The following is a 138,620-nucleotide window of genomic DNA, read 5'->3' as shown; positions in this document are numbered from 1 at the left end:
GCAGTTGCCCAAAGATGGAGTGACTATGCCACGAGGGAGTGTTTCCCAATCACAAGACGTGACCAAGAGCCATTCATCCAGAGACCAAGTGGCCAGAGCAGTGCAATGGGGCTGGGTGGGGATTGGTCCAGGTGTCCAGTCTTTCTGGTCCCTTTTAGCCCTGAATTCCTTGATGGAGCCAATAGACAAGTCTGTGGACCAGCTGAAGGATGGCACGGGCCAAAGCACTGATGATTTGATCTGGTTATGTGATCTGAGCAGCCCGCACCAACTGAACAGGTCCTGACTCTGTTCCTTGTCAGCCGAGGAGGACTCAGAGCCGGAGTCATTTAAGTCCATTAAGCTTTAACCCTCATCTGAACCATGGGACAATGACAGTTTGCCCCAGAGGGCAGCCCTGGATTCAGTGGGAGACTGTGACAGTGTCCTAAAGCTGAGGCTCTTTAACGGGAGCCAAATGTCTGCCTGGCTGATCTATCTGAACCCCAGAGAGTACCCAGTGTCGCCTCCTCCTTCTTGGGTGTGGGGAAACTGAGGCTCAAAGAAAGGAAGAAAAGTGATTTACACTCAGTCAGATGAAATGTTCAATTTGCCCTCTCCCCAGCATAACTCTCTGAGTTATGCCTCGCGTGTGCTCTGTGTCCCTAAGCAGAACATTGGTGGCAGGAAGTGAGGGCAGGAAGGGTGGCAGTTGTGTTCATCTTCCTCTTGGATTCCCCATCAAAGCCCTACAGTCCTGTTTGGGACTGGCGGCCACAGCCTGACCTGGGCAGTTATGCGTAGTCTAGTTAGGTCTTCATTAGCCTTCTGGCTCGCCACCGCTGCTCCTTAACACAGGTGTCCAGGGCCCCAGGCCTTGCTTCTCATGGACGCACAAAGAAGCCCACAGTGCTGTCCAGGAAGCTGAGCTTGGAAGGAGAGGAACAGCTCAGCGTGCCAGACACCCCAGGGCTCTGGCCTCCCAGCTGGCACAGCAGAGCTTGTCTAGTGCCCCAACATCCCCTCTGTTTCTCCCTCCATTTTGCTGCCCGCTGGCCTCTGGGAGGCTGGAGGGGCCACCACTTCCATCCTTTTGGCATACACAGGTACTAGGCAGACAGCCACAGCACACAGGCTGCCTGGCATGCCAGCTGGGAACCCTGGCCAAGACTCCCTGCCTGGAGCCAGGCCTAGGCGTCCCCCCCCCCCCCGCCTCTTTTCTATTGCTGGTGGAAAGAAGTGGCCAGCAATAAGGTAACTCTCCATAGGAAGAGAGAACGACGAGGCTCTGGATAAGGAGTTAGAGAGGGTGTATTTGAGCAAGGAGTGCGAAGAACTCCGTCTGACCTCGTAGCAGAACTGGCCCTGGCTCCACAGTGTCGCTGACTTATTCAGCAGAGGCACAGTGACTGGGTACTGAGTGTTGGGACCCTTGAAGACTAGAGGTGACAGGCCTCTGCCTCACTCAGTCTCAAGAGAAGTTGGAAGCTGACGAGAGGAACCTGAGCTGGTGCGGTTCTGTCCTTGGGCAGGGCCGGGAAGCACCAGATGAGGAAATGGGTCTACTTAGAAGCTTCTATGGGGAAAGAAAAGCTCTTCCTCAGACAGACAGGGCCTCTGGAAGTGTGGAAGGCAGAGAAAAGGATATGAATACCAAGGCTCCCAGGCAGAAGAGCGTGGGTAAGTTTGAGATTCCTGGTGCCTGGGCTGCAGGAAGACGTAAGTAGGGAAGGACAGACAGCGTCTACTCACCTGCCAGGAAGGACAGACAGCATCTACCCACCTGTCAGGGATGATCCCCATGGGAGCAAGGGTATTGGACTGTCTCGTGAGGATCTAGGACAGGTTTGTTCTTTCTCTTTTTTTATTTTTCAATTTTTATTTTATGTATATGAGTGCTCTATCTCCATGCACACCTGCTGGGAATTGAACTCAGGACCTCTGGAAGAGCAGACAGTGCTCTTGACCGCTGAGCCATCTCTTTAGCCCACGTTTGTTCTCTTTAAGATAGGATTTTTTTTTTTTTAATCATGAATTTATGTGTGGAAATGGGCATGGGAGCTCAGGAGCTCCACAGAGCCCAGGAGAAGGCACGGAGGCCCTGGAATCGGAGTTACAACGGGTTGTGAACCACCGTCCCCCGTGGGTGCCAGGAAGTGAACTCTGGTCCCCTGTAAGAGCAGTGCACGCTCTTAACCACTGAGCCATCCAGCCACAGAAAACGTTTATTAGCAAGGTCAGGGGTCATGGCCCTGGGAGCTGGCCAGGGGTCCTGAGCTAGACTTTGAACTAAGACAAGATAATTATGGTGATAAGCTGGCTGCAGAGGAGGGACCGGAGCTATGGCTTGGGGAGAGAATCAGCCTTGAGGATGGATACAGGTGTGTCCCCTGACTGACTTCCTACCTGCCCCACCTGTCGGAGAAGACAGCAATATCTTGTCTCCAACAATAAAAGTAGGCTTTTACAGGTAGTAATAGAGCATGCCTTTAATTATAGCACTCAAGAGGCAGAGGCAAGTGGATCTCTATGGGTTCGAGGCCAGCCACGGCTACATAGTGAGAGCCTGTCTCGATACAAAACGGAAAATGATACTAGACTTCTTTCTTCTTCTTCTTCTCTTCTTCTTCTTCTTCTTCTTCTTCTTCTTCTTCTTCTTCTTCTTCTTCTTCTTCTCCTCCTCCTCTTTTTGGTTGTTGTTTTTCAGGACAGGGTTTCTCTGTATGGCCTTGGCTGTCCTGGACTTGCTTTGTAGACCAGGCTGGCCTCGAACTCACAGAGATCCTCTGCTCCGCTTGCCTCTGCTCCTGCTCTGAATGCTAGGATTAAAGGCATGGGCCACCGCCACCCAGCTTGACTTTCTTCTTCTTGAGATCAGGTCTCGTGTGTCCCAGACTGGCTTCAAGCTCTCTACGTAGCCCAGGAAGATGACCGTGAACTTCTGATCTTCCTGCCTCTGCCTTCTTAAGTGCTGGGTTCACAGTCGTGTAAAGCTACCCTTGCTGTATTCAGAGCTGGAGATCAAACTGAGGGCTGTTGTACTGGTTATTCGGTAGCTCAGTTGGTATAGTGCTCACCTGGCATGCTTGTAGCTCTGGATCTAATCCAGAGCATAAGGTAAAACTGGACCTTGTGGAACACATCTGTAATCCTAGCACTCTGTGGGAGGACCAGAAGAAGTTCAAGGTCATCTTTGATTACATAGTGAGACCCTACCTTATTTGAAGAAGAAAGAAAAAAAAGCCGGGCGTGTTGGTGCACGCCTTTAATCCCAGCACTCGGGAGGCAGAGGCAGGCGGATCACTGTGAGTTCCAGGCCAGCCTGGTCCACAATGTGAGTCCAGAACAGCCAAGGCTACACAGAGAAACTCTGTGAAGAAGAAGGAGAAGGAGAAGGAGAAGGAGAAGGAGAAGGAGAAGAAGAAGAAGAAGAAGAAGAAGAAGAAGAAGAAGAAGAAGAAGAAGAAGAAGAAGAAGAAGAAGAAGAAGAAGAAGAAGAAGAAGTCGTCAGGCTGCCCAGCACCTGGAAGGCAAAGCTAGAAAGATTACCTTGGAAGCTGGGCATGATGGCACATGCCTTTAATCCCAGCACTTGGGAGGGAGAGGCAGGCGGATTGCTGTGAGTTCGAGGCCAGCCTGGTCTACAAAGTGAGTTCAGGACAGCCAAGGCTACACAGAGAAACCCTGTCTCAAAAAACAAAAACAAAACTAAACTAAAGATTACCTTGGTACAAGGCCAGCAGGATTGCCTCCGCATCGTGAGTGCTGAGATTTAAGGCGTGCTCCATCACACCCTGCAAAACGTCCCGTTTTATTGCCTGTTTGAGACAAGATCTTGCTGTGTAGCCCATGCTGCCCTCAAACTTCTGACCCTCCTGCCTCCCTCCCCTGAGTGCTGGCATTACAGAAGTTTGCTGCCACATCCAGCCAAAAGTGTAGTGTTTTGTTTTGTTTAAAGTGCAGGGGGCAGGAGTGTGTGTGTGTGCTGGTTTCATTGGGTCAGCCTTAACTGGCTGGAGGAGACCAGCAGCTGCTCCTTGACCACATGGGTTCTGTAGTCTCCACCACTTCTAAGCATGGGCCTGACCAGCTAGAACTCCCATAAAATTCCCTGCCAGTTCCCACGGGCTCTGGGGGGCTGGATGGTCGGAGCAGGTAAGTCTCTGGTAGTTTCCTGTTGGCTACAAGCCTCAGCTCTAGTGCTGCCTCCACACAAGATACGCAGGAAGCCTTCACTGGCCAGCCCTCCAGCCTCGCACTCACAGCTTTCTCCCTCTCTTGCCAGCTCCAGCGATTTAAGCGGTCCCTCTCCCTCAAAACCATCCTTCGAAGCAAGAGTGTGGAGAACTTCTTCCTTCGCTCAGGCTCTGAGCTGAAGTGCCCAACAGAGGTGCTGCTGACGCCGCCGACCCCGCTGCCTCCTCCTTCTCCACCGCCTGCACCCACAGACAGAAGTCTACCCACCCCAACGCCTTCCCCCTGCCCGGCCCCACGCCCCTTGGCACCACTCAAACCAGTGAGGCTGCATAGCTTCCAGGAACATGTCTTCAAGAGAGCCAGCCCTTGTGAGCTGTGCCACCAGCTCATTGTAGGTAGGTGCCTGAGCCCCGTGGCAGGCATGAGGGAATAAGCCATGGAACTGCCTAACAGTGGCGGTCTGCAATGGGGGGTGGGGGAGTCCCATGACTAACTGTGCTTCTTTCCCTTGGGGAGACAGATGAGTGCTGGGTTGGGGCTGGGCTTTCGCTCACTGCCCGGAGCAGTTGCCTAGCAAGCCTTACTCTGGGAGAGAGCAATAGTGGTGGTTATACCCTTTGTTGCTCGCTTTTTTGTTGGCGTTGCTGCCGCTGACATCTTTACTGTAGGAGGGAGAGGTGCCAGGCTCTGAAGTCCAGCACAAAACTATCAAGCATCTGCATTTCCCCTGTGTTCTCACCCAGTCTTTTTGTTTTGTTTTGTTTTGTCTTGTTGTTGTTGTTGTTGTTGTTGCTTTTTTTCCCCCCTCGAGACAGGGTTTCTCTGTGTAGCCTTGGCTGTCCTGGACTCACTTTGTAGACCAGGCAGGCCTCGAACTCACAGCGATCCACCTGCCTCTGTCTCCTGAGTTCTGGGATTAAAGGTGTGCGCCAACGTGCCCAGATTTTTGTTTTGTTTTGTTTTGAGACAAGGTTTCTCTGTGTAACCCTGGCTGTCCTGGAATACACTCTGTAGACCAGGCTGGCCTCGAACTCAGAGGCAGGTAAGGGCCACCATCTGGCCCTTAGCCAGGCTTTGCTGTTCTTCTTGTTCCTTGACTGGTTCCTTGTCCTCCAGGGGACTGTCCTTTCTTGGCCATTTCCTCTTGCTGAACCCACCTCTCTCCTAGGAAACTCCAAACAGGGCTTGCGATGTAAGACATGCAAAGTCAGCGTCCACCTCTGGTGCTCCGAGGAGATCTCCCACCAGCAATGCCCGGGCAAGACAGTGAGTGTGAGCTGTCATGTGACAGGAATGAGTGAATGAACCCCTCCTGGCCAGCTCCTCCTGTGGGATGGCCCTGGGCTTGGGCGGGGCCAAGCCCTCCACAGGTCATTATGGTTCTGTGTTCTCTCTCTCTCTGCTTCCCTCTGCCTCAGTCCACCTCTTTTCGACGGAACTTCAGCTCCCCACTCCTGGTGCATGAGCCACCACCAGCCTGTGCCATGAGCAAAGAGTCCCCGCCTACAGGTACGTGCCCCGCATCCCATGGCCCGGGTTCCCAGAGGTCCTGTAAGAAATCCGCAGTTTCACGCCTGAGTCACACTGGCACTGCCTAGTCCTGGTACTCCCTACTTCCTTCCCCTGGATGCTCCTGTGCTGGATGTAGGCGCCATTTATTCGTCCTTTCATTCATTCATCTCTCACCCAGCAATTTATTGAGTACCTGCTCAGTTTGAGGCAGACAATGAGAGACAGCAGTAATGAATGTGAGGCTGAGTTGGGTCTGGTGCTCTGTGCCAGGCACCCCAGCACTCAGAAGGCCGCAGAAGGTTATAGGTGTTCAAAGCCATCATGGCTATATATAGAGTCTTGAGCTGTCTTAAAGAACAAATAATGCGGCCAGGCGGTGGTGGCGCCCACCTTTAATCTCAGCACTCGGGAGGCAGAGGCAGGTGGATCTCTGTGAGTTCGAGGCCAGCCTGGTCTATGGAGAGAGTTCCAGGACAGCCAGGGCTGCACAGAGAAATCATGTCTCAAAAAACAAACAAATAAATAGGTAACGCTGGTTAAGGTTAGGTTTAGGGTTAAGTTAGCTCAGCAGGTAAAGGCACTTAACCACCAAACCTGATGACCTGAGTTCTCTCCCTGGGACTCATATGATGGAGCTTCAGGGTTGGCAGCCAGGTACCAGGCACTGAAAGGTGGGTGCTTAGCAGGGAGCAGCAGGAAGGTGGACCCAGTTTATGAGACCCTGCGCTACGGCACCTCCCTGGCACTGATGAACCGGTCCAGCTTCAGCAGCACATCTGAATCCCCCACACGGAGCCTGGTATGTGCCCACACTGGGCACACAAGGGGAGCCCTAGCGGGAGGGTAGCTGAGCATGCTGTGGGCCGAGGGGCTGATCTTCCTCCTCTTCCACGTGTCTCCCCAGAGTGAGCGTGATGAGCTCACAGAAGATGGGGAAGGCAGCATCCGCAGCTCAGAAGAGGGGCCTGGTGACAGTGGTAAGCCAGAGTGAGAAGAGGCCCTGGGACAAGAAGAGGGTAGGGCTTGCATCCCTTGAAGCCTCACACCCTGGCCTCACCTTGCTGTTCCCAGTATTCACAGCCCCAGCTGAGAGTGAAGGATCGGGACCGGAGGAGAAGAGCCCTGGACAGCAGGTAAGCCAGGCCTTAGCTTGGAGCCCACAGGCCAGGGTAGGAAACAGTGTCACTCTTGTTACTGATCAATACATACGTAAGAGCACACTCCCTGAGGCACTCCCTGCTTCCTCCCTCATGTGTCCTCAGTCCCCAGGGGGAGGCAACAGTCAAGATAAGAGGCATGGGGGTTGGAGAGATGGCTCAGAGGTTAAGAGCACTGACTGCTCTTCGGAAGGTCCAGAGTTCAATTCCCAGCAATCACTTGGTGGCTTACAATCACCTGTAATGAGATCTGGTGCCTTCTTGCGGTGGACAGGGACACATGTGGGCAGAATACTGTATAAATGATAAATAAATCTTAAAAAAAAAAAAAAAAAAAAGATAAGAGGCATGGAGGTTTGTGTGTGTGTGTGTGGGGGGGGGGGGTTTCTCCACTGTCCATTGCTCCAAACTTGCTCTCCCAGGGGCAGGCAATTCTTGAAGGCAGCAGACAGGGGGTATCTTCTCTATCTAAAGCAGCCCAGCCCCCTCCCCCGAGGGTTAGAGAGATACACCTTAGGCCCCATTACTTACCAGCAGTTCACTCTGACCTACCTCACAGACTCCCCCACCCCCGCCACCCAGGACAGGCACACTCACAGTAAGTGGACAGTGGGCAGAGCAAGGAGGTGCTCACCATCACTGACCCGGAACTTTTCCTACAGCCCCCAAAGCTGCCCCTGCGGAAGGACGTGGGGCCCATGTACTCCTACGTGGCACTCTACAAGTTCCTGCCCCAGGAGAACAACGACCTGGCTCTGCAGTGAGTCCTTTCGGTGGCCTAGCCCCACTGGTCCTGCCTGACCCCCTACTGACCTTGGAACGTAAGGTGCCTGGGACCTTCAGGAATGTTCTTCTTGTATACTGTACCCACAGAGGGGCTGGAGTTGCCCAGAGTGATGTGGTGTAGTGTCCTGTCTCCTGGCCAGTTCTAGGTTGTTCCAGGGAGCCTGATGGACCTGTGATCTCAGTGGCCTCTAAGGGCCCTGGGAATCTTCTCTCTGCTAAGAGGGGCATGCCCCGGCTCTCTTTTTTTTCCCAGACCTGGTGATCGAATTATGCTGGTGGATGACTCTAACGAAGACTGGTGGAAGGTGAGAGGGCAGGATGGGATGGATGGGGGGTGGGGGTGGGGGAGACTCTGACCTTCCCTTCAGGGCTCAAAGACCTCCCCTTCTTCAGGAGGCTTGCCCAGGCCAAGCCCAGGGACAACCCTTGGGTCTTGCTGTCAGTTTCACCCTCTCCCACATTAGCTCCCCCCACCCCCACCCTTTCGCTGTATATGGCCTTCCAAGGCCAGAAGCCACCACCAGCTGGGGGCTGGAATAATGAGAGCCCAAGGTCTGGAGGACAGTGGTACTGGCTCTGAGTAGGAACTGAGTCTAGAGAAAGAGTGAGGTAAAGCTAGCGCTTAGGCTCATTGCCAACCTCATCCCCAGGGCAAGATTGGTGACCGGGTTGGCTTCTTCCCAGCCAATTTTGTGCAGCGGGTGAGACCAGGGGAGAACGTTTGGCGCTGCTGTCAGCCCTTCTCTGGAAACAAGGAACAGGGTTACATGAGCCTCAAGGAAAACCAGGTGGGTACCAGGGCCCTGCTGGGGTTGAGGTATGGGATACATATTCAGTGAGGGTATCAAGTGCCCTGCAGGAGGGTCTGAAGGCCTGGCACAAGTGAGGGGGTAGGTTAGACATGAAGAAGACCTTGGAGTTGGTAGAGTGCTTGCTCTGGGTCCCATCTCAGTAGTACATGAGCTGGTCCTGTTGGCACAGACCTGTAACCTAAGCTAAGGCAGGAGGATTGTCTTGGGTTTAAGACTGTGTAGCGAGGCTGGAGAGACGGCTCAGGGGTTAAGAGCACTGTCTGCTCTTCCAGAGGTCCTGAGTTCAATTCTCAGCACCCACATGGCAGTTCACAACTGTCTGTAACTCCAGTTCCAGAGGATCCAACATGCTCTCACAGACATACATGCAAACAAAACACCAATGCAAATAAAATTAAAAAAAAAAAAAAAAAAAAAAGCTGTGCAGCAGCCAAGCGGTGGTGGTGCACAGCTTTAATCCCAGCCCTCAGGAGGCAGAGGCAGGCGATCTCTGTGAGTTAGAGGCCAGCCAGGTCTATCTACCGAGTGAGTTACAAGGACAGCCAGGGCTATACGGAGAAAGCCAAGGTTACATAGTGAGACCCCCATCTCAAAAACATGAAAGCAAACCAAGGGATAGGAGGGTAAGGCTCTCCCTGGGGACTTGAACTGGTAGGCAGTTGACATCAGAGGCAGTTAGAATAAAACAAAGCACTAAATGATGAAGCCAGAGGCTCGGCTGTTTTCTGTTTGCTTTTCATTTATTTTTTATGTGCAGGGGTGCTTTGTCTGCATGTACTTCTGTGCACCGTGTACATGCCTGGTGCCTACAGAAGCAGGAAGAGCATGTTGGGTCCCCAGAAACTGGAGTCACAGATGGTTTTAGGGTGCCATGTTGATGGTTGAAATTCAAGCCAAGGCCTCTGAAAGAGTAGCGAGTGCTCTTAAGCCAGTGGCTCTCAACCTTCCTAACTCTGCAACCCTTTAGCACAGTTGCTCACGCTCTGGTGACCCCCAGCCATAAAACTATTTCATTGCTACTTCATAACTGTACTTTTGTTGCTGTTAAGAATCATAATATCTGCCGGGCATGGTGGCGCATGCCATTAATAAGCCAGCACTCCGGAGGCAGAGGCAGGTAGATCGCTGTGAGTTCAAGGCCAACCTGGTCTACAAAGCGAGTCCAGGACAGCTAAGGCTAACACGGAGAGATCTTGTCTTGAAACAAACAAACAAACAACAAAAGAATCTTACTATCCAGTCCGAGAGATGGCTCAGAGGTTAAGAGCACTGGCTGGTCTTCCAAAGGTCCTGAGTTCAATTCCCAGCAACCACATGGTGGCTCGCACATAACCATCTATAATGAGATCTGGTGCCCTCTTCTGGCCTGCAGGTGTATATGCAGGCAAAGCACTGTATACATAATAAATATATACATCTTTAAAAACAAAAGAATCATAATATCAGCTGAGTGAGGTGGCACACGCCTGTAACCCCAGCACTCAGGGAGGCAGAGGCAGGTGGGTCGCTGTGAGTTCCAGACCAGCCTGATCTACAAAGTGAGTCCAGGACAGCCAAGGTTATACAGAGAAACCCTGTCTCGAAAAATAAAAACAAAACAAAACAGAAAAAAAATCATAATGTAAATATCTTATATGCAGGATATCTAATATTCAATCCCCAAAGTGGCCTCAACCCACATGCTGAGAATTTCTGAGACTTAACCATTGAGCCATCTCTCCAGCCCCCACTTTTTGGTTGTGCTGGACTCACTTTATAGACCAGGCTGGCCTCGAACTCACAGGGATCCACCTGCCTTTTGCCTCCGGAGTACAGGGATTAAAGGTGTGCGCCACCACACCAGGCCCCACTTTTTATTTTTATTAGACAGTGTATTACTATGTTGACCTGGCTGGCCTGGAACTCAATATGTAGGCCAGGCTGGCCTTGAACTCGCAGACATCTGCCCACTTGTGCCTCCCAAGTGCTAGGACTTAGTGTGCCCCTGACTAGATTTACGCACTGACTGTGCCCTCTGGCTTGCTGGGTAACCTCCCTTTTCCTCCTGCCACCTCTTTTGTGACGTGGGATGAGGATGGGGTGCTGGCTTAACGGATCACTGGGTTCAGCCCCGACGCCGACCGACGTCCTGCTTGCTATCCCCTGGGTCCTAGTCTCGCTGCTGATCCCTCCTAGGGTCGGCTTGCCTCAGCTCTATCCATACCAGAGACACCAGCCCCATCCTCCCTTGGGGCATGCCATCAGCAACAGCCATTCCAGGCCTCACCTCTCTGTTTCCACTCAGATCTGTGTAGGCGTGGGCAGAAGCAAGGATGCTGATGGCTTCATCCGCGTCAGCAGTGGCAAGAAGCGGGGCTTGGTGCCAGCCGACTCCCTGGCAGAGATCTGACAGAAACCAAGAGAACTCAGATGCCACCCCTGCCCATGCCTGGCTCTTGCTTCTGGCCTGAGAAGGAGGCCAGCATCCTGGCCATACCCTTCCTCTCCCCGTCTCTCTCCTAAGCATCACCCACCCCCCCACTTGGGAGCCTTCTGCACTGAGGAAGGTTTTATTTCTTGGGTGGGGTATCCTGAATGGGGTGATCTTCTGGGGCTTGGGGAAGGGCGTCAGAAGTGGGAAGAAACGAGGAAGCTAACAGGTATAGGCCCACCCAGTGCCCAAGTACCACCTAGTTGGGTTGCCACAATGAGTCCCACCCTAGGGAGTCGCCTGCTGTCTCTCAGAGACGTCACCTACCCATACTGCCTTTGCATGCCTGAATCTTCTCTGCCCACGGCCTTTGCTTGGGTCTGTGTATCCACCCCTTTGCAAGTAGGGCCTTGTGAGAGGAGGGCGTTTTTGCGCTGTTCCTGGGTCCTCCTCTCTGGCTTGAGATGGGGCTGAGGACCGAGGGGGAGCCCTGAATTCATCACCTGTCATTCCTTCAATTCTCAGGAAAGTTCAGGAATCTTTCCCATTACTTGAAACCCCCCTCCCCAGGGGTCGGGGGTGGGCGAAGGAGCAAGGGCAAAGCTGAGGGCTGGAAGGGATGTGACATGTAGGAGACTGTTCCATCAAGGGCAGTTCTCACAGGGCAGCCTCGCTTCTACCTTTGTCTACTAGAAATTGGTGTCCAAGAGCAGGCTGGACAAAAACCCCACTGAGAACGAGACCCTGGCCCCTGCTTGGTCAAAACATTTCACTGTTAAGATTCTAGAATCCCTGTCACCAGAAGCAGCCAGCTAGGGGAGTCTGTGGTTGTAAGCTCTGCCCCTCAGGTGGATCAAATGACCTTCTTAGTGGGCTCTACAGAGGTCATCCCTGGGAGGAATACCTTGAGAGCTAGAGGAAGGATATGGAAAGTTCTTTTTGGCTACCACCAAGTGATGGTCTAGGAACCCCCTAGTCCTCCTGGGGCAGGACAAAGGATCTCTCTCTCTCTCTCTCTCTCTCTCTCTCTCTCTCTCTCTCTCTCTCTCTCTCTCTCTCTCTCTCTCTCTCTCTCTCTCTCTCTCTGGCTGCTTTTTTCCCCTTTGGTGCCAGCCCTCCTCCTTCCAAGCTCAGAGTCTCCTTTTTGTGCCCTGATCATGTCAGCCAACGCCACTCCCCAGTTGTGGGCACAGTCATGCCTTCCATACCGTGAGAGGACACAGATTTTCCTACCCAACACACACACCTTGCCCCACTTTTCCCCCTAAGAGGGGACTAAAGCCACACTGCCCTGTTTGCTGCCATGAGGCCCCCCCCTCAGCAAAATCCCCGGGGCGGGCCCAATGCCCACTGTACACGAGGCTGCATGACGGGTCTGTGGGGGCGTTGCTGAGCCCCCAGGCCCATAATTAAAAGATTTTTGTCTCAGCTTGTCTGCCCTGTGTATCTGATGGGACATGGAAGATGGGCAGAGAGCTGGGGCATGGGCTGAGAGCGGAAGAGGTCATTGACCTCTGAAAGGAGGGGCGTCCGATTGGGACGTGCTAGCTCGGCAACCGCGGAAAGACGTGGGGAGGACGAAAGGAAACAGAGTCAGGCAAGGGAGGTGGGGCCAAGGTCACTTCGGGGTTCTGCACACTCCTGAGTCGCGCAGGGGGCGGACCCACAGACGCAGCCCCTCCTGCTTCAGCCTCCCAGGCCGCCTTAGGGCGAGGGCTCAACCTCTCCCTGCAGCCCCCCAAGGCTGAGATTCAAACGAGGTGGAAGGGACAGTGGCTGGCGGACGCTGGGGCCTTGCGATGACTCAGCAGCGTCCGTCATCAGAAGCCTGGCACTAGCGGGTGGGGGTGGAGGGAGGAAGGAACGGTCGCGGGAGGGGTCGCGCGCGCCCCGCCGGGCCTTGCCGCCCACCTGCTCCAGCCAGCCTTCCCGCGCCTGCCTGGCCGCGTCACTCGCACGGCTCTCGTGTCCTGGGCTATTTATAGGCTCAGGGAGGAGCAGGCGAGTCGGAGGCTACTGTGGGGGTGTCAGGGCAGTGACTGTGCTGCCAGACCGCAGAAGGTGGGAATCTGTCTGGGTCCCCGGCTCCACCTTCTGAGCTAGGTAGGCTGGGTGGGGCCAGACTGGGGTTCCGCCTCCTTGAGCATCCTTTGGGCCCCTTCATCCGTGAAAGTAAACGAGGTTGAGGGTGGGTAAGATAGAAGGGCAGCCCTCTCCTAGAATCCCTTGCCCTGGAACTGGGAATTTCACCTGCTTGTCCCAGTCTGTGTGCTCTTTCTTTCTTTCTTTCTTTCTTTCTTTCTTTCTTTCTTTCTTTCTTTCTTTCTTCTCGAGATTTTTCTTTTTAATAAACAAAACCGAACCAAAACCAAAAAATTGCATCTTGCTTTGAAAACAGGGTCTTGCTTTGAACTCAGTAATCAGCCTGCTTCAGCCTCCCAAGTGCTGGGATTGCCTGTGGCAGGGGTATGCCTGGGTCAGGAGGCATAGAGAGAATTATGTAATCCAGGCAGTCCTGAATTTCTTGATGCTCTAATCTCCTCCTGAGGAGCTGAGATTACAGGTGGGCACCCTGCCTGCCTTGAAAGGAGTTCACATAATTAAACACATGGTGTATCGCATGCGGAGCATGCCAGGAACTTCATACTATTTGGTCCACTCAGTGACCAAAACCATCCATCCATGCTGAACCCTTTATCAGATGAGGACGCTGTGGTAGAGATGCCGGTTACATGGTTTACTGAAGGTCATACACTTTACCTTATACAGCACAGCCCACCCCCTTTGACACTTAGGAAACTAATGCCTAGGGAAGGCAATGACTTGTCCCGCATTATCAAGTAATCAGTGGGCCAGACATTTTATTGTCCTTCCCTGTGTCCCTCAGTACCTTCAGCCACGGTGATAGATAGCACGAGACGTTGGGTCAGGGTCTCCAGAAATGGACCCTCCCACCTCACCGCGGACAAGTGAGAATGTTGGATTCAAGCCTTATGGATATCCAGTTTCTGCCACCAGCCAGCATCTGGCCTGGACCCCCCACCCCCCCCCCACCCCCCCCCCAGTCTGTTTGCCGCACTGCTGAGCACAGCAGCTTTTACGGGTGGCTGAGCCACTGACAGCAGGCTCACAGCCTAGGGGCTGGGAACAGCTGGTGTCCCCACCATAGCCTCTGCTTTCAGCTGTGCCTGTTCCTGGGTATCTGGACCAGCAAACGACTGGCCTGGGGATGCCCAGAAATCTGCTGCTAGTACCATCTCTGACCTTACACACGCCCTTCTGCCCTCTGCCTGAGATCACCTGGTGCATCCCACCTGCACTCAGGGGAGATGCAGGAAGAAGAAAGTAGGAGCTGGAGCCAGCGAAGCCTGAAAGGACAAGTGGATAGACTCTAAAGACGGGCATCCAGCTCATCCTCTCAGGCCGTCAGCCGGCGCTCTGTGTAATCCCAGCACCCTGCTAACCCATGCCCCTCTCTTCCGCCTCCTAGGGTTTAGACCAACTAGGGGCCTGCTGAGACACTCAAGGAAGGCAGCTGGCTGTGTACTTCTATACTCAAGTCTCTTGCCAGGCGGTGGTGGCACATGGCTTTAATCCCAGCACTCAGGAGGCAGAGGCAGGCAGATCGCTGTGAGTTTGAGGCCAGCCTGGTCTACAGAGTGAGTCCGGGATAGTCAAGGCTACACAAAGAAACCCTGTCTTGGAAAAACTAAAAAGAAAACAGAATAGACTCAGTCTCTTGTGCTTTATGAGAGATGGCCTGGCTCGTCCCTGTCTCAGCTTCACTGTGCCGCCAGGGAGGAGGCCAAAGCCAGCCCCACTTTCCTAGCCCTGCTGCAGCCCTGTCTTCATTCTGTGTCCTACAGCTGGGAGCCTGGACTGGGGTGGTACTGGTAACTAGACAATGGCGAGGTTCTGGGAAGTTATGGAGGCCTTGGTTTCCTGGCCTAGAAAATGAGTTGGGTAGCCTGGTGATGGTGGCGCACGCCTTTAATCTCCGCACTTGGGAGGCAGAGGCAGATGGATCTCTGAGTTTGAGACCAGCCTAGTCTACAGGGTGAGTTCCAGGACAGCCAGGGCTATACAGAGAAACCGTTTCTTAGGTGGTGGAGGGGGCAGTGAAAGGAATGGAAGGAGGGAGGGGAGAGTGAGTTGGGTTTGTTCAGGATGTGTAGGCTCAGTTTTCTTTTTTTTTGGTTTTTCGAGACAGGGTTTCTCTATGCAGCCTTGGCTGTCCTGGACTCGCTTTGTAGACCGGGCTGGCCTTGAACTCACAGCGATCAGCCTGCCTCTGCCTCCCGAGTGCTGGGATTAAAGGCGTGTCCCACCATGCCCAGCTTAGGCTCAGTTTTCTTAACCAATATATTTTATTATGAACTTATTAATTGAGCGTACATCCCTTATAACCCAACTAACCGAAACAATAGGAAAAGAGGATTAAAGAATAACAAAACCGTAAGGATATCACTTCCAAGGAACAATTCTCCTGGCATTGCCAGCAGGATTTCTTCTGCTGGAACCTGGAGTAACCAGAACCCGGGACCTCAGCAGGAGCCCGGAGCCCTGAAGCCTTCCCTCCAGTGGTTTTCTCTAGCAGCGTCTCAAAGTGGAGCAATGAACAGCCAAAACTATCCCAAGTCTCCAAAGGCCCCGCCTCCAGTTTTGGGCTCATTTATATATCTCCTCCCAGAGTCTGTTCACAGACCTTTTCAGCTGGCAGCAATCAAGTTCCCGCATGATGTGGTTTGTCTTCTAGTGGATTAACCTCACTTGTTCTCACAAGACCATCCCACACTTGAGATCATAATAAAAACAGGTTTATCTTTCCTTCAAGGGTCTTTACCTGTTTATCTGAAGAGAGTGAGCCCCTTAGAAAGATGTATAAAGTTATGTGATGGGAACGGCTCTATACTTGTTTTTGCTTTGCTATGTAGCCTGACTTTGAGCAATCAGGCTCGTGAGTGCTGAGATTACATGTACTACCATGCCTGGCTAGTTCATATCTTTTTTTTTTTTTTTTAAGACAGGGTTTTTCTGTGTGAAGGCCTGGCCATCCTCAAACTCACAGAGATCCTCCTGCTTCTGCCTCCTGAGTGCCAGCATTAAAGGCATGCACCACCACCACCTGGTGAGTGTTCTGTTTTCATGCACACTGGAAGAGGGAATCAGGTTCCATTCAGATGGTTGTGAGCCACCATGTGGGTGCTGGGAATTGAACTTGGGACCTCTAGAAGAGCTCTTAACCACTGAGCCATCTCTCCAGCCCCCTAGTCATATACTTTTTAAAGTTTTTTTTTGTTTGGTTGGTTTTTGGTTTTTTTGTTTTTCCAGACAGGGTTTCTCTGTGTAGTCTTGGCTGTCCTGGACTCACTTTGTAGACCAGGCTGGCCTCGAACTCATTACAGGTGATTGTGAGCCACTATGTACTTGCTGGGAATTGAACTCAGGACCTTTGGAAGAACAGACAGTGCTCTTAACCTCTGAGCCATCTCTCCAGCCCTTAAAGTTTTGTTTTAATTTTTGATTGGTGTGTGTGGGTGCCCCTGAAGGACAGAACACACTAGCAGCCCTGGATCTGGAGTTCCAGGTGGCTGTGAGCTGCCTAGTGTGGGCTCCGGGAATTGAACTCAAGTCCTCAGGAACAGCAGCGAATGCTCTAAACTGCTTCCCATCTCTGCAGCACCAGGTCACACAGTCTTGAATGAAAGTGCACATCTTCAGGGGCTGGCCGTCATGCTGAGGGCACATTATGCTGTGGAGCTACAGTTCAGTGCTAAGTTTATTGGATTCCTAGGGCCTAGAGCGAATTTGATGGATATTTAGGTTTCTCTGTGCATGAGGCTCCCTGAAAATTATACCCCCATCATATATTTTGCTGTAAGTGTCAAAGCCTGCTGGGCATGGTGGTGTACATCTTTAATCCCAGTACTCTGGAGGCAGAGGCAGGCAAATCGCTGTGAGTTCAAGGCCAGCCTGGTCTACAAAGCAAGTCCAGGACAGCCAAGGCTACACAGAGACCCTGTCTTGAAAAACCAAAAAAAAAAAAAAGGGTCAGAGCCCATGGTAGGAGCGACATACCTTCCAGGCCTGCAATGAGGAAGGTCGAGGAAAAAAATGACAGTGGGATAGAGTGTAGCTCAGTGGCAGAGCATGGTCTGTCATGAGTGGACCGAGAAGTCAGTGAGTCAGTGAAACCAAGGTTTTCCTGAGGGGAGACTCCTCAGCTGGTTGATTGCTCCCTCCATCTTTGCTTAGTTTGCTCCTCTGTTGCTGTGAGAAACAGTGACCAATGACAGGGTTTACGTGGCCCATCAGCAAGGGAAGCCAGGGCAAGAACTTAGGGTAGGAACCTGGGGTTAGGAATGGAAGCAGAGACCATAGGTGAATGCTGCTCCCTGAGTGGCTCGTGACGTAAGGCTGGGTGCCTCAGCGGTTCCACTCTGACACTGAAAACCTAGCTTTGTTTTGTTTCATTTTTGTTTTTCTTTTTTCTTTTCTTATTTATTATTTATACAGTATTCTGCCCACATGTGTGCCTGCATGCAGGAAGAGGGCACCAGATCTCATTATAGATGGTTGTGAGCCACCATGTGGTTGCTGGGAATTGAACTCAGGACCTTTGGAAGAACAGACAGTGTTCTTAACCTCTGAATCATCTCTCCACGCCCACCCCCCTCTTTTAAATTCTAGACGGGGTTTCTCTGTATAGCCTTGGCTGACCTGGACTCACTTTATAGACCAGGTTGTCCTCGAACTCACAGCAACCCACCTGCATCTGCCTCCTGAGTGCTGGGATAACAGGTGTGCGCCACCACCACCCAGCTGAAAACCTAGTTCATAAAGAGCTGCTGGTTCTTAGTTGGTGATTGGTAGCCTGGTGCTGGCATCCATGAAGGCAGCAGCAGCAGCAGCAGCAGCAGCAGGGTAAATTAACTTGATGAGAAGAGGAAAGAGCAAACAGGCAGAAGAATACTTTTCCTTCTGCTGTGGCCCTTTTCTATCTGGGCAGTTTCTCAAGGGTGCCACCCACACTTGAGGGGGGCGGGTCTTTGTCACATCTATTATTAAGGCAATCAGAATTCTTCAGGTGAGGCTCCCTACTCGGTTGATTCTAACTTGTGGCAAGTTGACATTAAAACAAACCATCATAACCTTTCAAAATAACCCAATGTCAACCAAACAAAAAAACAAAAACAAAAAACCAGTGAAGCCAGAGAATACAAATACAGCAACCACCAGTGAGCAAGCAGCACCACCTGCTGGCCTGGAATGGAACCAAGGACCAGGAACACCCGTCTGCTTCGGATTGCATTCCCTTAGATGGAAGGCAGAGTGGTCCCAACGGCCAACGGGGTGGTCTCCACCACCTTTTCCCTGAGTTGGGCTGGAGATACGTCAGTACTAAGCTGAGAGCTTAGCCAAGGCCACAGTCCTCTTCCAGGTCCTGAAAAGCTTTACTATTAGCAAAGTCTTTCAGCAAGAGCCCAAGGCAGCCAATGGACAAAGGAGCCCAGAAGTCAGCATCCCTTTATGTCCGGCCTTGCACATGGCCAGATGCAGAGTTGGTCCTGTGTTTCTGTGCTTGGGCTCTATAGGTGTCTACCACCCAGTTCCTACCCTGCCCAGAACTGGATATACAGCGGGTAAAGCTGTGGTCTATTGGTCCCTGTGCCTCTGCAGACCTCCACTTGTCTCTCCCATCACTCCACATCCCCCTTAAAAGGCTCTGCTGCTGAGCAGTCACCCTAGGAGAGCAAGAGTGACAGGGGCAAAGAGGCCCCAAGTTTACCAGTCTAAGGTGGACCCAACTTGTAAAGCAGAGCTCAAAGTGGACTTGTCCGTTTTGCCACTCTCCCCTTCTGGAAGCCGTCTTAGCACCTGGGAATCAGGCTGAACTGTCTCAGCCCACACAACCCCACAACTCCAGTTCGCCTCATTGCTTTTGTCACTTCATGTGTCACCCACAAAATGGAGGTGGTTGACCCTGCTTTATCATATTGTATAGATGTAAATCAAGTAGCACTTGGCAGTTACTAATATAGATATGTGGGTAAATACCGGGACTTAAAGTGGCCTGTCCTGGTGGCACATGCCTTTAATCCTAGCACTGGGGAGGCAGAGGTAACCTGGTCTACAAAACAAGTACAGGAAGGACAGCCAAGGCCAGAGATTTTGTCTCAAAAAACCAAAGGCCCAAAGGCAGGCTTCAAGCAGTGGAATGAACAAAGGCATACCAGCATGTTGCGGACTCGGCCTTCAGGCAGGCTGCTAGATGGATGCTCTAAGCCTCAGTCTGGAGAACGGATAAATGAACTTGTGCCTATGAATTTCAGAAATAAGTAAACCCCTCAATCAGCCCTAATATCCTGACACCAGTTTCTTGCTTTGTTGTTGTTTTACATTCATGTTTGGCAGCAAGCACAACTATCCACCAAGCCATCTCCAACTTGTGCCCCCACTTCCCCAGAGGGTGTGGCAGGGTATTACCCTGTAGGCCATTAACTTTGTCCTTTTAACAGATGGGTGTGCTTGAGCCAGCTTCCACTTGGTTCTAATTAGGCAGGACTGAAGCTAGGCTGGCCTTCAGTATCTTTATATCAAGTGCTAGAATCACAGGCATTAAATTGCCACAGGCCCATAAAGGTCAGTTTTGAAATAACAGTATTTTGAAGGAGTGGGCAGAAACCACTCCTTGCATCCCTTTTTTTGAGACAGGGTCTCTGTAGCCTTGGCTACCCTAGACTCACTTTGTAGACCAGGCTGGCCTCAAACTCGAAGAGGATCTGCCTGCCTCTGCCTCCCAAGTGCTGAGATTAAAGGTGTGCACCACCATGCCCACCCTTCCTTGCACCCCTTCTAAGTTGACCCAATCCACAAAAACAAGGTTAAAAATACCCTCCTGTGAATGGTTCACAAGACCTAAGACATGGCTGACACCCAGGCTCATGTGGCCAGCTCTGGACCTCAAGTCATTAATGCAGCTCAAGAGGGCAGCAGACAAAGGCTTATTTTGTTTTATTTTAATGACTGATCCACGTGAGGCCACAGCCAGGCCACTATGTACAGACACGAGGGAAGCTTCATTTCTTAGTTTCCTCCTCCTTGGACAGGGTCTTGATGATCTCCTCCTTCTTGGCCTGGAGGCGCTCCTCCCGGCGCTTGCGTGCTTCCTTGGTCTTAGACCTGCGAGCCTCAGCCTGGTCACTAGGACAAGGAAGAGAGGACGGTCAGTTTGGGCACAAATGAACAGCTAGGGACACCCCCAGACCTCTAAACCCTCAGAGCTGCACCAGCCAGTACAGGGAAGGGGGGGGGGCACACCTGAGCCTGGACAGGCTGCTCACAAGCAGCACAGGGTAGTAGGGCTTTTAGTACAGTGAGATTGTCATGTTCTGTCCTGTCCCATCCCCGCCCAATAATGCTTGAAGAAACTTACGCCAGGAGCTTCTTGCGGGCCTTGTCCGCCTTCAGCTTGTGGATGTGCTCCATGAGGATCCGCTTGTTTTTGAACACGTTCCCCTTGACTTTCAGGTATAGGCTGTGGTACCTGTGGGGATGGGGACAGGGACATAGGCTCTGCTTAGCAACGAAGCAGAGGGCGGTTCTAGGGGGCTGTTCCTCTCCCCAAGGTCACTAAGCCCGTTCAGTGTTTCTTTCCTCTTCCATGTAACTACAGTGCCACTTTTCCCAAACCAAGGCTTTCGGGGGCAGCTCCTACACAGAACCTGCCCAGCAAATTCAAATCCTGGGCTATTCGGATGGTGCAAGGGGAGAACAAACTAAACAACCCATGAGAATTAGACCACTTCGTTGGTAAGACTCTCTACCCAGAGCCACTGAGATGGATGAAAAAAGCCATCAAAGTTGGGCATGGTGGGAGGTGCACTCCTTTAATCCAAGTTCAAGGCCAGCCTGGCCTACATAGTAAGTCCAAGAAAGCCAGGACCACAAGAGAAACCCTGTTTCAAAAAACAAAACAAAAAGCAAACAAAAACAAAGACAAAGCCACCAGAGGGTGGGCTTACATATGGCGGTCAATCTTCTTAGATTCTCGGTATCTCCTCAGGAGCCGGCGCAGGATTCTCATCCTCCTCATCCACGTCACCTTCTCGGGCATGCGGGCGTTGGCGGTACCCTTCCGCTTCCCTGGGCGGCAATTAGGAATCAGACTCTAGGCAGATAACTCTGCACAGGCCGGCCAGAGCTATACAGCAGGCTGCCCCAACAAACAATTTCTCTTCTTTTGGTGGCTAGGGGCCAGCACCAAAGCTAGTCTTGACAGTGAGATCTATCTGCTTTAGCTAAGCATGTGGTTACGATGGGATGTACTGGTGGCTTTAGAGTGTGACCCTTTTCCCTTTAATGGCCCTAAAAAGTGGTTTCCCAAACTATATGGGAACATTCTCTCATCCTCTGCATGAGAAGTGTCCCCAACCTCTAAGCCAGAAAACACCCAGTATAAACCACAGCACAGTCAGTACCAACTCATATCCTCGCCAAAGATACCACATAGTAAAATAACAGCACAAGGTCCACCAATCAGTGTTAATGTAGACTTCAACAGTCTTTGACAATGACTGAACGGAGCCCACGTTCCTAAACATGCTAGGCGAGCGAGCGCTCTACCACTGAGCTAGATCTCTGTACCCACTATTTAAGAGGCCGAGGAAAGGGAGGACCATGCTCACCTATGCCCATATGCCTGCCCTTCCGGCGAGCCAAGGTGTTTTTCCGGCACCGAGCCCGGGAATGGACTGTCACAGGTTTCCGGATGATCAGCCCATCTTTTATCAGCTTCCTGATTTGCTGACCTGGGAAAGCACAACACACCTGTTTAGTTAGCAAAGGGCCGGCCACAAACTCAGAGAGACATCACTTTTATCCTTGACCCAACACTCTCAAAAGGAGCTAAAATCCTGGAATACCTGTCGTTAAAAACAAAAAACCCCAAGATTCTGCTTATGCCCCAAGACTCATCCAACAACATTCTAGTCCTTAATCTTTCTACAACCTCCAACCAGTTATAAAATACTCACAATTTATTAATATAACACAGGATGGTCGCAGTAACTTCCATCCTCTATCCTAATACCAGTAAAAGGACCTTTTATAGTCTCCCTAGAACTCCAGTCTTCTTAGGTCCATAAAAAAACAAACAAACAAAAAACACGTTTGTGTTGTCACTCATTTGATGCAGGTAGGCGGTGAGGGCAAGGGACCATACTCACGGGAGTTGGCATTGGCGATTTCGTTGGTCTCATTGGGATCCAACCAGACCTTCTTTTTCCCGCAGCGGAGGACACTAGAGGCAAGCCTCTTCTGTAGCCTGAGCATACTAGGGTACACAAAACGCACTATTAGGCCCCAGGAGCCACTTACAGGCAACAACAAACATCCCAAACGAAAAATTTCCCCGTCTTAATGTTTTTTTAAAGGAAACGAACAAAATACACATTAATGTGTATACATCATTACTATTATAGCCAAATACACTCCCTCGCCGTAAGACTTTTGCGACCACTCCGTGTTCCCTAATAACCATTTCCAAATCAAGACGTTAAAAGCCCTAGGCAGTGAATGTAGACACGTTGGAAGAAATCGTAGGTCCAAACTACTCCTTAGCCATTTGGGATCTAAAGAGAGGAGTTAAGCCCTTCCGACTACTTGGTTGTGGGAAGGTTTTACTACTAAGGACCAGGACTGTGACATAACTTGTTTACCCAGGAAAACAGGCGCACCCCTTTGCTTTCTGGCCTCCTTTGTCACAGTATTAAACGCGTCCAGCCGTCCTTCCAGCTTGCTACACCGTCCGGGTGGAAGCCAGCCTGGCGCCTCACCTCGGCAGGAGCCCGGGCTTGCCCGAGACTTGCCCCCACGTCACATGGCCAAAGGTCCACTACGCTTCAGGCGCGCAGGGAGCCACTCACTGCCCAGTCGCCGCCGCTCTCCCCGCGTGCTCGCCCACGACGCGAGCGGGGCGGAGAGCAGAGGCCGCGGGAGGGCCTTTCCGGGCCTGGGCGTCCCGCAACCCACCCTCCCCGGGCCGTGCGTCCTCGCGTCCTCCCCGCGCTCCGGGCGCGGCCACATCACACCCGCCTCCCGCTCCTATTTGCCATCCGGGGTCGCGGCCCCGATCCCCGCCAAGCCCCGCCGGCCCTGTCGGCCGGGAACCGAGAGCCAGGAGCGCTCACCTCATGGCTGCGGACGCAGCTGCGAAAGGAAAGAGCTCGCCCGGCGCCGGCTCCTCCCATTATCTGCGAAGGGGAGAGCCCAAGCCCTACTCCAAGCTCATCTGCACTTCCGCTAGGCGCTTTCGTCTTCTTCCCCATCACATTCACTTACATCCTTTCTAAAAATTGGCTATCATGGATGTTCAAGGTCGAGGATCGGTTTTAAACTTTAAAAACACAAAAGGCATACCCCTTTCGTCGGGCAAAGTGGTTCGGTCCAACTCCTCGGCACACATGCGCAGTGAGGCTATTTGATCACGTGGGTACCGGGTGGCCGGAAGTCACGCTAAATCGCGCAGGCGGCGTGAGGAGGGCTTGGCTGGTGTGGCCTAGTCTTTGCAGAGGTGGCCTGTCGTCTGTGGAAAATTCTCATTCTCTCTGGGAGAAAATTAGCGAAAAAAGCGTTGGAGAGTAATGACAGCAGGGAGCAAGGAAACGCTGCTCTGCTTTCACTCTCATAGAGTCAGAACTGGTGTGCAAGCTAAACCACCAAGAGGTTTATCTCGTACCACTGCAAATCCCTAATCTCTCGAAGCTTCAATTTTCCTCCATTGTAGTCTGGACCTAATCCTACTATTTCTGTCATCCACTTGTGAAAATCATATGCATCTACTTTTTTTTTTTTTACAAAGAAAGGCGCCAGCACAAGCAAGCGGGACCAATCTCGTTATGGCTCAGTCTACTGTAGCAAGCCCATCACATGACAATTACATCTGCTGAGTAAATGAGTGGTTATCAGAGGAAACCAGAAAGTCCAACAGCTTTGGGAGTGAAAGTCCCAAGGAGAATGTTCTGGGGTGCAAAAGTTATTTGATTGGGAGATCTGGAGGAGAGCGGCTGGCTTCCTCCCTTGAATAAGGCCATCCTGGAGTTACAGAAGCCCTGAATTAAAAAGAAAGAAAGAACGAAAGAAAAACGTGCTGTGGGACTGGAGACATGGCGCAGGCTTGAGTACTTGCTGCTCCACCAGAGGACTGTAGTTGGGTTTCCAACACCCATATCTGGTGGTTCCCAACTGCCAGTGTCTCTAGCACATGAATAAAAATAAACCCCTCTTTAAAAAAAAAATTGTGACCGACATGGTGCTTGAGAGGCAATGGCACGTAGATCTCTGTGAGTACAAGGCCAGTCTGATCTACAAAGCGAGTCCTGGACAGCCAGCCAGGGCTTATGTTACACAGAGAAACCCAGTCTTGAAACAAAATCCAAAAAAATAACAGCAACAAAGTCCTAGGTCAGAGCTGGGCACCGTAGTGCATGCTTTTAATCCTAGCACTCAGGAGGGACAGGCAGGGCGATCTCAGTGAGTTTGAGGCCAGCTTGGTCTGCACAGAGAATTACAGAAACAGCCAGGATTACATAATAGAGAGAGAGAGACCTTGTCTCAAAAAAATCAACCAACCACCAGGCGTGGTGGCTCAAGCCTGTAATCCAAGCACTCGAGAGGCAGAGGCAGAGGCAGACAGATATCTGTGAGTTCGAGGCCAGCCTGGTCTACAAAGTGAGTCCAGGACAGCCAAGGCTACACAGAGAAACCCTGTCTTGAAAAACTAAAACAAGCCGGGCGTGGTGGCACATGCCTTTAATCCCAGCACTCGGGAGGCAGAGGCAGGCGGATCGCTGTGAGTTCGAAGCCAGCCTGGTCTACAAAGTGAGTCCAGGATGGCCAAGACTACACAGAGAAACCCTGTCTCGAAAAACCAAAAACAAAAAAAACAAAAAAAAAAAAAAAAAAAGAAAAACTAAAACAAAACAACAACAACAAGACCCAACCAAAGTGGGGGTGGGGGTGTTGGAGAGATGGCTCAGTGGTTAAGCGCACTGTCTGCTCTTCCGAAAAACCTGGGTTCAATCCCCAGCACCCACATGGCAGCTTTATCCGTCTGTAACCCAAGTTCCAAGAGATCTGACACCTACATACCAATGCACATAAAATAAAACTAAACAATGACAACAGCAAAACCAAACAACCCAACAAAAACCCACCGAAGTTCTAGATCAGGGTTCTGGCTCTCCTCCTTCCTTGCTTCAGGAGTCTGTCTTTCTCTTCTTCTCTGCTCATTCTAGAGACAAGGTCCTGCTATGGAGCTGCTACCTTCTCTCCGGTGATAGGATTGTCTATGCCTCGTGCTTGGTTTCTGTTTTCTTCCCCTGAATTTTCTAGGCATGTTAAAAGAGCTGAGAGTTCATAGGAAAGGGGGCAGGGCAAGAAACATACCCATGTACTCCCTACAAAAATATAACTTAAAAAAAAAAAAATCATCATTTTGTGGCTGGAGAGATGGTTCAGAGGTTAAGAGCACTGGCTGCTCTTCCAAAGGTCCTGAGTTCAATTCCCAGCAACTCCCAGCTTACAACCTCCTATAATGAGATCTGGTGCCCTCCTCTGGTGTGCAGGCAAAATACTGTTATGCATAATAAATACATCTTTTTTTTTTTTTAAATCAATAAATCTTTTTTTTAAAAAGTCATCATTTTGTTAGTGGTGCACACCTTCAACCTCAGTGTTCAGGAGGCAGATGAAAGGCAGATTTCTGTAAGTTCATGGCCAGCCTACTCTATGAAGTGAGTTCTAGGCCAGACAGGGCCTAGTGAAAGCCTGTCTCAAATCAATCAACCAAGTTAAATAAAACAAACAAACAACTTCATTTTCCAACTTAGCTGGTTGTGGTGGCACACACCGGTAGGATTTGCTGAAGGAGGCGGAGGCAGGAGGATCACGAGTTCAAGACCAGCCTGGACTACACATTTACCGGGTATGGTGGTGCATGCCTGTCATACCAGCACTATTGGAGGCAGAGGCAGGTGGATCTCTGTGAGTTTGAGGCCAGCCTGATCTACAAAGCGAGTCCAGGACAGTCAAGGCTACACAGAGAGCCACTGTCTGGAAAAACCAAAACCAACCAACCAACTAACCAAACTCCACAACACCAACAAAGATGGCTGGAGTTCCGGGAATGCTGCTATACGACGCAGTGTAGGGGTCATTCGTGGCAAGAGGACTATTTTCTCTTTTCTCTACTCAGTTCTCTGCTCCATAGAGAGCTGAGGAGTTGGAGCCTTGTCAAGGTCAAGTGCCCTAAAGTAAAGACAGCTTTCCCAGTGCTCTGCTTGCCTGGAGCCTGCGCTATTCAGACTCCTCCTCACCCTGGATTCTGAGAAGTGAATGGTCACTGTCTGGCCACATCATCTTGTCTCCTTCCAAGAGCTCCTACGCTGGCTGGCAGGGTTCCCACCTGCAGCCTGAGGATAGGATTACAGGCGTGAGCCCCACCATGCCCGGCTTCTTGTGAGGCGTTTTTATTTGTTCATTGATGTTTTATGACAGGACCTCTCTATGTAGCTGAGGCTATCCTCAAATTTACTATGTAGTCTAGGCTGGCCTACAGCCTCGATCACCCTGCCTCACCCCGACGAGTGCTGGAATTACTGCTGCAGGCCATCACAGACTTCTTACGGCCCTCGCCTCTTGCCAATAATTCCAATAGGCAAAGACACCATAGTATCAGCAACACGGTTTAGGGGAAAGGAAACGGAAGCACGCGGAACGACATGTTTGTTGAAGTCAGGACCTTTGTTTGTAACCCTGGCTGTTGGAAAGCTCACAGAGATCCTCCTGCTTCTGTCTGCCCAGTGCTGGGATAAAAGGCATGTGCCACCATGGCTTAGCTTGAGAAGGACCTTTTTAGGACCCTATAACCAGAAAGAGCCTGAGCCAAACTGGCACCAAGTTGTTAGGATCCTATTCCTTGTCACCGTCCTGGGACAGAAACACTCCTGGGACCCTGTTGACGTCTCTCTTTGGACATTCACCCCATCCTCAAGCCCCAGGCAGCAGCTCTAGATCCAGGTTGAAGAGGCCGCTAGTTTCATGGCGGCCTGGGCCTCCACACTGGGGAGAAAGGAGTTAAAGCGAGGTCCCGGGATTACAGGGACCGGGAAGTTCCGGTGGCCCAAGCTGGAGTTGGTCAGGGAGACCCACTGGGAGAGTAGTTTGGGACAGAAAGAGAGGCGGTACCAGTCGTGCCAACCTGTGCTTCACCCCCATCGGCGATTGGCACACACACTGGTAAACGCCCCCCACTTCCACCCAAGCCTCATGGCCGGTTTCCCCTTGTCCCCTGCAGGCCGCCCTCATCTTAAGCTAATCGAAGGACAGTGGTGGATCCTCTCCGGGTTCGGGAGGCCAGCCGGGCTCCGGTACTCAGCCATTGTCTGCGCGCAGCCCGCGGAGGGGCTCAAGGGGCGGGGCCGCGGCGCGGGGCGGGAGCGAGGGAGGGGCGGGGTGGGGGAGGAGGGAGGGATGCTGAGCCTTCAGGGGCGGAGGCGGCAGCGGCGGCGGCGGCGGCAGCAGAGAGGAGAGCGCGAGCCGGGAGGGCAGCAAGGCGGCGAGCGTGCAGCCGGAGATCGGGCTGGGCGACTGCACCCGGTGCTGGCTGCGCGACGCCGCGCTGCTCTCGGCTCGGACGGCCTCTCTCATGCGCTGAGGGCTCCCGGCTGGGCCGGGCGGGCGGCCGGACGCAAGGATCCTCTCCATGGTCCAGAAGAGCGGCATGTCCCGGGGCCCTTACCCACCTTCCCAAGAGATCCCCATGGAGGTCTTCGACCCCAGCCCACAGGTGAGGCGAGGTGCCAGGCTCCAGGGAAAGGACCGCTCCTGCGGACCTTGGGGTCTGCTCGGGGTGCCCCGGAAAGGAAAGGGTTATATGCTATACGTGGATGGGAGAGGGGTGTCTGCGCGACCACCCATTCCCAAAGGTTAATGATCGATGCACGTTTGGCCTGAGGTTGGGCTGCGGTGCTGCGGAGTGGAGAGGGGGCGGGTGGGATGCCTGTCAGCCTCGCCTCCAGGTCTCTTCCCTGTGTTCCGGTTCTTGCTGCTGGGGTACGGACTCCAGCAGGCTGACAGCGGGGATGCTGATGGCGGTGGGGGGGGGGGGGGAGGGAATCCAGGCCTTGAGAAGCGGGGTTGGAGGTAGGCTGGAGAGCTAATCAGGCGAAGGGGGCGACGCAGAGCACGTTTGGGGGCGCTAGCGGGTGTGGGTGGGGCGGGGGTAGTACTGGGAGAAGGCAGAGACGGATGGTCAGAGGGCGTTGCCAACAGGCCTTCGAAGGTTCAGACATTGGCTTTCGAAGGTGGGGAAGGGATCAGTTCTGGAAGGCCTTCCCCTAGTCACCTGGTCTTCATTCCTCTCTTGGATGTTTCCCTCCCCCCAACACCCACATTGGTTTACCCCTCCCCCTGCCCCAAGGGGTGGGAGCCGCCAAAGTTTGGAAAGTTGGGTGGGTGCCAACTCACTGTCTTGGAGCAGAGGACGATGTTTTACCTGGGGGAGGGGCTCAGTCTTCTCCCACCCTCACTTTTCCTATGTGACTGGGTTACCTCTAGGTAGGGACATTCTTGAGCAGAGAAGATCCCCATAGAATGACCAGTAGGGTATGTGGTGGCCATGCTAGGGGATTTCTCTGGGACTTGTCCTCCAAGGATAGCATTAACTCTTGCATTGCTGTGGCCAGCCTGGAGCAACTGTAAGCACCCTGATGTGGTTGATGGGTGTGTATGGGGGGGGGTCAGGTCAGACCTAAAAATACTTCTTTCCTCCACTCCGGGGGGCCCCTTGGAGCCTGGGAGGCAGCTGACTGATGCCTTCCTTTCAGCTGTCCACTGTCCCTCTGAAGGCCACTCCCTCTGCCCAGCTGGGGTGGGGTAGTGGTGTGAAAGAGTCTGAAGTTCACTGTAGGATCCTCTTAGGTTTGTAGGAAGGCCTCAAAACCAGTTTAGCTGTATGTCCAGTTTGAAAGAAGAAGAAAAGAAGATGACTGGAGTCCTATTATTCATGTATCCACCGGTGGTGTGTGTGTGTGTGTGTGTGTGTGTGTGTGTGTGTGTGTGTGTGAGAGAGAGAGAGAGAGAGAGAGAGAGAGAGAGAGAGAGAGAGAAAGGATCTTATGGTAGTCCAGGCTGGTTTTGAACTTCTGATCCTTCTGTCTCTCCCTCCACAAGAATGGGGAATTACAAGTGTGAGTCCCTATGCCTGGCCTCCTTGTTACCAGGTCTCAGGAGCAAGAGCCTGCAGTATGGTTGAATCTTTTCTAGGTCTTTGGTCAAAGAGAGTCTGGGATAAAGGCGGGGGGTGGGTGGGCAGGGGCTCTTGGGCATTCTGCCCGTTCTTTACTGGGCAAGGGCCAAGTATAGGAGTGTGTGTGTGTGTGTGTGTGTGTGTGTGTGTGTGTGAGAGAGAGAGAGAGAGAGAGAAGCAGCTCCCTTGTAGAAAGCACAGAGATGCTCAATGCCATGCCTTTGGCATCGGAGAGGTCAGGCAGGATCCCCCCACCCCAGTTAAAGTCCAGTAAGAGAGATTAGCTATCCTGGTACTGACTAAGACTATGTCCTAGTCTCAGCTTGGGGTGGGGCCAAAGAGCCTTTAGATTGATGGAGCAGGGCTAGTTGGGGATTGGACAGCAGCAACTGGTGTGGGAGTATAATGCATTATACCTTGGGGAGGGCTCGAAACACTGATTATGAGGAAGGAGGCTGAGAGAAAGTTCTGCTAGGGTGGAGGTGAGAGTGGGAAGCTGACCGTACTCCCCAGCCCACAGGTTGGATGTTTACTTCCCAGATAGTGTTGTGTACCTCCTCCCTCTTTTTCCTTCCCCTGGTCCCCAAGAGCTGCGTGTCTTTCCCTCCCTACTCTGGGAAGCAGAAAGCTCAGGGGAGAAACCAAGCCCAGCATTCTAGGTTGCTTTCCCTCCTTTCTCCGGGGGGGGGGCACAGCAACACTCTGCCCCCTCAGCTCCAGATGCAGGGGAGAGGATGTCCCCCTCTCTTCCTCCACACCCCCCCACCAAGCACTGCAGGCAACCTCTCTCTTCCCCGGAGGCTGCTGCAGCCTGCCCAGCATCTTAATTAGCTCTGCTGCCTAGTGGGCCTCACCATTCCTCAGGCTTTCTGCTTCCCAGCTTTCGGCTTGATTTGGGGATCCCAGGCTCTCATGGTGGCTGTTGTCTGGGCACTGTCAGGGGGTGGGGGTTGGAGGAGGCTCTTTCCTTTCAGGCTGGCCACCTCTAGGGGAAGCTGAGCATAGGGGTGGGGCAGAGAAGAGAGTCCACAGGCTAGGCTGTAGCACCAGTCCTGGTAGGATATGTACTGGGAAAGAGTCTTTCTGATTTCACTCTTGTTCTCCCCACCCCCACCTCTTCAGGGCAAATACAACAAGAGGAAAGGGCGGTTCAAAAGATCAGATGGGAGTACGTCCTCGGATACAACCTCCAACAGCTTTGTCCGACAGGTAACACGGAAGATGGGCTGGGAGAGGCAGCCGGTTGGGTGCAGGCTGGCTTGCCACTTTCTTCTCCAGGCACCCTTTCTCATATCATTTGTCATCTGCCTGGAAACCTCCACACGACACCCTGGCACCCCGTGACCTCTCCTGGATGTGCTGTCAGCTGCACCCACTGCCTCAGCCTCAGCCCCCACCCCCGCCAGCCCCAGCTACCAGCCCCTGCTGCCTGCCTGCGTCATCTCATTCAGGGACAGCCTGGCCTGCCTCCTCCTGGCTTGTTTCGGGCTGTCACCCACTCCCCCTGCCGGCTGTCTGCTTCCATGTCCTCCCCCAGAATCTGTGGCAGGGTGGGGCTGAGACAGGTGCTTGAAAATAAGCTGAGATACTGGGCCCTGGTTAGGTATGGGTCAGGAACACATGCTTCCCACCTCTAAACATGACTCTTCCATGTGCACAGAGAGAGCAAGATGCTGGAGAAGAGGTACTTCATTTTAGAGGGCCGTAGCCTGCATCCCTAGCCAAAGTGGGTGCTGACAGTAGCTCTCTGGGCCCCCATGCTGAGCTGGGAAAACTGCCACTTCCTCTCTTCCCTCAACCCTAGGCCATCTTAGGCTGGGGAGAGGGAGAGGCAGTGAGGAGGCATGTGGTTGCTATGACTACTGAGCATCTCAACAAAGCCTGGTACCCAAAAAAGGCAAGAGGGGCTTGGGACCAGACAAGGAAAGGAGTGTTCTAAGGAGATAATAGACAGAGCACGAGGGCAGGGGACAGTAGGTAGGAGGAGCCCCCTGGGGGTGAGCCCCCCTGGGGTTCACAAGACATGGAAGGGGCAGGCAGAGCCATCACTGACTGGAGTGAGTACTTTCTTTTTTGATTCTTCTGTCTCTAGTTTTTTTCACTGACAGGAGACCTTGATCTGAGTGTGTCTAAAATACACAAACGGACCAGAAGTCCTTTCTTTAATTATTCCTTCAGCCCTCCTGTTCCAGAACCGGGCCAGGGCCAGGTCTAGAAACAACGATGCTATGCTTCCGTTGTTACTCAAGGTGGGGACAGCCTTCAGCTTCCCCCTTGCCAGCCAAGAGGTCAGACCCCACAGTCTCTCATTCTTCCTCCTCTTATCTCCCCAAGTCCTACCCCCAGTAGGCGGCAGGAGTAGGGGGCAGACCTTGCCACATCTCTGAGCTAAATATACCCTAGCAGTTTGCACATGTAGCAACTCTGCTTGTAACTTGAGACCCTGGGGGAACGGGCTGTGTGGGCCACCCCTCGGCCGGCAGGGCCGGGCACTGAGGGCGCAGGGATGGAAGTGCCCAGCCGGACCCTGGTAGTGGTGAGCTGGGGATGGGCCAGGTGGTGGGCGGGTGGAACAGCCCCTCAAATTTCTGTGGAGGGCCTTTCTCCAGCCCATCTCCTGGCTTTCTTACTCTTTCCTGTCTCTTATCTCTCTCTCTCCCTCTCTGTGCGTGCGTGCGTGCGTGTGTGTGTGTGTGTGTGTGTGTGTGTGTGTGTGTGTGTGTGTGTATACTTGCATATGCGAGTCTCTTGGGGTTAGCGGGTGCCTCTCTGCCTGTCCACCTCTGCTTATCTTTCTGTCTATCTGGGCATCTGTATTCTTGTTTTGGGGGACTGTGTAACAGGGCAGAATGGGGGTTCTTTTGCCTCTTCCTCCCCTGGCGTGTGTCTCTTTACCAGCTTTAATTAGCGACCCAAATCCCTTGCCCATCGCTCTTCCATGGAACCCCCATTCTCTGGGATTTTTCCCTAGGAAGGGTAATGCCTGTGCTACCTGATGACCAGTGGTGCTTGGGGAAGAGGTAGGTCTTGGCATCCTCACTCCATGCCAAACCAGTGCGCATTCCTAGCCAAGCAACTCTATCCTGCCCTCAGGAGCGATCCCTGACATCCCTGAATTCCACGTCTTCTCCATATTTCCTCCCAGACTTGTCTGCCGCCACCACCACCACAGAAGTCACAACAAATCCACGAATCCTGTCCTCTGCCACCCTCAGGGGACATAGACCCCGTGGGTGGGTGGCCCTTGGCCCCTGGGTTGTTTACACCCAGCACACACTCTGGAGTACTCTCTTCTCGAGCATGCCTTTTGTCTTTCCAAATATCTGCACACATCCGCACATTCATGACCAGTGCCATGACATCCATACATCTTCCGTGGGTCTCATGCGTACATCCATGTCTCTTCCAGGGTCCTTTGCCCTCTGGGATGGTAACTCTGTGGTCCACGTTGGTTTCTTGGTACACTCAGTCTTCTCGGCTTCACTTTACCCTGGCGCTCTAGCAGCCCAGTGTCTGGGCAAAGGCCTAGTCCATGTTCTGCCCTCCACTCGCACTCCCAGGCTACACTCCTCTGAAAATCATCAGGGACCCTGGGGTTGGCTCTGAGCGGCCTCATTCAGAAGTTCCCAGACAGGGGGTAAGGGAGATGAGACCCTTACTCCCTGATCCTCCGTCACCATTTTTAGTGGCCCTGTCATTCCAACAGGCCACCCAAAGGCAACAGTGAGGATTCAGGCCTAAGAAGGAGGCTGCAGCCCGTGGAGAGGATGGCCTTGAGTTTCTCTTGTGCCTTCTTGGCCATTCAGGAGGCAGGGCAAGGAAGGAGGGGCCTGGAGCTAGCTTCATCCCCTGGCATTTCTCCCTCGGGCTGTGCCCCTATCAGGTTCCCACCCCTCCCAAGCCCCGCGCAGCTGTCATTAGACCTGCCTTAACCTCCAGCTGGCTGTTGTCACCTTTGCTAGGGTCACACTCATCCCACAGGCTTGCAAACTCTGACCCCTGGACTCATCTTTCTAATAATACCTCCTTTCTAGGCCTTGTGGTATTGTGCTGGACTGATGGGCCTTTAGATTTTTAGGCTAGGTGGCGCCTCCGTGCCATCCCAGGAGCCAGAAGAAGCTGGCTCTGAGCTGGCCCCCCTCTGCTTTCAGGGCTCAGCCGAGTCCTACACGAGTCGCCCATCAGATTCTGATGTGTCTCTGGAGGAGGACCGAGAAGCCTTAAGGAAGGAGGCAGAACGCCAGGCCTTAGCCCAGCTGGAGAAAGCCAAGGTGAGAAGATAAGGGGAGCGGGCCTGTGGACATTAGCCTAACTCCCTCCCTACCTCCATCCTGAGACAGTCTGGGCAGACTCAGTGACAAGTTTTGGACCAGTTGCTTACAGAGGTCTGCCTCCAGACCTCATGGTGTCTTTGCCCTGTGAAGAAAGTATGGGCTGTGATAGCTTCCTCCTTGTACGCGATCCGAGTGTCTGACGCTATTTCCACGCAGCTTGATACGTGATGAAATTGCTTCTTTCTGGGCTAGGAATGTAGCTCAATAGTAAAGTGCTTGCCTAACAGGTGCAAGGTCCTGGGTTCAATCCCCAGCACCACAGAGAAAACAAACCTACTTTTTAGAATCAAGTGTCCTGGGTTGGACTCCCAGGCTTGGTTGTTGTTTGTTCTAGAGCAAAGTCTCCCTTTGTGACCCATACTTGCCTTGAACTTCTGAAGTTTCTGTTTCAGTCTTCAGAATACACCCAGCTTCTAGCCCAGATCACTACACACACACAACCACAATGCATATACACACACCCCTACACACACACACACACACACACACTTACCCACACATACACATGAGCTAGACGTACACACACAGCTATAATACATACTTACACACATACACCCCCCCACACCTACAGTACACACACACAGCTACAACACATACACACTTACACACACACCCCAACACATAAATATACACACACACCTACATACACACACACAGACACACAGACACACACATGGGATTGAACCCAAGGCCTTGTTCATACCAGGCAAGTGCTTTACCACTGAATAATATTCCCAGGCCACCCTTTGGTTTTTCTTTTTTTCCTTTTCAAGACAGGGTTTCTCTGTGATAGCCTTGGCTGTCCTGGACTCACTTTGTAGACCAGGCTGGCCTTAAATTTACAGAGATCTGCCCACCTCTGCCACCCAAGTGCTGGGATTAAAGGCATGTGCCACCACTACCTAGCTTTTTTTTTTTTTTTTTTTTTTTTTCCCCCGGTTTTTCAAGACAGGGTTTCTCTGTATAATAGCCCTGGCTGTCCTGGAACTTACTCTTTAGACCAGGCTATCTCTTCCAACTCACGGAGATCTACCTGCTTCTGTTTCCTGGGTGCTGGGATTAAAAGCATGCACCATCACCACCACCTGGCTTAGATTCCATTTTTAAGAATTTAAAATTTTATCTTGGATTAGCATGTTTGTGTTACATGTCATGGCACACATATGGAAGCCAGAGAACAACTTGTGGGAGTTGGGGGGTCTGCTCTGGCCCTGAGGATCACACTTGGCGGCGGTACCTTTACCTGCTGCGCCATCTCTCCAGCCCTGAGTTCAGTTTTTGCTTCTTCTTAATTAAGTTGTGTGTGTGTGTGTGTGTGTGTGTGTGTGTGTTTGGGAATCGTGCTGTACATGGAAGGGTGTGCATGCTGCAGCACACATGTGGAGGTCAGGGGGGACACCTTTGTAAGGTCAGCTCTTTCATTGCCTCTATTTAGGGTTGCCAAGCTTGTACAGTAAATGCCATCACCTGATGAGTGTCTCCCCAGTGGCTCCACCCTCCTCCTTTTTATTGTAAAAGTTACAGAAAACCACACAGCCCATTCAGCATACATTGCAATGAATAATTTACAAAGCAAAGCAAACAACCACTCTGTCACTCTGCCAGTCAAGCAAGGTACTACTTGGCCTCAGCCCTCGCCCTTCATCCACCTCATGTGTCTCCTCTAGACCAAGCCGGTGGCTTTTGCTGTTCGGACAAATGTTGGCTACAATCCATCTCCAGGGGATGAGGTGCCCGTGCAGGGAGTGGCCATCACCTTTGAGCCCAAGGACTTCCTGCACATCAAGGAGGTACCTGGAGGAGGGTGATGGTGGGGAAATTAGGGGTGTGTAGGTTGGGGTGCTAGGACAGGGGTATCTGGAAGTCTAGTGGGAAAAAGCTGCTGGGCTGAGTCTGCTGTGCAACCTTAGGGAGATCTCTTCACATCTCTGTACTCCTGAGTTTTGTTTCTTTCTTTTTTTTTTTTTTTAAAGACTTATTTATTGTATATCAGTGCTTTATCTGCCAAAGAAGGTATCAGATCACATTATAGATGGTTGTGAGCCACCATGTGGTTGCTGGGAATTGAACTCAGGACCTCTGGAAGAGCAGGTGGTGCTCTTAACCACTGAGCCATCTCTCCAGCCCCAAGTTTTGTTTCTTTCTTTCTGTTTTTTGTTGTTGTTGTTTGTTTGTTTCTGTTTTTCAAGACAGGGTTTCTCTGTGTAGCCTTGGCTATCCTGGGCTCAATCTGCAAACCTCTGCCTCTGCCTCCCCGAGTGCTGAGTGCTGGGATTACAGGGGACAGGGGTGTGCCACCCAGCCCAGCTAAACCCCTGAGTTTTCATTGGTTAACGGGTGGTAATGCCTAGGTCACAGAGAAGTCAAGAGGGCTTGTTGTGAGTCCTGTGATAGAGTGACCGTGTGCCCAGTGCATATGGGTGTCTGTTTTCACTCCTGTTGCTGGCCCAGCAAGGTTTTCAGGGAGGTCACAGGGTTCTTACCTCCTCTCTAACTGAGGGTGGTCCATGATCAGAGAGGGCCCTGATCTTGGCATTGTTTTGGGAATTGGGATGCTCTCCTTCGAGACTGAAGCCAAGGGTGAGTGGGTGGGATCTCTGAGGGAACCATCTACTGGCAAGGCTGGCAGCCTGGAGGGTAGCAACGGCTCCCACCTTCAGCCTCCCTCCCTCCTGCTCTCTCACTCACAGAAATACAACAATGACTGGTGGATTGGGCGGCTGGTGAAGGAAGGTTGTGAGGTTGGCTTCATCCCTAGCCCAGTCAAACTGGACAGTCTTCGCCTACTACAGGAGCAGACCCTGCGCCAGAATCGGCTTAGCTCCAGGTGCCTGCCTGTGGGGTTGGACGGGTGGGGGTAGGTGGGCACCACTATCCTTGGAGAGGCCAGGAGGATGGGGGAGTCCTCAGAGCCAATCCTCCACCTCCAGGGCATATACCTGCCCGTGGCTTTTTGGGGGTGGGGTGGGGTGGAGAGCTGGAGAACTGCCAGGTGTGCACCCTGGGTCAGCCCGAAAGTCCCGGAGGCCCCCACATGCCCACCTGTGCTCACCAGTTCCTTTGCTCCCCTGCCCACACAGCAAGTCAGGTGACAACTCCAGTTCCAGTCTGGGAGACGTGGTGACTGGCACCCGCCGCCCCACACCCCCTGCCAGTGGTAAGAGCTGCCTGCAACCCAGGGGGGAGGGAGAGTTTTTCCTGGGTGGGGTGGTCCCTCCTCCTTGCCATAGGAGGTACCCCAATTCTGAGTCCCCCAAACACAGGCAGTGGTAACCCCTCCACTAAGGATAGGATATCCTCCAAGCTGAGCCTGTCCTGTCTCTCCTGCCCCCTCTCTCTGCGGTAGCTCCATCTCTCTGCCTCCGCCACCTCCACCCCCCCCCCCTCATCCCCCATCCCCCACCCCCCACCCCCCAGCCATTCTCCTAGCCTTGTCCCATTCACCTCTTCTTTCTTTTTCCCCCCCATCCCATCCTTGTGTTCTGCACTGTGTCTCCATGCTCACCTCACTCCTCTCTTTCACCTCCTTCCCGGCTGGCCTCAGGTAATGAAATGACTAACTTAGCCTTTGAGCCAGACCCCCTAGAGTTAGAGGATGAGGAGGCAGAGCTAGGGGAGCAGAGCGGCTCTGCCAAGACTAGCGTGAGCAGCGTCACCACGCCGCCACCCCATGGCAAGCGTATTCCCTTCTTTAAGAAGGTAATTCTCTCTGGCTTCCTGTGAGGGGTGTCCTGACCCAGCCCGCTCTTGGCAAAGAGAGAGGATGGAGTGGTCCAGTCCATACCTCGAGCCGCTGGGCTTTCTGCCTAGCTGGGTGTAAAGGGGTGGGGTGGGAGCATCCCTCTCTTTATAAACCCCACTCCCCAACTCCTCAGGAAGAGGAGGCTCTTGCTTTGTCTAGTAATGAACGCAACTCAGTGTTTGTCCTCATGACTAATGCATGCCCCAGTCTGGATTGTAAAGGACGGAGCGACATCCTTTGCCCATTTCTGCCTCTATGAGTGGATGTACGGAGGGGGCGGGTCCTCAGGGAAACCCTTAAAATACACAGGAGGATACACAACGGAGCAGAATGCGGGCCCTTCCAATGTCTCCAGCTCTTTCCAGAGCTGGAGGGCAGGAGGCTTGCCCCATAGTTCTCAAGTCTATTGGCCACGTCTCTGTCCTGCCTCCAGTCTCCAAGGCCACCTTTGGCTCCCCGTTGGCATGGGGTCCTATCCCTCTCTGGCTCCGGTCTGTCACTAACACGCATGCTTGTTATTTTTCCTCGTCTCCCCGCTCTCTTGCCCCTTCTCCTGTCCTGGCTCCTTCCTGGCCCCCTCTACCCCTCTGCCTGGTGCCTTCCCCTTTCTCTTCCCCTTCCTGGCAATCCCTGGACCCAGCCAAACAGAAGCAGAAGTCGGTGAGTATAACAGCTTTCTGTGTCTGCCCCACCTGGGGATGAGCTGAGGAGCACTTTCTAACACCAGATCTCATATCTTTTTCCCTTTACCCTCCCTTCCTGGTCCTGCTCGGCCACCACCCTCCACCCCATCCCCGACGCCCCACCCCCCAGCCATCAACCCCCTGACACCTACATCTGGGTTCTGGGGTCAAAGGGAGGAAAGGCTGCATGGAGGAGCCTGGAGATCTGGGGAGAGGGGCTGATGCCATCTCTACTCTGGGGTTTCCCTTCCCTGTTTCCTTCCCAGACAGAGCATGTGCCCCCCTATGACGTGGTGCCTTCCATGAGGCCCATCATCCTGGTGGGACCATCGCTCAAGGGCTATGAGGTAGGAGTCCTAAGGAGTGCTGGGCCCAGACCTCCGGAGTGTGCAGGTCTCCTCAGGGGCCCATATCCCCAAAGCCCATGTACCTTCCGGGATTCCCCACCCCACCCCCAGAGGGGCCCAGACCCATGGGAAGTCCACTCAGGAGGGTCTGATATCCCAAGGAAAAAATTTAAAAGCTCCCTTGGAGACACCACATAAAGAGACCAGTGGGAATCAGCCTGTGCTGGAGGCCCCGAGGAGCATCCACCTTTCTAGAGGCCCCTTCATCTCAAGAATTTTGAAAGAAAGCGGAAAGGGTGGGTCCAGATCCCAAGCAGGCTGACCTCCCAGCGGCTTGCAGAGCCTGACGTCTCCCTTTCCCTCCAACCCCCCCCCACCCCCCCACCCTTCCCCCTCATCCCCCCACCCCCCCACCCCGCTCGCAATGACAGGTAACAGATATGATGCAGAAAGCGCTATTTGACTTCCTGAAACATCGGTTTGATGGCAGGTAAGACGCTAAGAGCTGGCTCCCCCCACCTGACTGTGGTTTCTTCCTTTCACCTGGGCATGAGCGAGATGTCTGAAGGGACCCACTCCGGCACTCTTAGACAGGGACACGGGTGGGTGGCAGGCATTGGAGCCTGTGAGTGGACAACCCGTAGACTCCTCCTTCCCTGCCTGGTCCTTCAGGATTTCCATCACTCGGGTAACCGCCGACATTTCCCTGGCCAAGCGCTCAGTCCTCAACAACCCCAGCAAACACATCATCATCGAGCGCTCCAACACGCGCTCCAGCCTGGGTAAGCCGCCCGCCTACTCTCCCCCTTCCGGCTTGTCAGGGTGGGTGGGGTGCGAAGTGCTGGGAAGTCTCCAGAAGCTTTCCCGAGGGGGTGGGGGCGCGGCGGGGGAGGGGACGGTACCTTATGATCTCTTCCCGCTCCCATGGCCCAGCTGAGGTGCAGAGTGAGATTGAGCGGATCTTCGAGCTGGCCCGGACCTTGCAGCTGGTTGCCCTGGATGCGGACACCATCAACCACCCAGCCCAGCTCTCTAAAACTTCACTGGCTCCCATTATTGTTTACATCAAGATCACGTCGCCCAAGGTGGGTGCAAAAGACTGGCTCTAACGGTAGCCATGGTCCTGCAGGGACTCCGGCGTGGCTTCCAGCTGCCGCTTCTAATCCCATAGCCTTGGTTTCCTTCTCTGTAAGACTCTTGTGGACGTTGGGACAGCACAACCTAACATAGATGGGCAGTGCTCAAGAGAAAGCCCGCACGATGTACCTCCTGTGTAGCCAATAGCGCAAGTGTTTTTAGGGTTACACAGGTCAGTCTCCTCTCCACTCTTCTGTTTCATCACTGGATCGGAGAAATGAATGGTTCTGGTACGGTTTGGTCGCAGTGTCACCCAGCTGTGTGGTGGCTGGAAGGTTTTAAATCTTCCGTGAGGCCCTGTTTGCTGCACTGTCCTCCTGTGGACTTTGGTACAGAGGATACTGGTAGGAACTCCATAAAATTTTTTTTTTCTTTTTTCTTCCTTTTTTTTTTTTTTGTTGTTGTTGTTGTTTTGTTTTTCTAGACAGGGTTTCTCTGTGTAGCCTTGGCTGTCCTGAAGTCACTTTGTAGACTAGACTGGCATGGAATTCACATCGACCCACCTGCCTCTGTCTCCAGAGTACAGGGATGAAAGGCGTGTGCCACCACTCCCGGCTAGGTGAAGGTTTTGTTCTTAAATTTTAATCAATTTTGAGACAGGGTCCCTTGTAGCCTAGGCTGGCCTTGAACTTATGGTCCTCCTGCCGTAGCCTCTCCAGGGCTGGGCTACAGGCACAGGCCACCACAGCTGACTCTCTGAAGCTGGAGAGATTAGAGGTCAGGGGGTTAAGTGGCCTTGGCACAATCCAGTTCACGGTGGCAGCCAGCAGCAGTGACCGTCTGTCCATGGCGGTGTCCTGTGAGCTAAGAACCCTGTGCCATTTTTCCTAACCTTTCTGAGTTCTCGGTTTCTAATGATATAGCCGGCACGACAGGATTTACGTGTTTGAAGATGGAGAGGTTGCAAAGATCGAGTGACGTAATTGATGCAAAAACATTCTGTGGCCCAGAAAGAGGTTCCATGTTCGCTACTAAGGTCACGGGTGTGGGCTCAGAGCACCCGGGTTTCCCACTCAGGGCTGTCACAGTACTGTGCGCTTTCTGGCAAGTCATGTACCATCTCTGTGCCCTAGTTTTCTCATCTTCCACCTCGTCACGCTTCCAGGATTATTGTGAAAACGTACTGAACGGATTAATTATGCAAAAAGCTCCGTGCCCACGGAGGGACTACAGTCTTCCTGTTAGCTTCTTCACAGGTTTTGAGACAGGAGCTCATATAGGCCCCTCTGGCCTCAAATTCACAATGCAACTAAGGGTGGTCTTGAACTCCTGATCCTCTTGACTTTGTCTCCCAAGTGGTAGGATTTCAGGCACATGCTGGCATGTGTCACTATGCTATGTTTGTTGGTTTTCTTTTTTTTTTTTTTTTTTTTTTTTTGTTTGTTTCCCAGTTTTTTTGTTTTTTGTTCTCTTTTCCAGACAAGGTTTCTCTGTGTAGCCTTGGCTGTCCTGGACTCACTTTGTAGACCAGGCTGGCCTCGGACTCACAGAGATCCACCTGTCTCTGCCTCCCGAGTGCTGGGATTAAAGGCATGTGCCAGGTTGGCCTTAAACTTACTGTGTATCAAAGGATGACACTGAACTTCTTGGGGTGTGTAGTTATGTGAGTGTGTGTGTGTGTGTGTGTGCATGCAGCTCTGTGAGTGTGTGTGTGTGCATGCAGCTGTGCATGTGCATACAGCTGTTGTGTGTTTGCGTGCGCATGTATGTGTGTGTATAGCTCTGTGTGTGTGTGTGTGTGTGTGTGTGTGTGTGTAGGCCAGAGGAAAACTTCCATTGTCTTTCCTCAGGTGCCATCCACATTTTTTGAGACAGGATTCTCACTGGTCTGGTAGGCTGGGTTGACAGGCCCATCTGTCTCTACTTTGCTAGCACTGGAATTACAAGCAACACCACCATGCCCAACCTCTTTTTGCTTTTCCAAGACAGAGTTTCTCTGTGTAGCCCTGGCTGTCCTGGAACAAGCTCTGTAGGCCAGGTTGGCCTACTCAGATCCTCTGCCTCCTGAGTGCTGGAATTAAAGATGTATGCCAGCCGGGCGTGGTGGCGCGCACGCCTTTAATCCCAGCACTTGGGAGGCAGAGGCAGGCGGATCGCTGTGAGTTCGAGGCCAGCCTGGTCTACAAAGTGAGTCCAGGATGGCCAAGGCTACACAGAGAAACCTTGTCTCGAAAAACCAAATAAATAAATAATAATAAAGGTGTATGCCAGCCCCACCCGGTTCACCATGCCCAACTTTTTATGTTGGTTCTGGGGTTTCAACTCATGTCTTCAGGCTTGGGAGGCAAGCACTTTACCAACTGAGTTACTAGCCTGATCTTGAGTGTTTTGTCTGCCTAATTCCACTTCTTGCCATTTAATTTAATTTAATTTTTCCATTGCTAGGGCTAAAATCCAGAGTCTAGTAAGTGCCAAGCAAGTGCCATGTCACTAAGTTATACCTTCTAGTCCAATTTTATTTTATTTCAATTGATTAATCTTTGTTATTATCTTCACTACGTAGCCAAGGCTGGTCTCAATCCCCAGACCCTCCTGCTTTCGACTCCAGAGTACTGGGATGACAGGCCTGTGCAGTTCTGCCCAACTGCAATTTTATTTTACTTATATTTGTTTTGTTTGAGACAGGATTTCATACCATGCAGCCCTGGTGAGCGTGAAACTCACTAGGTAGACCAGGTTGGCTTTGAACTACAGAGATCCCTCTTTCTCTGCTTCTGCCTTCTGAGTTCAGGAACTAAAGGTGTACACTACCACCTTGGCCTTTCAATTCTTTTTTTTTTTTTTTTTTTTTTTTTTTTTTTGGTTTTTCGAGACAGGGTCTCTCTGTGTAGCCTTGGCTGTCCTGGACTCACTTTGTAGACCAGGCTGGCCTCGAACTCACAGCGATCCGCCTGCCTCTGCCTCCCGAGTGCTGGGATTAAAAGCGTGCGCCACCACGCCCGGCTTGGCCTTTCAATTCTTTTTTTGTTTGTTTGTTTGCTTGAGACAGGGTTTCTCTGTGTAGCCTTGGCTGTCCTGAACTCGCTTTGTAGTCCAGGCTGGCCTTGAACTCACAGCGATCCACCTGCCTCTGCCTCTTGAGTGCTAGGATTAAAGGCGTGCGCCACCACTACCTGGCGTTATTTTTATTTTTTAAAGATTTATTTATTTATCTTATGTATATGAGTGCTCTACCTGCATGTACACCTGCACACTAGAAGAGGGCACCAGATCCCAGTACAGATGCTTGTGAGCCACCATGTGGTTGCTGGGAATTGAACTCAGGACCTCTGGAAGAACAGGCAGTGCTCTTAACCTCTGAGCCATCTCTCTAGCTTTTAATTCTATTTTTAAATAGATTATATGTTTGGTATATATGAGCCCCTGGATTCAGTTCTCAGCACACACTTAAAAACAAATCGTGTGCCTTCATTTTATTTACTTCACATGTATTTCTTTTTTTTTTTTTTTAACTTTTAATTGGTACATACATTACACAAAGCCAAACCCCATTTTTTCTTCCAGTCATATCAAAGAGTCATAAACAAATCTTGACAACTAACTCCCACACAGGCTTTGACACTTATGTCTTTTCCTCCTCCTCCTCCTTCTTTTTAAAGATTTATTCATTATGGGGCTGGAGAGATGGCTCAGAGGTTAAAAGCACTGTCTGTTCTTCCAGAGGTCCTGAGTTCAATTCCAAGCAACATGGTGGCTACACACATCTATACTGTGATATGATGCCCTCTTCTGGCCTGCAGGTGTACATGCAAGCAGAATACTGTACACATAATAAATAAATAAGTAAATAAATAGATCTTTTGGTTTTGTTTGTTTTGTTTTTTTGACAGGGTTTCTCTGTGTAGCCTTGGCTGTCCTGGACTCGCTTTGTAGACCAGGCTGGCCTCGAACTCACGGCGATCCGCCTGCCTCTGTATTGTTTTTAAAATTACACGTAATACAAGTAGGCCCAGTTAGTGATCAATTAAAACACAGACAACTGGGCGTGGTGGCGCACGCCTTTAATCCCAGCACTCGGGAGGCAGAGGCAGGCGGATCGCTGTGAGTTCGAGGCCAGCCTGGACTACAAAGTGAGTCCAGGATGGCCAAGGCTACACAGAGAAACCCTGTCTCAAAAAACCAAAAAAATAATAATAATAAAAAATAAAACATAGACACTTGTTATATTTTAAAATAGCCTTAGTTAACCTGGGGCAGGGCAGATCTCAATCCTCTAAACTACTTTTTATATTAGCGTCTCAGGCACGGGATCCCTGTCTCAATCCCATGCCATCTGTTTTTAATAGCTTTTATCAAGCTACCCCTTATCTATCTATAAACTTGCTAATGTTTTTCATCTGGGCTGCGTTTCTCCTCCAGCTAACCCATGGTGGCCTTACTCTCTTCCATTCATGCCTCTCTCCTCTCCTGGCAGTCCTTCTTCTTCCCAGAATTCCTCTCTCTCCTAGCCCCACCTATCTCCTCTGCCCAGATCGGATGGCTTTTTATTAAGCAAAAGGTGGGTCAGAGACAGCAAGCAGTAATTAGCATCAAAATACAGCAGGCCATCCCCCAACACCTCTGCCTCCTGAGTGCTGTTAAATAAATCTAAAAAAACAGATTTGTTCATTATGATCAGATCTCATTATAGATGGTTGTGAGCCACCATGTAGTTGCTGGGAATTGAACTCAGGACCTCTGGAAGAGCAGGCAGTCAGTCTTAACCGCTGAGCCATCTCTCTCTCCCCCAGCATGTATTTCTTAAGACATGAGCTTTTAGGTGGGCGTGGTGGCTCATGCCTGTAATTCCAGTGCTCAGGGAGGCAGAACTCTGTGAGTTCGAGGCCAGCCTGGTCTACAGCCAAGGCTACACAGAGAAACCCTGTCTCAAGGAACAAAACAAATCATGGCCATATTCAGCTTTCTTCAATTGTCCCAATAATCCCCCTTATGATACCATTTTTCCATTAACCCAGGAGTTCACCCAGGGTCACACTGCATGTAGGCCTCTTAATACGGAGTGGCTTTTCAGCTTTCTTTAAATTTTTGTGACAATGGTATTTTGCAGCAGCAGCATGGGTCAGCCATGGTGTAGATCATTTCTCAATCTCCAGAATAAAACCTGTAAACAAGAACTGTGTGTGAGTGTGTGATTGTGTGTGAGTGAGTATATGTGTGTGAGTGTATATGTGTGAGTATATATGTACATGCAAATGTGTGTGTATGAAGTGTCAATGAGTGTATGTGTGTGTGCGTGTGCACACGCGCCTGTCTGTCTGTCTGTGTCGGTCTCTGTCTTGATGCTGACCTACACCTGAGCCTTGTGTAGTGGGCATAGAGCTTGTCAGTTCATTCTGGCAGTAGTGCTCCCAGCAGAGAATGATGGGACATTCCACCGCTCTGACTCTGATTCCCCCACTGGCTCCAACCAGAATCTGTCTTTTAGACTTGAGTCATTGCCTGTGTCCTTCTAGTTCCCTCTCTTCCCCTCCAAACAGGTACTGCAGAGGCTCATCAAATCCAGAGGGAAGTCTCAATCCAAACACCTCAATGTCCAAATAGCAGCCTCAGAGAAGCTGGCACAGTGTCCTCCCGTGAGTGCTCAGACCCAGGGGAGGGAAGGGAAGGAATTTGGGTTCTCCCACTTCCTTCAGCCTGCAAGGAAAACAGCACCAGGGACAGGTCTCTAGGTATAGACCTGTCCTTCAGTAAAGAGGGTTGATGGGTTAGGCAAATAGCTCAAGCACTCCTCACTACGTGCGGAGCCATGCCCTGATTCCCCTAACTCTAGAATGAGAGGGAGTTAGGCTGAGTTCTGTCCTCTCTAGGTCTGAGTGTCCTTTCCTTGCTCCACATCCAGAGGCATTTTAACCTTGTCCTTCAACCCCTTGACTCCACCCACTGCACCCAGGCCACACCTTCGACCCTTGGTCACGCCCCCCGCTCATCCCAGCCCCGCCCCTAACCCCACCTCCACAGGAAATGTTTGACATAATACTGGACGAGAACCAATTGGAAGATGCCTGCGAGCACCTGGCTGAATACTTGGAAGCCTACTGGAAGGCCACACACCCGCCCAGCAGCACGCCACCCAATCCGCTGCTGAACCGCACCATGGCTACCGCGGCTCTGGCTGCCAGCCCTGCCCCCGTCTCCAACCTCCAGGTACAGGTGCTCACCTCGCTCAGGAGAAATCTCAGCTTCTGGGGCGGGCTGGAGGCCTCACCGCGGGGAGGCGACGTGGTGGCCCAGCCGCAGGAGCACGCCATGTAGCCGGTGTCCCTCCCGGTCTTCCCTCCGACCCTGGAGCGCAGGAGACAGGGAGAAAAGAAGGGAAGAGTTTTATTTTGTAAAAAACGTGGTGAGCGGCAGCGTCTGGTGTCTGTGGTTTTTGGTGGGACTGGGGGCTGGCTGGTGCTGCCTCCCTGGGACTGGTCCCTTAGGACTCCATCTGCTGCCGGTTGGACCTGAGGCCTGATGAGGCCCCTAATAAGGCTTCCTAATAACTAGGAAGAAAATCTGAGGAAGACCAATAGGCTTGCTCTTTGGACTCTGCACGCTTTTCTTTTTGTTACTATTGTTGCCTTCTGGAAACACAGTTTCCTTCTGGCAGTAGCTGTCCTGGAATTCGTGGTGTTCCAGCGGGCCTCAAACTGGAGGCAATCCTCCTGCTTCGGCCACCCTGGATGCTGGAATTAACAAGCTAGCACTACGGCTGCCAGCTCCACACCCACTTTAGAGCTAACAGAGTGGGGGAGGGGGGGCACCATCAAACCCAGAGAACTTGTCCCTCCCAGCATCCCTCAATCCTTGAGGGACCCAAGCTGCAGCATCTATGTGCTAAGATGTGCCTTCCACCGTCTCCCAGGGATACAGAGTCCAGGAAAGGCTCTCCTCCCACGGCGCCGCAGCCGTCTCTGAGCCCACACCATTAAGTGTATATGGTCTGGCTTAGAGCCAGAACACCATGAAGTCATTCTAGACTGCTGCATCTCAAGTGTGTTTTCAGCAACGGAGCCCACTTGTTCAGTGAAGCTGAGCCATCCTGGCCTAGCCTCCCTTCCCCTGCCTCAGAGACTTTGTCCAAGCCCACTCTGCCTTAGAGCAGGAAGCAGTTTGGAAACTGGTGTGATTCCTATCACACTCTGACAAGGAAACAAGCGCCTCAGAGAGTGTATCATTTGCTCAGTTCACACAGCTTGAGACATGTCCGCTGATGGTGAAGAGGGCATTGGGCCACCTCATGGCCGCCTGGAGCTGTGGGTGCGGAGGTGGGGAGGGTGGAGCCTTCTTCAAATTGGCTGCCTTGAGTCCTTTATGGGAGGGGGGGGAGGAAAGACATCCAATCAACCTTAGAGACTCGTTTGTGTCAGGAACCGGAGAAGTGTGTGGTTCTGCAAGCCTGTGACTGAGGTCTAGTGTAGGCATTGGAAGGTGGGGTCAGCGAGCTGAAATCTCGGGTGTATTTGAAAAATTGGAGGAATTGACTAACCCAAGCAACGTGTGGCAGTACTAATGAGCTGTTAACGATGATTAACGGAGGAAAGCGCTGCTAACATGCATTGAGGGCCGCTGACTAATTATTCAGGGCTGGGGGGGGGCTGTTACCATGGTTACCAGGACAGTTGATGCTTAGATGAAGTTGGGTGTCCTCGGGCCGCTTGAGGGGCAAATGGCCTGTGGCCTGTCCTCAGGCTGAGCTCTAGAGCCAATCGCCCTGCTCCTGGGTGCCCCTCCCCTAGAGCCAGCGCCCTCCAGGAGCCAGGCTGGTGTCTTGGCACCATCACTAACCTGCCTTGCTTTGTTGTGTTTTTCTCATCCTTGCCTGATCTGCATGGTGCGTGCCGTCTGTCTGCTAACCAGGGACCCTACCTTGCTTCCGGGGACCAGCCGCTGGACCGGGCCACTGGGGAGCATGCCAGTGTGCACGAATACCCCGGGGAATTGGGCCAGCCCCCAGGCCTTTACCCCAGCAACCACCCACCTGGCCGGGCAGGCACCCTGCGGGCACTATCCCGCCAAGACACGTTTGACGCTGACACCCCCGGCAGCCGAAACTCTGCCTACACGGAGCCAGGAGACTCGTGTGTGGACATGGAGACAGATCCCTCAGAGGGCCCAGGGCCTGGAGACCCTGCAGGGGGAGGCACACCACCTGCCCGCCAGGGCTCCTGGGAAGATGAGGAAGACTATGAGGAGGAGATGACCGACAACGAGAACCGGGCCCGGAATAAGGCCCGCTACTGTGCGGAGGGTGGTGGGCCGGTTCTGGGGCGCAATAAGAATGAGCTGGAGGGCTGGGGACAAGGCGTCTACATCCGCTGAGAGGCAGGGGCAGTTTTGGAAGAGGAAAGGCTCTGAGCCCCGGGGAGGGCAGGGCAGAGGGGCGCACCACCCGAGACGTGTCTTGCCTCTAGGGGGCGCTATGCGTCTCCTTTTCAAGATGCCTTTGCTCAAAGCTTGGGGTTTCTTTGGTGGTTATCATCCCAACTCTTGGGAGGTTCTTAATCCCCAACTGTAGGTTTTTCTCTAATGCTGTGGGTGGATGGGGGGAATACCTATTTTCTGAAGTGCCCCCCTCTCCCCATCTTTGGGGGCTTTCTCCCTCCCAGAGAAAAGGTGCACTTCCTTAACTCTTTCTACTCCGGGCTGTAAGTGAAGGTCCTAATGGGGGGTGGGGGTGGGGCTTCTTTTTACCAACACAGGGGTATTTGGGAAAGGTTGGGTGCTTTTCCTGAAGAGAGCCCCCCTGAATCTTCCCCAAACATTAGACCCAGGATCCCCCACCATGTCTATCCCATAACCCTAGTTTACTAGCAGCATTCTCGGGTAGGTGAAAGCCACAGCTTGGAAACCCTGGGGAGCAGAGCTGCTGCAAGCTGTCTGGGGAGCAGAGCTGGCTGCAAGCTGTCGGGCATCAGTGCGCACTCTCTGCCCTCCGTGGTCATTGGCAAGAAACCAGGGCCTAGAACCTTAAAAGAGTGAGCAACTCAAGGTGGTGCCCCACCCCTTGCCTGCTCCAAGGAATGAGCTTCCTCTACAGCATACCCTGCCCTGCTACCATCAGAAGAGAGGGGCCCTCTGCATCTGAGCCCCACATTTCCGTGCCACCTGGGTGTGGAGACCATGAGTACTTTTTGGTCCACCTCATTCTAAACCAAAAAAACAAAAAACAAAAACAAAACACCCCTGCTCCTTCACCTGAGGCCCCAGGGGAGAGGCTCTATGGGTCGGTGCCCAAGAGGTGACCATCATCCGGGGGCTGCCTGAGGACCTTGGGTCTCCCCTAGGGGACTTGGTTGCTGCTGCTTCTCTGTATTTGCCTCTTGTGATCCTGTCCTTTCCCAGCGTCCACTTTTCCCCCAAAGAGACCTTGGTAGCCCCTGTCCCCTGGGGTTCCCTTAGCCTCAGCATCCCTATAGTCCAGCTGCTCTGCCCCCTCCCCAGCATCACAGCTGGTCCAGAGAGAGCCGATTGTGCCAACGAGGACTGGGCCCTGCCCAGCTGCCCACTTCAGGGATGGGCACCTCACGCCTGTCTCGCCACCTCCTGTGCCAATGTTGTCCCACCCCCACCTGGGGGCGGGGTGCAGCTTCCACTTACAGGTTAGAAGATACCACTGCCCAACCTTTCGCTCCCTGTCTAGTGTCCTGTGCCCATCTGTCTGTCTATTTGTCTGTACTCCTTTAGGAGAGATATTTTGCCACATATAAAACCACAGTTCTGTTCTTTGCGGCCACCTCCTGAGCCTGTTTCTTTCTTGCCACAGCACCGGTTGTCAGTCCAGCAGCCTCCCTGGCTCTCAGTAATGGGAGCTGTGAACCTGCGGGGGACATGAGGGGGAGTGCGGGAGAAAGCTGTTCCTGGGCTACTGAGACAAAGGAGAAACGGGGAGATGCTGTTTTTGCTGGTTCTGAATTGTCAGCCACAAGCTCACATCTTTCGTCCATGCAGTGGAGGTGGGGTTGCTGCTAATTGAGGTGTTGCTCACTGTGTGGGCTCCAGACCCACTGGTTGACATCTTAAAGGAACAGGATTTTTTTTTTTTTTTCTTCCTTTTCTGCTTTGACCCCTTCCTGTGCCCTAATTGCTCACCTCACCAGGAAGGGGTGTGCTTCAGCAGCTCTGGAGCTTACAGAGGTTCGCCTGCCTCTTCTTCCTGAGTGCTAGGATTACAGGCTTCTGCCCTGTGCACTCAGCAGCCAGTTTGTTGGGTTGGCTGGTTTGTTTCCCCAAGACACAGGGCCTCACACTGTAGACAAGCCTCACCTGGCGTTCGTCTTGTCTTCCCAGCTGTCCTGGGGTTACTTCAGTGTCCCCAGATCCTGGGATCACACGCAGGTGTGTGCGTGAGCCACCACGCCAGAATACTTTATTTTGGGACAGGGCTCGCAATATAAACCCCCACTGACCTGGAACTCATGTGACTGAGGTGAGACTCAAACTTATAGGAATTCTCCTGCCTCACCTTCCTGAATGCTGAGACTACAGGGTTACAGATGTGCTACCAGGTAGGTCCAGAGAACCAGCTTTGGGACTGAGGTTATCTGTGTGTGTGAAGAGGTGGAAGAGGCCAAACCCCCACCCCCACCCCCATGACATGTGAGAACACAATAAGCAGGTGGCAGGCGCCCTTCACTGTCACCAGCTGGCAGGATGTGGGCTCTGATAGCTGTTACTGCTGTCACCATATCCTGCCTCACACAGCACCTGCACGCTTCCTCGCCTTCTTGGGTCTTGTTTTTGAGGTGGTGGCTCTAGACGACCAAGTGCTTCTGCCCAATGTGTACATTTAGGTGTGTAGAGTGACAGAAGACCCCTGCTGGCCTCCAGACGAAGAGCCAGCAGATGACAGGGACGGGGAACTGGGCAGGTCAGGGCCAGAGTCCCTTGGGGAAATTGATAGAGCCCCACTCTGCCTCCCAGCCTTCCCAGTGCCTTTCCATGGGAATCAATTGTTCAGTTCTGTGTTTAGCTGTGGAGCCAGCATTTATTAAAGACCTCCTATGTGGTAGGCAAAAGTCAAACTGACAACCACAGACAGTGTTCTGAGCTTCTTGCTGTGGGTAGCATTTGGTACTGGGAGCACCGCCCCCTTAGCCCCTTAACCCGCTTCTAGAAGGAAGTGAGGCTCGCTTGGCAGCATGGGAAATCTGGGAACATGGTGAGGTTAATCTAGGCAGAGAAGTGGGAGGGAATTCCTAATACAGAAGACCTTCATGACAGGCTCTTGGCACCTGGCTAACAATGCAAGGCGACAGCTGCTGGCCAGAGAGGGGTTGGCAGGAGCAGGTCACAGTAGGGCCTTGTGTTAAGTTAAGGAGTCAGAGTTTTGTTCTGAAACGGATACACAGAAACTGAAGGATTGTAAGTGGCCATGGCAGGACAGGGGAGCAGTGTGCAGCCCTAGCCTCCCCTGCAGACAGTGCTGACAGTCCAGGCTGAGGAGGGCCGCACCCCAGGCCACAGTGGAAGGCAGGCACTGACCGCTGGAGGAACCCAGCAGGACTGAAAGCTCTCAGAGTGAGAAAATTGGGAGCCGCCTGGGGCAACTTCAGCCCCACAAATATTGTTATGTGATGCCCCTGGCCCCCAGGTTTAACCAATTCTTCTGCTTTAGGAACCAAACTCTATTTTTCAGGAAGAACAGCAAGCTACTCTTTTTGTTTGTTTGCTTGTTTTTTGCTTTTTTGTTGTTGTTTTTTTTTTTCCAAGACAGGGTTTCCGCTGTGTGGCTCTGGCTGCCCTGGACTCACTTTGTAGACCAGGCTGGCCTCGAATTCACAGAGATCCACCTGCCTCTGCCTCCCAGAGTGCTGGGATTAAAGGCGTGCGCCACCGCCCCCAAGCCACTCTTAATTTGAGCCATCTCTCCCGCTCCCCACCAAGGCAATTCTTCCTGTTTACTTAGTGTGCTCCCAGCTTTCAGAGTGTCACTTTCAATTCTGCAATTGGGTGACAAAGCAGGACGCCTTTCTCCCTAAGGAACCAGATGGCAGCAACACTTAGAACACTGGTGACTTCCCCAAATGCCCTGTCACACCTCACAGCCTAAGCCTAGTCTCCTTTCCTAGGGCTGAAACGGAATCAGCCCAGACCCCGGACTGTGGTTGTCGGATTTGTACTGTTCTAAACCATGTTCACCAAGCAGAGTAGGTTGAAGGTCTGTGTCCTTATATGTGCCTCAGTGAGCCTGTGGAGGTCAGAGGCCAACTTCCAAGGTTTGCTTCTGTTCTTCATTGCTCATCAGGAACATCCTAGTTAAAGGGTTTGAGGTGTTACCCTTCCAAGGCATTCAGGGTAGAGGAGACACTGAAACACAGGTACCTTTGAGAAGAGCTGGGAAAGATTTGGGCCTATCTGAGTGAGGACCAGTGGATGCAGATGCTGCAAAGGCTGGCAGGCAGGGGCTGTTTATAGATGCCCCTGAAGGCTGCTTTAACTCAGCGCGCAACAAAGAGCCATCAAGAATGTATGGAGTGGGGGGTCACTGGCCCTGGACTGTCCCTTAAAAAAGGTTGGAGAGCCAGATGTGGTGGTGCACACCTTTAATCCCAGCACTCTGGAGGCTGAGGCAGGCGATCTCTGTGAGTTCGAGGCCAGCCTGGTCTACAAAGAAACCCTGTCTCAAACAAAACAAGCAAAACCTAACAACAACAAACCAAAAAGGAAAGAAAGAAAGGTTGGTAGGACATGAGGAGGAGGAGGAGGAGGAGGCCCTGAGTGCAGTGGAGGCTAAGGCAGAAAGACTGAGGGGTTGCTGCCTTAGTAGAGGGCACCTGGCCATAAGAGGACTGCAGGAGGGCACTCTAGTGTGGGGATGGTACCAACTAGAGCCTCTTTCTTGGAATCTGCCTTGACTTACAGCTCAGGATATCAAAGAGCCAGAGAGAGAGGATGCAGAGTCTGGGACTCCGAGTTTCTCAGCCTGAGCTCATGCTTTGCCCTTTCTACTTCTCTTTTGGTCTTCTGTGTTTTCCCCAGGTTGTGAAATTCACAAACAACACAGTTTTTTCCCCCTCTCTCTTCCCACTGGATCTGCTGTTTTTCTTGTGACCCACATTACCCTCTGTTGGGTCTGCTTGTTGCTGGAGCCTGTGGGCCAGCCACTGAGAAGGGTTGAGGCAGGAGGATTGCTGGAATACAGGAGTTACAAGCCAGCCAGGGTGACAGATCACATATTCGTATCCTCTGAAAAACAAAACAAATAAAAAGATGGCTTCTCCCCTACTGAGACTGATTGAATGATCTGTGGTTTGGAGGCAACCTCACTCTGTAGCCCAGGCCTGGTTGGTTTTGTTATTTGTTTTGTTTTGGCTGTAGTGGGGCGGTGGGGGGTGGGGCGGGGGTGGGGTTCCAAGTCAGGGGTTTTCTGTGTAGCCCTGGCTGGCATGGAACTCACTTTGTAGACCAGGCTGACCTCAAACTCAGAGATCCACCTGCCTCAGTCTCCCAAGTGTTGGGATTAAAGGTGTGTGCCACCACACCCCGCTTCTCCCTGCCCCCACCCCCAGACAGGGTTTCTCTGTGTAGCCTTGGCTGTCCTGGACTCTCTTTGTGGATGAGGCTGGCCTCGAACTCATGGTGATTCACTTGCCTCTGCCTCCCGAGTGAGTGCTGGGATTAAAGGCTTGTAGCACCACGCCCGGCCTTAGGCTGGCTTTTAACTCAGGATCTTCCACCTCAGCCTCCCCCGTGCTGGAATAAGAGGTGTGTGCCGTAACCCCTGACTCCTCCATTTGGTCTGCATGCCTGGGGCCCCTCTGCAAGGTCACTGACTGGAGGATCTTGCTTTCAGACTTCCAACATTGGTGATCTGCCAGAGCGGCTGGTTATCAGTGGATTGCAGAAGCAACCTTGATTTTGTTTGTGTTTTGTTTTCTCAGAAGCCGACTAGGGGTACCCTCAATCAGATTGGAGACCCATGCTCTTTCCTAGCAGAGCCTATGTCCAGTGGGACCAGAAAACCCCCTACTAATGAAACAGTATATGATCTGTGAGCCTGCCTGAGGTTATTCAAGAAATTTCTCCAGACCTGGAGTTAGCGAAGAGTTGTGATCTGTCAGATGTGGGTGCTGGGAACAGAACATGGGTCCTCTGGAAGAGCAGCGAGTGCTCTTAACCACTGAACCATCTCTTCAGCCATCATTGTGATATTAGGCATATCCAACCTGTGGCCTGCAGGCCGCATGCAATTGCATGTAGCCAAGAATAGCTATCAATGCTACCTAACACAAAAATGGGGGGAAATACAATATTATATAACAAGTGGGTAGAGCAGATAAAAGCGCTTGCTGCTCTTCCAGAGGACCTGAGTTGGGTTTCCAGTATCCACGTTGGGATCTGAGGCCCTCTTCCGGCTTCCAATGGTACATATACACATGTACTCACACATGTGGCATGTGACATGCATGTGCACACGTGCATGCACGCACACACACACACCACATACCACACCACACACACACACCACACACCACACACCATACACACACCACATACCACACACACCCAAAAACAACTAGAGATGGGACCATTCTGAGGTTTTTTGTTATTGATTGTTTTGTAACTCCGTTGCAGGGCTCTCACGTGTGAACTTTGTAGATGACAACAACACTGTTTCGCAATGTCAGAATGTTGGACCGCCCTTGGAGGGTTTTTCCCCAGCAGTGGCTGTTGGGGAGGAAGAACAGCTTTCGCTTTAGACACTGCTGCTTCCTTTTGCAGCACTGGAGCGGTTAGCCCAAGCTTCAGTTTTCCCAGGGTAAAGAGGACTCTGGGGTTTTCCTTGTACTTTCAGGTTCCTGGTCTTTATAGTGATGTCACTTAGTCCCGTAGCACGGTGCCAGATGCCAGCGTCTGGAGGGATTCCCAGGTCTTGAATGTGACGCTTGAGGTTTCCCCATCAGATAGGAGCTGTGGGTCCCGCCCTCCCCCAGGCGGGGCTTTGAACACTTGGGGCTAGACTCTGGCCCCTGAGGCTGCCTAGCTCCCCAGACTCCCGGAGTACCATGGGACAGCTGATAGCCAAACTGATGCGAATCTTTGGGAGCCAGGGTAAGGGGCACACCTAATAGCCCAGTGACCTCTTTGATTCTGCAGTCTTTTGGGGCTCTTGGGATTTTGGGGTCATCCGGGGAAGAGCAACTGGGAACCTTGGGCTTCTAGAATCCATTGTGTGCACTCTGCACTCCCGTATGCTCCACCACCCCCTCTCTGCTCTTCTCACCTGTGCCTGCACTTCCATGTGCTTAGTGCACAGGTGTGGGAGAGCCCCTTGTACCCCCACCCCACCCCCAGGTGGGCTGTGAGCAACCTGGATGAGCCCCAGAGTTTCCTGCGATTGTGATTTAGAGCCCAGATTGTGATTGTCTGGACCCCTCAGACAATCACTTTCTAGAAATGTGGAGGTAAATAGTATAGGGGTCAGCTCTCTCTTCCACATTCCTGGAGATGTGTAGGGCTCCTGGCTGATGGCAAGTGAAATGGTACAGTCCCCGGCAGAGGTGCCCAGGCTGCTGGGAACCAGTTCCCTGAGCATACTAGTGATGAGAAAGGTGGACCCAGAAAACTGATACAGTGTGTCCTAACTCCTTGTGGCTGGGTCCAGAGATTGCCAGGAGATGGGTGGGACTGGAGAGAAGACATCCAGGCAGGAGCGGAAGGTGAGGAAGAAACCAGGACAAGAAGCCTACTGGGGACACCCAAGCCTGGGGTCATCGGGGTTGGCTCTGACCTTGCCCTTCCTCTGGTTGCCTCTAGAGCACAAAGTCATCATCGTGGGACTGGACAATGCAGGAAAGACCACCATTCTCTACCAATTGTAAGTAACTACTGGGTGGACAGAGAGGGCTAGGCTTCACACCAGACTAATAAGGCACTCATTTGGACCAATCACCAGAGCCCTTCCTGTGGTTCATGGGTAAGTAGACCAACAGGTGTGATGGGAGGACGCTGGTGTGACCTTCCCAGTCTGGATCTGAATCCTGCCAGCTATGGGCAACCTCAGGTCCCACCGCCTCCCGCCATCTACCCTGCCAAACAAACACATTTCAGTCCTGGTTAAGTGTTGAATGCCAGGCGGTTTCCCGCCTCAGTGCGCTTGGCTCCCCCTAGCGGTGGGGCCCTTTCTTTTCACCCTTGCACCTTACACTAAGTTGTTAACTTCCGGCTCCAACTTCAACCGCCAGCCAGGAAGAGCTGTGAGCTCCTCCAAAGCTTTGCAGCTCCAGGTCTGCAGGTCTGCGTACAAGTTGTGCAAACAGCCACCCTCGCTTTCCCAGGCTCTCCTGATTTGTAGACTCTACTGAGGGCCAGTGCTTCCCTGAGAAAGTAATATCTGTAAAGTTAATTAATTTAAATTGTATTGGAAAAGAAAGGTCTGGAGGCATTGCTCAGTGCTAGAGTGCTTGCCTAGAGCTCTTGAGACTATCTTCCTAGCATTGTTATCTTAGAAATGAAAATTCAAACAGTATGAAGACCCTCGCTTTCAGTCTGCCTCCTTATAAGTTACTGGTGAGCTTCCAGAAACATGTGTAAACGGGCAGGCACGATGTCCTTGCCTATAATCACAGCACTCTGGAGGTTAAGACAGGAGGATTCATATCAGAGGCCGTTCAGTGAAACATCTTAAAGATGTGCATGAACGCAGCAAACACACACACACACACACACACACACACACACACACACACTCGCACACACGCATGCATGCACAAACTAAACAAAAGAAAATACCCCCCCCCCTCCAAAAAACAAACAAAACAAAACCAAAGCCAAAAACCAAATCAAAGAAAAGTTTTCTTTGCTGGGTGGTAGTGGCGCATGCTTTTAATCCCAGCACTCGGAAGGCAGAGGCAGGCAGATCACTGTGAGTTCGAGGCCAGCCTGGTTTACTCCAGGACAGCCAAGGCTACACAGAGAAACCCTGTCTTAAAAAACCAAAATAAAGAAAATTAAAAATAAAAAAATAAAAAGAAATAAACGTTTTCTTTTTCTTTTTTTCTTTTTTTCTTTCTGCCTTTAAACCAGGGAAGTATCCGGTGGCCTCACTCAGATCTGTCTGGTTTGTCACAGCTCCCGCAATTCCAGTGTGGTCCACAGGGCAGAAGCTAGGCCACCATCGGTAGCTTGTTAGTACTGAGGACATGGGCCTCAGCCAGTGCTTGGTCACCCAGGACTGAGTTATTCTGAGCAGGGCATGGCTGCTTTTGGAGTATAGGAATGACAGTGTGAGCTCGGAGTGAGCTGCGCCGAGACCTTAGAGCCTTCTCTTGCCTCCCCAGCCTGACCAACGAGGTGGTTCACACGTGTTCCACCATTGGGAGCAACGTGGAAGAAATTGTTCTTCAGAAGTCCCACTTCCTCATGTGGGACCTGGGGGGCCAGGAGGCACTGCGCTCCGCCTGGGACACATACTACTCCAATGCTGAGGTGAGGAGGTCACAGAGGTGGCTGTGCATCATTAGCCTGGCAGTCACCTACCAGATACTCTCTGAGCCTAGTGTCTGCCACCTGCAACGGGATGGAATAATGGTCACTCCAGCTGTGCTGATAAGGAAATAATAAACGCCGTGCTGACTACCAGCACTGCATAGCATCTCTGAAGACTTTTGAATCCTAAAAACAAACAAAGAAAAATGTAAATACATGAATAAAAAAAAAAAAGAAAAGAAAAAGATTTTCGAGTCCTAAGGGAATGTGGCGTTTCATGGCTGTAATCTCAATATTTGGGGGCACTGAGACAGGAAGATCAAAAGTTCCAGGTCAGTCTGGGTTACATACAAAGATTTTTGTCTTCAAAGAATAAAATAGGAGCCAGGTGTGGTGGCATGTGCCTTTAACCCCCAGTGAGGCAGGTGGATCGCTGTGAGTTTGAGGCCAGCCTGGTCTACAAGGCTGGTCCAGGACAGGCAAGGCTACACAGAGAAACCCTGTCTCAAACCCGCCCCCCCAAAAAAAGTGGGCCCAGCCTGGTGAGACTGTCAGGCTACCTAGTTCCTTTCCATCTGGGCTGGCACTTGGGCAGGGCAGTGGCCAGGGGGTGGAACCTTTGGTAGGAAGCATGTTGGCTAAAGAGAACACTTGCAGATCATTATCTCAATCCCGCCTGGCAGTTTGTCATCCTTGTGATCGATAGTACAGACCGGAATAGGCTGTCGACCACCCGGGAGGAGCTGTATAAGATGCTGGCCCACGAGGTAAGTCCCCTGAACTTGGGAAAGCCATCCAGTGAGACTACCTGTGCACTGTCAGGCTGGTCACACGCCCTCTCTGATGGGGAGGCCTAGTTTAATCATAGATGAAGGGTTCAGTCAGTACCCTCAGAACAACCGAGCGCAGAAGCTACAGCTGCTGTTTCAAGGGCTGACCTCCCCTGTCACCCACTGGGAGACCCTGAGCAAGTTGCTTTATTTCTAATAAGTTGCTAATAAAGAGGCTTATTGGGAGCCGGGCGTGGTGCACACGCCTTTAATCCCAGCACTCGGGAGGCAGAGGCAGGCGGATCGCTGTGAGTTCGAGGCCAGCCTGGTCTACAGAGTGAGTCCAGGATGGCCAAGGCTACACAGAGAAACCCTGTCTTAAAAAACCAAAAAAAAAAAAAAAAAAAAAAAAAAGAAAGAAAGAAAGAGGCTTATTGGTTCCTACCTCACAACGGGAAAGGTGGCTCTTGCAAGCAATCTGAGGCAGATTTTCATGAGGTTGAGGCCAGCCTGGACTCCATATTTGAATTCCAGGCCAGTTTGGGCTGCAGAGTAAGGTTCTCCTTTGAAAAACAAACAAACAAACAAACAATATCAAAACATGTTTGAGGCAGGCGGTGCTGGTGCACGCCTTTAATCCCAGCGCTTGGGAGGCAGAGGCAGGGAGATCTCTGTGAGTTCAAGGCCAGCCTGGTTTACAGAGTGAGTTCCAGGACAGCCAGGGCTACACGGAGAAACCCTGTCTTGAAAAAAAAAAAGAAAAAAGAAAAAAGAAAAACAAAACCCCAAACCCAACAGAACAGCTGGAAGGTGTCTCAGGAGCTGTCCACCTCTTTTGCTAGAACGGTGGGGGCAGGTATCCCAGAAGTCTCTGGAGTCCTTCCGAGTGTGGGAGTGATGCTGGGCTGTGTGTCTGTCTGACCCAGGCTCGTCTGCCTGCCCACAGGCACTTCAAGATGCTTCCGTCCTCATCTTTGCCAACAAGCAGGACGTAAAAGACTCCATGACCACGGCAGAAATCTCCCAGTTCCTCACACTCAGTGCCATCAGAGATCACCCGTGGCACATCCAGGGCTGCTGCGCTCTCACCGGAGAAGGGTTAGTCCTCTACTGCTCAGGGCCCCAAGAAAGTGAGTCTCCAAGCTGCCTTTTCAGAGGAGCCTCGGTGGCTTCCAGAGGCCTCTGGCTCCCTATTGGTTGCGTTATTCGTTATTCTCCATGGCCTTTGCTAGGCTGTGAGCAGACTGCTTCTCTCCAGGCGCCCCAGCCTCCGGCACCGGCACCGTGGCTGCTGATGCACGCTGGGGCTCAACTCGGTTTCCTTCTAACTTCGAGTGATTGGATAGAACCGTGGCTACCCTCTCAGTCTGTCCGAGGCAGAGGCTTAGGGGCTTTCCAGCCAGCATCTTATGGGAAATGCTGATGTCCTTTGTGCTCTTCTGCCCTCCCTGCAGGCTGCCAGCTGGGCTGCAGTGGCTGCAATCTCAGGCCACCTCCAACTGATGTCCCAGCCTTAGGCCAACCAGAATCCACATGGTTAGCACCAGTGAGAAACCCCAGCCATTTGCTGGTGGAAACAGCGTGGCTATGGACAGAGAAGACTACCACTGTCCTCTCAACTGTCACTGAGAGCGGGGTCAAAGACTTCAAGTTGGTGCCCATGGGACCAAAGGATGAAGCTGCCTCTCTCTATCGCCGGGGATGGAGACACCGGGGGAACCTGCTGGCGTGGTGGGGCATCAGGCCTCTCCCAGCCCTCACCTTCTGTCTGCCCCTGGAAAGCAAGAGATCTTAGTCATTGTTCCGGATCTACCGGAGAAAGCAGATTCTGGTAAAGGAGACAACAGGACCCTGCCAAAAACTGCGGTTGGGGGTTGGGTGGAGAATAAAAGGACAGAACATTCCAGACAGAGGCCGTCCGTCACCCTTAGGTGCTGCCTCTGACCACAGCTTTTGGGATCTAAGTCACCACGTGGAATCTCCTTCCCTCTCCGCACCGCGCCCCCCACCCCGCCCCCCCCCGGCGCCCCCCCCCCCCCCCCGCGCCTGCCCCCCTCCCCCGTCAGCATCCTCCCGAAGTGAGCTCTATGCCTCTCAAATCAAAGATTTCTTTCTTTCTTTGTTTTTGGTTTTGTTTTTGTTTTTCGAAACACAGTCTCTTTGTGTTAGCCTTGGCTATCCTGGACTTGCTTTGTAGACCAGGCTGGCCTCGAACTCACAGAAATCCACCTGCCTCTACCTCCCCAGTGCTGGGATTAAAGGAGTACGCCACTATGCCCCGAAATCAAAGATTTCTACAGGACCTACTTATTTTGTCTTTGTGTCATGATTTTAAAAAAAAATTGCATAAAGATTTAAAGGGTAAAAGGTACATAAGTGCTCCTGAAAACAGCTCACCTCTCATTTCTGTCTGTTCCTCAAACTGGCTTTGGTTCTTTGCAGAAAGGTTTTTGGGGAAAAATCCAATGGGGTATGGGGAGCAGGGACTGCATGCACGCTCCATTTGGCTAAAGAACTTGGCTAGGATTGTCTGGGCTGAAGGACATTGGTACCAGCTAACCAGGATGGGGCCTTCTGGCTGGTGTTGATCCCCTGGGAAGGAGACCCCAGGGAGATGAGCCCTGTAGAAGCAGTGCCAGGGTGGATAAGAGGCTCGTGCTGTCCTGCACTCAGGGGCCTAGACAGTACAGCCTCCCACCTTTCCAAGCTCGCAATGTATCTCTGGGGGAAACTGGGCAGAGATACAGAGGACCGAGATCTTTAATTTTGTAGTTTCTCTGAGATGTGGTTTGAAGGAAGGGCTTGTGGATTCTTGATATTTTCATCGTACTTTGTGTTTTCATTAGGTTATCCTTGACATAACAAATAAGGAGAGAGAGGGAGAGAGAGAGAGAGAGAGAGAGAGAGAGAGAGAGAGAGAGAGAGAGAGAGAGAGAGAGAGAGAGAGAGAGAGAGTTGAATAGCAGTACAACGGAGCTAGTCCATAGAAATCTATTCCATAGAAAAGCATCCGAAGAAAGCGAGTCAGCGTGCTGGGGGTATAGCTCAGTGGTAGAGCATTTGACTGCAGATCAAGAGGTCCCCGGTTCAAATCCGGGTGCCCCCTCACGTTAGCAATCCCTCTTTTGTGATTTCTCAATGCACTCGTGAGACCTTTTAGAAGGGGTAGAGGCGCTCCCCTCCCCAAACCCACTGTGTTTTGCTGGCGTGTACTGTCCAACTGTTGCTGCGGTTAAATGTAGGCCCCTGACCGGAGTGTGTCGCGAGCCTCCGGATCGACCTTATGGTATTCCTAGGCAGCGGCTCGTGAACCACAGGACGTGAGGAGCGAATTGGACGCATTCAGGCGCGGGTGACCTCGACGGCTGTCCCTTAGGGAGAGCCGGGGTTGGAGGCTGAAGGTCGGGAGAAGTGTGAGAGTGTAGGAGGGAGAACGCGGAGGAGTCGCGGCGGGTCCCGCCCAGAGGAGCGCGGAGCAGCGCAGGATCGCTTCAGTCTTTTTGGTTACGTTTTCCTCGTACCATCCGAAGGGATCTAAAAGCGTCAGGGGAAAATTTTTGCTTTTAAGGGAGAAATGTGGCAGGTCAGTTCTTTATCCAGACCTGATTCCACGCTTACTTTTACAGATGCTTTAGTGCGCCTGCGCCAAGATAGCACTAAGTGGTTACTGGCGCTAAGACGCCGGCAGAGGGGGTATAGCTCAGTGGTAGAGCATTTGACTGCAGATCAAGAGGTCCCCGGTTCAAATCCGGGTGCCCCCTTCCTCGTTCTTTTAAACAGTTTTCTTTTTAAGTGGCTTTCTCACGTCCCACGTGTTTTTGTAGCACCCTTTCCTTCGCCAACTCCCAGACAGTCGGGAAACAATGGTGCTGTTAGGGAACCTGGAAGTTCTAACCCAGTGACTCCGAGAATGTCACCAGCATCGGCAACAGTTGGATCCGTGCTACATTTGAAGATTCCTGTTATCATTCTCTGACTCAGTGAAATAACCTGGGGTGGGGCTCGAAATTTGTTTCGGAGAAATGTTCCAGATGCACTCTCAACCTCTGGACGCTTACGTTTAGCAACTTGCACACGTCATTTCCTTCTAATATTTCCAAGATGCTGCTTTGCCTGAGCCCTTATAAAACACAACGAGGGCACCAAGACTGGCCTCGCACGAAGATACTTGGGGACACTTACAGAGGTCCTCCGCAGCGCCTGCGCGTCAAGAGAGCAGCAAAAACGCCAGTCCTGTGGCTCATCACGTGTCCACTGGGTGGCGGTAGGAGGCCACAGCTGGAAAAGACAGCTTTTCTGACACCACCGCCCCCCCCCCCGCCGCCCTCCTCCCGCACTCCCCCCTTCTCCCCCTCCCCCCCAACAGCCCGTGCTGTCAAGAAAGAATTCACGTTTCGATGGTTTGGTGGACTCAAGTTTGTAATCCCATCAAGTAAACTGAAACAGGTAGAGTGGTCGTGAGTTCGAGGTCAACCTGCTCTACAGAGTGAGTCTCTATCTGGAACAAATAACAGTAAGAACGAGCCCTTTGCGGACTTGGCTTGGCCTGTAGCATTACATCAAGGGTTGAGGTCTGGCGGAGGCCGGTTTCTAGGCTCTTGGATCGGGAGGAGAGAGAACTGGGATTCTGAGAGATGCGAATTTAGTTTTCATTTCCTTGATCTCAGTGCCAGGCCCCCCACCTACTCAAGCACACACTACTTCTACAGTCCCCACCAGCATCCTTCTCGGACGGAGTATGCCTCACCAAGCAACCTACACACCCTTCCTTTCCGCACTCTCCAGGTCCCCAGAGCGGGCGGGAGGGAGCCAGGGGCCCCTCTAACTTCTCCGCATTCTAGGCTCCAGTTCTCTGTCTTCCCACGAAGTAGGTCACAGGCACCTTCGCGCCTTGACCTGATTCCATGCCGTCTATTAAATCTCCTAAATTGCGGGTATTTTTATTCTATCCTGGAAGAAAAATATAATAAAATAAAATAAGGTGCCCTATTCCCAGAGTCTGGTAGTGACACTGGGCGCCGCTTCTGACTTTGGGAGTAGTTTTGATTGGGTCTGGCTTCTTGGGTTGGGGGCGCACGTGCTGCTTTAGAGTGGGAATTTGCCAGACTTCAGCACCTACGTGTTTGCTGGCCCTGAGGGGAGGGGAGAGGGTCGGAGGAGAGCGGGTGCTGGAGATCGGGTGTGAATCAGGAAATGCAATTCCCGTTCGCTGCTGGAGCAGAAGCTGGGGGCGGGGGGCTCGGCTGCGCGAAATTCCTGACGCGTGTCTGTCTGTGTGTGGGCTTATGTATAACACCAGGAAGCCACAGAAGTCCAAAGACCAGCTCAGAAAGTCTCATGCCCTGGAGATGGGTGGCCCAAGTAGGGGCGCTTTCTGGGCTCTACAACTTCTGCTTTTTTCCCCTGGACTTCTAGGGCAACCGGGTTCTCTCGGTGACCAGAGACGTCTCGGTGCGGTCCCAGGTCCCGCGGGGCGCGGCGCCGAGCTCCGGGAGGCGGGGACCCCGGCGTCGCGCCCCGCCCTCCGGGCCCTCCCGCCCGCGCTCCCCGGGGCCGCAACGCTGCGCTTTGCTCGCCGTGCCCGCTCCGCTCCAGCTTCCCGCTCGCCCAGCCCGAGGCCGGCGCATCGCCAGCTGCCACCGAGAGTACCCGAGGGTGTCCGCGCCCACTATGAGGCCTCAGCTCTGGCTGCTGCAGTTGCTGCTACTCCGCGGGGTCGCGCGCGGGCTCAGTCCCGCAACGCCGGCAGGTAGGACGCGCGGCCGGGGCAGGTGCAGACCCTCCAGCGGGACCCCAGGTGCTGTCCGTAGGGCGCCGGGGACAGCGGACAGGGACCCTACTTTTCTGTGGGAACAGAAGGTGTGCACCCCTGCTTCTGACGGACGGACGTGAAGGGATCCAGCCCGGGGTTCCCTGAATAGTCATAGGGACCCGCGATCGTTCCAGAGAGGCGTTAGCCTTTCCTTGCTCTTCCTGGCTGCCTTCCCTCAGCTGCTCTAGGCTGGGTCCAGGCTGGGCTTGGCGACTGCGTGGGAGCCTCCGGAGGATGGGGGACATCCTGGCACCAGCGTGGCCGTCTAATCTGCTTCCCCTACCTCTTGCATAGTGACGGAGAGGCAGGGACACCAGGAAAAAGCAGCTTGCTGCTCCCGGGCTCCTAGGGTCAAGGGTCGTGTCTCCCTCCAATTTGGTTCTGCGTGCTCTCTGTTGCTCTGGCCTTGCATGGAGAGGGTGGGGTGGGGTGGGTGGGGGAGGAGCTTCTATTCTGCATACTCCTTTCTGCTATACCAGTTTCTCAAGCCATTTCTTCCACTTGGAGATCCTTTCAGAGATGTACCTTGAATTCCTTATGTTATCAAGAAAGGCCATTTTTTTCTTCAATATATAACTTAGGTTCTGCAGCACCCATATTTTCTCTGGGGCTGGGAATGAGGGTAATTTTCAAGCTCCTTGAAAGAGAATTGAGGGCCCCTCACTTGGGTCACAGAGGGGTAGTTCTTGGTGCTGCTATTGGCTGTTGTGTCTGTCAGCATCAGGTCTGTGTTCTTGACTTTATTGGTCATAGTATGTGATTCAAATTAACTTGGCTTGGGATGAGATGGTATGGGTGGGGGATGCTGGTGGTGACAATGGGGGGCAGAGCACTTGTCTAGAGACTGGTGTGGCGGCATCAGTGTTCAGTGAGGCCCCCCACACAGGTCTCACTTGCTCCTGTGTCCCCTCTTCAGAGAGACCTACCCAGCAGGGAGGGTCTGACAGCAGCCATACTCTGCCCTCATTCACTGTGCTGTGTCTGTGGGAAGAAGTGTAGAATGTTTGGGCTCAAGATCATGCCCGCTCATCACTGAGAACTCTTCCACCCCCTCACCACGTCTTGTATGGAAACCTGCTTAATCAACGTGTGTGGGAAAGCTGGGCACAATGGGCCACACTGAGAGGAAGGCAACTTGGAGGAAGAAGGTTCAAGGTCATCCTTGGCTACATAGTGAGTTCGAGGCCAGCCTGTAACATGAGACCCAGTTTAAAGCAAAGCAAAACTTTGTTTTTAATTGAAGATTTAATTGAAGATCTTATAACATCAAAATAAAACTTTAATTCATAAATACAGTCCACGGAAAGACTGAGAATCTTACTGTCCTAATCCTTGCATAGTGTCCCATCATAGAAAATCACAGTTTATATATATATTTAAATATATATATATTTAAATATATACAATAAACTACATACAGCAAGAAGAATCAAGAAACAATAAGGAATTATATAAATGTTACATTCATAGTGAACAAAATGTTTTTAATCGGGAGGCAGAGGCAGAGGCAGTAGGATCTCTGTGAGTTCGAGGCCGGCCTGGTCTACAAAGCGAGTTCCAGGGCAGCCAGGGTTACACATCGAAGCCCTGTCTCAAAAAACCAGAACCAAAACAAAACTGTTGAACAGTGTGAGTGTGCAGGTGCTTCTGTCTGAGCCCTTTCGGAGTACCCTTTAGAAAGTAGAGGCACTGGGCGTGGTGGCACATTCCTTTAATCCCAGCGCTCGGGAAGCAGAGGCAGGTGGAAATCAGTGAGTTTAAGGCAGGCCTGGTCTACAAAATAAGTCTAGGGCAACCTTGGCTCGTACAAAGAGAAACCCTGCCTAAAAAGAAAGAAAGAAAGAAAGAAAGAAAGAAAGAAAGAAAGAAAGAAAGCAGACCTCCCCAATCTGATGCCCCTCTTCCTTTCCAAGGCAAGGGGGGGGGTCTCTGGAGGAGGGGCTTTATAAGTAGAAAGGTGAGGTTTTTTTTTTTTAAGCCTAGGAGGACCTTATGTGACCATGTGTGAAGCCAGACTTAAGACATGGTGTCATGGCTGGAGAGATGGCTCAGCAGTGAAGAGCACCGGCTCCTCTTCCCGAGGACCCGGGTTCAATTCCCAGCACCCACATGGCAGCTCCCAACTGCCTGTAACTCCTATTCCGGGGGAGCCATGGCACCAGGCATGCATGTGGTGCGCATGTCTGTGCACGAAGGAAAAACACCCATACACATAAAATAAATAAAGACATGGTGTCATGTAGCCCAGGGTGGCTTTGAACTCATTATGTAATTGAGGATGGCCTTGATTTCTGATTTTCCAGCCTCCACCCCACAGTACTGGGATTAGAGGCATAACACCATGACGTCATGTTTATGTAGCACTGGAGAATCGAACCCAGAGCTTCTGGCATGCTAGGTGAGCACTCTGTCAACTGAGCTACATCCCTAGTTCCACAGGAGATTGGTTTTGCTGGCTGCTTCATGTACATAGTTTTGTTAAAAGATTCAACCTGGTAAATGGTGGAGCTGTTCTCATTCCATCTTACCTATCAGAGTGGAGGCTTCCAGAGATGTCTGAAAACTGTGGTGTTAAGCTGGGCATGGTGGCACACACCTGGGATTCCAGCGCCCAGGGAGGCAGAGGCAGGCAGATCTCTGTGAGTTCGAGGCCAGCCTGGTCTACAAAGGGAGTCCGGGACAGCCAAGGCCACACAGAGAAACTGTGTCTTGGAAAAAAAAAAATCTTAAAAGAATGCCAAGATATGCAATATTATCACCGCTATCACGCACAGGCACACGCAAGAAAAGTAGGGGCGGGGGGAAAGATCCCTAGACTAGGAAATCAAAATTTGTATTAAAAAGAACAATCGTCGGGCTGGAGAAATGGCTCAGAGGTTAAGAGCCCTGGCTGCTGCTCTTCCAAAAGTTTTTGAGTTCAATTCCCAGCAATCACATGGTGTGGCTCACAGCCGGTTATAATGAGAGAAGATACCCTCTTCTGGCCGGCAGTCATACATGCAGGCAGAACACTGCGTACATAATAAATAAATCAATCTTTAAAAACAAATTGTGGTGCTGTAGTTCAAGGTTGGACCTTCAGCTTGGTGGCAAACCTGTGCTCCTTCACTTCTGTGACAGGGCGGGGGGGGGGGGGCAGGTCTCCAGCAGGCCTATGCCCAAGGGAGATTCTCATCTGTCCTACAGATGAGATGGGCTTTCCCCTGCCTCCCCGCCCCCTCTTTCACTCACTGGTACCTGATGAACACTCATCCTTGCAGTACCCAGAATTCTAAATGCACAGGCATCGAAGGGCATAGGGGTCCAGGAGGCCAGCTTGGGTGGTAACCCCCTGGCATCTGGGTGAGGGGGAGAGAGGCATCTGGGAGACTCAGGGACTGATGATGTCTTGTCAGACTTGAAGAATGAGTAAGAGGTCGCCGGGGAAGGCCTATTTAGGAGCAGAGTAGTCTTGTCTTAGGAAACTTTGTGACTCTTTGGTGGCTGGATAGCAGGGCTGAGTCCTAGAGGGCCTGGAGGAATGTGAGAGAAAGCGGAGAAAGCGGGGGGGGGGGGGGGGGGGGGGGGAGGCTTGGGTCAGATGGAGGGGGTGTGGTGAGAGGGGTCCATGAGGGATCAAATGGGGCTTTTAGACGGCTGGCTTTAGCCAGAGTATGTGGGTAACTGGCTCTGGAGCATACAGAGTGGAAGCTGAACCGACTACCCAGAGAGGACCTCAGTGGCCTGGACAGTATGGTGGCCGTATGGCTGGGAGGACCAGCTTGAGTGGCAGACGGAATTGAAGGCAGGTTGGGGGTCAGGCCCTGGGTGGTGTAACCTGGCTGCTCTTCAGCCCTAGCACACTGGGCCACTGCTGTGTCAGGGCAGGGCATGGGAGTATGACCTTTGTACTCTCTCACATTATACAGTCTCAGCTGACACAAAACTTGTTCTGTAGACCAGGCTGGCCTTGAACTCACAGAGATTCACCTGCCTCTGCCTCCTGAGTGCTGGGTTTAAGGGCATGCGCAACTATGCTTGGCTTCACTGTACTGTGCTGTATGGTTCTGACCAGAAAGGAGCCACGCTGCCTGAGTTCAAATCCTGCCGTGGCCTGAGTGGGTGACCTACAGGGGGAGTTGTTTAGCATCTTTGTGCCTGGTTTCCTCTATTTATGAGATGGATCTAAAGCTAATGCCTGTCTTCTGGCGTTGACTGACATGGGGATGAAAGACTAGTGACCTCTAAGAGTGGCTGGCAGTCTCTCAGAGCCACTGCTGTCATGCCATCCTATTAGATGACATGGCGCTTAGAGCTCTGAGCGATAGGGTTTGGCCCTGTTCTAGAAGCAAAGGATGGAAGAATCGGGGCCCAGGGTGTCTAGGGGTCACCTACATGAATCTGTTAGCGTATGGCTTCCATTAGACCCTCAAGGCTGTATGCCCAGGCATGTGGTCCTGCACCTGTGTGACCAGCCAGCTACACTCCTGGTATAGACCAAGAGGTGACATCCTGGTCCATCCAACTGGGCGGGGCAAGAGGCACAAACCCTGAAGCTGGAGGGGCACTTCTGGGGATCCCCAGTGCCTCGCAGTCTCCTCTGCCCTTTTCCCATCATCCTGCATAGAGGCCATGCCCCTGCTCCTGGCTGCTCAGAACCAAATGCTTTAACTCAATAGTCAAGGCAGCCTGTCACACGGAGAAACTGAAGCTTAAAAAGGAAAAGTGCCAGGTCCCAGCTTGAGGGACTGGGTGGGCTGGGACTTAAAGCTCAGGTGTTTTCCCCTACCATCCTGTGGGCCTCCTACACCCCATCTGATATCCTTCTCCATAGTCCGTCCAAGCTTGGGTCTTCCTGCCCGTCTGCACATTAGCCCCTCCATTTGGCCTGCATGTATGCCTTTCCAGTCCCAGCTTCTGCCTTCCCCTCGGGGCTATTTGCAGGAGAGAACTTGGGGAGCAGGCCACCACCCAACTCAGCACAAGCAGACCTGCCACAAACAGCGGTAGCCTTGCTGATGAGGCCCGGCAGCTTGCGTGGGACTGAGTGGTCGGCAGCTGCAGCCCACCGCTGGGCTTCTGGCCATTTGGTCGATATCTTGGGAACAGGTCCGAACTGCCCCCTCTGCCCACATTCTCCAGAAGCATCTGGTTACGATTAGGGACGGAGAAGTGAGAGGGGCCAGGCAAGAGTCCAGCAGGCACCAGCAGCCAAGAATGACTTAATTGGATAAAATGCCTAATGACAAGTCAGAACCCCACAGCAGAATTCTGGCCAGGTCCCAGGCCTGGTCCAGCCAAACCTTGTTTCAACCCCTGTCCTTGCTGCTACAAGAGAGCTATCCCCTAGTGTAGTGTCCTCAATCATGCAGTGATTGAGCACTTACTGTTTGCCTGGCACTCTGAGGAGAGTGGAGAGAGGCCTGGGGAGTGCAAGTCTCCCTGGGAGAAGGCACACAGTGAACTCGGGCGGCGGGGGGGGCGGGGGGGGTCTTGGAAATTGAGAGCCATTCAAGGAGCCTTGGTGAGCAAGGTGGTTGGAGTCAGAGGTGAAGAGGAGATCTGACCTAGGACCCAAAATTGATGAAGGCAACTGGTGGGGTGGTCTGTGTCCTTCATATATGCAGGGCAGATGTGACATTTAGACTGACAACCTAAGGGCACAGCTTTGGGAACCCAACTCTCTGAAAGGGAGGAGAATGCTTTTCAGGACCATTTAGAATCAGTTTAACAGCCCCAAGAGAGCTGAGGCTTGGAACAACTGGCTCTGTGCTGCCACTTGCCAATCCTGTGCTCATGGCAGACATTACTAATCGATCATGACAATCTCTTCTGCTAAACACAAACTAAACCTTGGGATTCCTGTCTAGAGTGTTTCTGGCTGCCACTAATTAATGGGAGATGGCATTTGAAATGAGACCGCTTTGCCATCCCAGCTGCTTTTCTGGGCCCACTGATACACAAGAAGAGTGAATTGCCTGAGGTCAGTAGGACGAGGGACCCAGGTGTGGTAGCACACACCTTTAACCCTAGCATTTTAGCCACAGATACAGGCAGATCTCTGTGATTTAAGGCCATCCCCATTTATATAGCAAGCTCCCATCAGCCAGGGCTGGGTATTGTGGTCCCATTTCAAACCAAACAAACCAAATCAAGCGGGCAAGGGAGAACGATTTGTTTCCAGGGAGGCTCTGTTAATGTCTGGAGGGATTTTTCAGCTGTCAAAGCCAGTGGGGGAGGGAGGGAGAGAGGGAGCGAGGGACAGATTGTGAGGTGCCTTCGCTATGGAAGAACCTGAGATACCCGTGAAGGGAAAGAAACTCACAGACAAGGTCAGGGGAAAACGTCTATGTCCCGGCCAATGAGCCATCAGTGGCCCTGTACGGCTACCGGAACATGTGCGCCGCTCACTGCCAGAGCTGGCCCAGGACAAGGCTGATATGCAGAGGTGGAAGGAGCACAGCCCGGGTGCCATATACACAGTGCAGTATGCCTGCCGTGTTGTGAAGGGCCCAGTGGACAGCAGTGTGTGTACTTCCACGGCGTGGAAGGCCTGTTTAAGCAGGTCATCGGTATCCGGGAATCACATGAACACCAGCGCCCAGGGCCACAGGTAGCCTCGGCCACCTGCCCTTACCAGAGCCTTTGTCACCACCCTAACCAGTGAGCGGTCCTGGGGGTGTCTGTGGCATCTGTGGCACCCATATCCTGTAACCCATCTGTTGTGAGGAATACAGTGGTGCCAGGCTCACAGGGACAGTGACTGAGAGACACAGATCAGAGGAAGTGTGGGTGACAGGGAGCAGCCTTCTGGCATCCCCAGGAATGTGACCAGAGCAAGGGCCCTGAGGCTGGCACTCTGGCCCATAGGAGGAGCAAGAGGAGTGATTTAGTTGGGTGGGGAGCTGGGCTTTCCCCCTGCACCCCTATGGTTTCTCCAGCTGAGGCCCAGGGCAGTGAAAAGCACCTGCAGTCCTCGCCGCTTTTTTTATTTGGTTGTTCGGTTTGGGGTTTTGGTTTTTCAAGACAGGGTTTTCTTGTGTAACAACCTTGGCTGTCCCGGATTTGCTTTGTAGACCAGGCTGGCCTCAAACTCACAGAGATCAGCCTGCCTCTGCCTCCCGAGTGCTGGGAGTAAAGGCGTGCACCACCACATCTGGCCCTCGCCTCTTTTGTGTTGGCTTTAACTCAATAAAGACAGCTGACTTACAAAAAAAGAAAAAGTTACTTTCACACAAATGAGGCTTAGGGTCGTGCACAGTAGCTGACCTATGAAAGCATCCCAAGTGTATGGTTAGATGTCAGATAAAGCAAAATGTGGAATACCATTCAGTCGTCAAAAAGAACATGACTGAACCTTGAAGACATTGTGCTAAGTGAAATAAGGCCAATCACAGCAAGAGATACCTGTATGATTCCATTTATATGAGACGTATGGCGTAATCAAAAGACAAAGAGACAGAAAGAAGGACATAGTTGGACATGTGGGTCAGTGGAGGAGCCTGTCACGTGTGAGGCTCTGAGTTCAATCCCCAACACCTTTAACCTCTGAGCTGGATTCTGGCCTGCCAGACACACCTTGTCCACTGTGGAGGGTTGAGGGGTTTTAGTATTCCATGTGTACATTTCTGGGCATAGTATGAGGCACATGGCTCTCAGTCTGTGTTGTGAACTTGCTGTCCTGGTCATCAAGTGTCCTCAGCATCAATGATGGTGTGGTGTTGAGGGTGATGCAGGATAGGCAGTTTGGACCCCTTCTTCCATCCTTCCTCAGGACCACCAGCACTCAGTGTTCTATCCCTCCCTCCTCCAGGTCATGATGAAAGCCAAGGCTCTGGCTGGACGGCCAAGAGGACCAGGCAAGGCTGGAGTCGGAGAACCCGAGAGAGTCCCGGGCAGGTGTTGAAGCCAGGCAAGACCCAGTTAAGCCAGGACCTGGGTGGGGACGCCCTGGCCATTGACACACTACCGGACAACAGGACCAGAGTGGTGGTGAGTGCCGAACCAACATGGAGGGAGAGTGGGGCCTGCCTCAGTGTCAGATATGGAGACTGGAATGGATAGGGATCCCAGGGACGAGGAGGCAAGCCAACTCCAGGTGGGGCATTAGGATCAAAGCATCTCAGAGCTTTTGCAGGATGCTCGCTTCCGCCAGGACCTGGAAAGATCCTGTCTGAAGTACCCTGGTCCAGGATGTGCAGCGCAGGCACCGAGCTCTGCTAGGACTTAGAGGGAGGGAGAAAAAGCTGCAGGTGGCCTAGTTACATCGCAGCTGCCAGTTTAAGCTGCCCTCTGCCACATTTCCACTTCATCTTTAGACTGCGGGCGGGCGGCGGGGAGGGGGGCGGGGAGAAGCCTAAAGGTTAAGGACAGGGCCATGGAAGAGCATTCTGAGGTGGCTGGAGCTGAGGAGGAAGTAGCCCAGGTGAGAAGTTCCTCAGTCTGGGGACAGGAAGCACTCAGCGGAAGGAGATAGCTGCAGGCTGAGAGGCCTCTGCATCCATAAGTGACTGTGTTACAGCAGCGTTTCACACCTGTGGCTGAGGAGTTTTGCATACTATGTCCATGTGCCCCATAGTTTGCAGCTTTGGGTGCCTTGTGTCTGGGATGGGTGCGAGTGGGTGTGAGTGGGTGTGAGTGTTCCCTGGGAAGGGAAGGGTCGAGGCTCAGGATGCAGGAAAGCTACAGAAGGAGAAGCAGAGACAAGGGCATGTGCTTCGCAGCCCCGATTTCTTTCTTTCCTATGTCTTGAAGAACTTCCAGAAACTTCCAAACACCAGGCAGAGCTAGAAGTAGTAGGCACACTGTGTGCGCCTGCGGTCCTAGCTGAGCATAAAGCTGAGGTGAAAGGATCATCAGAAACCTGGAGTTGAGGGCCAGCCTGGGCAGTATAGGCCAAAAGTAGTTCTAGAAGCATAGAAGAGTAAACACAGAAGTCCCAGGCAGCCTTCCCACCCCCCCCCCCAACCTTTTCCAAAACAGGATACCTCTGGCCTATTGTTTTCCCGTTAGTCTGCCTCTTTAGCTCCACTAATGAGTGAGCTTTGTTTAGTTCCTTTGGAGACAGGGTCTCACTATGTAACTTTGGCTGGCCTTGAACTCACTATGTAGAGAAGGCTGGCCTTGAACTCACTATGTAGAGAAGGCTGGCCTTGAACTCACAGAGATCCATCTGCCTCTGCCTCCTATGTGCTGGGCCTAACCATATGGGCCACCACACCCACCAATGAGTGGGTTTTGGACAGTGTCTGCTTTTTGTCTGTTGTGGTGGATGACTTAGCTCTACTTCCCAGAATGCCTCCATCTTTTCTCCTTAACTCACACGTCTTTCCTTATGGCATTATCACATGATCCAAGTGTAGTAATGTCGTGTGTCTTCATCATTTCCTCCTCCTCCTCTTCCCTTCCTCCTCCTTCTCATTATTTTTTTCCATTGGCTTGTTTATTTTTGTGTTGGAGTGGGGGGTACATGTACCATTGCAGGTGTGTGAAGGTCAGAGGACAATTTTCAGGAGTCAGTTCTCTCCTTCCACCATCTGGGTCTCGGGGATTGCCCGACTCTTTGGGAAATGCCCTTCACCATGGTCTCTCCAGCCCTGTTTCCTGTATTTCCATTTTTTTGTTTTTCAGAATTCTTTAAAACATATATTTATTCATTTTTATGTATATGAGCTCTCTACCTGCATGTACACCTGCAGGCCAGAAGAGGGCACCAGAGCCCGTTATAGACAGTTGTGAGCCACCATGTGGTTGCTGGGAATTGAACCTGGATCTTCTGGGATAGCAAGCAGCCTGTGCTCTTAGCCTCAGAGCCATCTCTCCAGCCGCTCTCCCCCCTACCATACCCCCCCCAGCCCCCGCCGCCCCATGATTCTTGCTTTCTCCCTGGCCCTGCCTGTCCAGTTTTCTGTGCTAACCCTGGTAACATATTCTTACATGCCTTCCTTTGACCTCAGATGACATTTTCAGTGTGGTCAAACTTGTCATGAAGGGAGAGGCGGCTGTAGCTCAGTGGGTAGAATACTTACTTAGCACTCACAAAGCCCTGGGTTTGATCCCCAAAACTGCACAAAATGGGTTGATGTGCTACATGCTTGTGATCCAGCACTCTGGAGATAGGAGCAGGAGGATCAGAAGTTCAAGGTTACTCTTGGTTTTTTGTTTTTTGTTTTTTGTTTTTTTGTTTTTTTGTTTTGAGACAGGGTTTCTCTGTGTAGCCCTGGCTGTCCTGGACTCACTTTGTAGACCAGGCTGGCCTCGAACTCACAGCGATCCGCCTGCCTCTGCCTCCCTGAGTGCTGGGATTAAAGGCTTGTGCCACCACACTCAGCTTTAAGGTTATTCTTGACCACATAGTGAGTCCAGGGCCATTCTGGGCTACATAAGACCCTGTCTTAAATATTCAATACACAAAGAGAAGTAAAAATTTGTCCCAACTTGGCGGACTTTTCTCCCCCTCCACGGTTTCCAGCCTGCACCTCCTCCTCTTTGTTTCTTGAGTGTTGGAGTCCTGGTTCCTTTACCCCGCGTCTTTCCTTTCTTGTGGCAGTTAAGTTCCTGACAGAGGTCACCTTGTAGGAAAGATGTATGTGTCTGAAAATGCATTTATTCTGCCCTCTCTTTTGGGCGATATGTAGACTTATAAATTAAACTAATTTTCCTTTCAAAGCTTGAAGGCACCTCACCCCCCCTTTTTTTTCCTAATATAACCACAAAGGGTCCTGCTGTACCACAGAGCGCGATGGCTCACCCCTGTCATCCCAGCACTTGGGGGGACTGAGGCAGGATCATGGACATCAAGGCCAGCCTGGGGTACCTAATGAGACCCACATCTCAGCACATACATATACCTTGCTTCTCACCCTCAAAGAGATGGGGTGCAACACAGGGTACAGTGGCTCACACTTGTAATCCCAGTACTTAGGAGGCTGAGGCAGAGAGATTGCTGAGAGTTTGAGGCCAGCTCAGCCTACACAGAAAGTCCTGTCTCAATAAAGAAAAATGGCCGGGTGTGGTGGCTCATGCCTTTAATCCCAGCACTCGGGAGGCAAAGGCAGATCACTGTGAGCTCAAGGCCAGCCTGGTCTACAAAGCGAGTTTAGGATAGCCAAGGCTACACAGAGAAACCTTGTCTCAAGAAAAAAAGAAAAAATAGAAAAAAAGAAAAATGAACTTTAGTGTCACTCTTATTCCTGATCTTATTGTATATATTAGATATAATACACATATTATGTATAATGTATTCTATATTCTATTACAATATGTAATATAGTATATTATATGCATATACATATTTTGTCAAGACAAGGTTTCTCTGTCTAAAAGCCCTGGCTGTCCTGAAACTGGCTCTGTAGACTTGTACAGATCTGCTGCCTGCTTCTGTCTCCAGAGTTTAAAGGCATATGCTACCACCAAACAGGTATATACTTCTTTTTATAGAGTGTTCACTGTCACCTCAAAATTCTGAAATCATAGATGACTGTCCATGCTGGCCTGAAATTTACTATGTAGGCCAGGCTAGCCTCCAGCTGGAACCACCACACTGTTGTGGGGAATCCACCAGAGAAGACTGATCGGGCACAGTTTTAAGCCAAAACAAAGTCTTTATTAGGCAGTTGGCATCTACACTGGGTGTTTGGGATGCCAGTGGAGCACCGAGCCTTGCTCAGGGTGAGCTTTTAAGCCCCAAAACCATGTTCTGGTTTGACACACTTCAGTTAACAAGAACAGTTAGCCAGAAGCAGCACTACAGAGGCTAAAAAGCAAGGTTAGTACCTTTTGAGACTTTCCCAGAACTATGGACTTCGATAGATTTAAGTCTGTGTTTACATTCTGCCAGGTGGTGCTGTCTGCATGCTGAACGGTTTGGCCTGACCGGTACTTGCATCATGGAGTCAGTTGTGCTAAGGTCTCAGGTCCCTGTTACACAAACCTGGCCATGCTTTAACTTTCTAAGACCTTTTTTATCATGGTTTTCGGAAATCCTCCTCCGTGTTCTGTGTCACGGAGGAAACATCTCTCTAAAGGTATTGTGTAAGCTTTGAAGGTTTGTTTTGTTTTCTATCCTCTGTGTCATTTCTGGTACTGTGTTTTCCATTTACTCTGAAATGATTTGGCCACCATGTCTGACTCTGTCATTATTTAACATTTTGAGATTTCATTCATCAAAATACTACAAGTGTTTGGCACTAATGTTAATTTTTGTTTTGTATTTTTTTTTTCAAAACAGGGTCTCTCTGTGTAGCCTTGGCTGTCCTGGACTCACTTTGTAGACCAGGCTGACCTCGAACTCACAGCGATCCACCTGCCTCTGCCTCCCGAGTGCTGGGATTAAAGGTGTGCGCCGCCACGCCTGGCTCACCCAGCTGAATTTTAAAATACCATATTAAGTGTTCTTCTCGGGGCTGGAGAGATGGCTCAGAGGTGGGGAGCATTGGCTGCTCTTCCAAAGGTCCTGAGTTCAATTCCCAGCAACCACATGGTGCCCTCTTCTGGCATACAAGTGTACATGTAGGCAAAACACTGTATACATAAAATAATAATAATAATAAATATTTTTTTTAAAAGATGTTCTTCTCAATTCCTGAACTTTTGATTTCCTTACCATTGTACCTGAGGTAAATGGCTCCCTCAACAGGCCCTCATCCCAGCCCTGAGGTGAACTCTCAAAGGACACAGCCCACTTACTTCCTATTCTGTCTTGCTTTCTGGAACATTCAGAACTGAGGAACAGGGTAGGCGTGGAAGAATGGTAGTGTGGACAGTGAGCACACATGAGATGTCCCTAAGGAAGGGACAACTGTCGGCTCACCCTCCTCCTCACTGCTTTCCTGGTCTCTGGATTAAACAAATGATACCTGCTCAGGGACTGGCACAGTGGTCAGAAGGGCCATGTCCCAGTGTGCACAAAGAGGCCATCACAGGAAACAGCCACAGGGACGCAAACTTCTGGAAGCAATTGTCTGTGGGTGTTTGAAAGGAGCAGTGACATTTAGTGAGCCCTGGTGGACTCAGTAACACTAGGGTTTAAAAGCAAACACACATTCTTAGCCTCCACTCTGGACAGATTAGTTCACAAGCATTGAAACCTGGGGACTCATTTCTTTCAAGTATCCCCCACAGAGGGCTGCAGAGATGGCTCAGTGTTTAAGAGCACTGGCTGCTGCTGCTCTTCCAGAGGACCTGGGTACTATTTCAAGCACCCATATGGCAGCTCACAACCATCTGTAACTCCAGTTTCAGGGGATCTGACACCTTCTTCTGGCCTCTTAGGCACCAGACACACACCTGTGGCGCACAGGTGGCAAAACACCTGTACATATAAAATAATTTCAAAAATAAAAATCTGCCCTTGTGGCTGGGACATAGCTCAGTGGAGGAATATTTCCCTAGCATGTGTGAGGCCTTGGGTGCCATTCTGGTTCCTGTCAAGAAGGAAATAAGCCGGGCGTGGTGGTGCATGCCTTTAATCTCAGCACTGGGGAGGCAGAGGCAAGTGGATCCCTGTGAGTTTGAGGCCAGCCTGGTCTACAAAGAAGTCCAAGACAGCCATGACTACACAGAAAACCTTGTCTCGAAAAATAAAAACAGGAAAAAAAAAAGAAAAAAGAAAAGAAAAATAAAAACAGAAAAGGAAAAAAATAAAACTTCCTACATGATTCTGCTGGGTGTCTGGGTATAAGAGCTTCTGAGACCTAAGCTGTCTAAAGGATTTTAGGGTTTGGGGTTTTTTGGGTTTTTTTGTATTGCTTTTTTGAGATAGAGTTTCTATATCCTGGCTGTCCTTGAACTCTCTTTGTAGACTAGGCTGGCCTTGAACTCACAGAGACCCATCTGCCTCTGCCTCTCATGTGCTGGGATTAAAGGCATGCGCCACTACACCTGACTGATTTTAGGTTTTGTTTTGTTTTGTTGTTGTTGTTTTTTTTAAGAGACAGAGTTTCTCTGTGTAGCCTTGACTGTCCTGGACTAGCTTTGTAGACCAGGCTGGCCTCGAACTCACAGCGATTCGCCTGCCTCTGCCTCCCGAGTGCTGGGATTAAAGGTGTGCGCCCGGCCTTTGTTTTGTTTTTTTTAAAAAAGAGATTTGTTCTAACTCATTTTGTATTTATGTGTGAGTGTGTCTGAGTATATGCCACAAGTGTGCAGGTGCCCTCAGAGGCCAGAGAGGGTGTCAGAGCTCCTGGAGCTGGGATTACAGGCAGTTATGAGTCAGTGGATGTGGGTGCTGGGAACCCCACTCCGGTCCTCTGGAAGAACACTTCAGGCTCTTAACCTCTGAGTTATCTCTCCAGTTCTCCAGGCTCCAACCAGTTTTATCATGGTGGCCAGAGCTGGCCCAGTTACTCAGAAGGCTGAGGTGGGAAGATCACAAATTCAAGGCCTAAGTGGGTTACAAAGTGATTTCCAGGCTAGCCTAGGCAATTTAGTGAAAGCCCGTCTCAAAAAATTAAAATAAGGAGGATCGTGTGGTGGTGCACATCTTTGATCCCAGCACTCAGGGAGGCAGAGGCAGGAGGATCTCTGTGAATTCGAGGCCAGCCTGTTCTACAAAATGAGTCCAGGACAGCCCTGTCTTGGGGCGGTGGGGCGGGGGTCAGAGAGAGAGAGAGAGGGAGAGGGAGAGAGAGAAAACCAGAGGTATGATTCAATGGTATAGCATTTGCCTAGGGTGTGAGGCCCAAAATCCAATACTTAATACTTTAAAAATAATGTGAGCTGTGGTGGTAGTTCATACATGTAATCCCAGCACCCAGAAGGCTGAGGCAGGAGGATTACCTACCACCAGTTCAAAGCCAGTTTGGTCTGCATGGTAAGTTCAAGATCTTGTCTCAAACGTCCTGGAATAAGTAAATAAATAATAGTAGCTAAGGTGACAAACAGAATGCCAGGCTTTGGAGCACATGGAGGCTTCATGACAGCCACACACCAAAAGGCTACACTGCAACTGGGCTTGGGTGGCACACACCTTTAGTCCCAGCACTCAGGAATCAGAGACAAGGGGATCTTTGAGTTTGAGGCCAGCCTGGTCTACAGAGTAAGTTCCAAGGCAGAGAAACCCTGTCTCAAAACCAAACAGAAACAAACAAACAAACCCCAATTAATTAACTTAAAAAAGAGGTGACACTATAGAACAAAGCCAGCTGGGAGAGAACTCCTTTGTGGGGCTGTCCCTAGCTCTGCCTCAGAGATGGGAGGGTCAAGTCTATCTGCAAGAATGTTCAGAGGCGGCATCACATCCTTCTGGAGTGACAACCTGCCCCAGGCCAGGTGCATCTGCCTGTAAATCCTAGGACACATGTAAATCATAGGGCTCAAGGCTATCGGGAGTCCATGACTCAACTTCGCCCCCCTCCCTGCCTGCCGCCGCCCCACTGCTGTGGGCTGTGCTGGGCTGAGTCAGGCTCAGGGAGCCTCTGCCAACGACGGAGGCGGAGGCGGGAAAGCAGCTGCGCTAATGAAAACCCATGACAGCTGGGGACCAGAGCCAGGGCTCTGGGCATCTTGCGGGGTGTAGTCTGGGTTCTAGGTGGCCGGAGGAGCCCGGGCGACCATAGACAGGACAGCGAAGACTTGGCCCCTGGAGGCGTGGAGCACCTAGAGTGTTTCCTGGTGCCAAGAAAGCTCTAGATGTAGCTTTTTTTTTTTTCCTCTCCTTCTGACAGCCGCTGAGCTGAGCCAGGCCAAAGGACCTGTCTTATTTTTGCCTCATGTCGCTCTGCGCCCACACCACAGTACCTGTATATGTCTGAATTGCCTCCATCTGGCACTTTGGACCCAGACTGTCTGTCACATGTGATCAGTGCTTGTCCATGGCAGATACTCCTCTGAGGGAGGGAAGGAAGGAAGAGATCCCCATCCCTAGAGGTCTCCGATGGCGTTAGAGAGAAGAACCGAGACCAGGGTGGCCTCCGGACACTCCACTCCGTTGGCCTGGGGCTCACTCATCAGCGCCTTGCGAAACGGGGTGCCAGGGTTTCCAGGGAGTCTGTGTCCGTTTCACCGCATTCAACTACAGCTGCGGATTGCCTTCCTATGAGGCCAGGTCTCTCAGTAAGCCTGCAGCCTGTCGTTGAGCTAGGGTAGCAGGACCCACCTGCCCTTGCTTCTCTGCACCGACTGCCCTCATTGCATGGCCATGCCTTGCTTTTATGTGGTTGCTGGGGACTCAAGTCCTCTCGCCTTCACAGCAAGCACTTTTTTACATTTTTATTTATTTATTTATTTATTTATTTATTTATTTATGTTTGAGACAGCAATCCTCGCTGTCCTGGAACTCACTCTATAGACCAGGCTGGCTTCGAACTCACAGAGATCCACTTGCCTCTGCCTTCCAAATACTGGGATTATAGTCGTGTGCCACCGTCACCTGGCCCATAGCAAGCACTCTTACCCACAGTAGGTCTCTCCCCAGCTGTGCTTGCTCACTTGCTTGCTGAGTCAGAGTCTCACTCTGTAGCCAAGGCTGGAACTTACTATGTGTCTCATAGGCGCACACAGCTGGCGTATGGAAAATGCTGTGGTGAGTTCACCACAGTGGTGTTTAGGCGGGGACACAAAACACAGAGGCTAGCAACCGGCCAGTAAAAAAGGAAATAGTTAAGAAAACTATGGGGTGCAGTGGTTCACACTTGGAATCCCAATCCTTGGGAGGCTGAGGCAGGAGGATTACTGGGAGCCGAAAGCCAGCCTAGGCACATACAGAATGAGACCCTGTCTCAAAAACAAAACGAAGCGTGGGTTTTCTTCTTCCGTGTGGCCCGTCATGGGGCTTTCACAAATGATGGCTAGGAATGCCACATTGACCGTCAAATCCTGTTTTATTTAATTTGTCATTTCATGGAGCTGTCCACCCTGTTTGTTTGTTGTTTGTTTGTTTGTTTGAGACAGGGTTTCTCTGTGTAGCCCTGGCTGTCCTGGACTCATTTTGTAGACCAGGCTGGTCTCTAGGGATCTTTTTGTATCCTCTTCCTAGTGCTGGACTCTGAGTATGTGCCATGATGCCACGGCTGGAGCCGGGACCTCAAAATTAAGACAAACAAACAAGCAAACAAAACAAAACAAAAAAACCCACAAAAACAAAAACCAGAAAGGTTTATTTCCCTCACAGCTCTGGAAGGCCAAGATTCAGGGCTGCCGCCGGCAAAAGCTTTACTTTGTGTCATAACAAGACAGGGAAAAAGAAGGTGAGATGGCTCAGTGGGTGAAGGGCTGTGCTTGAATTTTGTCAGCTTGACGCAGACCTAGCTGTATGGGGAAGAGTCAATCATAACAGAGAAGATGCCTGGATAAGATTAGCCTGTAGGTAAGTCGGTGGAGTACTGTCTTGATTAACGGCTGATGTGGGAGGGCCCAGTATACTGTGGGCGGTGCCCAGTTCGCTGTGGGCGGTGCCAACGTTGGGCAGCTGCTGCTGAGTTCTGTAAGGAAGCAGGCTGAGCAAGCCGTGGGGAACAAGCCTCCATGGCTTCTGCTTCGGTTCCTGCCTCCAGGTTCCTGCCCTGTTTGAGTTCCCGCCCTCACTTATGTAGTGCTGGACTGTGATCCGGAAGGGTACGATGCAGTAAACCCTGTCTTCCCTCAGTTGTTTTTGGCCATGGTGTTTTACACAGTAATAGAAACCCTAACTAAGAGAGGTGCTCTCTGCCCAACCCGATGACCTGAGTTCAGTGCACATAGAAGAAAGAGAAAGTTGTCCCTTGACCTCTTCACGCTTGCTGAGGGACATACACTAAAGGGATAAGTGGATTGTTTGTTTGTTTGAGACAAGGTTTCTCTGTGTAGCCTTGGCTGTCCTGGAACTTGCTTTGTAGACTACGCTGTCCTCGAACTCAGAGATCCACCTGCCTCTGCCTCCTGAGTGATGGGATTAAAGGCGTGCTCCATCATCATCCAGCCATAATTTTTTTTTTCTAACTCAGAAGGAATTGTCTGTAGAAGAGAGAAAACACAAGGGTGGTTTCACTTTCTTTTCTTTTCTTTGGTTTTTCAAGACAGGGTTATCTTGGCTGTCCTGGACTCCCTTTGTAGACCAAGCTGGCCTCGAACTCTCAGGGATCCACCTGCCTCTGCCTCCTTGAGTGCTGGGATTAAATTAAATACATGCACCACCATGCCCAGCTGGTGGTTTCACTTTCTGACAGCTTACTCTTGTAACCAAGCTAATCATTCAAGAACTGTGGGGGATTTTGGGGGGGGGGCGTCTAGAGAGCTGGCTCAGTGGTTAAAAGCACTGGCTGCTCATCACAGAGTCTTGAGTTCAATTCCCAGCAATCACATGGTGGCTCACAACCGTCTATAACAGAATCTGATGCCTTCTTCTATCTGCTGCCCTCTCCGTCGTGCAGGCATACATATCCTTACATACATAAATAAATGAATCTTTAAAAAAAAAAAAAAACCAAACCCTGTGAATTCCTTCTAACAACCACACCACACTGAAAGGCCCCACCCATGGTACATCTTGGACCAGAGTTCCTTACCTTACGCACAGCTGAGATGAGTGGAAAATGGGAGATAGCGTTAAATGAACCTTTCCCGGGTGCTGGTCTAGTCCACATCTACCTCATGAGCAAGAATTTCTTTTGTTTCCTGTGTGTTTACTGTGTAGCAAGTTTAATGGTACCGTATGTGTGTGCTGGCACAAATGTGCGAGGGTCACATTTTGGGAATTTCAGTCTTTCCTTCCACTATGCAGGTTCCAGGCAGAGAACTCCCATCTCAGCCTCAGTGTCTTTACCCGCTGAGCCCTCTTACCAGCTCAAGACAAGTGTTTCAGATATTCTGTTTTCTCTAGATCCAGAAAGGGCAGAGGAAACCACCTGCTTAAGGTCACACATGTATCTAATGAGCGGCAGAGCCCAGACAAGAATACCAGTTCTGCTCCACAATCTGGCTCTTAGCCACCATCTCCTTAAGGATAAATGGTGGGTGGAGAAAAGAAATTTTTTAAAGATTTATTTACTTATTATGTATATAGTTTCTGCCTGTTTGGATGCCTGTGTGCCAGAAGAGGGCACCAGATCTCATTATAGATGGTCGTGAGCCACCATGTGGTTGCTGGGAATTGAACTCCTCCTGCCTCAGCTTCCCAAGTACTAATATTACACAATGAGCTTACACAGTAAACTTACAGTAAGATTACCCATGCTTGGCTTTGTTTGTTTGTCTGTTTGTTTGAGACTGGGTCTCACGGTGTAGTCATGGCTGACATGAAACTTAATATGTAGCCTTCACTGACCTCACAGGGGTCAATCTGCTTCTGCCTCCTGAGTGCTAGGACTGAAGGTGTGCACCACTGCACCTGGCCGAAAACTGCATTTTTTCTTTTTCTTTCTTTCTTCCTTTTTTTTTTTTTTTTAAAGATTTATTTATGTGTACAATGTTCTGTACTGCACGTACACCTGCAGGCCAGAAGAAGGCATCATGTCACATTACAGATGGTTGTGAGCAACCATGGGGTTGCTGGGAATTGAACTCAGAACCTCTGGAAGAACAGACCTCTGAGCCATCTCTCCAGCCCCTTCTTGGGTTCTTCAAGACAGAGTTTCTCTGTATAACAGCAGGGATCGCCTGCCTCTGCCTCCCAAGTGCTGGGATTAAAGGCCTGTGCCGGCAGAACTCTGCATTTCTAACAGGCTCCTAAGTGACTCTGTTGTTGCTGTTCTTAGAACAGTTTGAGTAGCTTGGGGTATAGAACACATTCGGATGGTATTGGAAACCCTCGTGGACTCGGGTGATTGGGAGGCTCTTTCTCAGCAGCACCTCCCTGGTTGGCCCCGGCTGCCGAAGTCCTATCCTGACAAGCCTAGCCAGCCAAGCTCTCCTGCCAGCCCCTGGTTGCTTGCCTAGCATCCCTACCAGCCAGTTGGCTCGCAGGTAGGTGATGGGCTGATTGTGAGAGCTCAGCTGGAGTTTCTTTTCCAGAAACATCTTAAGCTCAGCCAAAGTAAACTGCAGCCCCTGCTGTCAGAGTGAGCGCCTGGGGGGCCTTGGGGGCAGCTATTGAGAGAGAAGAGCCTTTGCCATGCAGATATTAGGATCCCCTGGAGGGGAGTGTTTGAGGAGACAGCCTCTAGCCATCAAAACGTTCCATGGAAAGATCTGACAAAACCATTTAAGAACTCACACTTACCGGCCTCCTGCTGTGGGCACAGGCTGAGAGGGCTTTGTGTGGCGCTGCTCTGTGGAGCCCTTTCAAGACTGCAGCATCCGTGGGGGGGGGCGGGGGGGGGATGAGTGGCTGAAGAAGGAAGTGCCACCTGAGAAAAGAGTGATGCTTGCCACCAACCGTCCTCGTGTATCGGGCATTGGACACCAAAGCCCCCACACTTTATCCTGTGACAGTTTTCAAATGATGATGCCCCCACCACGGAACCCTAAGAGTCCCTGGAGATGTCCCACGGGCTGCTATGGGATGGAGAAGGCACCAAGGATGCAGTGTGGCTTCCCTGGGGTGCGATATAGGTGCTGAGCTGCCAAGAAAGAAAAGAAAATTTAAACTCACCCCATTGCCAGTGAGACAGGAAGATCAATGACCAGGGTGTTGTACACATGTTATGGGTCCTGCCCTGTCCGTTAGACTGACTCTCCCCGTACCCCGGGCCCCGCCCCCCGCCCTTGAGGTAGAGTTTCCTATAACCCAGGCTGCTCTCAAACTTGCAATGTAGCTAAGGCTGGCCTTGAGCTCTTTAACCCTCCCGCCTTTACCTTCCAAGCACTGGAATCACAAACATAGATCACCACGCTCTGTTTTTTTTGGGTTTTTTTTGGGTTTTTTTTTTTGTAATGACTAGAATGCGCAAATGTATCAAATGCCTCTGTGACTGGACCTTAAGGCACAAAATAAATCTCTTCTCTCACAGGGAATAGTATGAGCAATGGGTATCAAAGAGTCTCCATGGCATGGGGATCTTCCCATTCTTTTGTTGCTAGGCACTCTGCAACCCCGCCATCCCATCTCATTTTTGTAATCTAAGATGGCTGCTTTCATTCCAGCCATCACATCTGCATCCCATCCAGGTTTGGGGGGGGGGGGGCGGGCACAGAATCCTGCTGACCTCCCATTGGTCGTACCTAGTCATGTAGCTATCCCTGGCTCAGGAAGACTGATGGAGATGCAGTCAGGTGAGGTGGCCTGTGCCCAGCTAATGTGGGGCATCGGTGCTGAGGTCAGATGGGGACAATGGTTATTGCAAGGCTGTTATCTATCTCTGCCACAGCGGACATCCTCCATGAAGACCACTGGGGTAGGTGACAACATGATAAGGGGTCTGTAGTGGCAACTGGCAAGTGTCCCCGAGGTTCATTCCAAGCTACGGGGGGGGGGGTGGGGTGGGGGAGAAACACTTTGCTCTAGTGTTCAGGCATTAAGCCAGATGTTAACTTTGTATAAGAAACAGACAAACATGATGGCCAGTGAACAATCTGCTCAGAAACTCACTTTTCTATGTCTCTCTTGCTGTTCAGGTTTGTGCTGTTTAGTGAAGGGCTGCTTGGGGTCTTCATGGAAGATTTTCTTCTGGTCACCCCACAGGGAAGACTGTCCCATGTAAGGTCCCTGCAGTGCCCAGCAGCCATCCTAGCAGTGTCACAAGACAACGGCTGGGAATCAGGGTTATTTAATCTGTCTCTCCAGGCACCCCTCAGCTCCTGTCTCATTTGCACCCTTCGTTTATGACACACATTAAGTGTACGTGTGGGAGCCAGAAGCAGGAGGCTGTTACCGCTCCTGGTTCTGGACCCGTGTCTCCTGTGGACGGGGCAAGCTGGCAGCTTCAGTTCATCTCTTCAGCCACTGGCTTCTCACCCGGTCACCTTCACTCTCTCTTCGGAAGGATCAGATCAGCTTAAGCTGCAGAAGGAGTAGATGATAGGCTTCCACTGAGAAGGGGAGCGTTGAATCATGTGACCGCCCATTTTGACTCAGTGTGGCCGAGGAGGCACCCAGGTTGCAGAGTATGGCAACTTCTCCGGGCTCTTCTCTAAAAAAACAGTGATACTTTGCGGGGTTGGGGGAGGGATGGTGAGGAAGAGTGTGTCAGCAAGTGATTGGGAGGGGAGGACAGACAGACACACAGAGATCTCACGTCCTCAAGGTGTCCTCACATTGTGTCCACCCCAGCACTGAAGAAAGCTGCCCACAGCCATTGAGGCAGCACACCTCCTTGTTCAGCCTCGGAAAGATAACTTGGCTCCAAGGTCATTCAGGGAGGCTTGGAAGGAAGGACCTGGCTTCAGTCCGACTGGGCCACCTGAGGGGTCGGAGCCTGAGGAGCCCCAGACACAAGAGGAAGCGAGGAGGAAGTGAGACAAACAGACCCTTGTGTCTTGGTGACACAATAGATTAGGAATGTACCACAAGGTCAAGATCAAGTATTTTGGGCCCTCTCTGCTGTCTCCCATCATAGGTTCTAAGGCTGGTTACCTTGTAGATACAAGATGGCTGACTTGTATCCTGGTTCATGGATTACAAGATAGTCTCCCCCTCAGTGGTCATATATACCTCAGGATGGCTGGACCTGGCTGGTTTGGCCCCAATCTTTGTTCATTTTCTTTTCTTTTTAAAAAATATTTATTTATTTTCTGTATACAGTGCTCTATCTGCATGTACACCTTCATATCAGAAGAAGGCACCAGATCACATTACAGATGGTTGTTAGTCACCATGTGGTTTCTGGGAATTGAACTCAGGACCTCTGGAAGAGCAGGCAGTGCTCTTAACCTCTGAGCCATCTCTCTAGCCCAGTGTTTGCTTATTTGTTTGTTTGTTTTCATTTTGAGGCAGGGTCTCAATCAGTTACCTGGGCTGACCCTGACTCTATGTAGCTCTGGCTGGCCTTGAACTTGTGATCCTCCTATGTCAGCCTCCCAAGTTCCTGGGATTACATGTATGCCCCACCTGACTCCCACACACTTCTTCAACACTGAACAGGTAAGTGAGAACCTTGGTCCACAGGTACAGAGGTGACACGATTGTTCCTGCTTGTCAGGGGTTCAAGTGGAAGCTGAGACAGTCATTTAAGCCAGCATTGTTACGCATGCCTGAAATCCTAAGCACTTGAGAGTGGAAGCAGGAGTGTTGGGAGTTCAAGGCCAGCCTTGGCTAGGTAGCAAATTTTAGGCCAACCTAAGTTATATGTGACCCTGTGGTTAAAAAAAAAGGAGGGGGGTAAACTGGGTGTGGTGCACACCTTTAATCCCAGCACTCGAGAGGCAGAGCCAGGCAGATCTCTGTGAGATCGAGGCCAGCCTGATCTACAAAGCGAGTTCAGGACAGCCAAGGCTACACAGAGAAACTCTGTCTCAAAAAAAAAAATAATAATAATAATAATAATAATGGAGGGCTGGAGAGATGGCTCAGAGGTTAAGAGCACTGACTGCTCTTCCAAAGGTCCTGAGTTCAATTCCCAGCAACCACATGGTGGCTCATAACCATCTATAATGAGATCTGGTGTTCTCTTCTGGCCTGCAGACAGAACCCGGTATACATAGTAAATAAAAAATAGATAAACAAACAAATAAATAAGGGCAAAAGTGGCACATGCCTTTAAATCCCAGCACTTGGGAGGCAGAGGCAGGTGGATCTCTGAGTTTGATTGAGGTCAGCCTGGTCTACAAAGTGAGTTCCATGATATCCAGGGCTACACAGAGAAACCCTGTCTTAAAAAGCAAACAACAAGAAAATGCCCTTGATTTTTTTTTCCCCAAAAAATTTAGGCTCTTTTATTTTCTTAAGATTTTATTTTCTTTTTTATATGCGTGTATGTGCATGTGGGTGCCCACAGAGACCAGATGTCCTGGAGCTGGCAGTACAGGTGGTTGAGAACCCTGCAATGTGGGTGCTGGGTACCAGATTCTGGTCCTCTGACAGAACAACAAGTACTCTCAGTGAAGAGTGAAGTAAACTATTTTCTTAGAAGTGGGAATGCAACCTTGCAGTAGCACCTGGTCCCAGCAGAACCCCAATATTCTTCTCTCTCCTCATCTCTCCCAGCCCTCCTTAACCCTAGGTCTTCAAGATGTGCTCCCAGGGCATCGATTTGTCAGAATCATACTCTGCTTCTCCGCAGGCATGCAGTGGCCACAGGGCCCCAATTCCCTGCTCCCACTGGGCTCAGGCCAAGCGCTGGCTGGACAGCTGGCAGCTCAGCAGGAAGAGCAATGGTTTTCTCTGCTCTGTCTGCTGCCTGATTAATGACCCATGATGCTCAAAGTATCACTGCAGCTGAGGTAGCCTTGGGAACCGTCAACCTTCCCACTGCTGCCGCTAGCCTTCTCTGAGGTGCTCTTGGGCCAGCTCCAGGGAGTACTGAGACACTAGCTCACTGGCTTTCCCATTCTTTCTGCCAGCCACATCCCTGGCCTGCTATAAGCCCTGGCCCCAGACGCTCCTCCAAGGGAGACTGAGGAAAGAGCCCAGCCTTCTGTGGTATCTACATCAGCCACATAGGGAGATACAAAAAGTATGCCTTGAGGGACTCCTTGCTTCTCTCCTCGTTTGCTGCACTTGGCCATCTCGGTGAGGGCACTGCTGTTCTCTGCTCTGCTCATACCTCTACGTCCTGGTTGCATTGCCTGCGTCCCGCACCCTGCATCCTCCAAACTGACTAGAAATTCCCCAAGATCAACAACCTCAGACATCCTCCCTCAGACATCTTAGCCCCGCTTGTTGTTTTTCTCTTTATCTGGGGTTTCTCCATCATGTCTCCAGTGCCGAACTTGGTCTTTGTCATGCTCTGAAATTTAGGGTTACGGGATAAGCCTCTGGCTTGTCTGGGTAGGACAGGGCTGAGCATAGATGGAGCAGGTGTAGACCTGTTGAGGAATGACTTGGGACAGTGTTCTCCAGGGGTGTTCTGGAAGCTTCTAGGGCTAAAGCAATAGGCCCAGGGCTCTGGGCCAGGAGAAGATGGGGAAGTCTGGGTAGGGGGGAGGGTGAGGGTGGTACCCAGCTTGCCTGGCTCTTCACGCCTCCTATGGGCTCCATCTCGTCCCTGCAGGAGGACAACCACAACTACTACGTGTCCCGCATCTACGGCCCAAGCGAGCCCCGCAGCCGGGATCTATGGGTGGACATGGCTGTGGCCAACTGGAACTATGTGAAAGTCCACAGGATCCTCTCAAGTTCTCATCGGCAGGCTTCGGTGAGTGCCCTAGGCCTAACAGAACAGCCCAGGCTGGGAGGCTGGGGGCTAGGCCAGCAGTGGCTGCCTGGGAATGACCGTGGTTATGGCCTGAGGTTTGTGATGGGGGGGGGTATTCAGTCTGAGAAAGCTCAATGGGGGTACCCAGCTGTAATCCTAGGGGGCCCTACCCTGGACATACCTATGTCCACATTGTTCAGACAAGTCTGGGGCAGGAAGGGTGACCAGTGTTTGGCTGGCAGCTCCGTCCATGGGGACTCTCTCCTGTCCCCGCAGAGAGTGGTCTTGTCCTTTGATTTCCCTTTCTACGGGCATCCTCTGCGCCAGATCACCATAGCAACCGGAGGTAAAGCCGGACCAGTGGGGATGGGGGGTGGGGGAAGGTGGGACTTGGAGGTCTCAGCCTGTCTCAGGGAGGCTCTTGAGGGACTCACTGGAGACAGGTGTGCAGGTGGGCTACAGAGGAAGTCCCATTCACATCAGACAACCTGTGTGCATGCCTGCATATGTCATGTGTGAGTGTGTGCATGCATGCATCCCTCTGGACCCAGCTGGCACATGTAGCCCTGTGGTCTCTTTCTGGGTCTGAGCCTGAGGAAGCAAGGATGAAGGTCCCTGTCGATATGAGGAGCCTTTGATTTCTGTTACTTTCATCCTATTTCCTCGTTCCCCTGAAACAGGGGAGGACGGGACTCATTTCCTCTTCCTTTTCCTTGTGGTCTGTGCCTACCCGGAGATATGGTACATGTATTCTCTAGTCTGAGCCATTTTTCTATTTCATCAAGCCCTGAGCATACTGGGATGGGAGGGGTGAGGGCCTCTGCTGGGTTGGGGGATGGGGGGAGGAAGACCCTAGAGGCAGCCCCTTAAGCCGTCTCTGCTGACACCTCCAAACCTCTGTACCCTTAGGCTTCCTCTTCATGGGTGACGTGCTCCACCGGATGCTCACAGCTACTCAGTATGTGGCACCCCTCATGGCCAACTTCAACCCTGGCTACTCTGACAACTCCACAGTTGCTTACTTTGACAATGGTGAGGTCCAATGTTAGAGTATAGTTCACCCAGCGGGGGGGGGGGGGGGGGGGGCGTGGCGTGCTAACCTGGTCTAACCCTTTCCTGGGAGCCCTAGATGTATAGTCTCACAGGCAGACAGCCACTTTTTCATTCTAGCCTATGCTATTTTCTCACCTGTTAAGAAGGGGACTGAGATGCCTGGTGTGGTGGTTCACGCCTTTAATCCCAGCACTGGGGAGGCAGAGGCAGATGGATCACTGTGAGTTCGAGGCCAGCCTGGTCTACAAAGTGAGTCCAGGACAGCCAAAGTTACACAGAGAAACTCTGTCTTGAAAAACCAAAACCAAAAGCAAAAGAAGGAGACTGAGGCAGCGCTGTCTAGCCTTGTTGATTCCCACCCACCTAGGAGACAGCAGGTTCCATTTTCCCTTTGTCTCCAGGGGTCAGGATTGGCAAGAAAGAAGGAGTGTGCACACAGAAAGAGATAAGCAAGTTGGGACATGGGGGCAGCCAGGTTGGTGTGGATAGATTACCTAGTTCCCAGTTTTCTTTTCTTTTTCTTTCTTTCTCTCTCTCTCTCTTTTTTTTTTTTTTTTTTTTGAGACAGCCCTGGCTCTCCAGGACTCACTTTGTAGACCAGGATGGCTTCGAACTCACAGTGCTTTGCCTGCCTCTGCCTCCCGAGTTCTGGGATTAAAGGCATGGGCCACCGCAGCCTGGCTAGTTCCCACTTTTTAAGCTTACAAATGGCTCCCAGCTCTGTGCACCATATCTGCTGGGTCCCTTGCACTGGCTCCCTGTTTCAGCCGGTTCTCTGTGCTCTTCTCCCTAGGGACAGTGTTTGTGGTTCAGTGGGACCATGTTTACCTCCAGGGTCGGGAAGACAGGGGCAGCTTCACATTCCAGGCAGCCCTTCACCGAGACGGCCGCATTGTCTTTGGCTACAAAGAGGTGAGTGGGTTTTTACAGCCTCTCGTTTCACCGGCAAACCTGTGCAGAGAATCTGTAGTGTGGTGGGCACAGGGCTTGGTGCCAAGACAGCGCTGGCCTTATCTGTGGACTTGGTGTTTATGCCGCTACAAGTCTCACTGAGAGAGACGATGACAGAGACGAATATGGAATGGCCACTATATCTAGTGCCCCTATAAAGAGGTTTCTGGTGCTAAAATCCTGCTGTGGGGATCGTCACATTGTTAGAGGCCAAGGGTAGCTTCCCCAAGGAAAAGGATTAAAAACTGCAGGATGAACAGGAGCGAAGGAAGCAAAGAAAGAGTGAAGTGTGTTGCCAGGTGGTGGTGGCGCACACCTTTCATCCCAGTACTTAAGAGGCAGAGTCAAGTGGATCGCTGTGAGTTCGAGGCCAGCCTGGTCTTTAAAGTAAGTTCAGGACAGCCAAGGCTACACAGAGAAACCCTTTCTCAAAAAAACCTAAATAAACAAATAAATGTTATGGGTAGGGGTCACAACATGAGGGACTGTATTAAAGGGCTGCAGCACTGAGAAGGTTGAGAACCACTGCCCTAGAAGAAGGTGGTTTTTCAGGTGTGGAGAGTAGGGGGGACATTATGGGACAAAGGAACAGCCAGCTGGCTTTTTGAAAAGGCTACTTTGGCTTCAGAGCAGAGGATAGACTGTTGGGGACCTGAGGGAATGCTGGGAGATGGTATAAGAAAGTGACACAGCTTAGACAAGGGGGATGACAGAAGTGGACATAAGAGCCGCTGGGCTAACTCACAGTATTTGGAGATGGATGAGAAGATGAAGAGAGAAAAGGAGAGAGAGAGAGAGAGAGAGGGAGGGAGGGAGAGGCGCCAAGGTCAACTTCCAGCCTGTGTGGAACCAGAGGGTCCATGCAGGAGGAAGCGTGGGGGCCCTAGAATATGGGTTCTCAGGCCCTGTGCAGACAGCTGGGCAGGAAGGCGAGCGGGGGCGTCGTGGCCACAGACAGTTCCAGGTAGATGGCAAGTGCTTCCTCTCCCTGTTGCAGATCCCCATGGCTGTTCTGGACATCAGTTCTGCCCAGCACCCCGTCAAGGCAGGCCTGTCCGATGCTTTCATGGTCCTCAATTCATCCCCAGAGGTGCCAGGTGAGTCCCCGTGCGCCTGCGTCAGACGCAGCTCAGTCTGCGCCTGGCTTCCCTTGTTCGTGGCAGAGGGATCATTTTTTGCCTAGGCGCATCTACAGAGGCACTGGCCTGACGGCTGAGAAGCGGGTCAGGAGCCCCTTGTGCTCAGCATCTGCTTCATTTGCAAATTCTCCATCACCCCAGCAGTCAGCAAACCGCCCAGAATTCAAACAAAATGGCCTCTAACCCAAGGGATTAATAGGTGACCAGGGTGTGTCAGACAGGGCATTGCCCCCGACCCCAGCCCCACTGTGAATTCTCTCCTTTGGCAAACCATGCTCCCCTCAGTCTCAGTTCTCTCCTCTGTGGTTTGGGAGAGGGAATCTTTGTACACTGCCGACATTTAAGGGGGCCTCAGCTCTTCCTCTCCCATAGCCATGGGCCAACATCTGGCCCATCTGGACTATGCTCAGCTTTGCAACACAAGTCCTTGTAAGGCAACAGCAGCCAGGACTGCAGGAAATGGTGTGGGCACAGTTGACATCCCAAATACTGGCATGACATAGGTCAGAGGCAAAAGCTCCAGGATTTTCAAGTCACATGTCACATGTTTCCAAGATACCTCCCTGTTGGACACCATTGCCATTTCTATGGTGTTAGGTAGATGCATCACCGTGCAGAGAAAGGCCCGTGTGTAGCAACAGCATCTGCTCGCAGAGACACTCAGCTCCTCCATGGTGGCCTTAATGCTCTTCACTTGGCTGGAGAGACTGCCAAAACATGACTCCCTTCACTTGTCTTAAGAGACTTTATTTCACCAGGGAGGTGGTGGCACACGCCTTTCGTCCCAGCACTCGGAAGGCAGAAGCAAGCAAATCTCTGAGTTCGAGGCCAGCCTGGTCTACAGGGCAAGTTTCATACAGGACAGCCAGGGCTACACTGAGAAACTGTGTCTCAGAAAACCAAAAAGAAAACTTTATTTCATGTAACTGTCAAAACTGACATATTGAGGCCAATGTGGTGGCACTGAGGAGGCAGAGGCAGGCAGATCTCTGCGAGTTCGAGGCCAACGTAGTCTACAAAGCAAGTCCAGGATAGCCAGGACTACAAGAAAAACCCTATCTCAAAAAAACCAACAAAACAAAACAACAACAAACCCAACAGATTGTGCATTAGCGGCATCAGTTACTAAAGGCCAGGTTATCAAGGGACTCTGATTGTAACATGAACTCTGCGTGGCACCTGACTGGCCTCAGATGGCCCTAGAACACTGGTCCTCTTTTCCCAGAATTTCCTTTCTGAAGCCAACTTGAAGCCAGATGTGTGTCAGCAGCATGTGCCCTATCCCCTCGCCAGGCTGCCTTGAAGGAGGTGGAGGGCCCGAGCTGGCTGCAGAAGGGAGAGGATTGGGGGAGGGGCCTGTCAGCCACCAAATCTGGTCCATTTTGACTTCTTACTCTCCTGATAAAAGGATCCTTCATGGAGCCTCACGTGATGCTGTGTTCCTGCACTGCCAGCACTCAGGAGGTGGAGGCAGGAGGATCATTAGTTTACGGTCATCCACAGCTGCATTGTAACTTCCAGGCCTATCTGGAATACATGAGGCTCAGACTCAAAAAAGGAGGGGAAGGAAGAGGAGGACTCTCTCCTGTCTCTGTTTCTGTCTGTCTGTCTGTCTCTCTGTCTCTGTCTCTGTCTCTCTCACACACATATACCAAACACACACAAAGAGAGAGGGGGTGGCAGAGAGAGAGAGAGAGAGAGATGGTCTCTTTGTGTAACCCTGGCTATTCTGGAACTCACTCTGTAGACCAGGCTAGCCTTGAACTCATGGAGATCCAGCTGCCTCTACCACCTGAGCAGTGGGATTAAGGTATACACTAGCAGTACTTGGCTAAGAAAAGTATTCTTAAAGTGCTCTTCCTTGGAGAGTTCCACTCACCCTCCCAGGGGCCCTTCATCCACTCTTCCTCCTTTTATCCAGGGTTCCCAGAACTTGGCCCCTGGAGTCTTGCTTTTTCACTTTCTGCCTTGCTCTGCTTCCTGCCTTGAGCTGAAAGGATCTCAGGGGTTTCTACGAGGGTTCTAATCCTGATTATTGACTGAGTAACCAAATGAGCAAAGGAACAAATGGATGGATGGATGGATGGATGGATGGATGGGTAGGTGGGTGGGTGGGACCATTGCACCTTCCAAGCAACTATTAGAACATTTACAACATTCTGGGGGAAGCTTTGTAGTACTTACAGTATCTACTAGTGCTAGATCTTCTCTCTCTCTCTCTCTCTCTCTCTCTCTCTCTCTCTCTCTCTCTTCCTCTTTCTTTTTCTTCTGAGACAGGATCACATCTAGCCCAGGTTCTACCTGAATCTCTCGGAGCAGAAAGTGGTGCTGCACTCCCGCCTCCCCTGCCCCCGCCCCAGGATCACAGGTGTGCACTAACCTTCCCTATTAACCAGAGCAATGCTGGCCACAGCAGGCTTTCTGTGGGCCTCAGTGTTTCCCCATCTGGGAAAGTTGAAGCAGAGATTAAAACAGAACGTCTCAAACTGCCAGAAGTGTGGCTTGGGGGCTGTCCCCATCCTGGTTCCAGAAAGCCGGCCAATGCAGATGGACGTCATTGTCACTTGGGTGAGCCCCACATGCTGCTGTAATAATCCAACGGCAATGACTCCAGAGTGGAGATTAAGGATCCTGTTTATAAAAATTAAGATGTACCGAAGGCACACACTCAGACGGGGCTACACGGCGGCCGTTGAAGTCTTTTCTGTTAAGGCGGCTTTCTGAACCTCACTCTGACACCCCTCCACACTTCATCGGGCTTGCCCACTGCTGTGGCTCCGCTTGTTTTTCAAGCGTGTCTGACCATCTCTGGGTGTACCCAGGTCCAAGGTACAGGCCTACCTCTGCCCTACCCCTGCTCCCATCCTTTGGTGGGAGCCTTGCAGCGTCCTTCCTTCCCTGAATGTCACTGTTCTTGGACATGACTTCCATCTGTGCCCAGGTGCCTTGTGGGTAGCGAGTTCCTCAGATTCAGCTCCATGCCTTCTTTGGGCTCCAGCCTAGGATCTGTCTGGCTTTCTGTGGCCATCTGAAAACTCTCCTGAAAAGACCTTGCTCTATGATAAACAGACAGGAAGGGGCCTCCTTTGGCCTATGGCTGATATATTAGGCAGGTGAGGTTTTCTGGGCCCCCTGTAATCTGTTCATTTATTCATTTAGCTATTTCTTCTCGTTTTTTTCTTTCTTTCTTTTATTCTTGGGGGGGAGGGGCATTTCGAGACAGGGTTTCTCTGTGTAGCCTTGGCTGTCCTGGACTCACTTTGTAGACCAGCCTGGCCTGGAATTTACAGAGATCCGCCTGCCTCTGCCTCCCAAGTGCTGGGATTAAAGGCATGTGCCACCATGACCGGCTGCTGGTACAATTGCTTACTTCCAAAGACAGCTACACGAATGTCTCCTTGCCTCTTTTAGAAGCACTAATAAGGGTTCTGTAAGTAGGAGGCAGAGCATTTAAACCACAGGGGTCAACCAATGCTCAGTCCCCTCCCACATGGCTGCTGATCATGCACCTGCACACACACCACCCACACCTCTGCGGATTTTCTAGAGCTTTCCTAGCACTGGGTCCTGGGGCTGTTTGTTGTTCTTTGAGACAAGGTCTTGCTCACTAAGTAGTCTAGGCTCCCTCCCACTCATAGCAATCCTCCTGCCTTAACTCTCTGAGTGCGGGGACTGCAGGCACGTGCCAGGATGCCCAGCTGAAACCTGAGTTTTGTTTTGTTCCAAGACAGGGTTTCTCTGTGTAGCCTTGACTTTCCTGGACTCTCTTTGTAGACTCACAGCGATCCACCTGCCTCTGCCTCCGAAGTGCTAGGATCAAAGGCGTCCGCCGCCACCACCACCCAGCTGAAACCTGAGTTTTAAATCTGTCCTTTGGATTAAAAAAAAAAAAAAAAAAAAAAAAAAGCTACATCGCAGCTGGGCGTGGTGGCGCACGCCTTTAATCCCAGCACTCGGGAGGCAGAGGCAGGTGAATCACTGTGAGTTCGAGGCCAGCCTGCTCTACAAACTGAGTCCAGGACAGCCAAGGGCTACACAGAGAAACCCTGTCTCAAAACACAAACAAACAAAAACCAAACAAAACAATACATAGCTTTGAGCAAAAAATACATTTAGATAATATACACAGCATCTCCTTGTTCTCACTTCTTCCTTTAAGATGCAGTAGCGGCAACACCTTTAATCCCAGCACCCGGGAGGCAGAGGCAGGTGGATCGCTGTGAGTTCGAGACCAGCCTGGTCTACAAAGTGAGTCCAGGACAGCCAAGGCTACACAGAGAAACCCTGTCTAAAAAAAAAAGATGCAGTGAACAGGAACATCTATCCACAAACTCCAGAAAGACGCCAGGGCAAATGAGATGGTCCAGATCTGGGGAACTCTGACATGAGCTAGATAGAGCTGGCTACCCCGGGGTGGCCAGTATGTTGCTGAGTGCTCAGGACTTAGCAGATGCCCACACCTACACACCGAATGAGTAACAGAAGGCGTTCGAGGTGGTGCTGGGCTCTTCTGCAATTTCCCCCTCAACTGCAGGTGTTTTCTATTTAAGGTTGTGGAAAGGCTTGGTTGGTAATGTGTTATAAAAAGTATATTGCTCTATGGGTTAGCCAGTCTCCACCTCAGTTTCCCCACTTGTAGAATGAATGGCGGGACAGTATGTTTTGGCTCACTTGCAGCTCAGCCTGAAGCTTCTGAGGGTCATTTCTGGTTTTGTTTGTTTGTTCGGTTGGTTTTTTGTTTTGGTTTTGGTTTTTTCAAGACAGGGTTTCTCTGTGTAGCCTTGGCTGTCCTGGACTCATTTTGTAGACCAGGCTAGTCTCGAACCCACAGCAATCCGCCAGCCTCTGCCTCCTGGGTGCTGGGATTAAAGGCGTGCACCACCAGGCCTGCCCAGTTGAGCATCATTTCTGACAGAGGCTACACTGGGCAGTAATCCCCTGGGAGCGCCAGGCCCCTCCCCCCACCCACTCTTGCCCACTGTTTGCCTGAGGAGCAAGCCACCTGGGACAGATGGAAGGAAGAGGGGAAGAAGCAGGAACCTGGATCTCATTACAAACCTTCTGGCTCCAAAGCAGGAGTCCCCAAGGAAGGAAGGCGCCTCAGGCCTGGGGTGGCCATCTTCCCTGGCAGGAAAGGAAGGTCAAGGACCTCCAACAGCCCCAGAGAGACAGTGGGATGTGTGAGCTTGGGGCAAGTGTGACGGGGAGGGGGATCTGAGGTCAGGGCTCTCTGCACTGGCCTTAAAGAGCAGTTACCTGAACCCCAGGACTCATTTGCCACCTGAGTGTTGACAGCCCAGTGTTTCCTGTCACCTTGCACTCTGGTGGGGGCCTACAGGGTGCCAGGCAGTGGCAAGAATGGCAGAGACTGGGAGGGCAGAGGCAGAAAGGTTGCTCAAGTTGCAAGTTGCAAGGGGGGCTCTTGTCATAGGACTCCCAAAGCAGAAGCGGACTGCAGAAGCTGGACAGGAAATGGGCCATTGAGTTGGGGGGAGCGGTTGGGGGCAGGAAGGAGGGGACAAGTTGGGCGTTCTTCCTCTCCATATTTGAGTTTATAAGCATTGATTGCTTGAGGGGTTTGGAGGTGCTGAAAGTGCCTCAGAAGTTCAGCCGAAACAAAGCCAATGCAGAAACAAAGGAGTCGGACTGAGGGGAAATAGGGGCCCACAATTTGTCTTCTTTAAACCTCGAAGCAAGCCAGGGCGTGACAGTGGTGCACGGCCGGTGGAGACCCAGTCCTTCAGATGCAGAGGCAGGCACATCTCTGTGAGTTCAAGGCCAGCCTGGTCTACCTAGTGAGACCTTGTCTCAAGAACAAAAACAAAACGAATAAAAACATCCAATATCTTGGGGGCTGGAGAGATGGCTCAGAGGTTTAAGAGCAATGACTGCTCTTCCAAAGGTCATGAGTTCAATTCCCTGCAACTACATGGTGGCTCACAACCATCTCTTCTGGCCTGCAGGCAGAATGCTGTATACATAATAAATAAATAAATCTTTTTTTAAAAATCCAATATCTCAAAACAACCCTGTCAGTGGAGTTTAACTAGTCTCATTTCTCAGTGTAGCTCACTGAGCTTCAGCCCCACAGCCGAGGTCACCTGGGCAAGGTGGCAGCGACCTCACTTCCTCTTCCTGTATGGCTCCCCACCCCGAAAAGGTTTCTCTTTCCTCGGGGTCTCAGTCTCTCTGACTTTATTCCAGGACACTGGTAGACCCTGGGTGACATGGGAGTGGGTGTGCTGGCATCTCGAGCCCAGGCCCTGCAGCTCTGTGGTTATTCCTGTTTCCCAGAACGGCTGCCTGGGCAGTTTTCTCCAAGTTAACTCAGTGTGGACTGCAGTTCTGTGACTTCCAGTGTTTGGGGGCTGCGGGGGCTGCTGTGACTCAAAACCCAGTGTTGAGAGTCGGGGGTGGGGCGCCACACCAACTGGGGTCCAACTGTAGGTCAAGTAAGTGGGAATAGTTCCTGAGGTTTAGGACAAGACAGGGACAAAACACAGCTGGGACACAGCCTCCTCACACTCCTGGCATCCAGGCTCACTTCCTCGCAATGGACATGCCTACTGAGCTCTTAAGCCATCTTGGGGATGTTTTTCCCCAAACCACCTTTTGCTGAGTGAAAAACTTGTGTCTCTGCCTACTTGGGTTCCTAGTTTAAGCAGAGAGGGACTTGTACTGAGGTGATCCAAAGAGCTAAAGAGCGGAGGACTGGAAAAACAAGGGTCGGAGCAGTATTTTCTATTTCTCTTCACAAAATGGCTTCATTTGCAGGCTTCCCCCCGCCCCCCCCCCCCCAGGATTGAAACGTTCCATTCATAGCCAAGCTTGCTGGAAGAGCAAAGGGTTCTGGGTCACAGGCAGAAAGGCTCAAAGGAGGGTTCTTATTGGGCCAGTCCTGATCCAGTCACTGCAAGGGCAGGATCCCTCCAGGGCCAAGGACACGTGGAAATGGGTTGGGCACCGTTGCCCCAAAGGAAAAGCTGGGGAGAGGGGAGAAGGAGAGTTGGGCAGACCAGCATACAGCTTGGCTCCCCACCGTGTGGGGAAAGTCATTTGCTATGTGGTCAGCAACTGGCTGCTGGCCTTGAGTTGTGGTCCTGGTAGTAGTGGAGATATCAGAACTTTCAAGATTGCCAGGCTAGGCCAGCTCTTCCTCTGCAGTTCTAGTTTCCCCCTGAAAGGCATCGTGACAGGTGTTTCTCTTTCCACCCTATTAGCAAAACACTGAGGCGCAAGTGACTTAGCCAAGGACACCCAGTAAGTCAGGAGCAAGGCTTGACTTAGACCTCCAGTCTCCTGGCTATGAGGAGGTGTGGTGTGTGTGTTTGGGGGTGTCTTTACAGACAGGCGTAGGATGTAGGCTTGATTCTGGGCTCTGAACCTTGCCTAAGCCTCTAATAAGAGAGTAATGGTGAGACACGGTTAGACAGCCTGTCTGTCCGTGCACACATGCAAAGCGCTCACTAGGTTAAGTTCACAGCCAGGTGCTCATCACCCGTCCAATCAGAAGTTAGGAGACAGAGACAGAATAAGGGCACTACAGGAAGGAAAACCTACAGAAATCAACTAACTTGGGCTCACAGAGACCAAACCACCCACCAGAGAGCATGCATGGGACAAACCTAGGCCCTCTGCCCTTAAGTAACCCCTGTGTAGCTTCGTCTTCTTGGGGGACTCCTTAACGGTGGGAGCAGGAACTGTCTCTGACTCTGTTGCCTGCCTTTGGGACCTTCCCCCTTACTGGGCTACCTGTCTAACCTCAATAGAAGATGCTCCTAGTTTTACTGCAACTTGATGGGCCAAGGTTTGTTGATACCCATGGGAGGCCTCACCCTTCCCTTTTCGGAAGAGAAAGGGAAGAGGAGTGGATGGGACTGGAAGGGGGGGGGGGGGAGGGGAGGGGGAGGGGAAACTGTGGTCAGATGTAAAGTAAATTAATTAACTAATTAATTTTTTAAAAAGTAAGACAGTGTGGGGAAGGCACTCGGCCTGAGTGGACCAGAACAGGGATCTGCCTTGGGGCTGCTCAGAGAAAGCAGTCCTAGCCGGGCATGGTAGCACACGCCTTTAATCTCAGCACTCGGGAGGCAGAGGCAGGTGGATCGCTGTGAGTTCGAGGCTAGCCTGGTCTATAAGTGCGGGTCTTGGACAGAGAAACCCTGTCTCAAAAAAGCAAAAATAAATAAATAAATAAATAATAAAAATAAAAAACAGAAAGCAGTCCTTCAGTTGGGTCTGCATAAGTGAGAGTGGACAGACAGACACACAGGGAGAGTGGACAGATGCCATCCGTGGGTTTGCTTTCCCTGTGGCTTCAGCATCATCCCGGCTGCCAGGTTCACTTCCTCCTCACTGGCTGCATCCTAACTCTTGTCGGGGTCCTGGGCACAGTCCCGGGAGCCCCTCTGACGGTGATGTGCTCCTGATAGGACAAACTTTGCTTCCTCTTCAGAGTCTCGGAGACGGACCATTTTCGAATACCACCGCGTGGAACTGGACCCCAGCAGGATCACCAGCACATCAGCTGTGGAGTTCACCCCGTTGCCAAGTGAGTTCTAGAACATGCTTTAGATTGGAAAACACTGGCTTCTGATCTCCGGCCCAACCTCTGACCCCTGGCATGGGTGGGGGAGGGGGACACAGTCACCTAACTACTCTGGGCCTAATGTCACCAACCTGCCAAGCTGTGCTTGGGGCTGGAGCTGCACAGGACAAGTCGGAGTACAGAAATGGCAGCCTTGACCTGGACCAGGTCACCCTAGGCCTGGGGGGTGTGGCTTATGTCTAATCTATTGCTAGGAACACATATGTGAAATGCCAGGGAGCTGAGCCTCCAGAGCACTCGGACACGGATCCAGAAATAGTTCTGGTCCACAGTCACTCACCATCTTCCCCTAGAGAGGTGTCCCTGGGGGCCGCCTCACTGTGTGGCCATGGTTGGCAGCTTGCTATGTAGCTAGGTGGCATTCTCCTCCGCAGCGGCCCTCCTGCCTGTCTCTCAGGGCCGGGACCACAGGCATGTGCTACTGTGCCCGGTTCATAATCCTATTTTTCCAGAGGGTTTTGTTCCTTCTCTTTTCTCATGATCTCTCCCTGATGCCGTCTGAAACTGTCACCTTTATCCGGCCTTCTGTGACATTTCTTGTGTCCCACCCCAACTTTTCTCTTTACCAGAGGTTCTGGGAATAGATAGCAGAGAAGTGAAAAGAAAGGAAAAAGAAAATAAAAAGATGGCTCAGTAGTTAAGAGCACTGTCTGCTCTTCCAGAGGTCCTGAGTTCAGTTCCCAGCAACCACGTGATAGCTCACAACCATCTATAAAGTGATCTGATCCCCTCTTCTGGCCTGCAGGTGTACATGCAGATAGGGCAGTCATATACACTAAATAAATAAATTGTCATGAGTCCTGGGCCTCATCTCAGCCTGGGCTCAAGCAAGTGTCTTCTCCCGGAATAGGGAAAGGTGACCAGAAGATGAGGACACAGTTTAGGTCACAGCTACCCACAAACCTAGTCACCTTCTACTGAGGCAAGAACCCAAAAGGCCTGGGAGGCAGGGGTTTCTGAAAGACTGGTAAGAGCAGATCTCAGGCTGGGCATGGTGATGCAGGCCTGGGGTTCCCATTGGGAAGTCAAAGTAGGAGGGCGTTGGGTTCAAGGCCAGCTTGGGCTACATAGAGAGGCTCTGTCTTTAGGGAGAATCAAGCTTCAAATCTTAAGAGTATCAAGGAGCAAGACTATCCAAGGCCAGGGGCATCTGTGGACTGAGCCACTCTGGGAGTGCATCTCTAAGACCAGAGAGAGGCCGAGAACATAGCACGGAGACCTGCAGGGAACCCCAAGACTGATTCAAACCCGGACCTGCCACTCTTAGCTCTGCAACCTGCCAAACCTCAGTCGTCGTCTCCCCCCCCCCCCCCCCCCGCCGCCCCCGAAATGAAGTAAGGAGAGCGCCTACCCACTGTTTTCCACATGTTCCTGAGCCCTGGTGCACATGAAATACCTGACAGAAATAACTCAAGAAAGGAAGGGTATAAGGTGGCTCACAGCTTGAGGTGTGGTGAGAGCAACTCACACGAGGCGGCAGTCAGGAAGCCCTGGGCTTCCCACTCAACAACGGTCCCACCCACGTTCAGGGCGGGACTTCCGGTTTTGGTTATCCCTGTCTGGTAGGTCATTACAGACACACTCAGGTGTTTCCTCTAGGTGACTCAAAATCTCAGCAAGTAGACGATGAAGAACAAGCATCCCAGGGACCAACGGGGGCATGGGGGGTGGAGCGGTGTGTGGAGCGGAGGGGGGGCGGGGGGAGGGCGGTGGGGAGGGGAGAAGGAAGAAAGGGAAGGCCGAATTACTCTCCAATAGTCCCAGCACTCAGGCGGCAGAGGCAGAGGCAGGAGGATCTCTGTGAGTTTGAGGCCAGGGTGGTCTGCATAGCAAGCTCCAGGACAGCCAGGATACAATTAGAGACCCTTCTCAAAACAAAACAGCAGCAACAGCGAGCGAGCGAGCGGTAGTGAGCTTAAGGGCCCCCAAAGTCAGAGACGCTGCGGTCCAAGAAGGACCTAGAATTCAGGAGCTTTGCCCTGAGAAGCATTGACATGGTGCTGACAGCTGCCGCCTCCCCTCTTGCAGCCTGCCTCCAGCATCAGAGCTGTGACACCTGCATGTCATCGAACCTGACCTTCAACTGCAGCTGGTGCCATGTCCTGCAGAGGTTTGTGTTCAGGTCTGGGTGAGGGTTGGAGGAGGGGAAGGAGGGGGGCAGAGGGTAGCCAGGGCCCATTGACAGCCTCAGGCCTCAGGCCTCACTGTCTGCTACCATTAAGGTCTCTTTGTCCAGTGCCACTGTGACTCTTAGGACAAGCGTGTCACAAGTAAGCTTCTTCCAAGGCTTGTACCTGATCAAGGTGGGTGTGTGGCAGGGATGGCCAGGCTTCTGGAAGACCATCTGGAGACCCCAGAGGCTGTAGACCTTCCTTACTCCCAGGAAAGCTGGCTCCTGCTGGGCCACAGCTTCACAAAGAGTAGGCCATCGCTGTGGTCCCTCCAGAATCACTGGCCCCTTGTGTCAGGACTGCCAGGGAGCCCCCAGGCTTGCATCTTAACATGATATCCCATTTATAAGCAACTGACAGGCCATGACACAGAGACTCATCATTGCTTGGTGAGTTCTGTGGCTCCCAAAACTATCCCAAGAGCCCTCCTGGCCTGCAACAAGGTTTCCTGAAAACCAGGGGCACGGATGCTACAGGTATCCATGGTTACCCAGGAAGTGACAAAGCTGTGTTTGTTTGCTTTTGGAAGCTCCGGGTGGGATTCGGTTTCAGGGATAACGTTCTTAAACCCGACTCAGCTTCCAGTCCTTGTTCTGGAATCATCTCCTCATAGATTGGACTGGGAATTCAACCTCCATTCTTCTAGCCAAGCTAACCAAACGGCAAGAGATGGGAGAAAGGACTCCTTTGAGGGTAACGCCTCTCCTAAGAGTGGGAAGCCCTAGGAATTCTGAGAGCCTTTAAGGCCATTTTGAAAAATCCCAAAATTATAGTCTCCAAGGCTCTGTGCAGCTGCTGTGCAGCTGTCAGCATTTCCTTTGCTCTCCTCCAACACCCCGGGGCAGAAATAGAAGCTCTTGATCCCACAGGCTGCCGGCCTGGCACCCGGGACGCCGAGCCACCCAACAGGCAGCCGCTGGGATGGGATGTGCAGGGGGCTCAGCTGTGCCCTCCTTCTCTTTCCTGGGACTTCAACTCCTCTCCCCCTGTGAAATGGACTAGGGTTTGTGACTCTGGGAGGCATGGGTGGGGCACACACTGTTACTGCAGCTCCTGCGATGCCAGGTAGCATTTTACCAAACGTATCCAGGGGCTGGGCGTGGTGGTGCACGCCTTTAATCCCAGCACTGAGAGGCAGAGGCAGGTAGATCCCTGTGGGTTCGAGGCCAGTCTGGTCTATAAAATGAGTCCAGGACAGCCAAGACCACACAGAGAGACCCTGTCACACACAAAAAAAACCCAAAAACAAAAGACAAACAAACAAACAAAAAACAAACATATCCAGGGCCCTTAGCCGCGAAGGCACAGAGCCCCAGAGGAAGTAGGTGGCATAGACCCCTAGCTGTCTTCCAGGGGTGAAGCTTTACTGCCCGGGGGCCAGCCTGGTTTACGTTGTGAGTTCCAGAGCAGACAAAGCTACATAGTAAGACCCTGTCTTAACAAAATAAAACCAACAAAGCCAGCTTGGGCCTGGAGAGATGACTCAGCTGTTTAGGAGCACTGGCTGCTCTTCAGAGGGTCCCTGTTCAAATCTTAGCATTCACAGTAGCTACACACGTCAATACCAGTTCCAAGGATCTACCGCCCTCCTCTGACCATTGCAGAAACTGCATGCTTGTGGTACACAGACATCCATGCAGGTAGAACACCTATATATGTAAAATAAAAATAAAATAAATCTTTTGTTTGTTTGTTTTTTAGAGACAGGGTTCTTCTGTGTAGCCTTGGCTGCCCTGTACTATCTTTGTAGACCGGGCTGGCCTTGAACTCACAGCGATCTGCCTGCCTCTGATAAATCTTTTTTTTTTTTTTTTTAAAGCCATCTGGGTACAGTGGCACATGCCTGTAATTCCTGCCCATGAGAGGATGAGGCAGAAGCATCAGGAGTTCAAGGTCATCTCCAGTTGTGTAGTGAGTGCGAGACCAGGAATCTACAAAGATCCCAGGAGCCTGATTTTTGGGGCGCTTCATCTCATGCATTTTTCAAAGCCAAGAAACATTTTTCTGAGCCGCTCGAGATGACCTCATATGGTCCCTGGGATCTTAGGGCTGCTGCCAGGCATATGACTCAGTAGCTAACCCACGCCGAGCCATTAGGAAAATGGGTCAGACAAGCAAACCTTCCCTTCACCATCACCACCCCCACTTAGCGGCCGCACCCAAACTTGGAGACAAGACTGTATGTGTGGTGAGACCTGGAGTTCCCAAAGGTGAAGATGCTGGGCAGGTGGGGAAGTTTAGGGGTTCTGCTGGTGGGTTCTACAAAACCCTCTATCAGAAGGTACAAAAGAGCTGAAACCATTCAACCCAGGCCCTAAGCCCCAGCCCCCAGGCCTTAGCCCCCAGCCCCTTGCCCCAGTCCCCCAGCCCCTCGCCCCCAGTCCCCCAGCCTCAAGCCCCCACCCCCGGCCCCCAAACCCCAGTCCCCAGCCCCAGCCCCCACCCCCAGCCCCCAAGCCGCCAGCACTGGCCTCACTCCAGCCCATGATTTTCCCAGACAGCTCTCTGGAGCCTCAGCTCCAAATGAGAGTTGGTCCCAGGTCCCTGCAAAGCCAGACGGCAGGACGAGTGCACCGGGGATCCCTGTAGTTCTCTACTCTCTTCTGCTCTCCCCTCTTTAGTGCCCTCCCTGCTCTGAAAAGAACTGACCACAGCAGGTTCCTTTTATTCTATAAGGGATCTCCCCCCCTCCCCCACACCCAACTTGTCCCTGGACTTACAGTGGGAGTCTAAAGATGGCGCTGGGATTGCTCGGGGAATGATGGCCATAGCTCTTAGCTCGCCATGTCAGTGTGAGGGTCCCCTGAGATGGGTCTGGTGCGGTGGCTGACACTCAAGAGACACTCAGTAAGCGGCCCGTTCTCACACCCTTCTCTGAGTCAGTGTTGGCTAGCTTGAGACTTAACATGTGGTCCTATTAAACCCAAACCGAAGACTCAGGACTGTGGTGGGTTTCAGGTTTTTTGGTTTTGTTTATGTTTATGGGTGTTTAGCCTGAGTGCGTGTGCACTAGGGGCGTGCCTGGAGTCCTTGGAGGCCAGAAGGGGCACTGGACCCTTTGAACTAGAGTTACAGATAGTTGTGAGCTTCCATGTGCTTGCTGGGCATGAAACTTGGGTCCTCTGGTCTGATACTTGTGTGTAGACAAGGCTTGAAGTGTTTCTTGGCCACCACAGGCAGCATAAAGCCTCAGTCTTGTCTATTTTCCAAGACAGGGTTTCTCTATGTAACCTTGGCTGTCCTGGAACTCATTCTGTAGACCAGGCTGGCCCTCGAACTTAGAGATCCACTTGCTCTGTCTCCAGAGTGATGGGCTCAAAGGCGTGCGCCACCACCACCTGGCCCAGTTCAGTCTTAAAGGAATCTGCCAAGGTCATCAAAGGAGGCTGAGTTCCAACCTCCAAACTCCTCTTTGTCCTCTGTCCCCTAAACTGTGGGCCAGGACAGTGTGAGAGGACAGTGGCTGGCCCAGCTCAGCCTCTGAGACCTTGCGGGATGGTCCTCGGGAAGCATTGCCTTGACCTCACCAGAGTGTGGTGCATGGCGGCTGCTGGGGCTTAGTTAACTTGCTGAGAAGTCCTTCTCTGGGCTAGTGGCTCAGATGTTAGTCTTCCATTGCAAGATATGCCTGGGTTGGTTAGGGCTTAGTCCCTTCCTCTGGCACCAAGAGGGAAGGACGGAAATTCAAGCAGGATGCTACAAAGAACACCCAGTTCATGCATGTGCCCCACCCTCTCCCCTAGGAAAGCCGTGGGTGTCTTCTGCCTGAGCAGCCGTGTCCTCTCCGGAGGCGGTCTCTGGCACCGTCCTTATTACTGCCCCCCCCCCCTGTGATTACATAGGGGGAGTTGGCTGATGCCACCCTCCAGCCAGCCTCTGCTGCCAAGGGAAGAGCCCGAAATAGTGGAAGCAAGGCTTTCTCCAAAGGAAAAGCATAGTCACGGATGTCCCAGATGCCTAGCAAAGCCTTAGCACAGAGTGGAAGGGACCCTGAGAGTTCCCAGGGGCCTATACACACACACACACACAGACACAGCTGGGCAGAGAAAGCCTTAATCAGAAGGGAAGAGTAGAAGGCATGAGGGTCTCCGTCTGCCAATCCCACAATCACCTGCTTCCCGGGACACTCATACAGGGGCCCTTCCGGAGGCAGCCTAGAAAGGAGCCCCTCCCTCACTGTCCTCACAGAGCTGTAATGGGTAGAAGGGTAGATGCAGGGGAGGGGATTCTCTGTTGCACTCCCTCACATCTCCCACATTTGGTCCCCTGTAGATGCTCCAGTGGCTTTGACCGCTACCGCGAGGAGTGGTTGGCTTACGGCTGTGCCCAGGAGGTGAGACATGTGAGTGATTGGTCTGCTAAGGTCCCCTGCCTGGAAAAGGGTTGCTGCCAGAGGACTGTGCCTCTGACAACACCACTTCTGGTGGCTTTGGCTCACCACGGCCTCAGATGTGTTTTCGGTTCTGCTCTGAGCCTCTTTGGAGGGTTTTTCCAGGACTCGATGGTTCCTTGACAGTCCTGCTCTGGTGATGTGGCCTTGAACGTTGGGAATCCTGTTGCCTCAGAGGAGATGGGTGCTGGGTCTGGCCCTAGCCACAGCTGAGTCCTGGGGGGGGGCCACTGTTCTCCTTGTGATGCTACTGAAGCTCTCACCCTCCTAGTTTTGGGGTGGGATGGGTAGGGGACGTTGTTCCAGGCACCGGTACTTAGAATCCCATTCGCGTCCCTCCTCCAGAAGACTCAACACTTTGATTTTGGTCTGGAAGCATCTTCCACAGACACAGGTGATTTCAGCCATGCACCATCTCTTCCCAGTCCCTCTCAGATAGGACCTCCCTTTGTGATCTAGGCTAGCCTCGAACTCACACGTCTTCTTGGCTCTTCTTGCCAACCAAGCACACCGGAAGTACCAAATGCGTCCCTGTATGCTGTTCTCTACTTGCTTTTATTTAGCATGACTCTAAAACCTGGCGACCAGGGCCCTCACTGACCAGAGGGGAATCTGAGAGGCACAGAGACGTTTAGAGCTGGCTTGCCTTTTACCACTACAAGGGGCCAAGCTCAGTATTTGAACATGAGCCCTTCTGCTACCCTTCCGTGTTCTCATCTTTCTCTGGTCTTAAGAAAAAAAAAAAAAAAAATAGAGCTGGGCTTGGTGGCACACGCCTGTAATCCCATCACTGGGGAACAGATCAGTTGATTTCCGAGTCCGAGGCCAGCCTGGTCTACAAAGCAAGTCTAGGACAGCCAAGGCTACACAGAGAAACCCTGTACTGAAAAACCAAAACAACAAAAAAATAAAAAATATAAAAATTGGCCTGGAAAGATGGCTCAGAGGTTAAGAGCTCTGTCTGCTCTTCCAGAGGACCTGAATTCAATTCTCAGCAACCACATGATGGTTCACAGACATCTATTATGAGATCTGGTGCCCTCTTCTGGCCTGTAGGTGTGCATGCAGGCAGAATATTGTATGCATAATAAATAAATCTTAAAAAAAAAGAAAGGAAGGAAAGGAAAAATAATTGGGGCAGCAAAATGTTTAAGTGAATAAAGGTGCCTGCTGCCAAAACCAAGGACCTGGATTCTAGTCCCGGAACCCACCTGATGGAAGGTAAGAACTGATTCCTGGCAGCAGTTTGTCCTCTGACTTCTGTATGCTCACTGTAGCGGTCACATGCTTTAAATAGACAACACATATACATTAAATAGATCAATGAAAAAAAATATGTGTCCGTCCAGGCATATCTGACCTTGGCAGTTATTTTCTGAGACAAGGTCTCACTATGCTGACTAGGCGGCTGGTCTTGAACTCCTGAGCTCAGTCAGCCACCACCCTTCCATCCACGTCCCAAGCACTTGGATGTAAGTACATCCAGGGCTGGCTGTGTCCAGAAGCAGGACTGCGGTCTCTTGCAGGCAGAAGGCAGGACGTGCGAGGACTTCCGAGATGAGGGCCACTATTCGTCTTCTGCTGGCAGCTCCTTCAGCCCTTTTCGTGATGACCACACCTCCTCTTCCCCCCTCTTCATCGACAGTCTCACCACAGAAGGTAAAGCACGAGTCCTGGGGCAGGGAGAAGCCCCAGGAAGGGACCGTCTCACAGGAGCCGCCCTACTCTTTGGTGAAGCACCGAGCTTCCGAAAGCTTAGCTGTCTTGCTAGCGAGAAGCAGAAGCCGATAGGGAAGAAGAGGCTCTGGCCTCTGGGCAGACTGAGCATGGGACCATGAGAGGGCGGTTCCCCTCAGAGAGGGAGAAATGGATATTTGAGCACCCCAGTTAATCTCAACGGTAACCTGACAGAGCCCGTGAGGCCACTTGTGCTGTAAAGACGTGAACTCTCTATGCTGTCAGGGGTGAGAGAAGACTGTCTGAGTTTTTAAATAACCCTCCTTTATTTTTTTCTCTTCTTCTTTTGAATTGAACCAGGATCTTGCACGTTGCTAAGCAACAATCCTACCACTATATTACAATGCCCATCCCTCTGGTTTGACTCATTTTTTAAAAAGGTTTATTTATTTATTATGTAGATAGTGCACATTAGATCTCATATAGATGGTTATGAGCTACCCTATGGTTGCTGGGAATTGAACTCAGGACCTCTGGAAGAGCAGACAGTGCTCTTAACCTCTGAGCCATCTCTCCAGTCCTTGCTTGACTTGTTTTACTGAGACTTGTCTCAGTACTTTAGTTACTTTCGTATTGCTGTGATAAAACATAATGACCAAAACAACGTAAGGGTTTAGCTGGGCTTACAGTTTCAGAGGTTTAGAGTCCATGGTGGTGGAGCAAAGCCATAGTGGCAGGAACATCTGAGAGCTCACATCTCAAACCACAAACAGAAGGCAGAGAGAACACCCCGGAAATGACCATGAGTCTTGTGAAACCTCAAAGGTGCCACATATGCCCATAAGGCCACACCTTCTAATTTTCATCTGGGTACCATATGCATGCAGTGCCCACAGAGGCCAGAAGAGGGTGCCAGATCCTCTGGAATTAGACTTGTGAGAGGCCATAAGGGTGCTCGGAACTGAACTCTGGAAGAACAAGCTCCCCACTCCGCTTCCCACACAGGGCTTCTCTGTGTAGCCTTGGCTGTCCTAGAACTTGCTCTGTAGACCAGGCTGGACTCGAACTCAGAGATCGATCTGCCTCTGCCTCCCAAGTGCTGGGACCAAAGGTGCGTGCCACCACAGCCTGGCTAGAACAGTGAGCACTCTTAATCGCTCAGCCATCTCTCTATCCCTCCCACAACTTGAATTTTTCTTATTACGGTTTTCTTCCACTATCTACATTTTTGACACTTCAAGACCTGAGAGAGCAGGCAAGAATAGATGTGGCTTTGGAGATCTCGGTGCTGCCAAGAGCAAGTGTCAAGGACAGTGGGGCACAGAGGAGAACAACACACCGTCCCTGGGAGGTGCCAATAGTGGGACTAGTCAGAAGTGAGCAGGGCATTCGACTAGGAGAGGGGGGAGAATTTAAAGGAGGCTCCAGAACCCCAAAAAGTAATATTTGAGATAAATAGCTCAATGCAATGTATATAAAGATCAAAATTAACCTAAAAATTCAACGATGAACCAAATACCAAGGTTTTCAACAAAGGATGGGACTCCAAGGTCAGTCCTGAGGAGTTTTCTGTGGCAAGACATTGGAGGAGGAGGAAGTCAGGGCAGAGGTTAGAGGAGAGAGGATGCGGAGGCAGAAGTGAGAACACACTGGGGCAGCTCAGGAGTGTGGAAGGCTATGGGGTCTGGAGAACCCTGAGCAGCTTCTCCAGCTGCCCTTGTTCCAGCAGCTTCCACCACAGTGTGACATTCAACAGGAGGGGAAAAAGGCCTAGGACCCCTGTAAGTGACCATGGGACCCACTAAGATTCTCCAACAGCCTGGACATTGGAGGTGTGGCTAAGACTATTTCAAGTTGGATTGGTACGACCACCTACAGTGATTTGGGGCATTCAGACACGGAAGCTGCTGGTGTCTCCCTTGAAGTGTAGAGCTGGTGTTGAAACTGCTGCGGGTCCTGCAAACATAAGCCTTCCACTGCTTCCTGTTGCCCTAAGAAGGCAAGGCAAGATTTCGGTACAGCACTCCAGTCAGCTGCCTGGTCCCTTTCATCTCTCCACCCTGTAGTACACACAGCTGGCAAATTCTTTGACTCTGGGCTCATGTCCTCCCCACTTCCTAGCTTGGACTTACATCCTCCCTCTGGGAAACTTTTGTTCATTCCCATGATCTGGGCGAGGCCTGAGAGAGAACTTTATCATGTGAAGTTTATTTATTTATAGTTTCGTGTGTGTGTGGTGCTGGAAGTCGAATCTAAAGCCTTCCACGTGCCCCATGCTTGGCGTGTGTTCAGTGACTGAGCTACAGGCAGGCATTGTGTGGGCTCAGTTGCCCCCCCCCCCCCGCTATTCCAATATGGGTGGGGACCATGGGCATCCCTTATTATGGTCTCGCTAACTCCACCCCCAAGGCCCAGCCCATAGTAAGCACTCAAATGTTTGTTGATTGAATGACACAGACAGGAAAAGCTAGCTGTCTTGCCCAGTTTTTCCTGTTACACTGCTGTTTAGTTTTGGGCAGGAAACCTCCGCTCTCTAAATGGAAAGTAGAAATGACCACCCTTCAGATCCCATCCAGAGCCAGGATGACAGAGTTCCAGATGATTCCACTAATTTTATCCCTTCTGTTCCTCTTTGAAGATGACACCAAGTTGAATCCCCACGCAGGAGGAGATGGTGAGTACAGACCTACCTGCCCGTCTTCAGACAGCTGGCCTTGGGCCCACCCTGAGGAGTCAGAGCAGGTGGGGGAGGGGAAAGGGCAAAGCAGTCAGGGTCCCAGGCCTCTGGCTGGACAGGAGGCTGGAGTTGGATGATGGAGCGTGTCTACACCCCAAGACATTTCTCATCGCAGCCATGAGCTTCCTGTGTCTACCGCCCTGAAAGGAATTTGAGGAAGTGGCTGAGGCTGTGCCACCGGGTAGGGGAGCTTGTGACTGTGGCCTTGCTGTATGAGGAGAGCGGTTTCCCCGGTAACCAGTTTCCTTCCCAGGCAGAGAGCATGCAGATATTGTTCAACTGCCTACTTGAGCGGTACCAGAAGGTGGGGTACTACCAGCCTCATGGAGGATGTTCTCTGGTCATAGGAAGGGCTCTTTTCCTGTCAAAAGCCCTGTCCTAGCTAGGTGTGGTGCCACATGCCTTTCTTCCCAGCACTTGGGAGACAGAGGCAGGTGGATTGCTGTGAGTTCGAGGCCAGCCTGGTCTACAAAGCAAGTCTAGGAGAGCCAAGGCTACACAGATAGAACCTGCCTCGAAAAACCAAAAAAAAAAAAAAAAAAAAAAAAAAAAGCCCTGTCCTTTCTGTAGCCACTACAAGGATGGACGTGGGAATGCCTTTCCAGACTGAGGCTGGAGGTAGGCCTTGGGAGTCGGCAGGAGAGGCTCCTTTTCACCTGCTCAGCCTGGCGAACCTCCCAGTGGAGAGGACACCACTGTTCCACTGCATAAGGAGCTTGAGAGACTGCGTGGTGGGGGAAGAACTGGGCCGGGCTCTTCCAGTTTGTACTAAGTGCTCATCCGCCACAACCCTGAAAGTCAGATCACAGCATCACAACAGTTAAGGGCTAGTGGCCAAAGAGCTAGAGGCTAGCCTGGGGTATGTCCTTTCTTTCTTTTTCTTTTGTTTTTTTGTTTTTTTTGTTTGTTTTGTTTTGTTTTTCGAGACAGGGTTTCTCTGTGTAGCCTTGGCTGTCCTGGACTCACTATCTAGACCAGGCTGGCCTCAAACTTACAGCGATCCATCTGCCTCTGCCTCCCGAGTGCTGGGATTAAAGACATGCACCACCACCATCTGGCTTCTTTTTCTTTTTTTCTTTCTTTCTTTATTTATTATGTATATAGTGTTCTGCCTGCTCATACCCCTGCAGGCCAGAAGAGGGCATCAGATCACATTATAGATGGTTGTGAGCCACCATGTGGTTGTTGGGCTTTGAACTTAGGACCTCTGGAACAGCAGTCAGTGCTCTTCATAGCTGAGCCATCTCTCCAGCCCTTTCAACCCTCCCAGTTCACAAAAGTTGGAGGCCCCAGCATGCCGAGAGTAGCCTGCATAGTTTTTATCCTGGGTTTCTTCTGTGCACACAGTGCCCAGCACAGACAAGTGGGGGAGAACGAGAATACTGATGCACTTGCCCTGCTTCTAAAACCCTCACACTGGCCTCCCCCGCCCCCAAGACCCCTGTGAGGAGGTCTGGGTGCGTCTGTTGCTGGCATTGGCATCTGTCTTCTTAGCTCATTTCTCCACATTAGGTAAGGGAGGCAGCAAACACTCACCCCAGGTAATGTTGGGGAACCTCGCTTCTTAGCGGCTGACGCTCTCTTTGTGTCCTTAGGCGTAACATTTCTGTCCCCATAACGCCAATCATAGAAGAAAGGGTGGGTGTGGGTGAGCTCTCTTGTGTTTCAGGTGTCAGGGTGTTCTCTAAGTGGCTTGTGGGTGTCTCGAGAGGATCTAGTTCACCCCACTGACTTTGGTTGAAAAAGGACCCCCACTTCACCATGGACCCTGTGGTTTTTAAGGGCTGGATCGTGTCTCTGCCTTCCAGCAGGTCTCTGAGGGCAACAGACACAAACAAGGATGAGTATGGCTATTTGCTTCCGAGATGCTGGGTGTGGTCCTCGGGCCTTAGCGTGAGCTTTGCCATTTTATCCATGGCACTGTAACCCCAGCATGATAGCTATTGTCCTTGTCCTACAAAAGACAGCAGAGACTCACAGATGTTAATTTGCCCAAAGTCCCACAGCTAGTGAGCGGCCCAGTAAAGATCTGAACCCAAGAAACCAGTCTAGATCTCCCTATCCCTCTTATTTTATTTTATTTTAGATAGGGTTTTCATAGGATAGCACTGGCTATTTTGGGACTCAATTACTGTAGACAGACCAGGCTGGCTTTGAACTCACGGAGATCTACTTGCCTCTGCCTCCCAAGTGCTGAGATTAAAGGTAAGCACAACTACACCTGCCTTCACCCCAAGATGTTCTGAGGTCTCATGTAGCCCAGGCTGGGTTCAGACTCACTGTGTAGGTGAGGATGGCCTTGAACTCTTGATCCTCCTGCCTCCTCCCAAGTGCTGAGATTACAGGCTTAAAGCCACCTTAGCTAAGGTTCCAATTTATTTTCTTTTTTCTTTTGGTTTTTCCAGACAGGGTTTCACTGTGTGGCCTTGGCTGTCTTGGACTTGCTTCGTAGACCAGGCTGGCCTCGAACTCAGCAATCCACCTACCTTTGTCTCCCAAGTGCTGGGATTAAAGGAGTGCACCACCATTTATTTATTTATTTATTTATGTGCATTGGTGTGAGGGTGTCAAATCCTGGAGTAACAGATAGTTGTGAGCTGCCATGTGGGTGCTAGGAATTGAACTCTGGTTCTTTGGAAGAGCAAGTAGTGCTCTTAACCACTGAGCCATCTCTCCAGCCCCCGAAAAAGCGTCCTGTAACTTCTTTTTTTAAAGATTTATTTATTTATTCAGAAGAGAACATCATATCACATCATAGATGGTCGTGAGCCACCATGTGATGGCTGGGAATTGAACTCAGGACCTCTGGAAGAACAGTCAGTGCTCTTAACCTCTGAGTCATCTCTCCAGCCCCCACCTATAACTTCTTAAGAGCAACTTCTAAATGATTCTGGAAAACACCTTAAATATGCCAGAATAGTAATGTTGTTATAATCATTCCATCATGCCCCTCCCCCGTTCTCTGCCGGTTTGAAAACGTGGGCGTTCATCTGCAGGACCTTGTCAGAAGCGAAGGCCGTGAGGCTCAGCTTATTTTGCTCCCTGAAGCCTTTCTCTGTCCTACCCGGATCTCCACAGGCCTTCAAGACAACTTGTCCCCGAAGACCAAGGGTCCTCCCATGCACCTGGGCACCATTGTGGGCATCGTCCTGGCTGTGCTTCTGGTAGCGGCCATCGTTCTCGCTGGGGTTTACATCAGCGGCCACCCTAACTCCAGTGCTGCCCTCTTTTTCATTACGGTCAGTGTGGGATTTGTCTACTCCTGCTTCAGGCCAGCTTCCGTATCGGCGCTGGCCTCGCCTCACCCCATCCTATCCCCCACCTCCCTGAGAAACTTTCCTCCACTCAGTCACATCTGCAGTGACTGGTGCCACTCACTGGCCACCCATCCCTGGCCTCCCTGGGAAGTGGCCTATCTGCTTTTGTGAGGTTAGGAAAGCACCCAGAGGAAGGTGGTCAAAAATGCTATAGAATAGTAGCCTATTAGTGCCACGTGGTTGTTCCCTAGTGACTTGTGGTTTCTTGTATAAGAGCCACCATATTTCACTGCTTCTGTGGTCTTTTTAGGTGACAGCTGACAAGCTAAAATATATAAATTATTTTTCTATGCCCACCCTAGTTCCCGAATAACGACATGGGGACCTTTATATTTATTAAAAGCTTCAAATACTATAGCTGGGCAGATACTAAGCTATTCTAACTAGACTGTGCTGGCCTGGCCTGCTTCCCAGCCACATGGCCCACTCAGTCTTACTCTGGCTGTTTCTTCTCCATCTGTGCCCTCATGGCGATTCCTCTCCTGGTCCCTACCTGAGACGCCCTCACTGGGATCCAGAAGTCCCGCCTTACTTTATCTCTCCTGTCCAGCTATTGGTTGCTAAGCTCTTTATTAGCCATTCAGAAGGGGATGTCGATGATGATGAAGAACAATTTTTACACAACATTGAGACAGGGGATGAAGCCGGGCGTGGTGGCGCACGCCTTTAATCCCAGCACTCGGGAGGCAGAGGCAGGCGGATTGCTGTGAGTTCGAGGCCAGCCTGGTCTACAAAGCAAGTCTAGGACAGGCAAGGTTACATCTCGGAAAAGAAAGAGAGGGGCGGGGCAGGAAATGATTGTAAAAATGGCAACGCCAAAATCTGGACCGCAACCAGGTCTCTAGGTACAGAGATCAGCATTTGAGTACATAGTGCACACACAAAAAAAAATCCTCCAACAAAAGTTATGAGGGCTGTGCTCTCAGGGTTCTTTAGCTGAGGATGGTGCCATTTCGAATGTTCCAGAACTCAGCAGGAACAGCAGAAGTGTGTCATGGGAAGTGAGGCTCAGCCTTTGCAAGCCTCTGAGCACAAGTGACGTCTGGCTCCTATTCCCACTGGTGAGGGTGTGTGTATCCTAGTGATGCCCCATGGTTTCTGAAAGTGTGAAGATGAATGAGACGCTGGCTGTGCCCTCTAACAGGTCACAAGCTGATGATGCCCTCAGGGAACTCCACAGCAGCACTTCCCTAGAACCCGTATTAGGAGGGATCGTTTTGCTGGGCTGGGTTGCCGCACGCCTTGAATCTCAGCACTCAGGAAGCAGAGGCAGGCGGATCTGTAAGTTCGAGGCCATCCTGGTGTACAGAGCAAGTTCCAGGACAACCAGGGCTACACAGAGAAACTCTGTCTCGAAAAACAACAACAAAGAAGAATCATTTGAGAAGGTTCCAGAGTGGCATTTGTCTCCACCTGGGCCACAGGCCCACTGACCTCACTTCGCAGAGGCGTAGGTGGTCCCTTCAGCTTTTAAAAAGATGAAACAGGGTTTTCCCAGTTGTTCTGAATGCTTAGCCTGCCTAGGTATCACCTAGGACTACAGGTCTCCAGGCCACAAGGACTTCGATGAGAGGGCTCAAGGTAGGCCAAGGAATCTCCATTTCAGTAAGCCTCTGATGCAGAACCTGTGCCTTCTAGAGGCTTATCTTGGCATTTCCAGAATAGGCATCTGTGGCCTACTTCATCACTTCCTATAGTCGCATGTCTCTAGTCTGCTAGTAAAGCTTCTAGTTCAGGGCTGGAGAGATGGCTCAGAGGTTTAAGAGCACTGGCTGCTCTTCCAAAGGTCCTGAGTTCAATTCCCAGAAACCACATGGTGGCTCACAACCATCTATAATGAGGTCTAGTGCCCTCTTTTGGCCTGCAAGTGTACATGCAGTCAAAACACTGTATACATAATAAATAAATAAATCTTTAAAAAACTTCTAGTTCAGTTCTGCAAAGCACACAGGGATAGATAAAATGCGTTCCTTCTAAACGTGCTTCTGAAAATTCCAGGCACAGAGGTGAACACTATAACCCCAACACTTGGGAAGCATAAACAGGATGGTTATAAATCCAAAGCCAGCCTGGTCTACATGGAGAGTTCCAGGCCAACCAGGGCTAAGTAGAGTTTCTAGTGGCTGAGAGTTTGCTGTGGGGAATCTTGCAGAGAAAGTAGTCCCCACCACCAGCTGTCTCTCTACAGTGAGCCCCCATCCCTCCAGAAAACCCTTATGTGAGAGAGTCTTGCACTAGCCCTCAGCGATGGGGTCCAGTGAGGAGGTGACAGTCACTGACTTTGCCTTTGCCTCTGTGTCCCTGCAGCGGAGACCTCACCACTGGCCAGCCATGAAATTCCGCAACCACCCCAACCAATCTGCCTACACAGAGGTCGAACCCTGCAGCCAGGAGAAAGAAGGCTTCGTGGAGGCTGAGCAATGCTGAGAGCACCATGTCGAAGATGTGGCCATGGCAAGAGAGACAAGTCACAGCAAAGAGAAATGGTTTCTTCTGGCCTCCTCTGAGCTGGCCCTGGGCCAGGAAGACAAAACAACAGCTTATGGTGCCAAAACCACAGTTTGGGTCCTTACCTCCCGGATAAAAGGGGTGCAGTAAAGCAAGGGGTTTCTTTTTTTTTTTTTTTTTTTTTTTAATTTATTCTTGTTACATCTCAATGGTTATCCCATTCCTTGTATCCTCCCATTCTTCCCTCCCTCCCATTTTCCCCTTATTCCCCTCCCCTATGACTGTTCCTGAGGGGGCTTACCTCCCCCTGTATATGCTCATAGGGTATCAAGTCTCTTCTTGGGCAAGGAGTTTCTTAAAGGAACACTAACCTCAGAGTTCCCTGTTTCAATGGGAGGAGGCTCAGTTTTTGGGTCTCTAAGTGGTCTGCACTGTAGCTGTTGCAGAGCCCCTCCCCACAGCAACCCCCCCCCCCCGTGTTCCTCCTGATCCCTGAAGTCCCTGCACTCTAGGTTCCATAGACTGAAGGGCTGGTCTTCCTAGCCATGGAGTCACTGCGGTGGCCACCACACTCAGCAGCTCTGGAAGCCTGAAGAAGGAGGTCTCCCTCCTTTTGAGAGCTCGGATCCCTTGAGACAAGCCGAACGAGCGGAGAGAAAAAGAACCCTGGGGAACTTGTATCTTCTGGCCTTGGTCCTTTGTTTCATCATTGCTGCAGAGACCCAGGGCAGACGTCAGAGCACTGTAGCCTGCAGCCCCGTCTGCAGCGTGCCCTGCCCCTCAGCCTCCACCGTGCAAGCCGGTCTTGCATGGCTTCCTACACCATGTGTCTGCTACCCACTTTACGCACTGGCCCGTCCTGTGGTCAATGCCAGTAGTTTCCTTCAAAGGAGAGGGGACAACTTTACGTGGCTCATCTTTTTCCCTTGGCTGACCTGGATGTTGGGTGTTTTTGTTTTTGTTTTTGTTTTGTAACCATTAAAAACAAATAGGGGGCTAGAGGTTTCCTCAAGATGCTCCTGCCTCAGCAGAGGGTACTAGTTGGTTTTTGGTTGAAGTACAGCTCATCTTTTTCCCTTGGCTGACCTGGATGTTGGTGGGGTTTTTTTTGTTTTTTGTTTTTCTTGGTAACCATTAAAAACAAATAGGGGGCTAGAGGTTTCCTCAAGACTCTCCTGCCTCAAGCAGGGGGTACCAGTTGGTTTTTGGTTGAAGTACAGCTGCCATGAAGGTAGGGCAGAGAAACCCGATGTGGGAGGGAGGGACCTTGACCTGGGAAGTAGCCTCCATCTCTCAATCTCTGCAAGGAACTTTGGGGGCAAGGAGTTGATGCTCCCACAGTCAGCCTGGTTTTAAGGGACTTCCGTCCCTGGGATGGGCCGGGACTCCTTCTGAAGGACAATGCCAATCTAGAGCTCACCCTTATCCCAAAGAAGCCTCATCAGCAAATAAATATGTCGCAGCCTCCACTCTGTCATGCTGTTGATGCATGTAAGGAGGACCCTGGAAAGAAGTCTGAGCTCCGGGGGGTGGGTGGGCGGGGGAACGTCAGTGGGAGGAGGGAGGGCTGTCTGCAGATACCTGGACACATCCAGTGCAGAAAATTCCAGCCACTCTACGGTTGGCCCATGAAAGGACACTGAGGACAAGCAGAACTGGAAATTGCTCTGCTTCATAAGCCAAAGGAGAGAAGGCTGTGGGGACGGGCCATGGGAGGGACTTGAGAAAATGGCAGTGGGAAGGGTAGAGAGCTTTGCAGGCTTCAGAAGACAGCCAAGTCCACGGCCTTGGCATCCAGCCCTGCGGCCAACCAGCAAGGACCATTGGCTCTGAGACGCTGTTGTACTTAAGTTTCTGTTGCTGTGATAAAACACCATGACTGCAGGATGTGGCAGGACACGGCTTTAATCCCAGCACTCGGGGAGGCAGAGGCAGGCGGATCTCTGTGAGTTCGAGGCCAGCCTGGTCTACAAAGCGAGTCCAAGACAGCCAAGGCTATGTAGAGAAACCCTGTCTTGAAAAAAACAAACCAAAGGGGGAAAAAAAACCCCACCATGACCAAAAGCCGTTTGGAGAGGAAAGGCTTACAGTCCATTATGAAAGGAAGTTGGGGCAAGAACTCGAATCAGGCTATGAAGGGGTGCTGCTTACTGGCTTGTTCCCCATGACTCTTCCTCAGCCTGCTTTTTTATTGTTGTTGTTGCTTTGTTTTGTTTTTTCGAGACAGGGTCTCTCTGTGTTAGCCTTGTCTGTCCTGGACTCGCTTTGTAGACCAGGCTGGCCTCGAACCAACTCACAGCAACCTTCCCGCCTCTGCCTCCTGAGTGCTGGGATTAAAGGTGTGCCCCCACCACGCCCCACTCAGCCTGCTTTCTTATATCACCCAGCAGCACTGGTCCAGGGGTGGCACCACCCACAGTGAGCCGGACCCGCCTACATCAATCATTAATCCAAAAGAAACAAAAGGGCTTGCAGACCTGCCGACACACTCCGATAGAGGCTTTTTCTCAGTTGAGGTTCCTCTTCCCAGACACCTCTCACTTGGGTCAAAGTTGACAAGAAAGCACACGTCTTCCATTTAGAACTTGGGTAACCATCCTGGGTTCCTGAAATGGAGAAACAGGGAGGAAGAGGCAGAGACATCTCGCTACCACTACCCACTGTAGATAGACAAAGTCAGGATGTGTTTGTTGGTCTGGGCCAGTCCAGCCTGGCTGACCCCTGGGATGTCACTTTTGAAGGGATGTAGAGGCATTTGAAAACAGGCAGACCTGTTTGTTTACACTGAGAAGAACTAAAGGCGTGTCACTGAGAGACCTCTGAATGTTAGGAGATTTGGATTTCTCAAAACAACTCAAAACAAAACAAAACAAAAAAACCTCCCAGGAACAGCTAAGCACCGAAGTTACCGGGAGTTATGGTCCTCAATTGCCAAAAGCCTCTACCCTGCCAAGAAAGGCTTTTCTACTTCTGAGGAACTTGACCCCAAAGTTAGAGCAAGCCCGTGAGCTGGATCATAACAGTGAGTTGACAAATGGAGACACAGGTCTCAGGGCCTCCCTTCCACATCTGGCTGAGTCTAGACAAGGCAGTGCCCCCTATACTGTGAACCATTACCAGACTTTCCACCCCATGGCACATTCAGGTGCCTGCCAGTGCCTTCTCCACACAGTGGCTGTGAGTGTCTTAAGGAAGGTGGGTGGGGGCTCCGTAAAAGCCCACCACTCGGTAGAAATCGCCAATCGGTGAAAGTGGAAAGGAAGTACTTCCTGCTGTGTGTGTTTTCAAGACAGGGTTTCTCTATGTAGCCTTGGCTGTCCTGGACTCACTTTGTAGACTAGGTTGGCCTCCAACTCACAGCGATCCACCTGCCTCTGCCTCCCAAGTGCTGGGATTAAAGCATCAAAGGTGTATGCCACCAAGCCCTGCTAGGAAGGCTGTATTTTTTATCCTTAAGGGACACCCAAAGATGCCGGGCGGTGGTGGCGCACATCTTTAACCTCAGCACTCGGGAGGCAGAGACAGGTGGATCGCTGTGAGTTCGAGGCCAACTTGGTCTACAAAGCAAGTCCAGGGCAGTCACGGCTACACAGAGAGACCCTGTCTCTGAAAAAAAAAAAAAAAGAGAGAGAGAGATACCCAAAGAGGCTGGGCAGTGGTGGCGCACACCTTTAATCCCAGCACTTGGGAAACAGGGGCAGGCGGTTCAAGGCCAGCCTAGTCTACAAAGTGAGTCTAGGACAGGCAGAGCTATTACACAGAGAAACTCTGTCTCAAAACAAAACAAAGAAACACGTAAAGAAACACCAAGATGCCTCAGTGGGTAAAGGTGTTTGCTGCCAGACCTGAAGACCTGAGTTGGATTCCTAGGACCACCAACAGAGTGGAAGGAAAGAATGACTCCCACAGGCTTTCCTCTGACTTACACACACACACACACACACACGAAGTCGTCTTTTATAACCTTGGCCTTATACAAAGCATGATGCAAAAGTTATGGAGTCCACATCCTTCGGTCCGATGCTTGGCCCTCTCTGACCTCTTCGCTCAGGCTCTGTCCCCAGCTGTGCAGGTCCAGCCTCCAGCCACTGGCCCATCAGGTGTCCCTTCCCATTCTCCTGGCCCCATGAGAGCCATCTGGGAGCAACCCTGGTGACGGACTTTTGTCAGCTTTGTACATCCCTGAAAGCCAACCTCATACATTTTTAACTTACTATCAACAGACACAGAATAAATCTGAGTGACTTGATACTGACACATTTCTGGATGCTTCATATTTGAACAACTTCAGCAGCCTCATGTTTTTATTCCTTTGTGGGGGTTTTTCCTCCCTTCACAAAACAAGGGTTAGCAAACCAAACAGACAGGAAAAATTTGAGCTCCTCACAGCCAAAACCACTGATGCCAAATTTCAGGCTCCAAACGAGCCAATTTATAAACAAACATGTTGCCATCACCAAAGAGGAGCATTCTGGGAAAAGCAGTGGAGGCTGTTGGAGAAGGTGGGGAAGTGGAGCCTCAGCAACGCTCCTGAGCAGCTGTGTGACATGAGCCACGTCACTGACCATCTCTGGGCTGGTTTCCACCTCTACAAAACAGAAGGAACTAAAATAGTGGGCCCAAGGAGAGGCCCAAGCAATCACCCTCACCTCATTGTTTTCAGTTTACACAGCAATTTCAACCAACGCAACCCTGTCTCTCCCATCATCCTGACAGGACGGCCATATTGTTCTAGTTGGTTCCAGACTCTCTTGGCCCAAAAGTCCTGCTTCCCAAGAGGCTCTCTGATCCTGGCCACTGAAGAGGTATTATCTTCCGTGCTTTCCTACCCCACTGGCTGAAGAGATACTGTTAACTTGAGGGCTGTAGTCAGGAGCCTTGCTGGTTCACGTATGTCCAGACAGTGTGAGCATAGTGTGAGGCAGTGTGGAAACACAGGACACACCGAGTCACGGTCATGTCTTTGAGCAGCCTTGGGGATTCATGGGAAGCCATGCTACTTATGGGGTCACAGTCTATTAAGGAGGCATTAGTCTCCCATTTCCCAGATGAAGAAACTGAGGATCCATTAGAGCTTTATCTATTCATCATGTGCACCACAGACCAAGTGACCCACCCATCCTAGTGTGCCACAGACCAAGGGTCACACAGATAGTAAGACAAGACCCAAACCCAGGTCTTCAGCATCCAATTGGAGACTCAGAACAGCAGAAACACCACATGGCCACAGCGTAACCATAGGAACAGATCAGATTCTGACAGAATGACCCTGTCCTGTGGAGACTTCTCTTAAACGCACAGCCGCAGCTTCCAGTGGTCACTCTTGGCTCCTGAAGCTGTTTGTGCATCTTCAGTTGATTATACAGAGGTCCTTGATGATGCTGCCTCCTTCGTTTCTGTCTGCTTTAGCAACTGGACCACAGGAAGAAATCACCCCGGACGAGCAAGCCATTCTTGCTGCTGCCGACTCTGATGATGGTGCTTTAAGATTTTTTTGTTGTTGTTGTTGCCAGGCGTGCTGGCGCACGCCTTTAATTCCAGCACTCGGGAGGCAGAGGCAGGCGGATCACTGAGTTCGAGGCCAACCTGGTCTACAAAGTGAGCCCAGGATAGCCAAGGCTACACAGAGAAACCCTGTCTTGAAAAAACAAAAGATTTTTTGTTTGCTTTTTTGTTTTGTTTTGTGTTTTCGAGACAGAGTTTCTCTATGTAGTCTTGGCTGTCCTGGACTCACTTTGTAGACCAGGCCGGCCTCAAACTCACAGCGATCTGCCTGCCTCTGCCTCCCGAGTGCTGGGATGAAAGGAGTGCGCCACCATGCCCGGCTCTAAGATTTATTTTTCAGTTTGTGTGTATGGGCATTAAGCCCATGTGTCATGTGTGTCTGTGTGCCAAGTGCATGCCTGCAGAGGCTGGAAGAGCTACAGACAGTTGTGAATTGTCCTGTGGACGCTGGGAACAGAACCCAGATCCTCTGCCGCATCAGCCAGTGTTCCTCACCACTGAGCCATCTCTCCAGTCGGCTACTCAACTTCTGAAAGGAGAGAGGGTCTTGAACTGTTAAAGCCAAAGAGGAAGCCTCCGGAGGGTGGGGTTATTTCTTTTCCCAATATTTGCAGAACATTTTTATATCAGGTCCCAAAGGATAGCTAAACAACTCCCATTGCCTTCTACAAAACTAAAAGGCCTGAAAACGAGGCCTCTGGGTGGTGAGACGGTTCAGTGGGGGTAAGGCTCCTGCCACCAAGCCAGACAACCTGAGTTTGATCTCTGGGACCCATATGGTGGAAGGAGAAAGCTGGTTCTCACAAATCGCCCCCTGACTTGCGCACATATGCTGCAGCAAGGGCACACACTAAATAAATAAGTGTTCTTCTAAAGTTAAGTTTTATCAGCTATTCACAGATCCCTGGGTTTGAATCTTCACTTCCACCTTGGGTTTTTCCTTTGTAACCATTTAGTGATTTGATGGGGCAAAGAGGCATCCTGCCCAGCCAGGCTGAGAAAAGCCAGAAAACCCTCAAAAGATCAACAGATTCGGTTTTCTCAGTAGCCTGCCCTACGGTCTGTTCCAATTAGAATATTGTTAATTTTGTTTTTGGAGGCCACCCCCTCCTCCTACAGAGTGTCCTAAAACTCACTCTGTAGACCAGGCTGGCCTCAAACTCTCAGAGATCTGTCTCCCTCTGCCTCCAGAGGCTGAGAGTAAAGGCATGCACTGAGTAAAGGCGTGCACTTCCACCGCCTGGCTAGATTCTATTTTTATTTTTCTGAGGTCCTGGGAGATGGGGGTTAATGCTTTGCCAATGACCCGAGCTCTAGCCCTAGCCCTCGTTCCGAATCTATTCGTGCCTTGACTCTATTCTCTTAGGAATATTAGAAAGTGTAAGAGCCCCTCCTCAAGGCCAAAGGGCCTCCCCCAAGACCTGTCTCTTCTCCAGGGGCTCCGCAGCTGCTGACTCCCCTCTCTGCTCCTTAGGTTTCCTCCCTAAAGCCTGCCATGGGCTGAAACCCCTCACTAGGCTTCTTCCCATGCCAGAGGAAACAAAATGAGCAGCTCTGGCCAATGGTGAAGCCTATAGCCAACAGCACCCCTACCCCCAAGGCCCCCAGCCCCACTCCCCCACCCCCAGCCCCTCAACCTCCACCTCCCATCCCCCAACCTCCCACCCCCACTCCCCTACCCCCACCAGCCCCCAACCCCAATCCCCCACTCCCTCACCTCCCATACCCCAACCCCCCTACCTCCCACCTCCATCCCCAACTCCCTCAACTCCCACCCCCACACCCCCACACCTCCCACCCCCCACCCCCCAACCCCACCCCACCCCTACCCCCCCACCCCGAAGCAGGTGAGAAAGACAGAAAGAGATAATCAACACTAAAACAACCGTCTGGGGTCTGAATACACAGGCCCTTAGGTAAGGCCTCGTTCCTTTCTTCAGACACTGCACAGGACTCTAAAATATAAATGAATAAACCGTTAATGGTGGAGGCTGACCAGATGGCCCAGTTTTCACTCTCCTTCCCTCAGTGATGTCACCACTCCTTCAGTAAAGGGCTCCGTGGACCCTTCCTCCACAGAAGTTTAATTTCCCAGACAGGAAGTAAATCTGCCTCAAGAGTTTTGAAGTCCCACTGCTGGGTGATCCCAAGTGGCTTGGCTCTGGTCTTCTCATTCATTGGGTTTCCCCATGTGACTAGGCTCTGGCTTTCTGGCCATTGGGTGACCCTGGCCTTCCATGAGTGAACTTCTCTCATCATTTGGGACACAGAGCTTGAAGACTGGAACCCATTTTTTTTCCAGAGTACAAGATGCCTCTCTCTCATTCTCTCTCTCTCTCTCTCTCTCTCTCTCTCTCTCTCTCTCTCTCTCATTCTCTCTCTCTCATTCTCTCTCTCTCTCTCGTGAAAGGGGGGGTTTCGAGACAGGGTTTCTCTGTGTAGCCTCTGCTGTCCTAGACTCACTTTGTAGACCAGGCTGGCCTCCAACTCACAGCGATCCACCTGCCTTTGCCTCCCGAGTGCTGGGATTAAAGGCATGTGCCACCACGCCTGGCTCCTGCCTTTCTTTTAAATCTTACTTATTCTGTGGGTACACATATATAGGTGCCCATGAGCCACAACATATGTGACAATCAAAGGACAGCCCACAGGAGTCAGCTCTCTCCTTCTACATCATATGGGTCACAGGGATTGAACTCACGTCTTCAGGCTTGGCAGCAGACACTGTTACCCATGAACCCATCTAACTTGCCCCGCATCCTACATTTTAAAATGGGCAGTGCTAACAGTCAAGCAAGGGCCTTGAACGTGCTACACAACTTATAAAAAAGAAAGAAAGAAACCATTACCAGGGCTTGGAAAAATAATTCAACATCTAAGAACACTTGCTGTTCTTCCAGAGGACCAGAGTTAGTTTACAGTATCCACATTGGATGAGGGAGAGAATCCCTGCTGAGGTGGGTGTGGGGGAGGAAAAGGCCTGGAAAGGAGGAAACTCTGGGAAGCTGAGAGCTCACATACACTCTCTCTCTCTCTCTCTCTCTCTCTCTCTCTCTCTCTCTCTCTCTGTTGTGTTGTTGTTGTTTGGGGTTTTTTTTGTTTGTTTTGGTTTAGTTTTTGGTTTTTTTCGAGACAGGGTCTCTCTATGTAGCCTTAGCAGTCCTGGACTCACTTTGTAGACCAGGCTGGCCTCAAACTCACAACGATCCACCTGCCTCTGCCTCCCGAGTGCTGGGATTAAAGGCGTGCGCCACCACCGCCTGGCTGAGCTCACTCTCTTATTCTAGCACTTTCTTCTCTGCAAAATGGTAGGGCTGCCTTGCCAGCTGGAGCCTGAAAACACCCCCAGGTAGACACAACCCAGAGTCTCAAGACAGTCTCCGAAACACTGGCCGCCTACTGACGGGGAAGTGCCCAGACAGAAAACACACGGTGTCTACCATCAGGACCCCGCTAGAGCTTTCACTTCAGGGTGCTGAAATCAGGGGTGGGTGGGGGCTGGGAGCTGTCCCCTGCACCTCTGTAGCTCCTCACCATGGCAATCAAGCTGTAGACCCAAGAACAGCTCCAGCCCACAAGTGCGGGCACCAACCCTTCCCTCCTCTGCGTTCCCGTCAACGAGAAGGAGAGAGAGCTAGGCATGGTGGCTCTTGACTGTGATTTTACAAATTGAGAAGTGGGGGCAAAAGGGTTGGGAGTTCAAGGTCAGCTTCCTCACTTTCATGATGCCTTAGAGGCCAACCCAGGCTGCATGAGACCCTGTCTCAAAACAGCCAGAACGCGCAAGCAAATAAAAACAATAAAAGGAGCCGGGAGGTGGTGCCGCACACCTTTAGTCTCAGCACTCGGGAGGCAGAGGCAGGCAGATCTACACGAGTTCGAGGCCAGCCTGTTTTACAGAGTGAGTTCAGGACAGTCAGGTCTACACACAGGACAGTCAGGTCTAAAAACAAAAAACAAAGAACAAAAACAAACAAACAAACAAAAAACAAAAACCAGCCAAACAAATAAGCAAACAACACCAATTAAAAAAATAAAATAAAAGGAGCCAAAAGCTGTTCAAGCTCAGCTCCTGTAGGCATGGCAGGCCACATACCGAGCCTAAAACACAGAGTAGCCATTTTCTGGAAATTCCAATATCAGATAACCCTAAGGTCGGGATAGCCACTGCGTTTTAGGCTCACACAGAGCACAGCAGCGTTACCGACGGAGTACTGTGTGCCGAGCCTGTGCAGGTGCTGGGTATACTCGCAGCAAAGTTGTAAGCCAGAAATTATTTTCATTACCATTTATTTCAAGTGGATTCGAAAGACTTATATAACCAGATAACCCACACAAAAAATAACAGGGCAAGTATGAATTCCTTTCATCCTCTGTCTCTCTTCCTTTTGTCTGTCTATCCCATCGTGTGTGTGTGTGTGTGTGTGTGTGTGTGTGTGTGTGTGTGTATACAAACCTCACCTATCAGTCCTCAGCAACTCCCACCTTGGCTGACTGGCCTGGAACTTTGCCAAGTAGTCTAGACCAGGCAGCCAGGGACCTGCTGCACCCATCTCGCCGTCCTCGGGATTACAAGTGCAGGACGTATTCACTCTGGTGAACTTAACTCAGGTCCTCATGGGTGCAAGACAAGTCAGTGTCTAGCCACTCTTCCTTTTTCTTTCTGTGGTGCTTGGGATCGAACCCGGGGCCACGAACAAGAGACCAGTTTACCACATCCCCACCCACCCACCCCCAGACCTCAGAAAGGGAATTTGAATCCAGTTCTACTGTTCATTAAAAAAAAAAAAAAAAAAAAAAAAAATCAATTAAAAGCTGTGCAGTGGTGGCGCACACCTTTGATCCCAGCACTCGGGAGGCAGAGGCAGGCGGATCGCTGGGAGTTCGAAGCCAGCCTGGTCTACAAAGTGAGTCCAGGACAGTCAAGGCTACATAGAGAAACCCTTCTCGAAAAACCAAGATAAATAAATAAATAAATATAAAATTAACTTTCTGAAACTTCATTTTCTAACATACACAAAGGCCTCAGAAGCTAGTATATGAGTGAACTTACTTACACCCATCACCAAGGTACAATAAACATCACAGGGGCTGCTCTTGCCTTGGGCTCTACCCATCCACCCTCTGTCACCAGGTTGACACAGGTATTAGACAGCATGTTATTTCATCTGCAAATAACTCAAGCACATCTCCCAAGGGTGAGGATACTCTTCAACCTCTCAGAATTATGATCAGACATGAAATTTACCAAGAAAAGATCCTGTTGTTCTTTGAAACAGAAAGAGTATGCAATTTATGTCATCCCGGAGGATGGCAGCTCTGGAGGCAGTTAGCACAGTGTGGTGGCACAGCCAGTGTCCACTGAGTTCAGGAATGGCCATCTGGCAGCCCTATATCCCACGGCCCTGTCTACCTAGCCATGCAGGACAGCTCTGTCCTTCACGTTATCCCCAGGCAACACCGACCCACCCACAAAGGGTATTGGCTGTGACACCATCTCAGGTATGCGAGGAGTCACACTGACATTGATTGAACAGATCACGATGTTCCAGACACCGAGCCAGGCATTTCCATGCGTGCCAGCAACATGGCACTTAGATTTTCAACGTTGATCCAATTGTTGTGGCTTGAATTTCTACTTGACTAGGAATTTCATCCAACATTGGATTGGAATGCCACAGAAAGCAATAAACCACTTTGGGACCAAAACCCTCAATCAGTGTTAAGGAAAGTGTGGGTCTGGATGTGCGTGCTTCTAAACCGCTCTAGGAGTCATCCTGGACAGTGTGACTCTTTCAGGTCTCGGATAGGGTGCTTGTCCTGTATCACCCTACCTCCCCTCAGTAGACAGCACCCCAAATCCAACAGTCACCTCCCATCTCCGTGTTTCAGGGCTTGAAGACTTGAAGAGGGGGGGGGCGCGGCAGGCATGGAGGACAGAGTAGCTCTACAAGGCAGAGGCTAACAACTGGCAGGGCAGATGTGGACCAGCAAGAGCAAGTAAGGGAAGGCAAGAGAGATGAGCAACAGGGGTGGCGTGGGAGACAGAGCAGTAGGGGACACACAGGCGATTTCCCGGGGTTCTGTTTACACTCCACAGGTGTGCACATATCTTGGTGTCACACACCTGGCTGCTCTCCAGCTCCTGACCATCACACTGGCAATGGCCTTTGTTGAAGGTGACTGGCTTTGCTCTTGTCTATCTTCTTGGACAAGCCTAGGGCGTCCAAGTTCTGGTCTGTCTGCCTCATCGGACGGGGGTCTTGTTGCTAGAGAAGACACAGCTGGATGTGCTGTGGCAGAGGGTTTGCTTGTTATGGGTTTTCTATTGTCAAGAATGAAAAGGGGGAAGTCCTGCTGGACAGAAGGGTCACCTCTGCTGGGGACAGACCCACAGTTAGGCTGCTGACAAGCAGCTGTGCCAGCTCTAAGAAGCAAGGCACAGGGACAGGAATGAGATGTTTTCATAGCCCTAGAGGGTGGGCTGTGGTACAGGGTGGGTGGGCTGTGATGGAGGGTGGGCTGTGGTGGAGGGTGAGCTGTGATGGAGGGTGGGCTGTGGTGGAGAGTGGGCTATGGTGGAGGGTGGGCTGTGGTGCAGGGTGGGCTGTGGTGCAAGGTGGGCTATGGGAGAGGGTGGGCTGTGATGGAGGGTGGGCTGTGGTGCGGGCTGGGCTGTGGTGCAGGGTGGGCTATGATGGACGGTGGGCTATGATGGAGGGTGGGCTGTGGTAGAGGGTGGGCTGTGGTAGAGGGTGGGCTGTGGTGGAGGGTGGGCTGGGCTGTGGTGGAGGGTGGGCTGTGGTAGAGGGTGGGCTATGGTAGAGGGTGGGCTGTGGTGGAGGGTGGGCTGTAATAGAAAGTGAGGGGAGAAATAGCCTTGGCTTTGGAAAAGCCTGCTGGAGCACTTTGTGCTGAGGACTTGCACTGAGGAAGGGACTGTCAGTACTGTCACAGAGTCTAAGCAATGTTTCCCTGGCACAGCAGAGAGCAGGGATTGCCATGGAGGAGCAGCGGAGGCCAGGGAGAGCAGGAGGCAGGCCCTGAGCCAATGCTGTTATAGTTGCTGCTTGCTTCTGGCTGGCCCTATTAGAGAGTGAGCCGCTCCCTGGCTCTCAGCATCCTGAGAGCAGCCATGGAGGACACGGGGTTTTTCATTTCCCAGTGCTTGGCACAAAGTAGGTGCTCAGTACATATTTGTTGGTGGAAGCTGTGGAGATGGTTTAGAGGAGAGATAATAGAACACCTCTGCAGGACAGTGGCAAGTCAAGCTCAGTGGCCAGAGGTGCCTTAATGAGAGCACCTACTTGGCAAGAGGCTGAATATGCAACAAGAACATCTGATGACAAAAAAAAAAAATGACAGGGCCAGCTGGGCGCAGTGGCGCACACCTGTAATCCCAGCACTCGGGGAGGCAGAAGCAGGTGGATCTCTGTGAGTTGGAGGACAGCCTGGTTGGTCTATAAAGCAAGTCCAGGATAGCCAAGGCTACACAGAGAGACCCTGTCTTGAAAAACAAAACAAAAAACAATGACAGGGCCATTAACAGAAGTAACCAGAGCAGGAGCGGAAGTGGACGCGTGGGAAAAGGCAGTGAAAGGATGCTTCTAGATTCAGACAAGGCCACTAAAAATATCTACCCAGCAGCCGGACACACACATCTCCAGCTCCTCTAACCTTGTGGCCTTGGAGAGGTCCTACTTTCATTTCTGTTGTTGTGATAAAAGATTCTGGCAACAGTCAATTTAGGAAAGAAAAGGCTTATTCATAAGTGTAGTGAATGAAGTGAAATAATCCTTCATTTCAGGAAATTCAGCAGGAGGAGGGGGGAAGGGACTCGAGACAGGGTTTCTGTGTAGCTTTAGCTGTCCTGGACTCGATTTGTAAACCAGGCTGGCCTCAAACGCACAGAGATCCATGTGCCTCTGCCTCCCTGAGTGCTGGGATTACAGGCGTGCACGCCACCACTGCCTGGCAAGGCAGGAACTTCTAAAGTATCACACCCACAGTCAACGCAGAGAGAATAAACTGGCCGTCATCTTATTCTTACACAGAATAAGCTCAGGAACCCCCCACCCCCCTGAGCAGAGGATGTTGCCTTCCACCGTGGGCAGGGTCTTCCAGCCTCAATTAACAATCAAGGCACCCTCCAACAGACAGGCAGGTAGGCCAACCTGATCTAAATAATTCTCCAGTAAGGTCTCTTTCCAGAGGTGCTGGAGAGATGGCTCAGCGGTTAAGAGCTTGCGCTATGTGTTACTCCTGCAGAGGACTCAAGTTTTGTTCCCAACACCCATGTCTTAAAAAATAAAAATTTTAAAAGGGTTCAGTCTGAGATGAATCAGGGCTGTGTTGAGAGTAAAAACCAGAGCAAGCCAGGTATGGTGGTGCACGCCTTTAATCCCAGCACTGGAGAGGCAGAGGCAGATGAATCACTGTGAGTTCAAGGCCAGCCTGGTCTACAAAGTGAGTCTAGGACAGCCAAGGCTACACAGAGAAACCCTGTCTTGAAAAACAAAAACAAAACAAAACAGAGCAGAAGGCATATGTAAAGAAGTGCCAGTGGTGTTGGGGGAGAGGGAGGCCACGCAGAGAAAAGCAAAGACAAGAGGCTCTAGGTGGAGCCTTGAACCAGCATTGATGGGCAAAGAAACAAGAAACAGCTGTTGAGGGGAAAGAAAAGGAGAATCAGGCAAGTGCAGAGTCAGAGCAGACGCGGAGGAGTGGCTCCAGTCAGGGGATGCCCCAGAGATGCAGGGAGCAAACCTGGGCTACCACCCAGCGTCAACAAGAGGACCCTGTGACTAGGCTGTGGGATGGGAGGGCAGCATCCAGATTGTTTTGGTCAACAAAGAAGTGGGTGTGAGGGCTGAGGAAGCCAAGGAAAGCACTCTGGGAAGGGCTCTGGCAGGAGGAGGAGAAGAAAAGAAAGTCCCAGTTCCGGTGGAACTGGGGGGTGGAGAGGCAAGCAGGGGTTTATAAACAGAAGAGAAGGGAGGGTGAGGTGGGGGTCAGAAGGAGTCAAAGGGTATTTGATGCTGCAGAGAAGACCGGAGAGCGTGCAGTCAGACTTATGACAGATAGGTTAGCATACGCCTAGTTTGTGTCAGAACCTGGGTTTCGTCCCGAAACCGCAACAATAGCATAAAGGCATGCAGATCAAAGGAGCAATTCATTTAGTGAACATAGTAAGCCCTTATATTTGAGAAGCGGAGTGCAAACTACATAGCATTATTGTGTGTTTTATTTTTATTTCCTCTTCATAAAGACCTTATTGTTTTTACTAAAATGCAAGAAAGGTAAATGGCTCACCCAAGATCACATAGCTTATCAATAGATGAACTTGAGATCGAGGCATCAGTTAAGAGAAGCTCATAGGCTGGACATATAATTCAGTTGGTAGAGCGCTTGCCCAGCAGGCATGAAGCCCTGGGTTCGATCCCCAGTACTGCATAAACTGGGTGTGGTGGCTCAAGACTGTGAGAGATAGAAACAAGAAGATCAGAAATTTAAGGTTATCCTTGGCTATATATTGAGTTAGAACCCACCTTGGGCTACGTGAGACCTGTCTCAAAGAAAGGGGGGTGGGGGGGGGGAGACAGAGACAGAGAGACAGAGACAGTGCCAAAGACCCAAAGTGTGCAGGAAGTGGCCTCTTGCTCTCACAGACTCACAACCATTACCAATAGACTGAGCTCCGTTCTACCAACAAATATGCTCCAAGACAGAGTCGCTCAGAGGATGTGTGAATAAAAATGTCTGCCAGGTTTAGCCTGGGGAAGGGAGAAGATGCAACAGGCGGAGCAGTTCAAGAGGAGGTGACATCTGACCTGCGTCTGGAAAGACCAGAAGGAAAAAGTTGGCTGGCAAGTGAGCAACGTTCCCAACAAATAGGATTAATATGCACAAGCCCAAGGCTCCGGGGACTGTGACCAATTCTCTGTTCCGGAACACAGGGTAGGTGTGGCTGGGCGCAGGAGAGCAGCAGCCTGCCAATATGGGGGTGAAGGAAAGTGGCACACTGTGCTGAAGAATTGTTAGGTTTTTCCATTGATCGAGCAAGAAAGAGGTATGAGGTTTGCATTCTAGGGCAAGTTGCAGGTCCCCTGGGGGGCAGCATGGAGAATGAATGAAAGGAGAATTGTGGGAGTCCAAGGAGCCTGTGCTGATACAGTACGGCAGCCTAGGCAAGAAAGGACAGACTGGGACAAAGGCATTTGTAATACAATAGAGAATGGGCATATATATTTATATATATGTGCAAACACAGTATTTGTGTGTGTGTGTGTTATACATATGCACAGTGTGGTGGTTTGAAGGAGGCAGCCCCGCCCCCATTGTCTCAGGCATTTGAATACTTGGGTCTCAGTTGATGACGTTATTCGGATACGTTTAGGAGGCGTGGCCTTGCTGCAGGAAGTATGTCACTAGGGGTGGGCCTTGAGGTTTCTACGCCTTGTGCCATACCCAGTTCACTCCGCTTCCTTCTTGGGGTTCAAGATGTGAGCCCTCAGCTCCCAGGTCTAGACACCATGCCTCTGCTCTGCCACCATGGACTCTTAGGCCTCTAGAGCTGTCAGCCTAAATAAACCCTGGCCTCTATAAGTTGTCTTGGTCGTGGTGTTTTATCACAGCAAAAGAACTGTAACTGATACACACAGATACTCACGTACATAAGCATACATGCATGCGTATGTGTATATATATATATATATACGTGCATATATGAAGAGGCATGTAAGCTGGTATGTGGTAGTTCACTCCTGTAATCTTAGCACTTGTGAACAGAAGCAAAGGATCACACTGAACTCAAGGCCAGCCCAGGCCACAGAATCAGATCTTGTTTCAAAACAGACAGACAGACGACAGACAGACAGCGTGATTCCCAGGTCTGGCTGAAACTGAAACAGGATGGGGACGTGGATAGGATGGGGAGTTGGGGAGAGATAAGTCCAGGACCTCTGGTAGGGAAGCCTACTGGTCCAGCAGAGCAAGCGTCCAGCAGGCGAATGGGTGGGCGAGAGGGAGCTGGTGGGTGTGAGGGCCTGGAACTAACTCACTCATGGGAGAGGCAGAGCTGCACAGGAGTCATTATCCTAAGGTGGCGATTGGAGCCACTTGTTGGGGGAAGTGGGGGGTGGGGTGGGAAGACAGCAGAGGGCCCGCCCACATTCTGAGCAGCAGTGACATTTATCCAGTAGGTGGGAAAGAAGAGCCCTGAGACTGATGCGAGAAGGGGAGGCTGAGAGGTGGGAGAGGGAAAGAAGAAAAGAAGTCCTCTGAAACACAGGGATCACACGACAAGGGAGTCCCACGCTCACCTGCTGCCTAAGAAAGGGGAGAAAGCAATGCAGTCTCTCTCTCCCCTCCCCCCTCCCCTCCCCTTCCTCTCCCCTTCTCCCCTCCCCCCCTCCCCTGCTTTTCTTCTCTCCTCTGGGCTATGTTTGCTTGACTCTTGCTGCAATGAGCCGTACATTCACAGAAAATAAAGCATGGTATTTAACTCAAGGCAGCGAGTAAGACGTTCCAAATGTTTCCACTGTGCACTTCAAGACTAGACAAATGGAGACCATCCAATGTGATCATGCTGTCCTTAAAAATGTTCCTCTGATAATCATTAAACTGTTCTGTTTACCAGAAATGTTAACAAGGAAAATAAACAACAGAGCCATTTAGGAGAATTCCAAAATTGAGGTTTAAGCCGTAAGAGAAAGCAAGAACAGAAAAAAAAAAAAAAAATTAACTGCATAAACACTGCAGACCTCAGCTGCCCTTGAGTATTTTTCTCTGCCTAACATTACATAATTCTCCATCAGATATCAGTCTCGGATGCTAAAATTCACAGTGTATGTGTCATACTTAAGGGACAGAATATTGAAAAGAAAATAATGTAGCTGGGTGACGATGTCACACTCCTTTAATCCCAGCACTTGCAGAGACAGATAGGTGCACATCAAGACAGGCCAGCATAGTCTACAGAGTGAGTTCCAGGGCTACACAGAGAAACCCTGTCTCAGGGGAAAAAAAGAAAGATAGATAGAAAAAAAATCGCTCATAACAAAAAGTTATGAAAAAAGAAAATCCAGTAATGAAAGGTACATTAACTGAGTAAGAGATTGGGGAAGCCTAAGTCAAAACTGAATAGCCCTTCAAGATGTTTTTTAAAAACATCTCCTTCAGTTCGAGGCCAGCCCGATCTAAATAAATAAATAAATCTTTTAAAATATTTACGTTTGTGTTTATATGAATGTGTATACCTATCTGCCACCTTTGTGAGGGACAGTGACAGTGGAGGACATCAGACCTCCTAGTTGAAAGCCACAGTGTGGGTGCTGAAAAGCAAACCCTGGTCCTCGGCTTGAGCTGAATGTAGCCTTTGACAGCTCCCCAGCACCCTTCATAATTCAAAAAGAAAAGGAGGAAAACCAGAGGAGAAAGGGAGACAGCTAAGGTTGGAGTGTAGAGGTCAGAGATCATTTTGTAAGAGGTCCTGGGGATCGAAGGTAGGTCAGGATCTGCAGCAAGTGCCATCACCTCAGAGCCACCTGCTCTAAGATTGATGATCTTTAGAGGCATCATTTTTTTTCTTTTTCTTTTTTCTTTCTTTCTTTCTTTTCTTTTCTTTTCTTTTCTTTTTTTTTTTTTTCTTTTTTTTTTTTTTTTTTTTTTTTTTTTGGTTTTTTGAGACAGAGTTTCTCCGTGTAGCCTTGTCCTGGACTCACTTTGTAGACCAGGCTGGCCTCGAACTCACAAGTGCTGGAATTAAAGGAGTGTGCCACCACACCTGGCTGAGGCATCACCTTTTTTAAAAAGATAAAAACAGGGACAGTTGAATTTCAGTATTGTGCTGACATCATAACAGCACGGCAAGAGCAACATAAGAGTCAGAATTAAAGAAAAAAAAAAAAAGCATACCTTTTTCCTTTGTTTATTTGTTGTCTTTTGGTTTTTGTTTTTAAAGATGTATTTATTTATTATTTATACTCTGCCTGCATGTGTGCCTGCACAACACAAGAGGGCACCAAATCTCATTATAGATGATTGTGAGCTACTATGTGGTTGCTGGGAATTGAGCTCAGGACCACTGGAAGAGCAGCCAGTGCTCTTAACCTCTGAGCCATCTCTCCAGCCCATCTTTTGTTTTTTCAAAACAGGGTTTCTCTGTGTAACCCTGGCTGTTCTGGAACTCTCTCTGTAGACCAGAACTCTCAGAGATCTGCCTGCTTCTGCCTTTCCAAATACTGAAATTAAAGGCATGTGCCTCCACTGCCTGGCAAAAAAAATGTCATTCTTAATATATGACATGGCTTTATATTGCAAATCTCAAAGAATCTACAGATATATTATAGAATAAAATAATTTAGCCAACAAATGTATATGACAAAAAGAGAGCACTAGAAAGAGTCTACAGGAAGTCCCAGTTATTATTACTCTGTGTGTGTGTGTGTGTGTGTGTGTGTGTGTGTGTGTGTGTGTTGGAGGGGGTGTGCATATACACGCCCACTCGTGCTCACTCACGTAGACACATGTGCTGTGGCGTGCATGTGGAGGTCAGGGAACAACATTTTAGGCGTTGCCGCAGGGCCGAGCCTTGAAAGCAGTTAAGATGATGAGGTTTATGTCGTGTGTACTTTCCCGCTATAAAAATGGTTAATATAAAACCGCAGGCAACAGTCATCTCAGGATAATGGAAGGCCATGCGGCTGCTGATACAGACTCCCGTGACTCCCCAGATGTTGCTGGTGGTTGCTCTCTTGCCTGGCCACTAACTCGTTTGTGTTCACTTTACTGCTGGTTTTAAAGCAGTCCTTTGTCTAAGACAAGGCTGCGTAGCCCAGACTGGCCTGCAACTCCTGTCCTATTTCCTCCCACCTCTTCCTGCCTGGAATGCCGAGATTACGGGCTTGCCTCACCACGGCCCAGCCTTTGCATACTTTTTTTTCATGTGTTGTTCAAGATACATGTTGCACTTCTGCTGCTATTTTTGTTTCATTTTAGAGCTTTGGGTTTGTTGTTTTTTGTTTTTAATTTTTAAATTTTTTTTTGTTTTTCAAGGTTAGGGTTTCTCTGTGTAACAGACCTGGCTGTCCTGGACTAGCTTTATAGACCAGGCTGACCTTAAACTCACAGAGATCTGACTGCCTCTGCCTCCCTGAGTGCTGGGATTACAGGTGTGTGCCACCATGCCTGGCTTTTTTTTTTTTTTTTAAAGATTTTATTTATTATGTATACAGTGCTCGAAGGCCAGAAGAGGGCATTAGATCACATTATAGATGGTTGTGAGCTACCATGTGGTTGCTGGGAATTGAACTCAGGACCTTTAGAAGAATAGCAGAACAGTCAGTGCTCTTAACCTATGAGCCATCTCTCCAGCTGCCAGCCGCGCCCCCCCCCCCCCAGCCCAGGCTGGCTTTTTACTCACAGGGATCCACTTGCCTTTGCCTCTCAAGTACTGGGGTTAAAGGTGTATGCCTCCATGGCCAACCTATTGCCATCTATTCCCTTCCTCCCTCCCTCCCTCCCTCCCTCCCTCCCTCCCTCCCTTCCCCCCTCCCTCATTCATTTAATGTGTGGCTTGCCTGCCTCTGTGCCTTAGGAGGTCCAGAGAGGCATCAGATCCCCCACAGGACTGGAGTTACAAACCCACACAACGATCTGGGTCCTGCGAAGCCAGAAAAGACATTTTCAATACTATGCGCTGACAGCTCTGTCTATTAAACCAACTCTTCCTTGCTCGCTGCCCTGGGTGAAGGAGAACTCATCCTCTGGTGCTCCCTTAGAGTCTCAGGAAGGCTCCCTAGCACTGCAACCCGAGCTGCCCTGTCCTCCGGCTGCACTCAGCCCATTTGCTTTCTCTGGTTTCTTTCCATCGATACATAAAACCCAATCACATAAAAACAGCCTGTTATCTTTAACTAGGAAGACATTTCTAGGCTAACGCACCAAATATCTCGAATCTTATTTTAGAAAGTGAGTGAGGCCTTGTTATCATGGGATCTCACAGAGATGCCTGGCTGACCCACATAGTCACAACAGGCCTCAAATTGAGATCTTTGCGCTTTGGTATGCCTGACTAGCACGGGTAAGACCTGGAGTTCTTTCTCAGCACAAACAAAGCAAAAAAAAAAAAAAAAAAAAAAAACCTTTAGATAACTGACTCTGGTTCTCCTCTTCCCTGGGGGGCAGTTGGACCCCCACCCCGCCCCCAAGGCAGGAGGTACAGAAGTTGAGGGGCAGAGTTTGGAAGGCTGAAAGCACAACAGAGATCAAACGCTCTGGAAACCACTTCAGGGGAGCTATATAGTCCTTGGGGAGAGCGTAGGGGGTTTCCAGGATAGGTGTACATAATTGGTTGAAATCAGGTGCTTTTAGGAGGCTTTTTTGCATCTGGCAGCACGCCCCTACCATAAGAACAGGAACACAGTAGCTAATTACCCTTTAGGGCAGGGAGGGGAGAGCTAGCAGGGAGCTGTGTCAAGGTCTCTATATCATATGTGGTTAGGGGCATCTGTGTCTAAAGACACTCTCCAGATAGAGTCAGGCAGAGAGCAGGAGGCCCTGGCTGGGGAGAGGGAGTCCTGCAACCTCAAACAGCAGGGTCCTTCCAACAACTGACCTCACATCCAATGAGGTTACAACCAAAACAAGCTAAAACAAAGATACTTGTTACACAGACTTAAGGACATGTGCGAATACCAGACCCCACACTTCCTCTTGTGTCCTGTAGATCAGTAGCTGACAAATCCAGCAAGCAGAAATGCAGAGCACTAGGTTAATTCTAATTTCAGGTTTACAAGAAACAAAACAAACAAAAACCATATCATTTAATGATTTCTCTCAAAAAGAAAAAAGAAGTCAGGAGGCTAAGGTAACAGGATCAATCTGCGTTCAAAGCCAGCCTGGAGTACAGAGTAACATTCTGTGTCAAAAAGCAAAACCAAGCCAGCCCTTGGGAGGCAGAGGCAGGTGGATCTCTGTGAGTTTGAGGCCAGCCTGGTCTACAAAGCGAGAGTCCAGGACAGCCAAGGCTTCACAGAGAAACCCTGTCTTGAAAAACAAAATAAATAAATAAATAATAAAAAGAAAACCCAACCAAATAA

General features: G+C 51.2%; 5 protein-coding genes, 2 non-coding genes and 1 pseudogene across 14 annotated transcripts in view; 7 read left to right on the top strand and 1 right to left on the bottom strand.

The window, feature by feature from the left end:
• Stac2 (SH3 and cysteine rich domain 2) overlaps positions 1–11,275 on the top strand; it is a 16,889-nt gene extending 5,614 nt beyond the window's left edge. The window contains exons 2-11 of one of the 2 annotated variants that reach the window (XM_051158467.1): positions 4,265–4,571; positions 5,345–5,442; positions 5,595–5,685; positions 6,375–6,487; positions 6,593–6,665; positions 6,760–6,821; positions 7,508–7,605; positions 7,885–7,936; positions 8,282–8,419; positions 10,728–11,275. In XM_051158467.1, the coding sequence (XP_051014424.1) occupies positions 4,265–4,571; positions 5,345–5,442; positions 5,595–5,685; positions 6,375–6,487; positions 6,593–6,665; positions 6,760–6,821; positions 7,508–7,605; positions 7,885–7,936; positions 8,282–8,419; positions 10,728–10,832 (1,137 nt within the window). In that variant the 3' untranslated portion in view covers positions 10,833–11,275. Of the gene's footprint in view, positions 1–4,264; positions 4,572–5,344; positions 5,443–5,594; positions 5,686–6,371; positions 6,488–6,592; positions 6,666–6,759; positions 6,822–7,507; positions 7,606–7,884; positions 7,937–8,281; positions 8,420–10,727 lie in introns of both variants that reach the window. The other variant, XM_051158466.1, reaches the window with a different exon arrangement.
• An 8,578-nt stretch (positions 11,276–19,853) lies between these two features.
• On the bottom strand, positions 19,854–23,203 carry Rpl19 (ribosomal protein L19). Its single transcript, XM_051158465.1, has 6 exons — positions 23,045–23,203; positions 22,082–22,188; positions 21,542–21,664; positions 20,879–20,999; positions 20,290–20,400; positions 19,854–20,057 (listed from the first exon to the last, which is right to left on the bottom strand). The coding sequence occupies exons 1-6, from the start codon at positions 23,047–23,049 to the stop codon at positions 19,934–19,936; spliced, it is 591 nt and encodes a 196-aa protein (XP_051014422.1). The 5' UTR covers positions 23,050–23,203; the 3' UTR covers positions 19,854–19,933.
• Positions 23,204–27,433: 4,230 nt separating this feature from the next.
• Positions 27,434–48,251, top strand: Cacnb1 (calcium voltage-gated channel auxiliary subunit beta 1). Of its 4 annotated transcripts, none has more exons than XM_051158461.1 (14): positions 27,434–27,702; positions 30,286–30,372; positions 33,315–33,434; positions 35,165–35,287; positions 36,188–36,324; positions 36,578–36,654; positions 37,880–37,899; positions 38,189–38,269; positions 38,701–38,759; positions 38,942–39,051; positions 39,203–39,354; positions 44,884–44,979; positions 45,365–45,550; positions 47,249–48,251. In XM_051158461.1, exons 1-14 carry the CDS (start codon positions 27,619–27,621, stop codon positions 47,708–47,710), a joined length of 1,794 nt encoding a protein of 597 aa, XP_051014418.1. In that variant the 5' UTR covers positions 27,434–27,618; the 3' UTR covers positions 47,711–48,251. The 4 variants fall into 4 exon arrangements, with proteins under 4 accessions (XP_051014418.1, XP_051014417.1, XP_051014420.1 ...); XM_051158460.1 differs by lacking the exon at positions 37,880–37,899 and adding an exon at positions 37,042–37,196; XM_051158463.1 differs by lacking the exons at positions 27,434–27,702; positions 30,286–30,372; positions 37,880–37,899 and adding exons at positions 31,572–31,699; positions 37,042–37,196.
• A 6,094-nt stretch (positions 48,252–54,345) lies between these two features.
• On the top strand, positions 54,346–59,392 carry Arl5c (ADP ribosylation factor like GTPase 5C). Of its 2 annotated transcripts, XM_051158458.1 has the most exons (6): positions 54,346–54,442; positions 55,148–55,208; positions 56,671–56,818; positions 57,502–57,585; positions 58,535–58,686; positions 59,043–59,392. In XM_051158458.1, exons 1-6 carry the CDS (start codon positions 54,397–54,399, stop codon positions 59,089–59,091), a joined length of 540 nt encoding a protein of 179 aa, XP_051014415.1. In that variant the 5' UTR covers positions 54,346–54,396; the 3' UTR covers positions 59,092–59,392. The 2 variants fall into 2 exon arrangements, with proteins under 2 accessions (XP_051014415.1, XP_051014416.1); XM_051158459.1 differs by lacking the exon at positions 57,502–57,585.
• A 1,230-nt stretch (positions 59,393–60,622) lies between these two features.
• Positions 60,623–60,694, top strand: Trnac-gca (transfer RNA cysteine (anticodon GCA)). Its single transcript has one exon. It is a non-coding gene; the product is annotated as a tRNA-Cys (tRNA).
• A 583-nt stretch (positions 60,695–61,277) lies between these two features.
• Trnac-gca (transfer RNA cysteine (anticodon GCA)) lies at positions 61,278–61,349 on the top strand. The gene has a single exon. It is a non-coding gene; the product is annotated as a tRNA-Cys (tRNA).
• Positions 61,350–63,212: 1,863 nt separating this feature from the next.
• On the top strand, positions 63,213–117,005 carry Plxdc1 (plexin domain containing 1). Of its 3 annotated transcripts, XM_051158455.1 has the most exons (15): positions 63,213–63,337; positions 71,193–71,371; positions 88,381–88,524; positions 88,801–88,870; positions 89,434–89,556; positions 90,371–90,489; positions 91,526–91,625; positions 100,123–100,218; positions 102,304–102,385; positions 106,719–106,779; positions 108,363–108,495; positions 111,152–111,187; positions 111,821–111,868; positions 114,329–114,489; positions 116,875–117,005. In XM_051158455.1, exons 1-15 carry the CDS (start codon positions 63,259–63,261, stop codon positions 116,992–116,994), a joined length of 1,551 nt encoding a protein of 516 aa, XP_051014412.1. In that variant the 5' UTR covers positions 63,213–63,258; the 3' UTR covers positions 116,995–117,005. The 3 variants fall into 3 exon arrangements, with proteins under 3 accessions (XP_051014412.1, XP_051014413.1, XP_051014414.1); XM_051158456.1 differs by lacking the exon at positions 111,821–111,868; XM_051158457.1 differs by lacking the exons at positions 111,821–111,868; positions 114,329–114,489.
• On the top strand, positions 69,664–69,996 carry LOC127200293 (BLOC-1-related complex subunit 8-like; annotated as a pseudogene).
• Positions 117,006–138,620: the final 21,615 nt, after the last annotated feature.

This window comes from Acomys russatus, chromosome 16, assembly GCF_903995435.1.
Source record: "Acomys russatus chromosome 16, mAcoRus1.1, whole genome shotgun sequence".
Classification (NCBI taxonomy): Eukaryota; Metazoa; Chordata; class Mammalia; order Rodentia; family Muridae; genus Acomys; species Acomys russatus.
The sequence above is the reverse complement of the archived record's forward strand: the minus strand, read 5'-3'. Positions and strand labels throughout refer to the sequence as shown.

Excerpts from the sequence above, each read along its gene's own strand:
- Rpl19 (XM_051158465.1), bottom strand. Across the intron at positions 21,665-22,081 it reads AATCGCCAATGCCAACTCCC|GTCAGCAAATCAGGAAGCTG; the intron begins GTGAGTATGGTC and ends GTGCTTTCCCAG. Across the intron at positions 20,401-20,878 it reads AAGAAGATTGACCGCCATAT|GTACCACAGCCTATACCTGA; the intron begins GTAAGCCCACCC and ends CCATCCCCACAG.
- Cacnb1 (XM_051158460.1), top strand. The coding sequence starts at position 27,619 with ATGGTCCAGAAGAGCGGCATGTCCCGGGGCCCTTACCCACCTTCCCAA. Across the intron at positions 33,435-35,164 it reads CCCAGCTGGAGAAAGCCAAG|ACCAAGCCGGTGGCTTTTGC; the intron begins GTGAGAAGATAA and ends TGTCTCCTCTAG. Across the intron at positions 45,551-47,248 it reads CCCCCGTCTCCAACCTCCAG|GGACCCTACCTTGCTTCCGG; the intron begins GTACAGGTGCTC and ends TCTGCTAACCAG.
- Arl5c (XM_051158458.1), top strand. The coding sequence starts at position 54,397 with ATGGGACAGCTGATAGCCAAACTGATGCGAATCTTTGGGAGCCAGG. Across the intron at positions 55,209-56,670 it reads ACCACCATTCTCTACCAATT|CCTGACCAACGAGGTGGTTC; the intron begins GTAAGTAACTAC and ends TTGCCTCCCCAG. Across the intron at positions 57,586-58,534 it reads ATAAGATGCTGGCCCACGAG|GCACTTCAAGATGCTTCCGT; the intron begins GTAAGTCCCCTG and ends GCCTGCCCACAG.
- Plxdc1 (XM_051158455.1), top strand. The coding sequence starts at position 63,259 with ATGAGGCCTCAGCTCTGGCTGCTGCAGTTGCTGCTACTCCGCGGGGTC. Across the intron at positions 90,490-91,525 it reads TTGTCTTTGGCTACAAAGAG|ATCCCCATGGCTGTTCTGGA; the intron begins GTGAGTGGGTTT and ends TCCCTGTTGCAG. Across the intron at positions 91,626-100,122 it reads TTCATCCCCAGAGGTGCCAG|AGTCTCGGAGACGGACCATT; the intron begins GTGAGTCCCCGT and ends CTTCCTCTTCAG.